This window comes from Seriola dumerili, unplaced genomic scaffold (assembly GCF_002260705.1).
Source record: "Seriola dumerili isolate Sdu_G_001 unplaced genomic scaffold, Sdu_1.0 BDQW01001299.1, whole genome shotgun sequence".
Taxonomy (NCBI): domain Eukaryota; kingdom Metazoa; phylum Chordata; class Actinopteri; order Carangiformes; family Carangidae; genus Seriola; species Seriola dumerili.
In genome coordinates, this window is record NW_019175554.1 from 2,574,845 (window position 1) to 2,719,023 (window position 144,179).

At 38.1% G+C, this 144,179-nt stretch overlaps 2 protein-coding genes across 3 annotated transcripts; one reads left to right on the forward strand and one right to left on the reverse strand.

Moving 5' to 3' along the window:
* Positions 1-17,404: 17,404 nt before the first annotated feature.
* On the reverse strand, positions 17,405-44,042 carry kif18a (kinesin family member 18A). Of its 2 annotated transcripts, none has more exons than XM_022767874.1 (17): positions 43,724-44,042; positions 42,300-42,457; positions 41,842-41,946; positions 41,143-41,253; positions 40,670-40,867; positions 37,182-37,358; positions 36,979-37,053; positions 36,743-36,843; positions 31,726-31,888; positions 30,989-31,153; positions 29,776-29,897; positions 29,372-29,661; positions 27,648-27,704; positions 22,467-22,848; positions 20,479-20,571; positions 20,229-20,326; positions 17,405-18,094 (listed from the first exon to the last, which is right to left on the reverse strand). In XM_022767874.1, exons 1-17 carry the CDS (start codon positions 44,037-44,039, stop codon positions 17,961-17,963), a joined length of 2,745 nt encoding a protein of 914 aa, XP_022623595.1. In that variant the 5' UTR covers positions 44,040-44,042; the 3' UTR covers positions 17,405-17,960. The 2 variants fall into 2 exon arrangements, with proteins under 2 accessions (XP_022623595.1, XP_022623594.1); XM_022767873.1 differs by having other exon boundaries at positions 20,229-20,329.
* A 1,672-nt stretch (positions 44,043-45,714) lies between these two features.
* mettl15 (methyltransferase like 15) lies at positions 45,715-93,249 on the forward strand. The gene is made up of 6 exons (XM_022767927.1): positions 45,715-45,740; positions 47,253-47,504; positions 71,053-71,189; positions 82,834-83,025; positions 84,595-84,773; positions 90,317-93,249. The coding sequence occupies exons 2-6, from the start codon at positions 47,268-47,270 to the stop codon at positions 90,745-90,747; spliced, it is 1,176 nt and encodes a 391-aa protein (XP_022623648.1). The 5' UTR covers positions 45,715-45,740; positions 47,253-47,267; the 3' UTR covers positions 90,748-93,249.
* Positions 93,250-144,179: the final 50,930 nt, after the last annotated feature.

The following is a 144,179-nucleotide window of genomic DNA, read 5'->3' on the forward strand; positions in this document are numbered from 1 at the left end:
AATAGCACCCACCTGACAAATCCTTGGACTTCTCTCACAAAACAACAACAAAAAAAAGCTGCTCATCAAAGTGTTATGGGTAACTCGATGCCACTCAGACCTGCTGCTCTGGCGCACACTTTGCCTTCTGCCTCTGTAGGTGAATCATGGGTGGAAAAGGGAGGGGGGGGGGGGGGGGGGGCAACACTGTCCCTTTGTCACCACACAAGCACTGATAGATGCACTGATTTGAATTTTGACTCTGCAGCTTCATGACTATAGAGGGAGAGAGAAAGAGAAAAGATGCAAGTTGCTGTGTTGTCATTGTCACTTATCAATATTGTAGCAAAACTTCTAACACATTAAAAAAGTCTTTTCTTGGCAAATATAGTTGATTCTAATTTGGTCTGACTACGCATGTACTCTGTCATCTTGCTTGTAGAGGCAGTGGCCAAAAAAAAAAGACTTATTTTCTGTGCAGTTTGTGTAAATACATTTCTGTCTTAAAGACACAAGATGGCATAATCAGATAAAATTAGAATCATTTTTTTTATTATAATTATTTTTTGCCATGAAATATGTACTTTTTCATCTACCATACAGGCAACAAGTGCTGGACTTGAGAGTCACACATAGCTTATTATCCTTGAAGTCCCTCCTTTCTAAATGTAGGTTTTTCACACAGTGGCTACTCATTACAGGCTACTAATAAAAAGGAGTGACGTAAAGAGAGAGGTAACACATATCAGCTCGGCGTGGACAGCATGCTGAGGATGAACAATTCCCTTTCATTCGCTGCACATGATTAAATGATTAGGGATGTATGTGTCCCATCACCTTGGGCTCCTACCATCATCCTACTCTCAGTCCTTTTTGCTTCCTGACGTGGTAACTTGACTTGCTCCTACTTGTGATGTTGTTAACACTTCCTCTGCTCCCACAGCTTTTCGCAGACTCTGTTACTGACTCATGCTCGTCCCTTTTCCACTATCCATGCCCTCCCCCGCACTCTTCACCACAATATCTTATGGCTGAGACCGAGGTCACAGATCAATCACTTCATCCCCTGGGCTGCATATGACTGCATGGCATTTTGCTCTGTGGTCTGCCAAGATACTTCACCTCTTTTGAGCTTACTCTTGGAACTTTTAAGTGTTTGAGTGGAATATATTTTGGCAGAGGGAGTGTTATTAAGATGTGTAGCCAACGGGCTGCACTGTGGGATAAATTTGGAGATGAAGGTGCACCATTACAGATCTTTGTGGTCTGTAAAGAACGACTGAGATTGGTGTAGATATTGATGTTCATTAGGTACAGCAAACACAGCAAAGAAGATGTATAATGTAGGAATGATAGCAGGAATAGCCACAGTGTCGCTCTTTAGCGGTTGGCTCTTCACCACTTGTTGTTATTACTCTGTACCTGCATTTCAGATGGGATCTGGTGTGAATGAATCCAAGGACCTGCCAGCAATCTGCCTATAAAAGCCTGAAAATTAATCGAAAGCTCCTCCCTCTCAAACGACAACTGTACAAAATTAATCACTAAAAAAAAAGAAAAGAAAAGAAAAGAAAAAAAAGAAAAGAAAAAAGAAAATTGTGAAAGCCATTTTAACACTGCAGTCATCATACTTCCCTGTTTACATCTGGTAATCACATTTGGGCCCTGTCTGGTCTCTGGAAACATTACTAAAATGTAGAGTGCCAGCCTAAAATTTTGAGTCTATCAGCACTTTCCTCCCCCTCGCTGTAATGACAACTATTAAGCGAGGATGGATCCAGTCGGGGCCGTGTGTATCATTACTCTGTCTTAATCTTTGTTCCATAAATATTGATAACAAGAGCCCCACGTCATGTGTTACTAGCACCTGCTGTTAAAAATAGAAGGCCCGCTGATAGCAGGTTATCTCTTACTGTCAGATCCCCCCCCCCCTCCTCCTCTACCTCTTGTATCTACAGGAAGTTGAGCTCTGGGACAAACAAAGAGCAGACAGAAAACAACAAATACTCTGATTACACACCAGTAAATCAAACTACTGTACCTCATGTCTCTTCAATTTACCCTCAATTTACCCTCAAACAAGGTGCTTGTAAAAAAAAACAGAAACAGCCACCTATTTAAAGTCTTAATTCATTCACATAAAAATCCTGCATAATGAAAGAGTCACAATAGCTTAATCCAGTCACCCTGTTGACAATGTGCTTCATGCTGTACATCTGTCATTCTGTCGTCCTGCTTCATAATATTTCTGTAGAGTGTGGAATTAATTATCAGGCTCGGTCAGTGACTCAGAGCTCAGGTCTTCAGAAAGTAATGCAGCCCGTAAATAATCGCCCTACTGCCACCATACTTCACACTGATGGCCAGTGCTGCATTTGTGCTAATTTCGCCGTTCTATGTATAGTGTGACGGACAGTGTCAGGATGGATGATATTTGGGTTGCCCCAGTGGCTTTAGCAGGCTGAAATTGAACTGAATGTGCTGGTGTGATATTGAGGGTTTCTATCTGGCTTTGCTGCGTACAGTATCATCCGTCTTCTCTCGACCATCTTTTATCAGTTAAACACCAGGTGACTATGTAAACTCTGTCTTTAGTGCCTGAGGGGAAAAATCTAGAGCTCTGGGTGTGACATATAAGTGCATTGATCTCCTAACTCTGACTAACCTCCGTCTGCTCGACAGCCTGGAGTGGCGGATGCTGCCTGTCTGCCATTAGCTTTATGACTGCCTGGGTGAGATAGGTAATCTGGGCCTGCCACTGGACTGAGAGGCTGCCAAACATCAATGGGCAACATGGTGGGTAAACATCCAAATTTCGATTTTAATTATGTAGAATATCTTAGATAAGTTTCATTACTTGGACAAAAAAAGAAAAGGGAACACAGCAATATGGATCCAAACTTGTCTCAGATCAAATATGGCCCAGGGACGGTGACTTATTCAAGACCGAAATGAATGCGATGTATTTTAATTCTGCAGCGTGGCGCGTTGAGATGAGATTGTTGTGCGAGTGTTTGTGTAAGCGTGAATGTGTATGGAGTGGTGGGAATTTGAATAGATGTATTTGCATCTTGTTGCTTAGCCAAAGGCATTATTGGTTCCCAGTGGTAGTGACCTGAAATTTTGCATGCACGGCAACTCTGCAAATGGTAGCCCCTTTATGATCAGCCAAATATTTCACAGTAGAATTACGAGGCACTGACCTTCAATGCAGCACATATATGTAACACACGTTGACAGAGGTGTTCGCATTGCATGATTGTCTCTCCTTCCGTGATTTTCTGCTGAACTCTATGAGGAAAGGAGAAACAATGTATGTAAGTCTGTCTGCATGTGCAGTGCGATGGATTAAATTGATTTGGTGGCTCTGGTCATTAATATTTAGTCCTACTTGCTACCACGCTGTCTTCAAGTAACTAAGAAGTTAAAAACTGAAAACTGTAATGTAACAAAAAAATGACTTAAAATACGACCACGACAGCAAAATACCATGTGTGTGGTTATTTTTATAGCTTGCAGATGTACAGAAGTCATTCCACAGCAATACTGAATGCATACTGAGAATGTAGGTGGTAGATTGTGAGTTTAGATATTCACTTTGTGTGATTCAGTCCGACACCGGTGAGGTGGACTGAAGCAGCACAGGCTGTTGACCTTGTAGGCCTAACGGATTTCTGAACTGGACACTGAACCCACAAACATCTTGTTTTACTTTGCATAAAAAAATGGAGGCTTTCTTCTTAAAGTGAAGTTTGACAGAATATTTAGTAAGTGTGTACATTTCTAGCATAACCACCAACCATTGTAAATAGCATGGTGTAAAATCCAGTGTAAGCCAACTTAAAAATATTCAGTCAGTCAAGGTCAGCAACCTCGCAAAACTCATATCAGCATTACTAAGGCTTTAAAACAAAACTGTTTTTTCAATGTTTTTATGTAAAAGCCCTATTTTCTGACCCCCATACTAAAATGCCTATGTGACGAATATAATCTTTATCTGCTTAAGCACTTGTGGGCGCCCAGGAATGGACGGGTCAAGAGTTTTAGCTCTTTTACTGGTCGTCTGATATAAAAGATAGCAGCAGCAGCCGCCTGCAGAGGAGGTGGAGGCTCGTGACTTGGAAGCTGGCAGTTCAAATCCCTGGACTGGCTGACGAAAGCTGCGTAGGGAAGTAACACTGTGCTCTGCCTCAACAGCAACTGTCAAAGTGCTGTTGCACAGAGTCACTGAAGTCCCGACTGTTCAGTTACAACTGTGTAAGACTGTGACAGTTTACTGGGAAGGTCCCAGGTGTGAGTGCGTGAACTTTCTCTTCACCTTGGTTAAATTGCTGATTTTAATCATGTGGATGTCTGGAATGACGGTCAAAGCTGATGGTTTGCTGAGCAAACATTGTGTGTGTGTGTTCAAACGAAGATTTTAAACTTCAGGCAACACCTACTTTAACAGATTGTTATTATGAAATTTGAACTCCCTATAATTTGAGGGTAAAAGTTCATCTTTGACAGCAACACAGGGTTAATTTAGTTGCTGCTCTGGAGCTTATATCACACGATCTTCATCAGTTTTCCCAGTGCTTAATGTATGCAGAAATTGCACCAGCACAGCTATTAAATAGACCTATTGGTGACCTATTGTTTTCTCAACTGCTTGTTATTGCTTGCTTGTTTAGATAACATAAGTGAACAGCACATTTTCTGATCACAGTGTGTACTTTAATGGATGGATTGAGGCCTGATGGACTCTTACATTTTTGTTTTGATTATGATACAACAAACATCTTGATTCCAGTGCAAATTTTTTTGAATTTGTGAAATTAAACAATTTTCTGACCTAATTTAAAAGAAAAAGAAAAAAAAAGAAAATACCCAAAATACCCAGCATCACTTACAATAGACCTAGAGTGATAAATCGGGTGGGATGATATAAGCCAATACAGATATATTTGTATAGGCGTACTTGTGGGACAAAAATTTACAAAAAATTTTGGACGAAAGAAAACCTGAAGTTTGAAGTAATTAGGAACTTTCACTTTTATATAGTTTGTCCTCATCTGCTGAAGAGGATTTGTTTAAAAGCTCCATAAAAGCTACTAAAGTGACCCTGTGATGGGATTGTTTAGTCAGCTATTGTTTATTACTGTTATGTTTTCATAGTTTTACAACTCTTGACTGTCTAAACACTACCAAAGTGCTGTACACATCAAACTTCGTCACATGGTCTGCTGATGTTTTTTCATATCTGAACTGCATGGCCCCATCAATCCCCCCAACCCCCTCCTGTACAATAAAGTCAAACAAGATTCCCCATTACAGTTGACAGACAGACAGTAGGCACAAAGTTTAAAATAAAGGTCTTAAAGGGAATAAAAGCTTCGCAGTCAATGGTGAGGGAATTGTTAAGGATAATACAAAGGAGTGGGATTTCTGGTGCATTTGTCTGCGAGGGATATCCCAGCCAAAGTTTCTCTATACATCAAAGGGCTGTTGCAAATAAAAGCACACTTGTCAGGGGCGAACAAACTGCCTCCTTTGTGCCTTGTACCAGCCAAATTCAGACACACAAAGCCTTTGGATGTACAACACTGCAAAGAAGACATACTATTCACATGACATGCTTTGCTCTCTGGTGGTTTGCTGTGTGCTTTTGTCTGCTCTGACCAGAACAGATATATAATATCACTGGATCAAAATCCTTTCAGTTCCTTTTACTCCCTGTTAAAGACTCCCGTTACACTCCCTCCCCCCATACACTCCACTATTCTTTCTTTTCTTAAACAAAGTAAACTTGATGCAGCCAGATAACACTTGCAGCCCTCAGGCCTAATGCCCAAAAATGAGTCTCAGGTTCATTCAGGTTCTTTTTTTTTTTTTTGTTTAGGAAAGAGCTTCGTACAAACTGTGGTCAGACAGACTGGACACGTCTCACTGATGCCTCAGGAAATCTTTGTCTGTTTTGTTTTTCCATTTTCCAAACATCTGTCACCTGCGTCTTTTACATGCCTGTGAAATAAATCACTCAGTTAGAAAGTTTGTCCATGCTAAGCAAAAAATAAGGAGAAAGTTGTTTTACCACCCGCACACAGACATGACTCACAATTACACACACACACACACACACACACACACACACACACACACACACACACACACACACACACACACACACACACACACACCTGAATCACATTCTGCTGCTCCTACAAACTAAAACAAGAAATTATTTGTATGAGGTTTTCTGAGTGAAGTCTTGTAAATATTAAAGTAACTATTTATTTATTTTAATTAGGGCTGCAACTAATGTTTATTTCATTATCAGTTAATCTGCTGACTATGTTTTCCGTTAATTGTTTGTGATACATTCAGATTGCTTGTCTTGTCTCACCAACAGTCAAAAACCCAAAGACATTAAGTGTACTATGACATAAAACAATGATAAGCAGCAAACGTCAGAGAAGCTGAAACCAGTGAATTTTGGTCATTTACACAATTAATCGCTGATAAGAATTGTTGTTAGGATTGGTCTGATGATCAACTAATCAATCATCTAATCGTTTCAGGTCTAATTTCAATATTTTTGATATATACATTATTGCAGTTGTACAGATGTCTTGCTGATGTTTATTTCAATATATTTGCCCAAAATGTAATTTTTCCTAATAATCATTTCTGTTTAAATGTATTTAAAAAAAATGAATCTTCCAAAACCTGTTTTGATGTGACCTATAGCAGTGGTTCCAAACCTGTGGGTCGGGACCCCTTGAGGGGGTCACAAAATAAATCTCAGTGACATCAAGATGATTAAACAAGGTTTCCACATAAAATGTTGTTTTAAAACGTTTCACTAACCTTTGCTTTTTATTTTAAAATACTGGATGGTTTTACCTACCACAGATTATTCAAAATAAATCTGTGAAGGGAAAATTCGCACTTTGTCTGAAACATCTCATTAGCCGTGTGAATAAACTAAGCTACGTAATATTGTCATGAGGTGGTGGTATAGGCCACACTGCACCTCGCAAAACCACAGCAAATCGAACCGTAGTGAACCGGAAACAAAACAAGTTGTTTGCCGATCGCCATAAAACCTTGACCATCTTGGCTAGAGTTTAATGGAGACGAAGAAATGCACTTGACAAGAATATCCAGGAAGACACCAGAAACAGCTTCTTCTAGTTCTTCCCCTGTAGAAACAGAAAACGCTGACCAGCCGTGTCAGTTTTATGTTTGCTACGTCAGAAATTATTCGGAAAAGGTGTTTCGATCATCCATCCACTCTAACTCTTTTTCGAAAAATGGACTTGAAGCAAAAACCACCGCAAGCGGGCGTGAAAGGCTTTTTTGCACAATTGAGGACGTTTTTTCGATTTTTCACCGTATCAGTAAAAAAGCGATACTTCAAAATGCATCTAAAAGTACGTTGACGCAAACACGGCTATTGATAATCTGCAACATAATCATCATAAGTAGACATATGGAAACATTTGGAAATCATTGCAGGTGCCAATCAATTGCTTACTGAGAAAATCTGTGATTTATAAATCTGACAAATACATTTGCTTTAGTTATTGGGATTTCCTGGTCAAAGAAAAGAGGAAATGCAGCAGAGCATTCACAATTATACTTTCACTGCACTTGCACTGTACATGCAATGAAATGCATGATATATAAAATACAGTTGCCATTGTCACAGGAGAAGAGAGCCCTTTTTAATTGTTGTGTGTGTGTGGCTGTGAAATCATAGTCTGATTTCACTGGATTTTAATGACATTATGTGCTTTTTATAAAAGGCAACGCTCACCTGAGCTCACTCAGAGGTACCATGGTGCACCATGGCCACTGCTTCGCTCTGCCTTAAGAGATTTCAGTGTGTTGAATAAAGCAAGTCTCTGAGTGAATGCAATGACTCATCACCAGGGTCATTTGCCTTTCACTGCAAATGAGTGTGGGTGTCTGACTAACTTGCAGTTATAAGCTGGATATTGTTTTTTAATCATTGGAGAGAGAGAGAGAGAGACAGAGAGACAGAGAGAGAGAGAGAGAGAGAGAGAGAGAGAGAGAGAGAGAGAGAGTTTGTATGTACAGTATGTATGAAAGGAAAGTGTGTGAGAGCATGTGTATGTGTTTGAGTGTAGCTGTGTACAGTTTGTATGCCAGAGAGACAAAGACTGAGGGCCACATTTTGAGGTTTGAGACGCGTTGTATGCCTGGAGCCACGCGTGTTATTTATCAAACTGGTGCTTCGGCCTGGAAGTGCTGTTTCCTGTCATCTGACAGAGAAGCCCTCTGTGTGTCAGCAGTGAAGTATGCCTCGCTCCCACATGCATTTGAGGGAGAAGCGCGCACAAAGTGGGAGGAGATATTAAAAGTGTGGTTATTTGTGCATTCTGACTGATTTCTTAAAGTTCACACACTTTGTGAAGGATGTTTTTTTTCGTGGAGAATTTTTCATCTATAGAAAGCAGGTGCAATTTTTTGCAGGTTAAAAGCTAAGGTAGGCAGGAGGAAAATTTAATTAAGCTCCTCTGCAGAAATCCAGCCCACATATATAGCTACTATAATATCCATGGTAACACTATTTGAAAGGGTGCGCATGAGGCTGGCATTACACTATCATGAAAACTGACATTATCATTAATTGAACTTCACTGTTGTTTATGATTGTTGTCATTAAGAGTCATTTAATTGATAATGTCAAATTCTGAAAGAAAGACGTGAAATGCTTTAAAGATGCCATTTGTAAGTTTTGTCTGCCGCCGAACGTGGCTTATTGCTGGACGCAGCTGGTGGTGATAATGGTTTCTTGCTAAGAGCTTCTGCTATTGTTGTGTTTACAAGGCAAGAGGTTACAATATGCCTCTATATGCTACTTCATTCTCTCATTCTCTCTGAACTGGAGCAGACTGGACGCTACAGTGACTCACAATGGCAAAGTAGTATTATGAGAGGGGACAGGATGCAGCTAGCTAGAGGTCTGATGCTGAACTTGCAAACTTTCTTCTACAGCTAAGAAGGTGTTAATGCTAATGTTGGCTCTGTTGCCATTACAAAAATGTATACATAGCACCTTCAAGCTTTCAGAAGAGTAATTATAGTGACATGTAAGAAATTGTAATATTACTGTATTATACATTATATCTTGAAACTTCCACCATACAAGAAAATGATTCAGAAAACAGTCGCAAGAGCTTTAAAAAGTGTAATAACAGAGTATCCTGGCTACTGGTAACTTGTCATTGTTGATAGCTCAGCTGTGTCAATCTTGCATTGAAAATGACATTATTGACTACATCAACACTCAAAGAGGGACTCCATCGATTTTACACATTAAAGTCTGTTTACAGGTCTTGGGGAGTACCATGCATATCCGAAAAAAGATGTACACAGCCTTTTGTGGCTCCATAGGGAGCTGCACAAAGTCTGATGAATTGTTTCATCTGAGTCAGCACTGGTTGGGTCTGAAGACAAGTTTGAAAATGAAAAAAAATCTAGAGGTGTGGAGTTAGAAAGAAGTGAGCTTACCAGACCGCTGTAGCCTGCTCGTTATCTCTGCTTGAGACTCGAGGCTATCACCCGCTACTAACATAACAAACCCAAATCTCCAACTCAACTGTTGAGTTTAGTTGCATTGTGGGTAATGTAGGTGTCAGGTTTCGAAAAAATGAAGAATTTCTGGAATACATAAACAATATCTTTGGTTCTGCTGCATCGGTTTTTGATCGATAAACAGTATTTTAATTGTCCATCGTGAATGCAATGCTGAAGTATTCATGAATGAAAACAGGACTTTTTCAGAATGGCAAAAAGTCAACAAATATAGTGTTATCGTTTCTGTTCGTATGCAACTCAACATTCAAGTGCTTTAGACATTGATAATGTATTTCAACATCATGTGTACAAAGAAAACTGTAGTCAACAAAAATTGATACATTTTTCGATAACTTAAAAGGGCTCTGATATATATTTTTTTACTTATTTGATTTTTTTTTTGTTATTTGCATTTACAATTTTATGAATTCCACATCAGAGGGTTGTTCAAATGGACCCTTCTAGTGAACAAGGTCAAAGCTGTCCAGTAAATTGTCAACTAAACTGTAAAGCAGTGAAGAGGAGAGACTCAAACTGAATTTCATAATGATGTATTGATCCTAAAATGGAATACACAACTCGGAAAATCTCTGCACTCAGAAGAAGAATGACGGCATCAGTCAGCAAGCGTTGCGAATCAACAGTTGTTTACGTTCAAGTGACTAAAGCCCTATAGTGTCTGTAGTAATTATCTCAAGAGAAAAGGAAGAAGTCAGATGATGTTCTGAATAGATGGGTTAGCAAAACATTGGATGTTAAAGCCTCAGACAGCTGCAGACTTTACTCCGGTCACATGGACGCCCACGCGGTTCTAGTCACAGTCTACGTCCACGTCAGTCTGGTGTTCCACACATGCTTATTTCTCGATCCACACTCCATTACAGTTCATAGTGATAAAGCATCGCAACGTTGTTTTCTGACCACTATACAAATCAAGAAGTAGAAGAGAACAAGTAGAAGAGAACAATCAAGAAGTAAGAAAGAAAATATAATGTGCAACTGCTTAACGAGAATAGGAGAATAGATCCAGTTCAATGCTATTTGGCTGCCTTTGCACTGTTTGAAAAAAGAATCATATAAATGTGGGTAACACCGAATCTCCTCGCACAACCTCTCTTCGCAACAAGACTCCAATTATTAATGTGGCCCATGAGCAGTCGGTGCACTTGCTATGCTGTCTGCATGGTCACAAATTTTGGGCTACATGTGGACGTGCACATAGGCAACCGCATTTACCCTCGTGGCCATGATGACATTTACGTTACGTGGGCCAAGGTGGATCCTTGCGGACATGGGAGGTATGAATTGGCCTTAACATGGAAGACTGCTATTCATTTTCTGTTTTCACGAACGTGCCTGAACCTTAACCATGTGGTTATTACTGTAACCATGACAATGAAGGTCTTCTAACCTCAACCTCACTTATTTTAAGCCATGCTACGATCTTTCCCTAAATAGGATGAAGCTGTTTTTGCGCCTAAACTTAACCAAACCTTAAAAATACTGTTGTCACGTTAGAGAACTGTTCTATTTTAATTCCTCTGACATAAAGACAGACAGATGCGACAGCTAGGGCCGGAGGCATTATGTTTTTGTGTCTGTCTGTACGACCATCCGTCCTATTCTCGTGGACACAATATCTCAGTAACACCACGAGGAAACTTCTTGAAATTCTTGAAATTCTTCCAATTTGACTGGAGGATGAATTGATTAGATTTTGGTGGTCAAAAGTCAAAGGTCAAGGTCACTGTGACCTCGCTGTGACATGTTTTTGGCCATAACTTACAATTTTATACACTATGACACAATTTAACTCAAATGTTTATAAGGATAATATTGATGACATTATGTTATAAATGGTCAAAGGTCAACTTCACTGTGACATCATATTATTCTGCAAAAACACTTCTGGCCATTATTCAATCTGTAACTCAGAAAGGGGAGATTGCGACCATATTTCCTGCCACTTGGCTGGTTGACGGAGGCATACAACCATGAGGTGGTAATTCTAGTTCAGCAGTGATTTGTAAGGCAGATGATAGGGGCATCAAATCAGAAAACACTTCTATGCATTGTTCTAGAGGGTATGTGGCTCATGCAGCAGGATGATCCACTGTGGCAACCTCTAACGGGAGCAGCCGAAAGAGGAGGAAGTCATACTGAAGCGACAAAAATAAATAAATAAAAAAATTCTCAAAAATGCAGATGGAATAATTTAAAACTGATGGCAATAACATAAACTTATTGTTTATTGTATCAAGGAGACTTGTGTTCTGTGTTGATAAACAAAGAGGGTTTTGTAAAGGAAAATGTTGAAATTAGTGGTGGGTGAGAATACCAATGGAACTTGCAGCTTCTCTTACTGAGTATATCTGTTACCTAAGGTGACCAAACTATTTGTACATACTAATAAGGACCATAAAGGTGTTAAGTTGAACTTCCCTAACAGGCACAACAGAACAAACAGGAGAGTGATGCAGATGTGAATCAAGCACAGTCTGTACACACCCACACAGTCCTGAGGAGGTCTAATCAGGCAAAACAAGTGAAAACACCTGTGTGGGTGTAACATGGATGAGTAGTGGCTCCAACTTTATTTGAAACAGGACAGACCAGGCTTGAATTAAAAGTCATTCAGTTGTAGAATTAAAAGGACGTCAGGATGGATAAAGGTTTTAAGGCGCTGTGTTATGTTGTTCCCACACACTTTTTTTTCCTTCTATTATCTGCTTCTTATTGTGAATTACTGGATAATTTTACCACTAAATGTGTTGGACACAGCTTTGTTTTAATGGGTCACAAGTCAAAAATGATAGAATACACAGCTCTACTCATTTTGTTTATCCCTGAAGACATGTATCCTGGCTATTAGGGCTATTATGCTTTTCATTTGCAGACCTGGCTTCAAAATTAGGATTCGTTCCCAGTATTCAGGATAGGTGAAGTGAAAAAGACAAATTTCTTCACGGGGATTAATGAAGTCTAATTTATATCAAAGAAATTTAGACACAGCATTGGCTAGATGCACAATTTGAAATGCTATGCTAGGTAACGTTATCTTCTTTGTTAGCTTAGCCACAAAGCTACAGTCCTCTCTTCTGTCATTGTAGTTTTGTAAGAATGATCTAAACAACAAACTCTCTCTAGTTTTTACTCTGCTGTGTTTATGGTGCTGCGTTTTTGTGCATGTCATTCGTTTGATGACGTTTTATATTATAAGGTTTGTTCCACTTTAGCTATGAGTATCCACTTCCACGCCATATATGACGCTCTGGATTCCACCACTGTGACAGTGCTTTTGCAATGAATTTGAGAGGCGGAGCTTCTGAAGGAGCACTGAAGGGAGGGTGTATTTGTTTTGCTGTTGAGTTCAAATATCAACTGTCTCTCTCCAGCACTGCTTTCTCTACCTTTAACCCTGTCTCCATGGCAATTGCTGCAATGATGACAAATTTGGTGTCTCAATAAACAAAATGACTAAAAATTCTGGAGCCTCAACTGATGTCTCATTGTTGTGTGTTTTAGTAATGTCATTACATGTGTAACAAACACAGGAGGATATTTTACACTGTGTGCCTTTCAGACATAATATAACAGAATTGGTTTGTCAGAGTTTGTGTTTGCAGTCTGTGGGTTCAGACTTTAAGTCAGCACAGGACTTCAGTACACTCTGCAAATCGTGAAATGTTTATTTGCAAGGCTACCTGCATCGTACAGCTCATTCTCCTGAGGATGAGTCATCCACAGGCTACATACAGTATATTTAAGGTGGGCTTTGGATAAGCTCCTGGAGGAGAATGTAGAGGGGCAAAGAACACTGCTGAGCCATCACAGCTGTACTGATTTTCTGTCACATTGTTTCACAACAGGAGACATTACCTGGTAAAGGAAACTGTAAATCTCACCCATCCCCCGCTATAACCACTGCACAAGGTCCTGTCAACAGTCAGCTGTGTATTGATAAAGGGAGCCAGGTATTTGCTGCCACATTGTTTCTGTCCAAAATATGTTTGCTGGGAAAAATGTAGAGGGAGATTATTAAATGAAATATTACTGAAAAAAACAAAAAACTGCTGGGCGGAAAAAGAGGATGGCAAACAAACATGTAAGACACCGTATTAGATAAATTTCTGTTGTAGATATCATGAAAAATAATGCATAGTTTGGTAATATTCAGCTGGGAGTAAGAAACCATCTGCTTTTCTCTGATTTCTCTTCATTTCTGTATGTGACCGACAGTATACATATAATGCCCTTGAAAACTGATGTTTGTTGTTACTTCAGATCGACCTCAGTCAACCAAGTCAACCAGGTTTTTACAGACAAAAATGAACACTCTTTTGAAATTTGGCATGTTTGTGGGAAGAAATACCATCTAAGGCTACCTGCCCTTTAACAAAATGTACACCCTGGTCCCCCAACAATTATTTTCAGTGCTGATTAATCTGTTGATTCAGTTTTCACTTAATTGATCAACTGTTTAGTTTATGAAATAGTAACAACTGCCAATCACAATCACCTTTAAAAAAGCTCAAGGTGACTAAATGTCTACTTTTGTCCCAAAGAAAAATTAGAGAAAAGCAGGAAATGCCAAAATTATAGAAGCCATAGTCAAGCATTTCTGCTAGGTAAACAACTAAAACGAATGGATTATCAAAACTCTTGGCGAATAATTTTCTGATGACTGACTAATCGAATAATTGACTAATCATTTGAGCACTAGTTTTAAATCTCTGCAAAGGTGTAAGCTATCAAGGCTTACCTTATCCAAAATCACTATGTTTGACTGCCTTTTGAGCTGAAGTATCGTCCAAAACGTGCTCCAATGTAGTAATTTTATTTTATAGTTATGTGTCTATTCCTTTGCTTCCCACAGTAGGATTCACTGGACACAAATGTACGTGGTGTAAAAAACAATCTGACTTGGCCCTGCTTTACATGCCAAATCCAGGGTGCATCCCAGGAATTTCCATAAACCCCATTTAAATATTTGCATTAAGCATCACGGGACAGGACAATGAGCAGAAGCAACGCTCTTGTGCCTTGCCTATGATGCCGTATTTTTGACTGAAAAAATAGTAAAATAATTTTGTTAATTTTCTACAACTGAACACTAACAGATTTTTCCTTTCAATCTTCTCCATGTTTGGTCTTTTTTCTATTAAACTGAACTATCCACAAATGCATGTGTCCCTCGAAGAGAAGTGTGGAGGAGCATAAAATAATAAATACCAAGGCTGCTCTTGACAACTATTTAAAGCACTATTTGAATCAGAAATATTAGTCTTCACTTTTCAGCATGTTCACATAAACATGAGACACAGTGAGTGTATCAAGCATTCGTACCCATTTTCAGGTGACTTTTACACATAATTATTAAGCTAACAGAGGTAAAAACAAAAGCCAACAAACGACACTATTAGTGGTAAAAGGACAGACAGTGCTGGTTGTCAGCTCTCTACGAGTTATTCCACCGTGACATATTGCTTTAAGATATCAGGTCATCTAATTAGACAGGGGACGAAAAGTTCACAGCTGTGACGTTCTGCCTTGTGGGAGTCAGGAACATTGTAGGAGGGATCATATACTTATATTTGTATGTGGTAGTCTGTGTCTCTCTTAAAGCCTATTTCAAACACTGGATTTAGCAGAAATACTCTGAATTTCATTTCGGTCAACACTCAAGGTTTCTCGGATCAGAATCAGAATAAAAAATCACAATTAACTGCATCAGCTCTGTGTGTGTGTGTGTGTGTGTTCGTGTGATGGCATCTGGGGGTGTGTCAGGTTAAATGTTGATGTTTTATTGACACCTTTGTTTTTAGCTGCCTTGTCTGTTGTCTATGTTTATTACCAGTCATTTATGACTCTGCAAGAGGTTCAGAAAAGGCTATTTTCCCTGTAAATAGGGATACCAATAATGATAATAATAAAACAATACAATCTAAATTCCTTTGACAGCTACATGTTGTAACATAATGACAAATTAAAAGTGCTCAGTCTTCAGGGTGAAATGCCATTAAAGTCACTGTGATCTTTGTTTAACAATACAAAAATAGAGTTAACAACTTTATGACGCATTTACACAGAGGTGTTTTTTACTAACAAATCACAACACATAGCATGTAATGTCTCTCATGGAGGCAAGATAAAACAATGGGTCCGACATGATCTGAGATTCTACCTGCAGTTGCTAAGCAACACCCACCTCCAACCTCTCAATCTGTCCCATTGGTCAGCAGGAAAAACGCACAAGGCGCCCCATTGGCTAAGAGAAAGTTAATAAACTTTAGCCAAGACCTGCCTCCCTGTGTGCGCACACACACTCTCCCCCTCTCCCTCTCTCTCTCTCACACACACAATGAAGAGATTCTTGTGAATGAGAGCATGAGAGGGTGTCAGTGCTTGCGCAGTACAGTGCTGATATATGCATTGAGCTCCTGAGCTAAAAATAAAGATCACACCGAATGCTGTGCCACTGAAAGTTGCAAGACTGAATTCAAAGTGACAAGTCTAGTTCTCTCCAGACAGAGCAATGAGGTCCCACCCTCATCACAGACAGATCCAGGAGGTATTTTGTGACATTTGTTTTTAGTATAGAGTTCTAATAAAAGCTTGTTCACAGCGCTTTTTCACATTTGATCAGGCTAAAAATGCAACATAGGAAAGCCTAAAATATTTTTGAAATACAATTCCAGTAAGGTATTTAACAGTGGTTCCCCTACAGCCTCATCGGATGAGCTCAAGTACCCCTTCATCGACAATACAGTCATGTGCTTTTGAAAGGGTATTATGCCGGGTGTTATTTAATACTGTCTATTATATAAAAGTGGTTATTGTTACATTTTTCTTACAATTGAAATCTCAATGCTTAGGTTAGTTTGGCCAAGTCTGAATTTATACTATCGGGTGTGGCAGAAACTGGACATTTCAATAATTCTTCCAATTATTATTTTTCTTTTTAGCTATTTCAATCATTTGTCTATTACATTTGGCTATTTCTGCAATCTATTACACTAAGCTAACTTTATTGTTACACTTAGCTAACTTTTTCAACAACTGATTCATTACTTTAAGCTATCTCTTATAACTATTTATGTATTACTTTTTGCTAATTGTTTATTCATTCATTTAGCTAAGTCTATGTGTTATTCTTCGCTAACTACCTAAATGATTTACTCATTACTTTTAGCTAACTATTAAAACCATATATCAATAATTTATGAACAACTCTTATGTAACACAAATTGTATTCATAACTCTAGATTTTCTGCACTCTCAATCAAATGTGGTGTCATGTTAAAATGGACTCTGGTTGGTGGGAGGTGTACGTACTGGCTTATCGTAGCTGGTAGCTTACTTGTTATTGCAAATATTAACGATTCTTAACATCAAAATCCCAAATTCCTGCTTTTTCAACTGTTTCCATGTGTCCCCAGGCAACTGCAGAAGTATGCCATGTGGTAAAAGTACCTTCGGTTCTTGGGTAAAAATTGAGTTAAACGAATTTGAAATGACACACAATTCTTTCAAATGAATTTCAATGATTTATACGCCTTTTTACAAAAGGCATATAGAATGGTTGCTTTTTTTGATAGGAAAAAAAAAAGAAGAAAGTTATCTTTGTGAGTTATGCTGGGAGTCACACCTAGGTCAGTTCAGTTTCTCTTGCTTTTCTGTTTCCCCTTTCCTGAGTCCGTCCAACGTCACTTATTTATTGTTGGAACATCTCATCACCCAAACTTCACTGAAAACCACAGTCAGACTTAACACCAATAGCACAAAAAAGGAGAGAAAGAAAAAAATCAGGGATAAAATTTTAGAGGGCAGTTTATTGAAAAACAGATTCTGTTACAGGCAAATTATTATAAAATATCTATAACCCTATGTTATTAACTGTACAAGAGAAAAATAGAATAAGAAACTAAAATACAAACAGCTCAGAATAAAGCAGATTCATTTTTTTTGCAGCCATTCCTCTATTTGAGGTCATGTACTGTCTGCCTCTCATAATAGCTGCCCTGGGAAATGTAGTCACCCACAAGACCAATCAATAGTTAAGAGAATAGCTATAGTGCATAATATATGTAAAACAAAGCATCCACAGGAAATGTTTTATTTTTTGCTGTCAGTTTGCGCACAAGTGTTTGAATAGTCTAAACAGATGACCAATAACAATACAATGTTTATATACAATCAAGTAAAATTTCACTGCAGTGTGAGTCTGAATCAAAGAACATAAGATCTAATTATATTAGCATTTGCATTGGAGAAACCTACACTATACCACTTTTTTTTAGAGAAAAATATTTTAAAAATGAAATGGACGGAAAAGGGTGGAGAGTGAAAATGTCTATGAAGGCAAAATGGCCTAATCTGAACATTATGTTGCTTTACATCCTCTTGGTCACTCGTTTGAACTGTTGAGATGTTTTATAGAAAATGGACTTGGATTTCTGAGGTTCGAGGAGGTTGAGATTTCCCTCAGAAATGCTCCTCACAACTCTCCGTGGCTTGTTCTCTGAACCTGAGTACAGACACCAAACAAGGCTTAGTATCAAGAATGAACACAACTTTGACACTGACATACCATGCTGTATTTTATATATATATATATTATTTTTTCAATCAACACTCAACAATCCATAACAACTAAGTGAAAACATGTTTTGAGACAATTTTGCAAATGTATTAAAAATCAAAAACTGAAATCCCTCATTTACAAAAGCATTCAGACCCTTAATTTGGTATTTTGTAGAAGCCCCTTTGACAGCACTTACAGCTTTGAGTCTTCTTGGTTAAGTCTAAAAGCTTTACACACCTGGATTTGGGCAGTTTATCCCATTCTTCCTGGCAGATCCTCTCAAACTCTGTCAGATTAAATGGGAAGCATCTTCAGGTCTCTCCACAGAAGTTCTGAGACTTGTCTTGAAGCCACTCCAGCTTTGTATTGGCTTTATGCTTCGGGTCATTGTCGTACTCAATGGTGAATCGTTGTGTACACTTTGGAGCAGGTTTTTCCAAGGACCATGCTTTATGTGGCTCTTTTTCATCTGACCACTCTAACTGTCCCTGCTGCGGAGAAGCACGCCTATAGCTCAATGCTGCCACCACCATGCTTCCCTGTAGGGATGGTATTAGCCAAGTGATGAGCAGTGCCTCGTGTTCACCAGAAACAGTGCTTGTTGTTCTGCCCAAGGGGTCAAATTTTGTTACATCAGATCAGACAATCTTTTGCCTCATGCTCTCAAGAGTCCTTTAAATGCTGTTCAAGTAAAAGGCATATGACAGCCTGCTTGGATTTTGCCAAAGTGGTGTCTATCTAGACATCTAAAGACATGATTTAGGGAGCGCTGTTGAGATGGTGGACTGTCCGGCAGGTCCTCCCATCTCTGCAGAAGACTTCTGAAGCTCTGTTAGAGTTAGGGCTCTACGCTCATTTTTGCACAGAGCACTTGTGTGCCTACACTAAAAAAAGGAGTTCATAAAGAACTTTAAGGGTGCAATGAGAATTGATCAAATAGGGTGTTTTTCCCCAATAAAGGGATATGAGGAGACATTAACAAGCAAAAATATTAAATTTATTTGAATACAAAAAGTACTTGAGGTTTTTAAATTATTTCTTTCTGTATTTAGTCTACTTAATAATTATGTATTTATGACAGTCATCACGATGTTGATACTGAACAAATGTTTAAGGTCATGGTTCAGAAATACAAAGTCTATAAGCTTAAGTTACTGATATGATGTGAAAGAAAGTTTTTTTTGTTTGTTTTTTATTCACACATGGCGGTCCTAAATACATTTTTCAGTTTGCATCTATTTTTAGTTGTATTTGCAATGTGAGTGAAATGCTGGCACTGTACAGCCATGACAGTTGAGTTCTTGGTCACTTCCCTGACCAAGGCCTTTCATGCCAGGTCACTCAGTTTGGTTGGACAGCCAAATCTAGGAAAAGTCCCTAATTTTATAACCTTGCCTTGATCTATCGAGACAGAAATCTTTCACAGAGCTCTACAGAGAGTTCCTTGGACTTCATGTTTTGGTTTTTGTCCCAAAACAATGTGTTGCTTGTGGGACCTTATATACACAGGTGTGTGATTTTCTAAACTATGCACAGTTGTTTCAGATTGCCACAGGTGAACTTGAATCAAGTTCTACACACATCTCAAAGATAATTAAAGCAAACAGGATGCATGTGGGCACAATATGGAGTGCCACAGCAAAGGGTCTGAAAACTTCTGTCAATCCAGATTTCAGTTTTTGATTTTTAATAAATCTGCAAAAATTTCTAAAACCATGTTTTCACTTTCTCATTACGGATTATTGAGTGTAGATTAAAGAGCAAAAATGGCAGTTTCATCCATTCACATCATTCCCACAGCTAGCTTTGTATCTCATGTACTCATTCACAAAGTGATAAAGTGAAAAGCATGCCCCACATGGAGCAGGTGCAATTTGAATGTTTGAATTTGAATTTAATCAAAGGCATACAAAACAAAATCATTATGGTTGTGCTTAAAATAATAAAAACAATATTCAGTGTACGTGTGTACTCTTGATGATGACACTGCAGTGTCAATTATGATGACTATGTAGGTAATTTGTATTTAGTGTGTGGATGTATTCTTAGGCAGTTTTTTTTTTGTGTCCACACTTACCAGCAAACCGATGCACTCTGAGTGGTCTCTGGGCCACGGAGGGGTCTTTCTTTATACGCTTTGGTGCAGAGAGACCCTGTGTTAACTCTTCTCTGATGCTGCTAAAGTGAAACAGAAACGAGGAAACAGACAGGGAATAATAGAAAAATAGAAAGAGTAATCAAACATTAACCAACGTGAAAAGTCCACTGCAACTATATTAAATAAGATGATTTACATGAATATAAGAGAAAAGGCAGCGGCACATTACCGATTAAATTTACGCTTTCCTTGTGCAGCAGATGTCATGTCCATGTAGGTAGGATTGGCTCGTCTCACTTCTTGTAAAGACGGGATCTGTTGTCTACAGAGCAAAGGTTCATGTTACCGTGACATCTCCACAGTTTGGATGTCACACAGGAATTAGAAACATTTCCCTTTGTATTCAAATTCAGATGAGTACGTATCACTACTTCCTCAGATAATTTTGAAACTGGCGCTTCCAGTTATAAAATGAGTGAATCAGTGTTTTAGATTTGGGTGTTCCTCTTCTTGTGTTCCTAAATACACTTGCATGTTTCAGATTTTACCACTCCCAGCTCATGCAAGGGTGGATTTAGCATTAAGTTATATTAGACATCTTTTAAGCCTTTATAATCAGTGTGGAGCTTTAAATCCTCTAGCAGGTCCATACTTGTTGATCTCAGATTTAAATTAACAAGCACATAATTGTGGATAAATTCAAGCACCAAAGCCAATCCCAAAATGAGCACAGTACAGAACCAACATTTTGGAAACTGACCATGTGACCGAGTTGCTGGTGCCATCAAAAACATAATGATGGGAAGAAATCATCCTGGTGAAATCGGTATCACCTTTAATGTTATTGACCATAACCTGGAATTAGGCATATGCAATTAACATTTTACCTATTACTTAGCCAGGTCTCTACATTTGTTATATTGGAGTTGCTGTTTTTTTTTTTTTCCTTCCTTTTCCATTTCTCCCGAACACGACACTTTTAAACTTTTCTCTCTCTAGTGTCCTTGTCTGCTACACTTTGCATGAACCCTGCCTAGGGAACTGCCACTCATCCACATTGCAGCTCCAAAAAGGTATTTTCTACAGTTGCCAGGGTAAATGAATGCACCAAGCTTCTTGAAGTCATTGAGTCTCTTACTCTAAATTTGCTTCCATCTTTACACTGTTAGCACCATCTACAATGGCCTATATATTGGTCTAAATATTTACAAAAGGTAGTGCTTTTTCTTGCTATCTAAATGCAACAGTTTCCCTTTGAGATTTGGCTTGTCCGTTGCAGACCAACTTAGTTACTAGGTGCTAAGTGCTCCCATAAAGTCTGGATTAGCCTTGAGCTTTAGTATTTGAGGAAAAACAACTTCTACATATTTGAGTGGTAGCATAGATGTTTTCAAGCGATTTGATTTGTCTCTCTATATATATATATATATATATATATATCTCATTTTGACATTGGTTAATGACATATTTGTCCAACAAATAAAATGATACACACTTAACATGCCAATGTGAAGGCTCCTCTGCTCGGAGCTTTCTAAAACAAATCCTTTCTGCTGCTATAGTTTGAAATGTGTCCTATTTTGTTGGCCACTTCTAGCTGAAGACACCAAGGACCTGCTCAGCTGACTTAAGCCTCTTGGCCCAATGTTCCAGTCTGGAAACATTCTGCTGGTGAGAATACTTATACTATTTGCACTCTAGTCTCCGTCTTGTTTTGAATAATGTTTGGGGGATTTACCACCTTTGAATGGTCTAGTCACCATAGACATCTTTCACACAGTTGCTTTGAAACTTTCAGTGGACAGCCAAAGACATGTTTTTTTAAAATCATTTTTAAACTTGGAACGGAACTGATTCAATAAACAAAGTTAAAGGTGAATTTGTTTGTTTTATTATTATTATTTTCCCCCAATTTTCTATTGATACCCCGGTAGTATAGTTATTATGACTTTTTGGCCATGATAATCATGGGAGTTAAAATCTGATATTGTGACAGCCCTAATGCTGACATTATTCATTGGTATAGTTCTGCATCTCTTTGATAAGGGGTCATCTTAAAAGTGCATGTTTTTTTCTTTTGGTAAGCAGGAGGCAAGAAAGTGCAACAAATGGTTCTGATACATTGTGCCAGGTGTTGAAGTTTTTCCCTCTCAATTTGACTGATAAAATGTATGTCTGCAGTTAGATTGTGATGTTATATGACTTTTGGTTTCTAACCTTTTGGTAGGTATCTGGTTCCCCTCATTGGCCTTGGGAGGTTGGAGTGGTTGGCTGTAACCCGAGAAGTCTATGGACTTTGATGCTTGACAGGGACTACCACTGCTTATTATGATGGTTGCATTACTTGCAGTTTGATCATCATTGTCCAGAACTTCAAAGGTCATGTTAGGATCCATGGCGCTGGTGGAGCTCAGCGGCAGGGCCTGAACAGTTTTTTGAGCAGGTTCTGGTGTGCACTGGAGTGGGAATACGTCGTCCTCAAACACTTGGGCCCTGGCGACGGTCTGGGGGCTTTGCGGTGGCAGTGATGCAGACAGATTTCTCCTGAAGGGCATTCTGGGACATGGTTCCTGTTTCATATCTGTCTGATTTCTTCCACCTGAAAATCCAAACCATCAATAACAGTTAAATCAAAGCAGCAATGAAATTAACTCAAGCTAACTGACAATGCACATTAATAAAAAGCCCATGAAGCCCAATCAGCTCCTTTCTATGAGTGATGGGTTCCAACATGAACATAAAAAAAAATTCTGGCAAAAATTATAACAGTTTTGGTCATTTTACATTAGAGATTTCTATATTTGTGTCCCTGGCACTGTCAGTCAATGCTGATAAAAACACCCACACAGTGCTGTTGAAGCAGACTGAAATTTTGACTGTTATCTTTAGGTCAGAACATTTTGCAGTGTCATCCATCATGAGGTTTGCAGGAAGACAGCAGGCCCACATGTGTAAACACATGGAAAGGTTGTGCCACTTGCACTGACTTGATACACAATTAACAACTAAATTTGCATTTGACAATCACTGTTTGGTTGACGGTTTGGTCATCAGTTGTCAGACTATATGCAAGACTTTGGCTTATCTCATTTTTTGTGCTTGAGAAGCAATTAACAAATCATAATGTTACATTATTTCAAACAAGCCGTCTTTGAAATGTATTTATCAATGAATTGTTTATAACTAAAGGCCTTGAAAGTGAAAGCAAATTAAATCACTATAAAATATAAGCAGGGCAACAGTAAATCATCGCTCTCCAAATTATACCGTCCCCTGTACTCAATCAGTATTCTGTAATAAGCGCTGAAGTGCCAGCCTTAGGCTACACGGTGCAATTTAAACTAAAATTCCCGCCTTGCAGTTGTATGCCTCTGCCAAAGAGCTAAATTGCAGGAAATATGGTCACAATCTCCCCATCCTGAGTTGCAGCGTTGAATAATGGCCAGAAATGTTTTTGCAAAACATTATGATGTCACCGTGAAGTTGACCTTTTGGATATAAAAAATCATCACTTCCTCATTTCACCCTATTAAACATTCGTGTTTAAGTGCGTCACAACCTTGACCTTTGACCACCAAAATTTAATAAGTTCATCCTTGAGTCCAACTGAACGTTTGTACCAAATTCCATGAAATTCCCTCAAGGCGTTACTGAGATATCATGTTCACAAGAATGGGAAGGACGGACAACCCAAAAACATAATGTCCCTTGCCCTGGCTATCACCAGCTGTGTTAACCATAAGGTTAACACAGCTGAAATAAGGTCTGTGGTTAACACTTGATCAAGACATTTTCACTTTTTTTCTACGACATAAAATACGTCAGTAAATACCCCAATCGTGATTTCTTTGAGCTTTTACATCTCCTAAAAAAGGCCGGTTGACAGCTAACAAGACAACAAGTGGCCAAATGAGACTACAGAAGTTTACAGGGATGTTAAATGTCATCACACTGTATACGAAAACTGATCTAGTCACCAATCCATCTAGCATCGTTGTGCTCGTGCTTTTGCAAACTATTACTAACTTTGTAAGAGGAAATGCTTTTGTAGAAGAAGAGGTAAGCATGCTAACTCCAGCTTTTTACTTCTCTCAATTGTATTTAGGCGTCAAAAATCACACATACTGTAGCGAGATAGCAGTCGAATATCAACTAATCTATCGCATGACAGACAGCTAGCGCAAGCAGATAGTAAATGAATCCAAATAGAATATTGATTGGTTGAACTTGCATTAATTAGAGGTAATTATTTCAAGAAAGAATATTCCTAAAAGGACTAAAATGGTAATTTCATTTTTAAAACAGCTGTAATAAAATGCGAAGTTTACACAGAATACTTCTTGCATTTAGATTAATGCTGAATTATAAAATAAAAATATTTATATATATACTATGTTTAGCCTGAGTGATTATGAACGTGTCTGGTTCTCTCAGCACTATTAATTTGAAACACTAAAACTGAAGCAGTAAAATATATATATGTAATGATACATTTACATACTGATTGGTATGTGAAATTTTATTCAGTATATTTTTCACACTATCCATCTTAATTTTAAAAAATGACAGCAACAAAAACTTGTACAGCAGAACAGAATGGGGTTGAATCACAGTGTCTGCATCACATTAGGATCTCATTACACTCGTGGCATTTCCTGCTCAGGTGTGGTGGGGGTTATTGAGGGGGCTAAAAAGGAAAAATGCCAGCACATAAAGGAAGTGAGAACACTTAATACAAAGGTGAATGACTGATTTAAACATTACCCTAAATATCCAAATGCAATATTTAGAAAATGTGAGTCAGACTTCAGACAGCACATCAAGTGAGAAGACGGTGATAAATAGCCTTTTTCTGTGGCAGAGGAGTTGTTCCCAGCAATAAATGGCAGCAGAGTTCCTTCAATCACATATTTTTGGCTTGTAGGGGATTAATACATGCATGAGTTGCTATTTCTGGTGGAGGCTGCACTGAATTAGGGTCGCCTGGTTGCTGCTGCCTGTTTTTTATAGTGCGCCTTTTCTGGTTGGTGGAGCAGGGGAGTTTACGTCTGTTGACGTTTTTTCCTGCCCTGCTGTGGATCTGCATTTTCATGAATGAAGCTCAAGAGGGATTGGGAGGGTTAGATGCTAGACACAAAGAAAAACATTTGAGGATAGGAGGGAAAGAAAAGTAGAATGAAGGAAAAAGCCAGACTAACAGACGTTTGAAGCAAAAGGCACAGCAAAAATCCAGGGAGGAAAAAATAGAGAAGAGAGAAGTGAGGGGTGGAAGATCGAATAGGATATAAAAAGAACAGCATAGCGGGGGCAGTGGGAGAAAGCTGAATGAAAAATCGTGAAGCTATTTATAAATGCATGTGTGGAAATGTTATAATCAACAGTGAGTTGTGGGATGGAGAAATGTTCCTTCAAAGAGATCACTTTTGTGTGATTTGCTATTATTAAGCAGTCCACAAAGAGTTAATGTACTTTCAAAACCCCAACCCTTTCTAAAACCGATGAAATTTGATTGGCTTTGCAAGCTGCAGGGTGGAGCTATTTCTCATAACATGCTGCAGTGACTACCATTAAGAGCTGAGGAAGCAGTAAGGGACTGACAAACAGCATCAGGATAAGATCAGAGCAGTTTCTCTGAAATGCTAAATAAAAGCCTTATTTATTAAAACATCTGTCATTTCAACTCTATATAATTTGGACTTTGTCAGCAATTGACCAGTCATTTAGCATATCCAATACTGCTGCACAACATGCACAAAGCTGTACCTAAGGCTGGTAGCTCTAGACTGAAATTAAGATGGACAGTGTGGTTTTAAAGGATGCAGGTGTGAGTCAGTGAATGCATGACTGAAGAGGATGTACAAAGTTATGATTTTATTAGAGAGATCAAACTGTGGCTGAACGTTCCCAATAATGGGAAAACAGCAACGATAGTTATTTAAAGGCTGAATAAATTATATTGATCATCACTATATACTAATTCAATATGAAGCTATTGTTAAGGCTCTCAAATTCTTGCATGTATGGTGCATGAAAATAGGATGCATGCCTAGACAAATAAATTATTTGATAAGGTGCTGCTGCAGGATGAGCTATGATGATTAACCAATCACAATGCATTTTTATGTATATATTATTGACAAAAGATTTACATATATCTCTTTGCACTAGGCACATTTAGCTATGATATGTACACCTGTCCACTGCTGTTAAATATTATCATTTAACATATTATTTTTATGCCCTTGATTAATTTTGTTCTTAATAACAGGGATTAATGTAAGTACTATTGTATTAGTGGAAAGAAAAAATGATTCATTAGCATTTTTCAAATACCAAATCCAACTAATGTTGTATTGTAGGTGTGTCAAACTGTACATTAAATTTAATGAAGGCACAGTTTGGCCATTTAAGTTTTTTTTCTTTCTTACTTTTTTTTTTTTTTTTTTTTAAACGTCTTCATAGTATTACAGTTAGAATGTGTGCAGGTGTGAATAGTTGACCATAGATGTATTGGCAAAGAAAAGCACAGTTATGGCAACACTAAATGACCAAGTGGAAAAAACAATAAAACAATTGGCTTGACTCGTAGGATATAATGATGGGTCAAACGGACAGACCATACAGGAAGTAGGGCTTTTCATATCAGAAAAACTTCCAAAACTAAATACTCTATCAGAATTCACCTACTATAATAAGTTCCTGTGAAATTTAATAGCAGTGGCGACAAACTCCCTGGTGCGTTCATATTTAATTTCCATTCAAAGAGCTCTGGTCATCTGGAAGAAGTATTTTCTTCAAAAGTTAAATTTCCCACAATATGTTTCAATGAAATGTAGACCACCTGCAGTAAATATCATTACAGCCAATTTAAACTGCAATATTTCACAAAGGTTTTTGTGTTACATTTCCCCAAAGGTTCCTGGTGTACTGTTTTCCCTCTATAAAACCGGTTGTGAGTATTCACGTCATTTTATTATTCAAGTTTTGGCTGGGATAGAATGTCAGCAGCACAACTATAAATCTAATTATATTACATGTCTGATTTTTATTGTGCATTTTACTACTCTGAACAAGTTCTTTTTAGCTAAAATGCAACAAACATGTTCAGCAAACAAAAAGAAACATGGCAAAGTGAAAGTCTGGGCATACAAAGAACAACTTCAAATTCATATGTCACATTAAAAACAAATTTATGATCTCTGTGTTCTGCCTCAATAAAACATAGCATTGTCTCTTGAAGTGGGTTTGCGTAAGTGTGATGGATTGAGTGAAAGGTGACAAGGAGAGAGCAAAAAGGTGAATAACTGAGGGGTGGGAGGGATTACCATGGATGCAGGGGTTTTAGATTAATGACTACAGTATGTGAGCAAGACAGGGGAGAGAGGAGAGCAGATTTACCTTTTGGTGATGAAACAGCTTTGCACAATGACGTTCTTTTTGTGTGGCCCTCTGCACCTGAGAATTAAAAAAATCATAAAGAGATTCAAGTAGAAGGAACATCAACACATCATCACAATTACAACAACACAGAAAGCTAGAAAAGCTTCAGCAGCCCTTATTATGTGGTTTTCTGTCATTGTAAATGTTACATTATCACTTAAGGTCTACAGGGTGATACCTTACTCTTTTGCTTTTACTTGTTTGATTGGAGATTTAAAGTCATTCAACAGTATTCACTTAACATTTTATTAAATGTAAAGAATTACTAAGGTAAAACAATTCCCAACACTTAAAATGGCTATGATTTAAGTGCTTTTCATTGTGCAGACTGTAGAGACATTCAGTCAGCTAAACAAATTATGTAATTTCTTACGGAAAAGTCAACATGACTTTTGTGAAATGTTCAAGAAAATGAAATCTCAAGCAAAAGCCAAAGCATGATGCAACATGGCATAGATGTGAAGTCAGAAGAAACAGTTCACAGTTTCATTCATAATGAATTCCCAAAACACTGAGTCAACCTGGAGTGTTTTGGGTCTTATAAAAACATCTTGCAATCTTTTAAACTTTGACCCAGAGGAGGCTGACGCTAATATCTACATTCTGGGGTCATCAAATTCTTTGTATCACTGACAATGAATTTAATTGAAATTCAACAAAAAACACTTTCAAACAGGTACTAATTGAGATATAATCTGAAACAAACCAGCTGTGGAAGAGGCACAGCTGCAGAGTTTACAGCCTGACAAATGACAGACACCATCATAGTAATTAAGTATTGTTGGCCAGCTTTGGTTCATGCTCCACTGTCTGTCATGGCTTATATGTCATGAGGGACTGGTGCTGCTAGGTCATGCAGAGATGACAGTTAAAAATGAACTGTGCAATCTCATGGGTCGTACAGAACTGGACTAATGCCAAATACACTGGGCCTTATTAAGTTACCTGACTAATATATTTCAAACAATCAAAAAACTGATCTTATATCTGGGCATCATATGTGTATACTTGCCTTTAATCTCATATGTTAACCTGCTACATAATGTTTGTATTGTTGTTGTTTGTAGAGAATTAAACGTCAGTTGAATAATATGACAGGAGTAGATTAAGCTTTGGTTTGGTAACCTCTTACAGATCCTGCTTTATACATGTTAAATGTGGCCACAGTTAACTTTGTGTGTTGTCCAGTAAAGTCAAATCTGATTGATGGCTGATGTGTGACTGTCAAATTAGTGTTGGCTAATATTTGCTAAATTGCAGTTTGTTGTCCCTGATGGCTGAAGTCAAATCCAAGTGACCATATCTAAATTAAACACTTAGTGGGTTATTTTAAAAACATTAGGTTGCTATCAGCTAAGATTCTGGATATCAGAGGGATGAATGGCAGAGTGACATTTTTTGGGTTGATGGGTTGACAAAGATTCATTCAGAACTTAAATTGTTCTAGCTTCTTAAATGTGACCATTTCCTGATTTTTTTTTTTTTTTTTTTAATATGATTATAAATTGAACACTTTTCAAGTTTTAGACTGTTGGTCAGACAATACTGTAAATGCTCATAATTTGCCACACCTAAATTTGCAAGCATTCACTAGTTTTGTAATTTATCCTAAACAAACCATCTAAATGTATGCTGAATAAACAAAAACAGAAAACAATGATGATAATAGTATGATAACTTACTGCAGGGGCTACTCTGGTGGTATAGCAAATGTGAGAAAGTCAGGACAGGTGCTAACTCGCCGTGGAGCCCGATGTTTCCCGTCTCATTTGTCTTCTGTGATTCCACTCCAGTCCCTTCACCTTTAAGTTGCTGCCCCACCTCCTCCTGGTCTGCCCAAACGACGCCTCTCTCTCTCAACACAAGGTGCTCTAGTTCATGGTTCTCCATCTCATCTGCTGCTGTGACAAGCCCAGCTCCACGCAATGCACAGTAGTGTCGACTATATGCTGGCAACAAGATGTTTACCATTCTGAAATGTAATAGAAAAATTACATTTAGATGTTTTGCTGGGTTTGAGTGAGGTGAAGTACAGGTTCTTCAGTTGCAATGAGTAATAATTTAATTTTAGGTATTGTCAACCTACTTCTGCATGCGCTTGTTCTCCTGATCCTGCAGTGTGGTGAGCTTGACCATCTGATTGATGTGTTGTTGGAGATCATTTACCTGCAGCTGCAGTCTGTGGCAAAATAGGTCCTTCTCTAACACCTGAACAAGTGGGAGAAGCGAGGTCAGAGAGCAGAAATGATAGCCTTTAACATATCAGCATATTGAATTAGCACTCTAGTGGGCAGAATTAGAAGAAACAAAAGGTGGTTAGGGGTCAGTATAGTAGAGATAAGATACAAAGTTCTGTTTTCATCACTGTTTCATCAGCTGTCTGCTCAGGGTAAGGGAGGGGAGAAAAGAAAAAAAACACTCTGACGTAAAGAAACTATGAAACAACAGCAGAGAGAACATTTGACCGGTGGGTGCGTCATAGTTCTGGGTCAGTTCCTGGAAGAAAGGATAAAGAAGAAAAAAATAACATGGACATGGTTTTAGGTAACTGGCTGCTGTGTGAGGGATGAGTAAAGGGTATTGATTTATTCTCTTCAGTGATCCACGAGTGAGCTGAAGAAATAAAATGAGCACGGTTCTAATTACTGGGAGAACAGATGGGAAGAAAACAAAGACTGTCACGACACCGGTGGAGGCACAGCCTACCTTCCAAAATAAACAAACAAACAAACAAACAAAATAAATAAATAAAATAAATAAAAACTAAATACAATTACAAGCAATGAGTTTTTATGGATGTAACCATGTTATAAAGTTTTTCTCTATATTTAATCATGCTCAATTCTTACTTTAACTCTGTACATTAAAATTGTCATGTTTTACTCACTGTTTGCCTCTACTGTTGTATGACACGAATTTATCTACTTCAACAATGTCAGTGCAAAGTGTTGCGGGAATTTGTGCAAACATGGCTACAACAATTTCAATTAGGCAAAATCATCAAGAATGACAATAGAATTTTATATATATATATATATATATATAATATTATATTCTAATATATGGATTATCTATTATATATATATCTATATATCTATTAAATAATATAGATCAGTATACTATTATATATATATACTATAATTGATTTCTACACTGGCAGTTGTACAAACGTTAAGACAGTCGCTATTTACTATCAATTTACAAAATGTGTCTGTCAAAACAAAAAATGCAAAATTTTCAGACAATTGCACTGTATTTCAACACTGATTAATGTGAAATGGTCAGTAAGTTCTACTTACCTCTGAAGTCTGATCATTTGACTTCAGCAGCTTCATCTCATTCTCAACACGATGAAGCCAGCCGTCATTGTCCAAGAAATGTGTTTCTGCCTCCTTCAAACGTTTACAAATGTGTTGCTGCTGAGTACGTAAGCTGGCAGTCTTCCGCTCATGCTTACAAGTAGCCTATTGAAAGCAATAACAAAAGGTCATATAGGTGATATTGTGAATCAGCTATTGTTTGTGCTAGTATTAGTAATGCATATTATTAACTGTATATGTGATCTAAATAACAGTAATTATAGATGCAAAACGCAACATGACAACCAGTCTAGCAATATCGATTAATTTAAATTCTTTTGTGTTTGTTAAGAATTCATTGTTGGAGAGGTAAGCTTGAAACAATTTATCTCAAGATTCAGGATTTCAGATAAACATTTTAAAATGCAGGCAGATTTAGCACCGCTCTCAGGAAAATTACTCCCACACTTAGTTTGTTTTTGGGTAAGGTTGGACCATTCTGCAAAGTTTGGTACCAAAATTCCTGAGAATTCACTTTTTATACTTTAAATTGCATAGGGACTAACACTCAAATAGCAGAGAAGAGCCAGGAACTGGGGAGCAGTGACCCTGTCCTTTAGTGGCGTAAATGAGAGGCTAAGACAACTATGGAGAACAGAGAGGTGAAACGATGACTCAGCAGCTGTTTTTCTGCGGGGATGGTGGAATCTGTGGATAGCAGTGTAAGCATCAGCTACCTTCTCAGTCTTTTCTTTGGCACAGAAATATTGGATCTGCAGGTTGTCCTCCTCACTGTAGCGCTGGCGCAGCTCATTCTCCTTCAATTGTCTCTCCAGATCCAGCTGTTCTCTCCTGATTTCGGCCCGACTCGAGAAGATTCGCTGCAGAGCTTCTGATACCCTAGAGAGAGAGTGAGCGAGAGAGGGAGAAAAGAGTGATGTTCAAATGTTACAAGATTTGCCTTATAAAAGGCTGCATTAGGAAATTTGAACCTAAAAGAAAATTAATATCAAACTTTTCAAGTAATATAAATGGTCTCAAAATCACTTTGGCTATTTATTTTCATAAAATCAATAAGCATGTTATTGCAGTCCCAACCTTTTTACAGTTAAATGAACAATCTATGATTTAAATGTGGGCCAAACTGTCACAAAACAACTATGTAAATATATTTCTAATTCTTATGGTTAAAAGACTCACTTTTTGCTTGTGCTGTCAGAGAGGCAGTCATTCAACTCTGGTCATTTTTGAGGCTGTAGTCATGTTGTTTTGGTCTGTATTATACTGAAAGGTTTTCTTTTGTTATGTCCACTCTGATTCACGTACATGAGGGGGACACAATATTAGAAACACCTTTTAGTATAATGCAATCCAATAAAACATCACCATCACCACAGGGATTCAAGCCAGATGTGATTAGAAGATCCCGTGCCACATGTAAGGAGCAAATTTAATTTATTGCTGTGCCAAGAGCTCTTAGAACCCACTTATTCAAGTTCAAGTATTTAACACTTCCTAAAAAGATAGTGAGATATTTAATAGTTTTATCAACACATTTCAACCAGTTTAAAAACATTTAAATACAGTAATACAACTAATTATGATGATGTAAAAGTATACCAATTAATTACATCAAATGTTTGCATGACTAATATTATTTACCAAAATGAATTAATGATGCTTTTAGGGTCGAGTCAATTATTAAATCAGGCTGTTAATATAATCTAGAGCTTCCACAAAATGCCTATTCTGTTTCAATTGAGCTAGAAAGATATTCTTAGCTATATGATGTATACATGTATTCCTGGAACAGAATTGAGGTGATATCCAGATTGAATGCAAGTGGCTGTCTAGTTGAGTTAAAGCAGGAGGAGAGACAGAAAAGGCATGCAGGTAAATAAGACTGGAGAGCTGTCGCTGAGATGTGACTGCACTCTTCAATGTAACTCCAGTGACGTAGGAGACGTCGTGGCCTTGCTAGACTGCTGAATTTTTAATAGTGTGAGAAGCGTGCAGCCTCTATTCAGAGCCGCTCACTGTGCGAGTTGTGAATTCTGATGCCAGTGAATGAAATGTGTGGGAGTGAGACTCATTCAGCTTTTCTGTGTCCCCCGCCCCCAACCCAAATACCCCGACAGATGCCACTGTATGCCTTCAAGATGACTAGACGGGATATGATTGATCTGATTTATGTAGAAGAAATAAATGCGTATATATCATTTGAATTAAAAAAAATGGCGCTACACAGCTGTCATTATCAAAATGAAAACTCCACATCTAAAAGAAAAAAAAAAAAAATCTGATAGTTAAGATACTGTTGATTATATCAGTTTTATCAAGAACTAGTATACCTTTATACACACGTGCCTACTGTATATTTATGGCAGATTAAAAAAAAAAAATTAAAATGGGGATGCTCTAACTTTAATTGGCATTTTCCCCCCCCAATCACAAAACTGCCAACACCATCGGCTTTTCAGCCTAATCCTTGAGCCTCAAAGCACATCTGGTTTTTAATCCAAGAAGTAAAACAGCCCCTGATTAGATAGCTAGATTGAAAAACAGCAGTGCTCAGCCGAGAGTAATGTTTGAAGTGTGTCATCCTGTTTCAATTAAAGACAAATAAAATGTATCCATAGACTAGGACTGGATAAATATATAGATTTTACGATTAGCCGTAATTTTCATTTTAATGATTTCATATTACTTCTTACAATCCAGAGATGGATCTTTTATTTTGTGGAAATCAAGTTATTACAAAGTGCAAAAAAGGTTAAGCTAAAAAGAAATTTAGATGATAGCTGGCCACCTTGAGTCATGGCAGTCTCATAAATTGTGACGTGAATAAATAGTCAATGAGAACCGCTGCAGTTTACAGGAATCTAGAGATGGCATCTAAGACACAGATAGACACTGGTAGCCGGGTAGCTAATACTAGCTAACCAGCTGTCTGCAGATATCAGGCTGATGTGTTGTCAACACAAACAGTGCAGATGAATTAGTGGGCAGACTTTCAGTTTCTGCCCAGTCTGTGCTCAAAGTGATAATTAAAGTGGACGTGCTGTACTCAGTTGAAGCATCTGATACTGACAGTCCATGTTTAGCTGTACAACATATGCAGAATGATGATGCTTTTGTAAGTGTTGAAGGTTTTTTATACAAATATATGCCTAAAAAGTATTGATGGACCATGTTTTTGTCATTTTGCAGTTTCCAAAGAAAATAATTTTTTTTCTATGACTGTAAAATATGTTTATAATTGAGTCTATAATGTGCACTCTACACAATTTCATCTTAAAGAAACAACAGTTTTGCACACTTGTAGAATGCAGAAGAAATGTGAGCTCCCAGGATAAATTCTGAGAAGCCTTTCATGCAACATTGGTATTTATCTGATGTAACTGAATCAAGTACTGAATCAAATTAAGATTATTTCTGGACTTTGTGAATTGAAAACAAACAAGGAGATCAGCAGCGATATCCAGCCCTAACATGGACATGGCAGTAATGTACATACAAATGTACAACAAAAAGGAAAAGGAAGAAGAAAAGTTACTTATTTTGAATTTAAAGCTAGAGTACTGCTCCGTGACCTTAATTTGTCTGTAAATTCAATTAATTACTGACACACTGTTTATCAATATTTTCCATAAGCGGCTGCTCTGTACAGGTCCATTGCGTCTAGTACATATCAGGAGAAAATGTGGAAAAAAAGTCCACATTGGTGAAATACCAATGTTATGGAGAGAAAGGCAGTTTAATTTGACAGAAAGATGAGAATGCTGAAAAACAATTGTGATGAGTTTTTTGATTGACCAGACTTTTGTTATACCCGCTGGTCCATTAGGTCATCACTGAAGATGCATGGTTTTCCAGGAAGTAACAGTTTTCCAGGAGGTTCAAGTACCCATTTCATGGGAGTAACACATACAACTTGTAACACAAACAATCAGGTAAATTAAGGATGGTGTGAGCTGATTTCCACAAGGTATGGGAACTGATCAAGGCTTTTATTAGCAATTTAGCAGCATTTGTACTTGTACTACTTCCAGTATACTCTGGGTAGGTCAGCTGTCAAAAACTCCACTAATGCACTGTGTTGTCAGTGTGTGCGCATGGCAGCACAAACAAATAAATGAACAGCACCTGGCATTTTCAACTAATGATATCTACAGTGACACTGTGTTACTGATCAAAGCATGCAGAACTCCTTTGGCTTTATATATATATATATATATATATATATATATATATGGTGAATTGGTATGTAATAGGAACTAACACAGGTGTTGCACCAGACTGTCGTGAGCTCTGGGTACCGACCAAAGGAACAAGATCACGGACACAAAAAGCCAAAATGAGTTTTCTTCACAGGGTGCTTAAGCCCCTCAGGGGCAGGGTGAGGGGTTCAAACATCCAGAAAGACACTGAAGTAGAACCACTGGTCCTTTACATTGAAAGGAATCAGTTGAGGAGGTTGGGGTATCTGATTAGGATTCGACATGGACGCCTCCCTGGGGAGATATTTCAGGCACGTCCAGCTGGGAGGAGACCCAGAGGCAGACCCACAGTACACGGGAGGGATTATATATCCCAATTGGCCTGGGAATGCCTTGGGGACCCCCAGGAAGAGATGGAAAAATTGTGTAGCTACTTTGATTAGTCTGCTACAACAATGACCTACACTTGGACAGGTGTAAGAAAATTCACTGGTTGTCAAATGATAGGTTGTCACAACAACAACTACATAAAACTACATGACTGTTAAAGGGAAACTGAGATATGAGTGTTTTTAGTATTCAAATGCATCTTATCTAAATTGAACTGGCTTTATTTTAAGTCAATACTCTAAATATATGTACAGTGGGGTCCAAAAGTCTGAGAGCACTTTCCGGTTGAAGTTAATGGAAAAGTGGTCTCAGACTTTTTGACCCCATTGTATATGTATATATGTGTGAAGAATTGCACAATCAATGTCTACACAAAACAGCAGGTTTATGCCTGTTACCTCATCTCTCTTAAGCCATATGTTTAACTAAAAACACTGAATTAAGCCATGTTTGATATAAACACTGAATTAAACTCAAAGACAGCTAGCCAATATAATCTAAAAGTGATGCTAGTTCTGCTGATCCCACCGAGAATCAACACTACAGACCCCAGTTCTACCCATTTTTCAATAGTTTAAATCAAATGATTTGGGCTGCACTGGTTGATTCAAAAGAGCTCTCTCAAACATGCCACAGAAAAGTACTGACTGCTACCATCAGCATATAAACTCACGTATGTCTTAATGTGAAAGTAGGTAGTTATTAACCAATACGCTTGCTATAGGGACTAGCTCAGCTGATATAGCAAAATAAAATTGATAAAACCCCATTGCTAAATTGGAATATTTCATGCACCAATAAATGGCAATAAATAAATAGATAAAGACATATAATTTTTGGTTTTGAAATATCATTCTTGATTCTACAACCTAGACCAGCATGCCTAATTATACTTTACGCCACTTGATCTACTTCATTATAAATTATAATGGATCTAAAGCAATAGTATCACTTGTAAAAACCACTGGTCTCATGGATTTATCATCACTGTGTAATATGCTTGCAAATGCAGGTCTGTCTGCCTGCAATCAGTGCCTGTATTCCAATTACAATGTTAACGATTAAAAGGATTTATGACACATAAAGAGGCAACTACTGTTATGTGTTGGATTACACACTGAATCACACTCATGTGCATGCTTACCTTTTGAACTCTGCTTGTTTCTGGGAAGAGTTAATGTTAGAAGTCCCAAGCACCATGTTCTTCTCCTCATATTCCTTTAGTTTCTGCTTCAACTGTAGAATCTTTAGAAATGCAATAGAACATTTGAATAAATGTCAGAAAAGAATTTTAAGTATGACAATTTTCCAGGAGATTTTCTGGAATTTTTTTTTTTTTTTTTTTTACTCAGCACGGTAGTGTTGGTTGTTTCATGTTACCTCTTGCCGTTGCTTCTCACATATCACTGCGTACTGGCCAATGTGACTGTCCAGGCTTACAACATTACTCTTCAGCTGATAGGTAAGGGTAGAGAGAAAAGTGTAATGATTTAAAAGGAATTCATACATTTATAGTGTGAGAATCACAGCAGTTATTTTGCAATTAACAGTTATAAAGCAATATGAAAAATTTTAATACGAACCGAGGACTTAATCTCTTTGGCCCTGTTGGCATATTTAAGTGTGTTGTGGGTGTCATCATATGACTTGGATGAGGGGCTAACGTTGGCAATCATGACCGTCCTGCAGTTGCCTCCCAAGGAATCTTTAAGTATCCGTGTCAGCTTGCTGTCCCTGTACGGTATGTGAGCTTTCTTACTCTGAAACAAACGAGAACAGTTGACATTAGCCTAAGAAATAAGACCATTTTGGATATTTGGGTCCACTTAAAGTGTACACAAGCAAGCAACTCAGAAAATATGAAAAACTCTTGGGATTCCATTTACTTAGAAAAATACATCAAATAAAAAAAGGAAAGGAACAAATAAAGATTCTGGGAATCCACCTCTTCTGAAACATGACACAAATCAAAATGAAAGAAATAAAAAGTTTCTGTGGTATGCAGAGGAGCACACATGTCAGATGTGCCTTAATATGCATTCTCCATCTGGACAAGCTCCACAAGAGAAGCTTAGTCACATTACACTGTTTGGTGGGGACCAATAAACCTAAAGGGGAACAAAATTCAATATGGAGTGTTCATTTTAGATTCCAAACAGGGACCATCCATCCACAGTACTACACTGGAGTCTCTCTGCAGCTGGTTTGTCGTAACCGCTCAGTCTGTAATAATGGCATTAGGTAAACTACAGCTGCTTAGACGAGTCACAATCTCATGAGCGTTGCGATTGCAGAAAGTCAAATTAAAGTTAAGCAACAAAGGAGTGTAAAATGATCTGTTTTGGGGTTCGCAGCTGTGCCTGCACTTCTCCCTGGAAAAACCCTAAGCCTACATCTAGACTCAAAACCCTAGTTATAGTTCATGTCAGGTCCAGGGAGTTTCAGGATAACTGTGCCAATTTGGAAAAGCTCCTTTCTTAATAAGAGCAGGCATTCAAACATATTCTTTTAGCGAAGTCTGTTTCTAAACCTAAACAAGCATATTTCACTATTCAAATGTTCGTTTTGACTCCATTAGTCAAACAAAGATTTGACAAACACAGTTCTGTGGTTACATATATAACACATACATAATAATGTAACCCTTTTTGGGTGATTTTACTGAGGCAGGTTGATGACAGATGACAGAAAGCTTGCTTCTTCTTAAAATTGCTGTAAGGAGCCATGTCTAAAAATGTTGGCAACCACATATCAGCATTTTCAAAAGCATTAAGTCAGATTGTCAATATCAAATGTATCCACTTTTTACAACATTTTCAGAAAGCCCCATTTTTGTGGGTGGGAAACAGTGGCTTTGTGTGGATGGAAGGCCAACATGGAGAGAAAGGATGTGTCATAAAATGTATCTGCATTAGCTTGGACATTGCCTAAGGCAAACAACTTACAACAAAAACCTCTGTGCAGCATAGCATGAAGATGACATACTGAACAGCCCAAACAGAAGTAGCAGGCATTCTTCTCACTCAAACGAAAGGCATGTCAGCCCAGACACAAGTGGGGACATTCTTTCCTGTAAACAATGGCCACAACATGAATTCCTTGTCTGCCAACAGTGAACACTGGAGCACCAATAACCATGGCGCTAGGGTGGAGAAGGAGTGGGGATTAGTGGTGGGCGTTGTAGCCTGAGCAGATCAAACTACTCTTGAGTCCACAACTGCAACACTCAAGAATGGTGAACAGGGTCTAACAGTAACTGGACAGTGTCCATGAAAGAACACAGTTTTAACCCAAGATTAAAGTAACCTGTTGAAGAAGGATCAAATTTCAACATGGCTGTGGTACATTTGCACAGCACTTCCTAAATGCATGGTGCCCGCTTGCGCCTCATCCCTTGAGACGCATGTGTAAAATGAGAAGACTGCTTGACAGGTTAATGTATGCAACTGGAATGAAATAATACCCAAATACTCAGTTGACCCTCCACTTCCCAGGCTCTGTTTTATATGGAGGCTGGTGGTCAACTTAATATACCTATAACCATAATAATCTTAAGAACATCTATATTTACTGATTACTTGAAAAGAAGAATACTAGCTTAAGACCGATACTAAACACAAAACATTTCATCTGCTAGTAGTTTGTGATGTGTGTGTAAAATGCACATTTATTGCAATAAATAAAAGGTGAGAATGACAGTATACTATTATAAACATTTTTTGTCAGATTATCTGTATACATGGTATTAACATCTGTAGTTTGATTGAGTGAAGAGAGTAATGCCAGACCTTGGTTCAGGGCAATATTCATTAATATCGAATTTGATAATATCGAATATTACAATATTTCTCATCATATGCAAACTTTTTTTTTTTTATAATATCTTACTTTTCTTTGCATTTTACTTCTTTGCTTGTACCTTGGCATGGGACATAAAACTCTCAACTGCTGTTTGGCAGCACCGCTTATACCTGAAACATAAAAAAAAAAAAACCTACAGCCCATACCTAGTCAACCCAAACTATAATACAACAATGCAGACTACACAGAATCCAAGATTCTTTATCTAAACTATACCTACCAGACTATATCTCATGTTTTTTTTTCTTTGCAATTTTCTTTTGAAGTCTGACTAATTATTAATTTATTAAATGTTAGTGTGTATTTTATTACTTTTGTTGGTTCAAACTGATGAATCTTGGTTTGACTGTATCTTATTTGTTAATTGCTGTAGATCCTTATTTCAAAAGCTTCTGATTAAACCATCATTCTAACTAATTTCAGGCAGAGTAGTGTTTCGTTTGTTACCAAGCTAACCAACCACTTTGTTCACTTTCTAGTCTGACAGATACCACTGTGTGCAGCTGTCTTTGCTAACCAGGGGGTGTCTTCTGTGCATTCAAAATTCAAGATTCTGAGTGTTTCAACAAGCACACAACACTGTTTGAATGTTAACTCTTTTGTTAACAGATTCCTAATTTGAATTTCCAGCTGTCATTGACACATGTGAGATTGCTCCAAGCCAACAGAAAATGTGAAACACTGTTAAATATTTAAAGGGAGACCATATTTTCCAGTTTCTCTTTTCTAGTGATTTCTCTATTACTAGAGAACAAGTCCAAACTTTTAAAGGTTTTTTGGAAGGGGTGGCAACCTGGTACTGGAGCATAATGTTCTTGGGAAATTTGAACAATATTCACAACAATGGCTGCACATGTAAAATGTTGACGCATATTTTTTGACTATTTTATGACCAGAGCAATCATTGGACCTAATGCCAAAATTACATTGACATAACCACCATTCATTAAAATATTAATTGTTATTACTCTGGTTAATTCAATTCCTGTTCCTTATTTTATTTCCATTATTTTGTATGATGGGGCTTCTTTAGTACATGGAAATTAATAACCGTACAGCTTGCGCATGGAGTGCACCAGAAACCTCAGCACCTATTTTTTGCTCTGTTTAGAACACTGGTAAGTTTTCACATTTATCCAAAAAACTGTTGGGTTACTTTTCCAGCCCTCTGTATGTTATGTTCAGAATATGTAGGGTAATAAAAACTCACCTTTGGGTCAGCAAGAGCATTGATAACATTTCCTAGGGCAAGGAGTGAGCGATTGATGTTAGCACCTTCCCGCAAACGTGCACCCTTCGCGTTGGTGGCACTGGCTCTCTCTGACCCTGCCAGATCAATCAGGCTCATTTTGGCAACGCAGACATTAGGATTGAGGCTAGCGGTTTTGTCCTGCTGTCTCAAATATATCTGAAAAAAATAACACAAAATTGTCAATTTAAGATGCATTGTTAGATGTTTGTAGTGAAACAAGGTATTTTAAATTCTTATTATCTTATAAACTGAAGATATTAGTAACAGCATCCTTGAAATTGAGTAGAAACACTTTAAAGTTCAGCGTTTGCATTTATGTTTCTTACTTTGGTAATTATTGTCTATTCTATATTGTTTTCTTATTTCAAGTCATGACATGATGCTACCACCTAATTGTCCTTTGGGATTTCAATAAGATTGGATTGATATACCTGAAATACAGCGTGGGACCGGGAAGAGGTGGCATTCATATCAGTGGGGTGTTGCGTCCTGTTTCGATTGCCAGAATCCAAAGCCTCAAGGATGTGCTCTGCAGATTTGGGCTGTATAGAGAGAAAGAAAAAAGAGAAAAAGATTACATAGATGGTTTGTGAGCCAGTAAAAGGACCACTGCAGGGCACTTGAACACAAAAAACAACAGAACAGTGAGGGGGCTCAACATTAAATAGTTTGTATATGTAACCCAGTTATATAGAACAATAATTGAGTTTTAGAAATAACTATTCATTGGCTAATTTAATCATTTTGTTTGAGAAAACAACCATGTCCACACAACCTTTAAATTTTTTACCAATTCATTAAGAGAAAGGAAGTTGCTTGAGAAGATTGTTTTCCTGAATGGTATCTCCCTCACATCATTTTCTTGTAATGTCTTACCACAGAAAGTGCATTTTTAAATATCAATGCTTGCAGGGGAGCACAATTCTTATCATTTATTCTTATACAACCTCTACAGACTTAGAAAATATGATTTTCTAATTAAAAACATTACATTATGTATTGCAAAAACAATTAAGGGAAATCGAAATTAGACTGAGTGTAATAAATTGACTTTGCAGTGACACCAGTATTTACCTTTAATAAGCTCTATGATGCTAGGGGGAATGTGTATGATACATGCTGCTACTAACCTGATGTAGTGTGAGGCCCTGCACAACCACTCCTTTAGAACTGTCTTCTCTCACTGCAAGAGGGCCTACATTAGCCAACAAGTCTCTGATCTGTTCATTGTAAACCTGTAAACAAACAAACAAACAAATATAAATGATGATCAGTGGCAAATCCATTAAAATCATCCAAAAAGATTAGTCAAGATAAACATGTATGGTGAGGTAAAGGCTCTGTATGAGTTAACACTTAAAGAGTTAACAGTGAAATGTTTCAAAGCCAATAAAGCAATGTGTAAATGCTGCAGTGCCAGACAAAAGTAATGTGGTTCAACTTTCAAAGAATACAGCAGCTGAAACCTTTCAAAGTCTGAGAATCACTTTAACACAAACATGCACAGGTTATGCACTAATACAGATGACAACAGGAAAACAAACTGAAAAAAAAAAACCCCAAAACAATAAAAAAGTAAAATATTCACCTCAAGATATGAGAATGCAACAGTAAACACCTTCTCCTCCTTGGCATCATCCATGCGTTTGAACAACTCTTTCATGGTACGATACATGACCCCGGGGTCGTCTTGTGAACCTAACATTGTATGTGTCTTGCCTGCTCCGGTAGCACCGTAAGCAAACACTGCAATTGAAAAACAATTTAATCAAAAACAACTGAATGACATCTCTTTAAATTAAAGCATATACACTGTATAATATGAACGCTTATCGCAACAACATTAAACTTGCTTTGGATACAACACATCCACAGACTCTAATGTGAAAACTTGGAATAGGAGAAATGAAAGCATCAAATATACCTTTTGAAATGGGGCCCAGAAAAGCTGTGCTTATCATGCTTAAATGAGCTTAATTGATTAGAATTATGTTCTGATCAGCCTAGATTTGACAGTGGGCTTACATTATGTAATACGGTCTCAACACCATCGAAATGACAAGCTTTAAACTCACACCAATGAAACAAATACAACTCAAAAAATTTTGTATACACAGTACAATTCAATCAAGATAAGATAAGTGGTAAAAATTTTGTGTCCACTATACTCTCAGTTGCAAATTTATGAGGAAGCTAAAACTAATGAGGGGTAATACAACAGTCCTGCAATAAATCCTACCTTTATGATGGACCATTTATATCAACAATGGTAAGCTAAATTTGAGTGAGATAGAAAACTAGCGGAGCTACAGAGCTAGTTAACCTAGATCTATAACTGGCTGCTGTTGTCCCTAATTCTGATAGGAGCTGTGATTATGATCACAGCCATCGGATGATATAGCTTTGGCTATTGCTGTCTGTGATCGTGGCTGTAGATATGGCTGTGCTTTGGTACAATTATAGCTGGGACACATAAAAACTGGCTGTATGCAGGAGTTGTTTGTATTCACTGAACTGACATGGTTGTGGTGGCTGAAGGCTGTAATGAAGCTACTGTGTTCTTTAACTCCTGTGGTGTATTGGTAAAACATCTATAATGTGTGATAGAAGCACCATGTGTTCAAATCCCATGTGGCTCAACAATGCTTTCGTTGCTGATGTTAATAGAAGCAGTAAAGAGGGTACAGTACAGTACAGCTACGTAGCCTTATCCTTAGCACCATCAATACAACCACAAATACAGCTGTAATACGAGCAATAACCATATCACAGCCACAGCTTCAACCGCCACAGTCAGGCAGAGTAGCTGCTTTTGTTGTGAAGCTAGTGACTGTATACAGTCAAAGCTCGGTCACTGGAAAGGCGAAATGAACAATACATGCAGAAAATTAAGTGTCACATCATCTCTCCTTTCTGTTGTATGTGCAGAACATTGCGAGGGAAGGCAAAACTTTTATATATAGTTTTTTATATTTATAGTTTTAACACATTGTTTGCATATATTCATGTTACCTGTGCAGTTAAATCCATTCATCACACCATCCAACACTACTTTAGTGGTGTTCTCAAAGATGTCAACTTGGGTAGAGTTCTCATTGAAGACATGGTCGAAAACAAACTTGAGATCTTTGTTAGCCCTTTTGTTGATGTTTCTGTTTCGTACTCTTTGTGACCCAAAACATGACATGTCCTCTTCTTTGGGGTCAAATATGAGCATGTGGTTATCAACAACCTGGACCACATTTTGACAGTTTTCACGCTTCTCACTGTCATTGGTTGGCCTCACTCGAACAACCACCTTTACATGGCTGCACACATTACTTGCCATTGTGGTCACCCTGCATCAACTGACGTGTTGCTGCAAAACAAAAGAAAAGGGTTAACTGCATTTCCCACATTATAAAATGAAAACACCAATGTAATGTTTAATCCTGATTAAATCACTCAAACCAAGAGAGGAACTGGGGAAAATGGACAGGAGACAGGTGTATTAAAATTGACTTGACTAACTTAAGTCACTAATTCGCCTCCCTGAAAGGTTTGTCTCAGCTTCTCCTTAATGACATTGCAGGTAATAACAAAATCTCAACACATCACATAACCAAGCAGGCACGTTTTGCTGTTTTATAGGTTGTGTAGGGCATGGTTTCAAAATTTTGTTAGTGAAGGTCAGCATTACATTACTGTAAACCACAAATGTCCTTTATGAGGGGTGGGAGATGTATTTTAATACAACAGTCCTGCAATAAATCCTAGTACAATGTTGATTATTTTGTTTTGTATTGTGACACATACAATCTTTCTAATATATGTCATAAAATATTTTGTCTTTGGTAAAAAGTGGTTTGTATATTATTTTTGAAAGTATTAGAATAATTCTTCTGCTGTATAAAAGTGAATTTGTTTGTGCCAGGTGTACCTAATAAACTGGCAACTAAGTGTACACAAACAAAATCACACATGTTCAGACTGGGTGTGCCATGTTTGTGTGTTCTTCCCTATCACTGCATAGATAACTATGAATACCATGCTTCTTTTCTGCTGATTACAAGAAAACGAATGGACTAACGTTACAGTGGCTGGGAGTCAGTTTCTCTCCTTTTAAAATACAATAAGTAAAATCTACCGTTACGTTTAAACAACGAGGCTTAATAATGACATTATACATCTTGTCTAACAGTTAAGGACTAGTACCTCTCAAGTCACGATAGAGGTTAGATACAAGGTATTATTTTACAGTTAGTTAAGTGCAGAATATATGAATTGAGTCACATGTTGCAATATGACGCTTTTAAAAGGTAAAAGGATTGAATATGTGGCCAACCCTCCCGGTCTGTCAATCACTACAAACTCATGTTATGCAGCTTAACAATGCTGTAGCTCACACAACTGTATTATAAACTCTAGTCAAAATACTTTAGTTTTCAAACATACCAACTATGCCAGACTGTGTTTTGAGGAAATGTGAATAAAACAAAGAAAAAGAAAGTTAGCATATTAATTGAAACGGTGTCTGAGGTTTGAATGTCTACTGTCGCTTCAGTGAAGACCTAGATGAAGCTGACACGTTATAGAAAGCTGTTAAATGGTTTAAAAAAGAAGACGAAAGAAAAAATTACAACCTTAAAGCTACTTAAGGGAATGTGAATGGGTTAACTTGGCAGGGTTGGCTAACGCCTGCTAGCTAGCTCTCACACAATTTCCAACGGTAAGTTAGCGTCTTCATGTCGGTTACACGGTGTGGGGATTATTATTACGCCTTACCTTTTAGTCAGTAACCGTCGTCTTTCGGTTCATTAGCACGGTAACGTTTTCCAATGAGAAACAAGTCGTTCGTGTTAGGAAAATTAATTTGCTAGCAAAGCTTATAAATAGTCATAGCTAGCACGACAAGCGCCAATAATTTCAAAAACAAGCCTTCTTCCTCTGTCGCAGCGTATTGGATGTGAGCCGCTGGTCAAGGGGCGGACCGGCGTGACGCAGTGAGCATGCTGGTGCCGAAGGTGGAGCTACTCAGCGGTCTACTACGGTAAGCTACAGTTAACTTGCCTGTGGCGTACACACAGTTCACTCGGAAGAAATACTTTTAAATATAATAAACTGAGTGTACTGTTGCGCACATGTTCATTTATTCGTTGACAATTTGTGAAGCTAACTGCGTGGCGTCATCCAACATGTCAGGTGTGAAATGCTCAGCCACTGCTCGTCTAAACACCATTGCAGCTAGTACACACTTTTGTGATCAAGGTTAACAAACGTATCGTTAAAAGCCGAGATAAACCAAACACCTCTTTAAAACTTTTTGTGCTTAGCGTGTACACGTGTAACCCTACGTCTGTAATCCCCAACCACTCATGCACACTTGCCCCATGCTAGCTCTCTTATTCATAGCAAGGTAGGTTGGCTAATCTGCTTCACAGCAAAACATTGCTTTTGTTTCAGAATAGCAGGATAACATTACGTGACGACAGACGTGTGGTTAAATGAAATGATCTTTTAACAGCTACCACCAACCCGGGGCTGTAAAGCTATGCGACTGTGACCTACCTGCTCCTAGCTTTCTGGCTAGCAGCTAAGTGGCCATTGCAATAATAAGAGAGGGCCCTTGTAAAAAATACCTCCTCCTTAAATTAAATAATAATGTCCCTATTATCCTTGGAATGATTCACCTCCTTTCACCCAACTAGAGAGGGGATGGGCTGTTTAAAATACTTATATGGTGTGAGACAAAACCTCCTTTATGTTGTGATGGTCCATTCTTTTGGCAATTGGCTATAAAATGATTCAAATAATCACAAAATGATTCATAAGTGATGCTAAATTTACAGTAAATTTGATTTTGATTCCTCTACTGCAGGTATTGCCCTCAGTCTGACTTCAATCATGCATTGTCACTCAGTATTTGTATTTCCACCTCTTCAAGTACTGTGTAATTCTTTGCTGCCATTGAACATTTGCATTGCATTCACCAATGCCATGTGCAAACTGGTTGAATGCCTTCAGCTCCTGAACATATTTCTGTTTTATTAGAATCATACATAACTAACTGGGCTATAATTTTCAATACTTCCTGTTGCCAGGAAACACCTGGATACCTTTTTAACCATGTAGCTCACTTTGGTGCCTGGTGCAGGCTGTATTGTTTATGTAAAATGCTAAAATGTTCAACCAATCAGCCAGTGTTTTCAACTGACCTGAAATGTTAAGTGATGTCCCCTTGTTTTGGCTGGGCATCCAGTGTTGGAAACCACAGATGCTTAATCAGTCCAAAATCATTTGCATTATACATAGTTGTTATATAGTAGTACTGTATGTAACCATTTGGTATATATTCTTGGAAACTATATCGGATAATAGCATAGTAACTACAAAAATCTATAGTCGGTTATTTTAAAATCGGTAATAACCTGTCGCTTGCAGTCCATAACTCCAGCACCATCTTACTTAAGCTTTCAAAATACTGATATTCAACTGCATTACAAACCCTGCTCTTCTTAATTGGCTTAAACACTTAATAGCTTTGCTCTTATTTTCTACATAGATCACTTTAAGGATCATGATTTTCCACATGTCTCTGCGCTCCAACCCAATGTTACGGAAAACCAATCTGGCTGTGTGGAGAGCATGGCAGTCATGGAAGTTAGGCCTGCACACTTCTACAGTTGGTGCATCCCCTGGTCCTGGTCCCTGGGAAAGATCTGAAGCACTGTCTTCTGTTTCAACTGAAAAGCCTCCTCACACGCCTGTCATGCTCAAGGAGGTGCTTCAATACTTAAACATCCAACCTGGTCAGGTGAGTTTGTATCTTTGCTATTTGTGCTAGTTTTTTGATGTCCTGTAGAAAGTGAATGCCGGTTTGTTTTAATGTTTTTTTTTGTTGTTTTTTTTTTTTAATATGTCAAAGATTCACTGAGATTAAATGGGTGTCATGCAAAAGTATTAAAACAAAAGGAGTTGTGTAATTTTACCTCCTATTCTTACCACTATTGACAATAGAATGTATACAACCCCTGACATATTTCCACATCAAAAAGTTCCTTGAATATGTTCAGACAGCAAGTCTGATATGTGACTAAAATGAATCTCTAGTCCTGTCCACACTGATATTTGCAGGTGATTAGGTCGTATTTGTATTTTCAGGCATTGTTATCTAGTCTGCCTTGGTTGCTATAGTAATGGCATAGACATGCAAACTCATACTGGGAGGTGTTTCTTATATTCTGTCCCTCTAATGTGTCAGAACGTTTGAAACACCTATCAGTGTCATACAGTTTTTACAACACCACTACTAACTACAGTCCCAAAAAGTACAGCACAGTTGAATTAACACCTCCCTGACAGCATCAACAACAATTCATGTTAAAATCTTCACAAAGATGAGATTTATTGCAGAGCTGTTATATTAGTTTTCTAACAAATATACTGATTGGTTTTGAATTGGAAAATAATTACATAACACCAACGTTAAGAACTCGTTTTCCAAATTGTGCATTATAACACCTCAGTAGTATCGAATTGCAATCTGAAGATAACTGTTAGAAATTACAGCTTCACCGATGCTTATTCTCTTTACTGAGATGTTTGTTGCTAAGGTAAAAATTCTGTTCACACACTATATAACAACTTGTTATAAAAACACACATGAATTGGACAGAGTGCCAGTATCTTGGCTTTCACTTAATGTATGTACTACCAGGACAGATGGGCATGAGTCAAAAGCCTTCTGGTGTGGCAGGCAGCATAGGAGGGGAAGTGATGCCCCCCCTATATAATGCATGGTCAAGGCAGGTGGGGGCCATGGGTCAACAACTTAGTCAGGAATTGCGCCACTGTAAGGCTGTTGGCAGGACACAGGGTGCTGCGTCGCTCCTGCCTGAACTTTAGCACCTCTAAACTCCTCCGCTGCCCGCCCATTTGCCAACTGTCCCAAGACAGCTTGCCAATCAGATGCTATTAAAAACAGTTTGATAGATTTTTGTTTTTTTTGTACAGTACGTGCTGTAGACCTCACTTAGTGTGACGTTCTGTGGAAATGTGACATGGTTACATTCAGAAGTCGTGTCTTAGATGTTGCTTCAGTGCAGATGTCTGTTAATTTATTTATTTATATGATGACACATATGTAATGTTGCAGTTTCACTGGTTATGTTATAACCACATCAACAAGTCAGGTCAAGTCAGTCAGGCAATCGGAAATCTGAATTCTGAGATACCACTTTGACAGAGTTGCCATTTAAGCTATTAAATTTGTGGTGGTTAAATAATGGTGCCACTAGCAGATCTGTTGCTGTTAGGAGGAAAACTTACCGTTAATATTTGGCAAATATCCAGTGAAATCACTGAGGGCAGTGAGTTTAAGAATATGAATGGCTATTGTAAAATAATCACCAATATGCAATTGCTCTTGTCAGCTGAAGCAGAGTATGTATGAATGGAGTACTTAAGCAATGATGAGTGTCAGAGCAAATACTGCAGTTAAACCAAAGTGTGTAAATGGAGCCTTTCAGTGCCCTGCTGCCTCCCACACAGGACATCTGGCTGTAAATTTGTATGCAGGTAGCTAATTTGCACTGGTTGCCTACACTATATTTTCACAGTTTTCCAAATGGCCATCATGCTTGTTGGATCTGGCTTCATAGTTTGTCATATTTCTCCACTGAAAGCGTACATTAAATTAACAAAGAAGGACGCAGCTCACCACTAACTGACTTAAAGGTCCAATGCAATGATTTTCCTCCTTTTTTTCCTTATAGCCACACTACCTGAGATGTTCTAGGAAATGGTAATGTTGTTCACTTGGTCAAATACTTTTGCCCAGACTGAAATATGTAAACAACTGTCAGAGGGGATTACCATTAATTTGTTTGCAGATATTCATGTTCCCCTCAGGATGACTCCTGATAGCTTTGGTGATGCCCTGACTTTTAATCTAGCAGCACCACCAGCAGTTCAAAGTTTTATCTTATTCTGTCAAACATCTACGTACGAGATTGATTGGCGCAAAAATTTGTGCAGAGTCCTCTAGTGTGAGGTGACATTTGCGGTTTTGAGTGAAATGTCTCAACATTTATTGGATAGATAACCATTACATTTGGTACAGACACTCAGGCCCCCCTATTGGAGATTTTATACGGTTGTTGGGGTTGGCTAAAGACTAAAACGAAGATCACATTCTTAATAAGCCTACATGTATTTTTTCATGTACTCCATTGTAGAAAAGATAAGGCATGGTTTTTGATTCACTAGTAAATGTAGGTTTTGACACATTGAGCATAAAGAAAGAGTGTGAGACGACACACCCTGGGACACAAGGTTACAAAATGAAAAAGAGCTTTTCTTCATTTTGAGGTATGTATTCAAGTAATTTGACTTTTATTGGTTGTGACAGTTTGTGGGATGGTACGGTCCTAATGAGAAACCATGAATTCTCATTAGGACACTCATTGTTTCTACTGCAGGTGAAACCGTGTCAGACCATTAAGAATTGTAAAGACTTTACTGCAATTTAGTAGCCTGGTTCCAGAGCCCTTATTTGCTGACTGTCCTTCTCTCTGTTGTCTCAAGCAAGATATCTGTACAACTACTTGCCAGATATCCAAGAAATATGGTATTTATTTTCTTGGTCCCCAGATTATTTATTTTTATGTCTCACAGATCAATTATATATACAACAATATGATGCCTACATTTTTAATTAAGTTAACATTCTAGTGGTGTCAAGACAATGTGTTGACACCACAGTGTTGAATGCTGTTGATACTAGTACCATGTAATGCCTTTGGATTCTCTGTAGTATTAGCATTGCTATTGCTGCCTGTGCTCTTTACTGCAGAGCAACAAATCATTCAGAAGCTGATTGACTCAATTTTTCACTAAAATACTTTTCATTGCTTAAAGGCTAAAACTTCAGATCACGTAGTGATATTTCTTTAGGGAACATCTTGAGGAACATTTAGATGGTTGAATATTGACATTAACGCTGGTCCTCAAATTTACTAATCCCTTCTGATAGCAACATGAAAGATAGCCAACTGAAAATGAAGTTTATATTACATCCACCTCCACAGCACTTGATAATGTTAAGTCAGCTTAACTCTTTATGAATGGCATGCTGATGTGCATGTTTAGCAGTTTGTCCCAGGTTTTTTGTCACTGGTTCTTGTTTAACTGTGTGGATTATAGACAAAGTTAATCCATGAGTGTCACAGAAGAACTGGTAGCATCAGCACAACACTGCGGACAGGGATATAATGCTGCTGATGCAAGATGCTTCTTAATTTTGGGCATTGGAGGACACTGTTTTACCAACCAAGAGCCAGGCTACAGTGTGTGGCTCTGTCGATGCATGCACGTTGTTGAATGAAGTTTTACATTGAAACAGCAATTAGTTAATTTGTCCATTCATCCTTCTGTCACATTATTGTCTAGGTCTTATTGGCAAAAGATATTTTGACTAAATAGTTTTCAATTGTTATTTTTATCTAGATTTGGTCAAATGTTTGTAGTTGAAAATGATTGTCAAAGAATATTTTTCATCACAGTTTACATTGACAAAATTAACACTGGTAGGTAACACAGCCCAGGTAAACTGAACTTAGTTGGGGGAGAAAAATGAATTGAAATGAATACCTAAACTGTCCATTGTAAACATCCATCACAGTTTACTTTGGTGAGTAGTGGTACAAGGTTAAAAGTGAGCTACAAAAATAAAACCCTAGTTGTAGTAAACTGTAGTTTTTCTATTGCAGAATTTATTATTTAAATTGTCCAGATATAGATGTTTGCACTTGTGAGTTGGGAGTGACTCCCTTTTTATCTAAGGAGGTCAGTGAGAGCTGGAGGGACTCAACTACCAAACCAAGACAATGAGCTGAAAGCTGTGTAGAGCTGCACAGTGTGGTGTTGATGCTCAGTGGAACTGGCAGAACCTGACCCAAATCACTGAGTTCAGTTTTAATATTAAAAAATGGGGGTTTTAAACTTTGCTGCTATGTTTTTTCTTTCTTTCTTTCTTTCTTTCTTTTTCTTTCTTCTTTTTCTATGATATAATACTTTAATGTGAAACCTCCTCTTTAACACAGTAATACTTATAGTTCAGTAAAACAGTTGTGCTGAAAAGACGAAGCATGAGGAGTCCTCTACTGGCGCAGACTTCTTGCGTAGGGGACCTCCTCTAGAACAGATTAATGAGCCATCAGCTGAGAGTCCAGGGGAGAAACCCTGTGCTGCTTTAGGAGAAACGAGCTGCCTACTCTTACATTTCAGTCCCAACACACTCCCCCTTGTGGAATTAATAAGGCCATAAGTGTGAAACCTACTTTTTTGGATCAATATCAGAGTCTTTCAACCCTCAACAAATTTTTTTTTGAGCAGGTTTAGACAGATAACGAATATTGGTTAGACAGATACATATTATAGCTTGTTTTTTTTTTTGTTTTTTTTTTTATCTCAGGCGATGCATAAAGGTATATCTTTGTCATTTGCTGATGCCAAAGGAGATTTAATTTTCTCAGTTAATTAAATATAGATTTGAAGATATGTTAGTACTGATGTTGAATGAATGACATAGTTTTATAATTTATAAGTCAAGTTAAACTGTTTTTTTCTTTTTTCTTTTTCTTTTTTTTTGCCTACACACAGAATAATTAGGTTCTGAAATGCAAACATCACTTATGGCATTGGGCCAGTCTTAGAAATTTCCACATACACATTACATCCTGTTCAGTCAGTATTGGTTTCTATGTGTAGTTTCTGTTTCTGTGTTCAAATACATATAGAATGTGACCTCTTAAATACTGATTCACTTAACTCTTTACTAAGCAAATCCAAAGGCAACAACAGAACAGTTAAGAACTCAAAAAAGTGTAAATTGTTCTTAAGACTACCAAAGCACTATAATTTTCAGTCTGGGGTCATCATGAAAGTAACAGAAGCATTAATGCCAGCTCATGTAGAAAGCAGATGGTCGCCAATGTGGAGCTTGCACACCATAAATAGCGTGAACCAGGCTAGACTCATGATGACAATTGAAATCTAGCACAAAAATACAGCAAAACAGGCAACCCACAAATCACAGGTGTTGTATCTTGTTAAGGCCCTGAACCACAGCAGACTAAGTTGAGTGCTGCATTTTTCACTTCCCCAGTTATTTGGGTTATTTGGCTGGCTGTAATTTGGACACATGAAGTGGCACTCTGTTCTATGGATAGATGACCACAAAACACTCCACCAGCTGCTACTTCTCAATGTTTTTTTGTTTTTTGTTTTTTGTTTTTTTCTTGCATTTTTAGATGCAAGATAGAAGAGGAGGTGTGCCATAGTCTCACATGAAGTACTTAATCATTTACCATCTGTTTAATCTCTCATTTTTACATTAAATGTGAAGACTAAGAGCTCAGGTGTTTTTGTGGAATATATCGTTTATGGGGGCTGTCAAGGCAGAAAAATGCATCAATGTCAATGAATGCCATTGTGAGAGCAGGATCTTTTTTTTTTTTTTTTTAAACCAGGTACTGAGTGTACCAGCTTGTGAAGAAGGGCATAGTTATGGTTAATAAGTGGTTGTCTTGTCAAATTAGAGTAAAGTCTTACAGCTGAATTTTGGATCAGCTGAGGTAAAAAATGACTCTCTAAGTCTACAGTGCAGAGAGTTTTATGTACTTTTGTGCAAGGCTGTTTAGAAACTTAATATGCAATCTCTGAAACCTCGATTGTAAAACAGACAGTCAGCAATTTGAAATTTTAATATGTGTGACCTATACTCTCTTTCTGGTCTTTGTCAGCACGTGGGCTGCAGCATATGAGATGTATTCTTATTTATATCCTTTTTTTTTACTTTATCTGTGTTTTCTTACTTATATTCCCGGCTTCAGCCAGGTGAAGCGCTGTTTTGAATACAAGCAAAGGCGTAATATGAGCTTGTCTCTTCAAATTAGTTAAAAGCCTTGTAGTTGCTGTTTGGAACATGCAACTGAAGTCAAGAAATGGCTTTAGGAGTAAATATGAAGTACAAGGAGCCACAGTAGTTGCTTCCTGAAGATGTTAAAGAACTTTGTAACATTGTTAAGATAAGCGATTTATAAATGAAGTTTTATTTATTCTGATTTTAGTTTTGTACTGAACATACATGTTGTAAGTGAATATGTATTTTATGAATATTTCAGGAATTTACTGTAATCTTTTATTTACTATTTTCAGTTTCTCTAATCAGAGTAAAATGTGGTTGTAATTGTAGAAAGTTACATATGCTTTAAAGTAACTTTTATTTATATTAAGCCTATTGAAGTTGTTGTATAGTCATATTTTAAAAAGTCCAGACAAACTCATGTGTTATACACAAGGCACAAAATAAATATTATCTGTAATATCACAAACAAGCAACTTACTGTTTTCTCTATACTAAATTTTCCACCACAACTTCTTCTTGGGTCTTGCCAATGTTTTTTCTTTTTTTTTTTTTTACACTCCTTTTTTGGGAGCACTGAGTAGTGAAAGAGGAGGCTGGTAAATAATTGATCCTTGTAATTAAACACTCCAGCCAGGGATGCTGGGGCTGATTGACGGCCAGATATTAGGCCCTTGTCTCGTAAGGTTGCAAGTTTAGTCTGAGGTTATCAGTGGCCAGAAGAGTCTTTCTCCCTCCCTGCCTCATTACTTTCATGAGTAGAACATTTCATAGTGGAGCGGTGGGTGGGGGTGTGGTGTGAAGACAGTCTGGGACTTCATTAGCCAAATGGGGTGCCTCAGTCTACAGAGCGCCAAATTGTTCAGCCTTGCTGAGCAGACAACCCCTTTGTGGGTGCTTCACCATGCTGTCCTGTAGAGTTGTTTTAGCCCTTTCATCTTACACATTCTTCAGCTTCAGGTTCACATGAACAACAACTTAAACAAATAAAGCGAGCTTTCCTGAGCACCTACCTGAGCAGATGGTGTCTATCATAGTTTAGCTAAAGTAAACCTCACTCCCATCCTCCAAACTATATTTGCTCACCATTCAATTTTGCTACAGTGCTTACAAAGCTGTATCTTACACCTTACAGTACAGTATATTGTCCAATAAAGCATAAATGCTCCTCTAAAAGTAAATAATTTCCCAAATGTTGCCCTTTATTAATGTTTGAGTGACTTTGCCATAACAATGTGGACTGTGTGCATGCGTGCGTGCGTGTGTGTGTGTGTGTGTGTGAGACAGAGCGAGACAGAGAATATGAGAGAGAGCAAGAGAGAGAGAAACCTTTTTACATCTGAAGCATCCACATAACATCAAATAACAGTGCATGGCACAGGGGTAAACTGGAAAGTGTGCTGGTACAACATCAATTACTGAGAGCTATATTTGCATGTAGATTTAATAACAATTATTGAAACTGTATAAGTCTATGCTCACATGCATCCAATATTGCTAAACGTAGTAAAAATAAACTGGAACCTATTCTCGATGCTGAATTGATACTATTACAGCAGGTTTTATTGCAATATTTACATTTGTTCCTGGTGTGTGAGTGCGTATGCTAATCAGATACAGCTGGATTGAGATGACTCATTCCTGCAACACATCTTCAATTGATGTTTGCGTGAGGTCCAACTGAATTATCTCGGTGGTGTTTCTTTTAAATATATTAATGATAATTATATAACAAAACATTTATCATTTAGTCCAATTACTATTTATCACTGTTATGGTTTAGGTATCATTTAGATTTACTGACTATGGTTTTAATTAATATTTTTCCGATCGGCTCTGGATTTATCAAATGGCTTTCATAGTCTCATGGTATGAGACTTATAAAAATAAGCTGAAAGCAAATTTTGTTTTTCTTTTTTGTGAAGTAGCAAAAGAGAAGAAAGCAATTATATTGCCATGTACAAGGTGAATATTTCTACACTTGTTTCTAACTGAAGTTGATGCCTGAGCATTAACTTGGGCATTTTTATACCTTGCTGCAGTAAATGGTTTGTCATGTTAGACATGCTTCCTCTCTTGCATGAAATTGTGTTTTAACAGCGATGTAATTTTGCTATATCACTACTTTCTACTGTAAAGCCTAGCCACACTTACGATTGTTACCATTAGACTGTCATATTGTAAACACTAAGATGTGTGGTGATAGGATGATGTAGATGAAATAGTATAAACCTAGGTCAATTTAAGCTGAAGGTAATTTAAAGCAGGTGCGATATATACTTTCTTACTGATCTTCCTCAGCATATATTCCTGCATCTAAATGATCTTTATGAAACTGCTGTTGGACCTTTTCTGATAAAAGTCATTTGCACTGACCTTATCTGTGTAACCAACATTATCTATATTCCCAGTAGCATCCAGATGAAGTTCTGTTGTTCTCAGCTGGGGTGCTCCCACTCCTTGCCTACTCCATTTCTTGAATACTTTGGCAGGGAAGAGTGTGTCCGCTTGACACTACATGACACTACTGACCTAAACAAGTAACAGAAGTTTCCTTGCTTCCCGCTCATTGTTCCTACGCCATGTCTACCTCCACAGTTAGAGTGACCCCGCTTGGGCTTGTTGATTTTATATACACTCTCTCAGCATGCAAACACCTTGCTTAAAATAATCTCCTAAGTACCTTGGTTCTTGAATACAGTGGGTACAGTCTTCTCCCATCTCAGGCATTTTAGTGAAAGTCTTTCTGGGGACCATTGCATCAATTGTCACATTAAGACCTTTGAGACTTGCCTCATCTTCTTGCCAGCATACCACCCTTATACTTAATGGGTCAAAGTCCAGATGTGCTTTGGCTCACATAACACATTCACCTCTTGCTGATGAGTACCTGAAGAAAATATATGCACACTGACAGCAGTGCTAGATGTAGTAAATTTCACCCTCACTCTATCAGCAACATGATGCTGACATACAGCCCTCACACCAACTTACATACTCTCCAGGCAACCTGAGGCTCCTGAGAATGATCGCTACTTCCCAAAGGCTAAAAACACTGATGTTAGAGATTGAAAACATGGAGGTGGCTGATGGTCATTTGTCTGAGGGGCATCTCAAAGTGTGACCTTTGTTCTAGCACCTTAAGCTTAGGGTAGGTTGGTAGGTTGGTAGGTTGGTAGGTTGGTTGGTTGGTTGGTTTGTTTGACCATATAGACTGTGAGACAATTGACATTGGTCAACAAATGAACATTAATACTGTCATAGCCTGGTTGCAGAACTCTGAATTGTTGCCCAAATCTCTAATTTGTTGGAGTGAATGGGAACATCATCTTTCTGTGCCAGAGTCAGTAACAGATTCACACAAAAATACCCACAGAAATAACACAAATCAACATTAGTTCGATCCACAAGACATTTGTTATCTGTTCCCAGCAACCACAGCTTCTGTGTTGACTCAAAGTGACATCAATCACTTTAGGGCAAGATAATTCTCCCTCATAAACAGAAAACTGCTAACATGATCACAGTGTCAGAATGGATAATGAAGTGAAACAAAATGGCAATTCTGCCTGATTAATAGACTAATACTATGAGTATGGCCACCCATTGACACTGAGTCAATCAATAAGGAAAATATAAAACAATACAAAACTACAGTATGTCTAGCCTTCTCTGTAGCTTTAACTGCACTGACATGTGCTGCACTCTGTGGCCTCTAAACTACCTCCACCTCTTTTTAACAGGTACTGTAAGTAAAATAACATTGATGGACTGATGATAGTCCCAGTCATGGAAAGGCCCAGGGTAACTTAATCAAAAATCAGCTCATAACGCTGCACTCCGACGCTTCACTCCGAGCCGACCCCCTCCCCCCAGACATCTCCACTGCCCCCACCCCTTTCCCTAGTTCCTTTTATTTTATATTATATTGTCAACCCAGTCTTCAAACTACTGGAAGCATCTTCTTAAACGCCTCTAGATGTCTTTTCCCTATTACCATGCCTCCCACCACGAGGCCTTCATTTAGGTTGGCTCCTCTTTGCACTCCCTAATGGACTTGGCCCTGTTCTTCTTTTGTCTTCCTTTAGTACCATGAAATTCACCTTCAGGAGAGAAAGCCATCTTTCCTGATGCTTCTTTACATTTTGTGAATATAGTTAGATGATTCCACCCCCTCTCTTCAGTTTCACGTCTGTTTTCTCTTGGGCTTTATATAGTTTGCATTGTTTCCTTGTTGCACTGTATTGACAGTAATGTCACACTTAAGAGAAATCTTTCAGTGCAGGCACCAATGAAGCACGTAATCATTTTGAATAGATCCACCGCATCATATTTGACCTTATTTCTTGTTTCCTGTTAAAACAAAGAAATAGCCTTTTGGCATTTCTGTCACAGTTTGTGCTGTTTCCTATCCACTGGAAGTTAGCAGTCTATATTTTGTATTTTAAAAACTATGATTTGTAACCTTGTGAAAATAACAGCATATGTGGTCAGACAACCAAACTAAAAAGGAGTTTCCATTTTCATTCGAGACAGACCTCTTAAGAAAAAAGACAGCATTGGAAGTTCACACTGCTTTGAACAGCCTATGTTTACATTCAGTGCTAAAGCTAGAGGTAAAGTGACGTACAGGGCAGCAAAATGTTATAGGGAGTTATAGGGCAATATATAGCATTCCCTCAGGAATTGAGACCAGGGTTTGCATCTTCTCTCCTACCCAAACTCGTTGGTTTCTTTTAACTGTGAAAGTAATCTTACTTTATTCTAGTAGTTATAATTGCCTAAACTTCACAATGCTTTATTTTGCCTTATTACGCTTTTCTGGATAAATTCATTGTAATGTGCTTTTATTTATCATGCAGCAAAAAAACTCGTAAAAGTCCCCTCCAGACATGTTTTAATACACGTAAAATACTATGATTGGAATAATAATTTTAATAATCTGATATGATTCATCCACAAAAAAAGTTTAATTACTTTTGTAAAAATTTAAATTACATCTACCCATTCTCAGTCATTGAAAAGTCTAGAATCTATAATTATGTAAATAATTTTTATCTCAAACATTTACCTGCTGGACACAGGATGTGTACTTCACTGAACAGTTCATTCTCAGTCTGTGAGGATCCATGTTTCCTCGTCACACTTGTTCTAAATTGAATACTGAACCACGATTGGCTTCCAAACCAGTTGTTCCAAATTGTGCTTGTATGTGCACATGTTAAACCCAGATTTAAGGTGAGCTTCAACAGATGAATGTGAAAATAACCTTCTAGTGTCAAGCTCTGCACATACGTCATTCTGCACAGTGAAGGTCAAACATCCAAGTGAAGTAACAATAAGCAAAACACACAGTTTTTAGTGGGTGCGGACTTTAATGTTGCAGCAACAATTTAGCCAAATATTCTCTCTGGGTTTTAAGTAACAGAGTAAAATAATAATTGCTAAGTTTTCCTTACACAAAATGTCAAATACTGCAGAAATATCTCGCCCTTGAATGTTTATGTACCTGCTCAGTTGTGACAATTGTGAGTTGACTGAACTAATCAAAGTAATGAGGAGGATTTCACACACAGCAACCCTCTTTTCAACCCCAATCTAAACTGCTAGACTGAGGGAAACATTAATTTGATTATCATGAACCGCTGTCTTCCACAGCTACAGAGCACAGAAGTGAGGCTGTAGTCTTTGCCAATGTAAGGATGCATATCGTGGAGCAACTATGCTGAGTATTCAGATTTATCTGTTTTATGGATTAGGTATTTGTCATTTTTCATAAATTTTTCAGTATTAAATCAGTATTATTAATTTAGTTAGTTAATAGTTGAAGCCAGACATGCCGCTATAATAACATGTCTAAATTGTATCCAGTGTAACTATGTTTTGCCAGATTCAGCACCCTCCTGATGTAAAAGATTATTATAATACACATTAACATTAAATACAGACATTGTTATAGTTAAACACATACGATTATATTTAGAATATCTTGCACTAACTGTAAAGTCATTTTTAACAGTCCCCGGACCTTTTGTTGTAATTCTTCATTCTTCATCCTGCACATTTTACTGATGATGTTACTCACTATAATTTGCTTATTACGGTCTGCATTCAGTTTTATGCAAAAATGAATCTTTCCAGCAGAGAAAATGTAGCTCAGTAAATCTCCAACCTGCAAGACAAAAACAGACAGTTTGGCTGGGGGGGTGGGGGTGGAGAGTGATGACTCATGCACACAGTAGAGGTCCCTCCCTTTCCATTTCTTTCGGTGTCCAATCAGTTCTTCCCCAGCTGTCACTCATTGCCTCCAAATCAGATCCCCACAATGCTTTACTTTCCCCTGTAAATCACTTTATTTGGAAAGGTTTAGAATGCACAAGGTAAATAAAAATGCCATTAACATCATTTTGGTACACTGATGGATGCTCGATAATGTAATTACCTGGCAGTGCAGATGATAATCCTCTGCATACATGATGTTTTGGTTATGCAGTGGCCCCAATTTCAACTTAAACACACAAGAACAAATTTTGTAATGTTTCAGAATAGACTTTAAAGTTGCTACTTGAGCTATGTTTTAATTTTGACAGAAAAGAAGTCTAATAATTCATCAAAACAGTTCTCTGAGCAGCTAAATTAACTTCTTTTTTTAAATTCAGTTACTTTTAGATTACTTTTTCAGAATGCAAGCAGCCTATAAAATATGGTAGAAAGACTAATCGTTGTCTTGGATTGCCCACGTACAGTAAATATTGAGTTATTGGCTTATAGTTTCAGAGAAGATACAAGTGCCTGCTATCCCTGTTACTCCAGGGATCTCCTCAGCACCACCATGGTGTAAGAGCCAGTCTCAGGACTCCTTGGAGTGGGTGGATGCTTGACATGGACTTTATGAGCTTTATGTAGAGGAGGATGGGGACTGGGGTTTTCCTCTTTGCAGTCAGATTTTTATTGAAAAACATAACAAATGTAACCATAGAGCAAAGGCAGAGCTGGTATGAATTATGTGAAAGTGGTGGTGAGAAAAAAAAGAGTATTTAAAGGAAGGAAGGATATGTGAGGGGGTTGAGGACGTTATGGTGTTTGATTTGAGGTGAGTAGAGTGAGGGGAGATTACATTACAGTATTACATGAAGCTTCATATATCAGCATCCGTACATGAAGCATTTAAGATCAATCCAAAACTGAGCAACACATCATGTAAAGGAGGGTGCTCGGCAGGGACTGTTGTTTTTAATGGCACTGGTAGCATCTAGGAAGAACTCAAGGGGCATAGTATATCTTCATGTCCTCCTCCATGCTACAGGGTGAGTAAAAGCAATAGTTTTGAATGCAGTCATTCTAGTAAGACAAATAACCACCCAACCATCCATTAAATTAGGAGTCATTAGGTCTTCTAGCTTGGCATCCTACTTCAACAACTGTGACCCGAACTAGTGATAAGGTGATACAGTATTTAGGTTTCAAATCTCTTGACTGATTGCGCTACTATACCACTAATATTTTACTTGTTTTCACATCTGGACATTAAAATGAGAACAATAATTGTTGTAATCAACTGATAATATAATATTATAGATAAGATAATAAATATTTGTTGTGATAACAATTTTGGCCATAGCACCCTACCATAGTAACACCATCAGGTAGTTCAGGTGTAGCAATGCTGTTTCTACCCACTGACTACACGTGACAAATGTATTTAAATGGTTCAATTCCCGTTGGATCTTTGTCAGGTCAAAACGTTTAAAAATGATTAAGTCACCCATATACTATATGACCAGTAGGCTCATAGGCTCTAAGATGTGGCTAACTGTTAAAACCTGTTTAAGGTGACAACACTTCTCCAGTACGTTTGCATCTGCATGTGACGTTCATATAATTGGGCTCACATGGAAATACATCATGTAGAGTCTGGTGTATTCCAATAATTGTGTTTTAACATTGGATCTTAATGTCAGTGGTGGTGTTGTACTGGACTATCTTATGTTTCTGATATAAATGGCAAGGACAATAAAATTAGAAACTGCTCTCACTATGATGTAGTATTAAACAGTATTGTTGAATTGCATTAGATTCGAATTGCATTATATTGTTAGGTGTACCTAATAAAGTTGCCACTGAGTGTATGTTTGCTATATATTCACAGCAAAAAATATTAGTGGTATTAGAGGTTTTGTAAAATTAGTTGTATTTGTGTTGTTGTATTGTTTAGGGATGAGCATTTAAGGTTCAGTTCGCCCACAACATGACAAAACATATTTCCTTTAGTCGTTTGGAGCCATAGTTTGATGTTCATATGTTTTGCTGCTATTTGTCTCTGAGATTTCTGCTGCCACCCCACTACAATGTTGTGCGCTGTTGTGGTGCTCATTCCCACAGGGCCCCGCCTGTTTGAGCTACGCAAAATGATGTATTCACACCTACAGGAAAAAAAAAAATTTGTCACCAGTTTACCTAACCTGAGGGACAATGTTGAGTCTCCTCTGACAGCTCCCACATCCCTGGCTTTCCCAGGATCAGCACCTTGGACAGCGATCATTGCACATTTACAGTATGTACAAAATGATAAAAATGATCCACCTGAGGTGAAAGCTGGAAGATCTATTGTTAATATTATTTCAGATTATTTACATTTTTACTTTTCCCTAGAGTGATTGTCATCCTGTAGCCTCCAGACAGATGTTAACCTGCCGCTGCTGGAAAAATAGAAGCACTAATTGTAAAAAAAAAAAAAACAAAGTTATGTAGGGCTCAATGATAAATATTGGTTTGATTTCCCGACTACTCAAGTATGTCACTTTCTCCCTGTGAGAGCTAGCTTTGCTTGAATACCATTAAAATACATCTTTTCTATTTTGTTTTCATATTTGCAAGATGTTTAAAGGAGTAGATTTGGCATTTCTTGCCTTTTGTTCAAGCATCCACTGCTGCCAGCTGGTCAATTTAAATTCAGTTTATGGCGGTTTCAGCTCCTGGTTATTTTTCCTCCTCCCATGGACCAGCAAATATGCAGCATAATCATGTCATGCACATGCAATCATACTCAGGTAGAACATTCATGATTATTACAGTAAATAAAGAGACAATGTGTTTGTGTTTGTTAATGTTAAACTGTGGGGTGGCCTGTGAATTTGCATTGCAGTGCTTTCTGACAGGGAGTGAGTTGGTACAAGTGTCTTATTGAAGTATCTGCACTTCTCGGTTCTTTCTGTCTTGGATTTTTGTCAAACATGGACTTCTAGTTACACAGATCTGTGTTCTTTCTCACTTCTTCATCAGACCTCCAGCTACACTTTCCTCTACCCTAACACAACCTTTATCCTGTACTGCTAGAGATGTCTTTTGGTGGAAAATAACAGACTCAGTGGAGGAGATCTCTCCATTCTTTACCTCTGCCCCTGTAATTTTTGTATAGCAGGAAATGTTATTGTATGTTATGCTTTACATTGTGTTTTGTCCTGTTTGATATCCAACATGCAGGTGTTTACAATCGCATTGTGTGCTTTGTCTTATAACCATGCAGGAACTGTAAAAAAGCAGTTGACATATTTCATGCCAGAGGTACTTGGTGCAGTCTATGTAGATCTAAACTATATTTTACTTATGCACTTTTTTACACTATTGATTTATTTTCTTACCGCACAGATACAGTTAGTAAGCTGAATCTTTATGAATCTTTCCTGAAATTCTATGCCAGTATGTAAGTTATGCTGCTAGGGGTCTCTCAGTAAAAACAATAACAAAACACAGCGTTTGGTTACATCGTGAGGTAGCAAGGGATCTTTTTTTATCTTCACCATCATTTCTGTCTGTCTGCAGTTTCACATCAAAAGTCAGTGTTTCACCGGTGCTGTACAGCGGACACGGAACATCAGGAAAGGGCTGGGAACTGAGGCTGCTTACATTTGTTTCAATTGTTTCCTCGGACCTTATGATCGGGAGAGGATCCTCTTCTCCATAACAAACGGAGCATGGTTTTAAAACTGGTAAACGAATAAAGCAGTTTCACTTTAAATATCAGTGATTGACCGACACTCTATGGACATGGGACGTCTCGTAGGGGCTGGGAGCTGAGCTGTCTAACATTTGCATGGCTTTTTTCTTTGATAACTTAAGATCCAGACGTCCGATGACTAAAATCCTTAATTTGGTTAAAGTTGAAAACGACCATGGTGTAAAAAGTGTATCTTAAAAAAGTGGCTTAAAACTGGATTAGAAGTTTTGAGCCTCTGGCAGGCAACCAGAAGCGGATATTAAGAAATGGACCGTTACCATGATTAAAATCATGCATTTCTCTAGGTTTCAGAATTGCTAGAACCATTTCTGTTAATGTAAGTATACAACTCAAAAAATATATAACATGGATCTAGTCATTTTTAGACATTTTCATATGGAAAAGTTACATCTTATTACTTTAAAGCAAGGGTTACACCAGGAGGAACTTATCCACTTATCCTTGCCTGTGTGTTTCATAACAGCCCAGATTGTGCCTGAAATTTGCTATATATGGTGTGAGGACACACCATGACAAACAGACTATCCGGCTTCCTGAAATTGTTTAGATAGTTATTGCTACACTGAGAACTCCACACATCTGTAGACCAATAGCCTATGTTCTGTTGCAGCAATCCAAAAAAGGGATGTCTCTACATAAAAGGACAAATCACTGGCTAAAAAGTATACCCAAGAATGGCTAGTCAGTATCTGTGACTCCAACAACAAATTTACCAACAAAGAAAGCCAATGAGGAAACTCCAGCATTTCACAGTTGAAGATTTTTTATTTTTTATTTTTTTAGAAGTTATGTACATCAAAACTTTAATACTGGGCATTACTCAGTGATGCTGTTTTTTGCAGCATACTGTATACACTGTCCCAATGGATATGGCTGTGCAGTAAGTGATACACATTTACTCTTCTCTGTTAGTCTCTGACTCTTCAGCTGCTTTCTTTCCAAGTCACTTTTTCCTCAGGGGAAGATGCTCGACTTGCAGTTGCAGCTTGCTGTTGCTTCCTTTACGAAATCATGACAGCAGTGTTTTGTGATTGATCAGATTGAGATTAGCGCTGATTAATCAAAAATGAAATGGTGAAAGCTATGACGGTCTCATGTGATTTTTCTTTTAATAATTATTATTATTAGTTCTAACTGTGGATTGGCAGGACAAAATAAGAAATTTTAAGACATCCTTTTGGGTCTTGTATCTTCTTGTTGAATGAATCATTAATTGCAATTCTAGTTAAGGGGGAACTTCTCAGAAACATGTGTGAACAGGTCAGTAAGATTATATAGTAGCCCTGTATGTAGCATCATGCCCCAATTTGATTTTGTTTGATCTCCAGTAGCGTTAACCTTTGTCAGCCTTGTTATACCTGTGAGCACATGTTACCAGGTGTGTTTCTGGCAAAACAAACAGAGTGACTCAGTGCAGTGCAGGTAACAGTGCATGACTGACAGTGATAAAAAACATACATAAACATAGCAATGATCTTTTTCCTCTAATCTCATTAAACGTGCAATAGGCAACATCTTAAAAAGGAGTTGAACCAGGATAAAAAAAAAGAAGACACAAAAAGTTCAATAACTACATAACTTGTAGGGTGACTTAAGTCAGGCTTCAATGGCATTTAATCAGATCATTGCCCCTCAACCCCTTTAAAAGCGGCAGATAGTTTCTTAAGAGCCATGAGGACATGCAACAAGTGTGATAAATCATATATATATTACAGCCTTATATGTGTAGCTCTGACTCATGAGTATATTCAAATGAGTAAAAAAATAATCCTAACCTCAAAATATTTCAAAACAATTGAGGAAATTGATATTTATTTTCTACCAGCTCTTTTGATTTTTCACCTGCCTTTCTTTTTGCTTAGCACCAGCACACTTTTAATGATATGTCACCTGCAATTAGCAAGATAACATTGACATATTTAGAATTTGTCACTTGGGGAGCATGAATATCAGCAACAGACCAACAGGAGGACAGAGGGGACTGGCTGACAGACGAATGGACATTGCATGCGTACAGCCACATGCTTTTCTGTGGTTGGAGTTTTTAGTCTCATTGTATCAGTTTTTAAACCCTAAATCCTAAAAGCAAGTCTGAGGAAAAAAACTTTTCCTCATTGGTACGCATTCATCTTCTAGGAGAAGTAGAAATGACCTACATCAGACATACTTCAGACGGGTGTTTTTGGAGGCAAATGAGTGAATGCTGTTGTTACGCGTGTAGACGTGTCTTGTCCTACCTAGGCCAAATACCTCCTCAAGTGCCTTTATTTAAACTCGTGCCAAAAGAGTGCAAACAGCACTGAATAGATGAGGAATGAAAGTATTTGTCGTAACTCTGCAGCATTCCTTTGACAAAAGAGAGATTAGCTTAACATACATAGAGGCATTTGGAAGGTGCCCTCTGGCAAAGAGTTTTGTCAACATTTTTGTGCTCCTGTATCACTTGTTCACTCACTTATTCACTCACTCTCTCTTGCTCTCAGACACACAGGTAGTGTGTTTAGTTCACTTTATATTTAGGCTGCGTGCATCTCAGACATCACTGATCACCATCAACATAATCTCTTGACAGAGTAATTGCGGGAAGCTTTCATGCCTTTTGAGTTTGTCTGCTCTCACTGGCCATCTGTTTCGTGCACCCCCACCTCCACCTTCTATCTGCAGGACCAATGCACACACCTATTACATTTGTTTAAATAAAGTAGAGAGAGGAGAAACTCATTTACACCCTTTTTAAAGTAAAGATGTAGAGAAACAGACCAAAGGTGTAATAAGGTGGTTCAGGCATAAGCGTGTTGGGAAAAAGTACATGTATTGTAAGATAATCATGAAATAATAATATAATTTGAGCATAGCAGCAGTTTTAAGTGTGAGATTTCATATCCACAGTCAAATCCACAAAGGCGATGGCCACGTGTGTACACACTTCACTACTCTCTGCAGTCGATAAAACATGTCATTCCCATAATCACAACCTCCACCTTCATCTGTTCATAACAGGCTCTCATGCTGTTAAACTGCCAAATTCGTGCGCACTTGTATCTCGCCATGAACTTTGTGTGACAGAGAAAGAAATGCAAACCGGTTACCTCCACTCTTGCCATGGCAACGGACGCGACAAGAAAAGCGATCCTGTACCTGTGTATCTGTCTCCCTAATGGTCTGTGTGTTAGTGTAACAAGATCTGTAAAAACTCCCCTCAATGACATTTTAGATCCCCCACTGTAACTGACCTGGGCTGGGGAGTCACAAGTAGGATTTAGGTGAGTACTCAGACTTCTCTCAGGTTCCTGTTCCCCTTTTCCTAATAAATTCAACCATAAGAAGACTTGAGATGAGGCCTCTTTTTCCATATGGCCAGGATATTATTTACTGTTATATGAGCTGTATTATGTTTGCAAAATCTCATTGATGCAAAAATTATGCTTGTCCCACATCATACATGTTTGTGAAATCTTTCTAAACAGATGCTCTTACCCATGTTTTTGATGTAGCATACCAAATGAGATTCTATAATGTATTTACCTTTTTCCTTTAAGGAAGAAAAGCTCTCATTAAGAATGCTGTTGGGTGAGTGCTGAAGTGTCCTGCATTATAGCACCTTGCAGCTTCACTGTTGGACTGCACCACTTGGACCACTCCTAACTCTCCTATTCCCTCTGCTGGGAAAGGCAGATATTACACGCTCTAAACAGAGTACAAAACATAAGACTACAGTAATTACTTTTTATTTTAAGTATCATCTCTGCATTTAGAGACTGAGATGACCCACGTTGCGTTCTGGCTTAATTCCAGTCTGCTGCTTTCTCTGGGAAGGCCTGGTCTAGGTGAGAGCCTCGCTGACACCCCTCTGTATGAAATATCAATGTGAATGACTCACTCCCAAGTTTGGTGTCAATCATCATCGCAAATGCCAAACCCATTATCACAAAATCTTTTCAAGAAGTTGTTTTGTCCATCTGGTGGCAGAAGTAGCAGGCTTTTTGAAAAAGAGGAAAGATTTTCACCGCAGCATTCAAAGCTTTTGAAGAAGCTTGTTTTCCCTCAGGGTGAGAGAACTAGATTTTCAATTTACCTTATAAATGACCTTGTAAACACAAACACCAATTCTCAATTTTGGGTTGCATGCACTTAATTTTTAGCTTAGTTTATCTGGTGTGTGTATGTGTGTGTGAGTGAGTGAAGGGGGTGGAACTTGTTTTAAACGTCATACAGATGGATAGTGACTGTGCTCAGTGCAGCAGTGATACAAATGTGAATAAATATACAATATTTATATTTCTAACCAACCACCTCTAAGAATATTGAGCATCTGCTTGCAGCCTGTGCTGTCATTTGCGCCAGAGCAATAAATAGGCTTTACCTTTGTTCTTTTAGCCAAAGCTTCCTCAAGATGTGACAAAAGATTGTTGTGACAAGTGTCGCACACTCCAGTAGAGGACCAGTTTGTCTCCTGGTTGCTTGTGTCGACTGTTTCGATAAAAGCCAGCCTACTTTGTTGTTTGTGTTTCTGTTTTCGTTTTCCTTTTTTGTATTGAATAGCACAACAGGCAAGTTCATTATGCGTGTGACTCATCCCACTAGCCCACACCCCCTCCCCATCTGCTGCTGTGCGCTGGAAAGGAGAGGGAACCGCCATTGATCACTTCTTCCCTCACACATGCACGCACACACCCCACCTTCAACGTCACTATCGATCGACAGGTTTAATGTTTTTGTGGGGAATAGCTGGCATTTCCTTTTGTGTCATTTTACATCTGTTCCCTACCATTTGCTGACATTATAATAAATCACAGAGCAGAAATATAAAAAATAAAAAGTAAAGCATGATCCAGCCAGTTATTCAAACAATCTCAGACTGTTCAGTCAGTGCAGGGCTGGGATTTTTTTTTTTATTTTTTTTTTTGTAGCAGTGGCAGTCAAGAAATATATAAGGAAAAATGCCTGGACAAGAGATGTTTTCTGCTTTGCAAGTCTTATGCCATGGATACAGCTGAGTTAACAGCTACCTGACTAACATTGACATTTCCTTGATAAAACGTTTTCCACTCCTTGCCCCTCATGATATGATTAATAAATTGTGTTTCACAGCTAAGTGCTTGCACACTGTAACACTAACATGCACATATGAGAATATCCTGATGTAGATACTTACACATTTTTAAACAAAGTTACTTAAGGAGATATCCAATGGCATTGTTACATTTGTTTTAGGATATATTAACAAAATGTTTTCTGGAGCAATCAATGGCTCATAATGCTCACAGTTTTCTCAATAAGGAATTCTTCACAAAGTAGAAAGCAAATATTGTCCAATTATATAATTACATTTTAAATTTCCGTTTTGAAAAATATGATGCTCACAATGCTTGTCCAAAGTCACTTTAGCCAAATGCAGAAACATCCACCATCAAAACCACAACCACATGAAAGGACCAGCAGTGCAGAAACATTGTTATTTTTCATATGGAAATTCATTAGATTCATAGATTCATAGATTATTTGTTTTTATCTTTCTGACTTAACAGCTCTCCCACGGCGCCTTACATTTTATTTTTTATTTTTCAGACTGAGAGGATGGGTTATTGGCACAGTTAGTAGTACCATTGTTATCACGGTGTCACAGTGTGTGTTATAGTTGTATTTTTAGAAGACTACAAGACAAGACAGGACTTTTTAATAATGAAAAAATAAGGTGATTAGGCGCATTTTCATACACTGCTTGTCCAATACTTGTCTTTCTGTATGACAGTATAATGGAAGGCCTTGTAAGGTACATGAATACCTAGCTAGCTATACGTACATATATATGATGTGTGTGTGTGTATATATACAGTATATATGTATGAATGTGTGTATGTATATATATATATACATATATATATATACATATACACACATAGCACCAGTCAAAGGTTTGGACACACTTTCTGATTCACTGCATATTTTATCAAAGACTTGCTACTTTTTTTTGTTTGTGGCATTTTTAGGTGAAAATGAGTGTGTCCCTCCGAAAGCATAAGAGTTGGCAGATAGCGTATGATAGTTTACAGGCAGCATATTATAATGGTTTCACGCTTGAAATGAAGAGCACCTCCACTAAAATTGAGTGGCTAACTGTTTAGAGCATGAATTCACAATTAAATTGATCATGAGATGAGACTCATCCGGATCTGTAGATTAAGCTCAGCAGGTGATCGATTGATCAATCATATAATTATCACTTTGACATAATTGATCAGAGCAACACGTTGCAATATCAGGATGAAGGTTTTCATTTGTAGGAAAGGTTGAAGTTAATACCTAAGTCCAGATTGAATTATAATCAAATTAGAGTTATGAAAATGGTGGGAGTCAACCAAAGATCAGCAAAGTCGTTGGCCATAAAACCAAAACAATGAGCTGAAGAGGCTAAAATGCTCCGTAGAGCTGAGAGGAACTGCAGACATGGGTGTCAGTTCTCTGTGGGTACAAGTGGCACCTTTCACATTACACATAGTCATTTGATTCACTGTTCAAATAAAAAATATTATCTAGAACAGCTTCAATTGATTTGAAATATCAATCCTGAAATAACAAAATGTTTAATTTTGGAGAAGGTTGAAGCTGTGTCAAACTTGAGACCCAAGTCTTTATTTCTGTGGTGTTTTGGTTACTGAAGGGGAGAATAAATGATGGTTTAGTTGGCATATAGGAACACTGCTGTGGGACTTCAAAATAAGTCAAAGAAAATAGTCGACATTGGCCAGAACTTGCAAGACATCATAGGTAACTTAAGGTATGATTAAACAAATGCCCTGCCACCTGGTGTTAGTTGATTTTTCCATATGAAATGTTCCCACAATAAATGTTCAATCTGTCACAGCCTTTTCAAATGCGAAGGGCAGAAAATGACAACATAAAAAGAACTTGTAGAAGATTTTTAACCTTAATGTTTGCCTTTCATGCAGGATTTGAAGCCATAAATATAATATGTTGATTAAAAATTTACATTGTATTGTGAGCTAAAAAATCTGTTTTATTATCACTCCAGATATGAATTTCATGTTTCATAGTTTTATCTTAGAAACAATTGGCAAGGCACCTTGGAAGGAAAAAGTAAAGAAAATTGGGAGGAAAACTGAAATCATACAACATTTATTCTTGAATTATGAGCATTACACTTCCATTCTTCAAGTACAAAGACAACCTTCTCTATCAGTTCAGTATATAAGGACGAAGTCTACCTTAAACGTATTAGCCTATCCGCAGTTTTAAATTAATTTCAGCTTTTTCAGATTGAAAAAAAATGTGATTTTAAAATGACACTTGTCAGACTTGTCAAATGAAGAACAGACATTCTGATGATATGATGATGATGATTCATGTATAGTTCTGTTGTGAGACAAACGTGTTGTTTTCTTGCTTTCTCGCATGTAGGTGGTCCTGGACATGACATTTGGAGGTGGTGGTCATACCAAGGCAATACTGAATATGGTTCCTGAAGTTACAGTCCTGGCCTTAGACCGAGATCCTACAGCAATTTCTCTGGCCGAGCGGTTAGCCAAGGACCACTCGTAAGTGATTTATTGAAAAAGATCATCTAAACCAAAACACAATTTAAAGCTACAATCCGTCTAGACAAATGTTTATTCTATATCATGGTTAATGTTTAACCATAAGTTTTTATTGTCACAGTTGACAGCTTGACCATTTTGAGCAGTGTTGTGTTTGTGGTCATTATTTCTTAAAACATACTGAAGGTGTGATATAGTATTGCACTTCTCCCTGTGTTTCTCACTTCTTGCCTGAGCCCGATCAAATACTGCTCGCCAAGATACAGCCCCTGAGTTTCGCCGTCCAATCAAATCCATTCCTCCTTCTTAACTTAAAGCTTTTCTCCCCCCACGCAAAGCTGGTGGGCTCGGCATGTCATTTGTCAGAGTAAGGGCCCACGCCTGCAGTGTGAGGGAGATGCTGCCTCCCACGGAGGATCTATAAGACGTGAGGGGGGGGCGGGAAGTAGAGAGAAGCCCAGAGAAGTTAAAAAGTGGAGAGAAAGAGAGAGAGAAAAAAAAAGAAAACATGAGCGTGAGAGAACAGGGAGACACGAGGACACAATGCCAGGGTGAGAGGGAGTATGTGTGTGCATGAGCAAGGCGCAGGAGGATGAAAATGAGATGTTCCTAAGACCATGGCGTGGGAAGGAATCCTTTTACGTAGATTCTGGGGAAACCTCTCTCAAGGGAATCTGCCAGAGAAATGTGCCTGTGAGCAGGGAATGACAATTAAGAGAGAGAGAGAATGAGAACACTGTATTCTGTCAGCAGCAATATACCCCAGCTGTAAACTCTTCCACGCCTACTCGTGATGCAAGTTGAGAGAAGCTAGAGAAATCTAGCAATTAACCAATATTATTGGAAGCCTGAGTAAAAGACCCTGGCATCCTACGCAGTGCATCCACACAACAGGGTTAGAGGATTTTCTCTCTCCTCTGTACTCCCATGTCTGGAGGAAACTATAACCTCAGTGCAAACTGTTGAGTTCCAATATCTCAATACAATTTGAATTAGCTTTTAGTGTCCATTATATTTAAAAACATTAGCTAATAAAAGTAACCCTACGTTCCCTGAATGATATTCACATCATATTCACGTATTCATGTCTTCAATGGGATTTGTCTCCTGCATGTTGAGCCTTGCTATTCTCTGTTTTTTTTTTTTTACCATTCTTGTTGTTGCTATGACGTCCCCAGGCTTGAAGCACTGCAGCAGTTGTGCCCACAATAAATGTTATAAATCAGAAAAGGCACCAAGTGTTATTGAAAAGCCAAGTCAGGCAAACATTGGATTTACATGTGTGCATGTGGGGGTCACACACACTGATATAATATGAGATATCATATCAGCTGCTTGTATGCATTATGGACTGCATTGGTTTCAAATTAAATAACATTGGCAATCACATCAGAATAGTAGCGTCTGAAAATTTTGGCACATGAAGTCAAGTTATAATTTACCTCTACACATACGTTCTCTGTCTTCATTTGGCTCATTTAAGAGTGTTTTAATAGTAGTCTGTCTATCCTAAGGCTAATACTCATGGACAACAATAGTGAGGTAAACTTTGGAAATATAATGTTCATATTACAAAGTAATTCACCAGGAATGTGCTCCTGCCTACATATGACACATAGTGCCTTGCCAAATAAAGTTAACCATGGTTCAACTTTTTCTCAGGATGACCCTGCATTGTTTCGGCCAGAGTGCTCTGTGTTGGTACCCCCTGCTGCGTCAACAGACTGGGTCTATTCAAATGATTGAGGGGCCTGCGTGTTGTCATGCAGGACTGAAGTTGATTTGAACGCAGCCTAAAACCCGCTGTTATGTCCCGTGTAGGCGTGACCGAGGCACAACATGAGAACAACCCAATGTTTCCCAAGTCCCAAGAAGCCACCAAAACACCACGCTGGTAGTTACTGACTGTGGTGTTTATTTACAATGTGTTTTTCAAAGAACAGAGAGTGAGCTTCTAACCTTGGGTGGACACAACACAAACAAAACAACAAAGAAAAAAAATGTATCTGAAAGTAATACACCTGGGTAACCTATTCAAATACATTTCTATGGTCTATTTACTTGACTGTTTAAAAAAGGCCATGTATGACCACAGGGTACCCCATGAAAAGAAATCTGTGTGGCTAAAGTTGCAAGGGCAAAACTTGGACGATGACATACAAGTAGTAAAAGTGCGAGAGGAGTCCACTGTTACTTGCATCAACACAACTACCCCATGAAGGGCCAAACAAGGTCTGTGTTTTTCTCTGTATGTGTGTGGCAGTGAGAGGAAGACGATATTATTTTAGCAATATCAAAAAGCTGTTTAACAATAACACTACAGCTAGAAAAATATAAGTAGGCAATAATCACATTATAATAATCATAATATAATAATATAATAATCATCTATTGTTCAGTACAACACACAAGACAACCAGTCCGTCAGTTCTAACCAGCTGATTAATAACCTCAATCAATCAATCAATCACACATCATAGACAACAACCAGGGAAGTGTCGATTTCCATATTTAGAAACGTTCCTCATCTGTGGCACAACATTTCCTAACTGTTCGGAAACAAGCTTTTGAACCAGGAAATGAAGATAAAATTCAGGTGGAGAAACAGCAGGGAAGCATTTAACAGTTATCGATGACTTTTCTAGGTGGCAAGGCCACCAATGAGAAAGCAGCCATTTAGTTACGAATTCACAATTTTCCTGTAGCTTTAATAGTAAATAAATAAGTCACAGGGAGTTTTTTATAACCTGTCTTAGGTCAACTGAGGTAGCGCAAATTTTAATTTTGAACCAAATGCATTATAAAGACGAGCCTGTGTGTGTTTGTTCTGTGTTTGTAGCCTCTTTCTTTTTTTCTTTTTTTTCTTCACTGGACTGTAGATATTTTCATCACTGCTCCCCTGCTGAAAGCAATCAATCAGCATCTTGTCTTAGGCTTCAGTGACGCAGGTAAAGGAACTGAGCAGGTCAACACATGGGAATATTTCAGGCCTGATATGTGAAGAGGCAGCATCGTGTTGAATGAGCATGCACTCAAACTGAGGCTACTGTGAAGGTTCTTGATGTCCTCACTGAGTGTACTCTTATTCCAGATGGACAAGAACAAGTGAATTCAAGGACATATTTAGTGAGGGAATGGTTTGTGAGGAAATACTAAGGTGTAGATGAATATTAGGTTTTGTGCAAAAATATATGAAAATATTGACAAAACAATCTTTGGATTATGGTTGAAAGCTCCAAGAATTTCCAGTAAGTGAGCTGGTGCTTTGCATTTTTTGTCAAAATGTCTTAATTGTTTTATGAGGACAACCAGACTGTAAATTAGTGTGTTCATAACGCCTTATAATTTAATCTGTAAAGTGCTTTGGCAGGTTCAAAGGAGCCTGTAGTTTCAAAAAGACTGTTTTGGGAAATTTTGCGCACCATTAAATAGCCACAATTTAATCATTGTTAGATATCCTGCCTTTTGCAGGGTACTGCAGAACAATAGATCATTTTTTTGTCATTGTCAGAGTGCATAAGAGTGCCTATTGAAAAAGAAAACCTATATACAAATGAAGGAAATATAGACATTTAGCACAATATCACAGAAGTGTTGTAATTTTTTGTTATCTTCATGGATTATTGAAATGTGCTAATTTGTAGAACAAACATGAAAATATCTTGAACGTGATTTAAAAGATGATTTAAAAGATCTCTTACAGTGTGTTACGACAGGATGCAAGGGGAATTTAGAGGCGGCACAACGACACACAAAGTGGAATGCCTAGACACAATTACACGCAAATTTCCTGCAACTTGATTCAAAGACGCGACAAATTTGTGCATCAGTTTCTGTCTGAACGGCTATTCACTAAACACAGAGTACAGCTGAGGATGATGTGGTTTTTGGTGTTACTGGGTTATAAACCAAAGCATTAAAGATGTATTTATTTATTTAATAAATGTTTTGACCTTGTGATGGTACTACATGAGAAGTTAAGGTACCACCAAAGTTATTACAGTTATAGACAGACAAAAGTCAAATCTCAGATGGACTTTATTTCAAGTCATAACTTTTTGTTTTACCTGGCGCATGGTTTCTTCACTAAAAGAATAATATGTTTAAGTTATAAGTGGTTTGACCATTTTCTTGCACCAGTATTACCAGCTCTGACTTGTAATCTTTGTCACTGGCATTTCACATATTCCGTAATTCAATCTGCAAAACTGTCTCTGTGTGAGTTTAGGACAAATCATATTCAGTGTTGGGTTGATCTAGTGAGATGCCAGAATAACAAAAATTTGCATGATGTCAATGTTGTGGGGTGCTACAACTATAAATAGCGTGGATCTCTTAAGCAATTATGAGCCCACATTTGGACCTCAGCACATACACCACTGAAACTTGTCCTCTTTAATAATATAAGACCTTACATAAGGCATTTATATCTCCAACTCTGTGTCTAAGCCACATAAAGAAGTTAATAATTTAGAAATGTTATGTAACTGTTTTGCATATTTTTAAATCCTTCAGTGGCTTATAAAAACATGTTGTAGAAGATGACGCAGTGTGTAGTGGAAGGTATGTCCATCACCTATGTGTGGGCAAACACAGCCTTAAGAATTTTAATTTGAATTTGTGTAAGATATTCAGATATAATGGAACTGCATTTGAGTACAAGTTTTCGATTAGCATGATAGAGCTTTCTGTACTGTACAGTAGGTGGTGACAGTTCTCCGTCGCTATGACGGCTTTTTGTCAATTGCATTCCAGAGTCATGTATGAGATCAGCGCGGTTAAAATATGATTTTAACTTTAGAGGACAAAACCCAGAATCAGCTTACTGGCACATATTACATCTTTTCGTTTCAACATAGTCACTTGTTTAAAAAAAAAAAACCCAAAAAGCAGTTGGTGCAATGCCGCCTTTTTAGAGCGCTGTTTTTTTTTTTGCTTTCAGGTTAGCTAGCGTCTTGTTTATCTCATCTCATGTTATGCCCTTCTTATGTCAGCAAGTGGCAGTAATTAGCTGTGAATCCACTTGGGACTGTGGGTGGGTGCGGGTGCTGTTTTGGCTGATAAAGCAAATTACTGCTGAAGGTTAGTAATAATGTAATATTCTCAACTGTATAAGAGGTTTCATGGTTTCAGTTTGTTCAGTGATGTTAAGAGGAAATGTCACAGTAGATTGGCTGTTTAATAGGGCTGTCTATACTGGATTTTTCTCATGTTGGCTCGTTAGTCAGGAGACCACTGACACTATGGTTAATGTTTTCAGTGTTTTTACAGTGAGATATGTAAATCTGGTTTCTTTGTTTAAAGTGTTTTAGTTATGGCTAATTGAGTTGAAATGTTTTATTTCTACAAGTTACATTAATCCCGCACAGGGGATTCAAAGTGTCAACATACAAGCCTGTTGTGTTTACTTAGCAGTTATATTTCTATTCTGTTAATTGTGTTTAGAATATGGAGTCATCTGCTCATATCTCCCAGTGTCTCACCCTGGTGGGTGCCTATACACATGTATATTTGTACAGAACGTCTGCTCATAATAGTGAACACTTAGTATTGAAATGTTTGTAGAATGAGCCAAGCATAGGTCTTAGAATGTGAACTTGTAATGAGAGATAAACAGTGCAATATGTGTATGTATTTTTGAAGGTTTATTTGATATTTTTATATACTTTACTATCAAATTTCAATGGACTCTAACCAGGAGTAAAAGACATCACATGGTTCAGAGTCTGAAATTGATAATTGTCTGTGAGAGAAAGGGAGCTTGGTGTTTCCAAGCTGTAATAACCATTTTATGGAAGGCACGTGATGCTTTTGAGGAACCTGTGAAATAAAGCAAATTATTGCTGAAAAGGAACAACCCACTGCGTTCATTCACTGCTCTTTACAACTTTTTCCAGCATAATCTGTTACATTGGGACTGTAACAATCTTAATTCATATAAATGGGATGGACAAAATATTAGGTGTGCTTCTCACTATAACCCAGTACAGTTCAACAGCATCACGAATTATAGCCTCAAAAATGACTATTAAAATAAATCAACATCATCTCTCAATCATCTCTCAAACAGAGTCAATAAAAACTGATTATAATCCTTATGAAGGGAGGATTTAATGCAGACCTTTTGTATTACACTGCATTCATTTTATCTGGGTGAATGTATGTCACAGCAATCCTTTTGAATTTGTGGTCCAGTATTTTCTGGTAAGGCATCTGACAAATACAGTCTGTCATTATTATCATGACGATTATTATTATTATTATTATTATTATTATTAACACAGCAGTGACATGGAAATAAAATGGTGATGATTAGATGATTCAATAAAACGTGAATATTAATGACATAACAAGCATGCTTTGATCAGGCAGTGCAGTAACTACTGTGATGACCCCTGGGTTCCTCTTGGGGTTTGGTTCCCATATTAATCTGTTCCCAATTCAGGGGCCGCATCCTTTGTAGGATGGTCTAGACCACAAAGGCCGAATCAAGATGGGACCGTCTGGCCTACAAAGGATTTCCACTTTGCGTCACTAGCTGTACCTGCCCTTACCGTTGCGTCACAAAGCATCACTCCTGTTGCTTAGCAACTTTGACAACGCAATTTTTTTTTTTTTTTTTACAAAAAATTGAGTTGCACCGTTAGCTGTTCGACTGAGCAGAAACCCAAAAGTGTAATCCTTGGGCTCTCTCTTGGCGTTGTCTGTTGTTGCTGCCATATTATTTTCATTACGAGCGTGCATTGAATCTTGGGATAGGTTGGGCCATGAAGGGCCAACCCATTTCTCAGCTGCATTTGAAGGAGCTTTCAAAATGGGACAGCCTTCTTGCGCTGCTGTGACGCAATCAGTCTTCGAAATGCAGCCTCCAAAGGATCCGGCCCCTGAATTGGGACACAGCTTGCATCTCTGACTGCAGGTAGCTAATTGGTGTATCTGGAACACCTGTGCGGCCCAGTGTGTTCCAGGGCACATAAGTCTTGGCTGCAAACTAACCACTCTCTCTCTGCCCCTCTCCACAGGCACACCACCTCTTGAGTCTGGTTATGTTGCCTTACTTTATTTCTTATGTTTTGTCCTGCACCTTGCAACACCCGCACTCACATTCCTCACTCATGCACAAGTCCATTGGTTTTCAGTGCGTAAATACATGAAGACCACATGAAGACTGGGGGTGAGTAATTAGTAAGTTCTGGTTAGCCAGTTAGGGTGAAATTCTCTGTGAGGGCTAACTTGTGCCTCATCTGCATGTCGGGTGGTGAACAACACCTTACTGTCTGTTTCGGTAATGATGGCTTCCTTGTCTGGGATTTTAGTTGTGCTTTTGATGGGATTTGTGAATAGCTGTATAAAGGGCCAGCTAGCGCAGATAGCTGACCATTATGGCATTATGAAAGCAGAGAAAGAACGAGCTTGGTGCGGCCATGGCAGAGCCAGCACCCGGTCCGGAGCCAGCATTTTCGCTGACAACTGGTTTTGAGCAGCAGAAAGAGTTGTTAGCTCTGCTGCACCAGTTGATGTTTGATGTTGTGGCTATTTTACGTTTGGTGCTGAAGTTTAATGAGTAAGACCCTGATACTTTTTTCACTTTCTTTGACCGTATTGCCGTTGCAAAATATTAGCCTGACGAGGACAGGGTACTCCTGCTTCAGTGCATCCTCATTGGGAGTGCCCAAGAGGCTCATTCAGCTGTATGTGCTGAGGAGGATTTGGATTATTAGATGGTGGAACCGACTGTGTTAAAAGCATACGAATTGGCGCCTGAAGTTTAGTCACTGGGAAAAGAGTGATAAAGAAACAAATGTGGAGTTTGTTTGTGATTTCTCTTCTCATTTTCACCATTGGTGCTCAGATGCTAAAGTTAATGATTTTTAAAGTCTTTGTAAGTTGATTGTGTTACAGCAGTTTAGGAAAGCTATTCCCCAACACATTGCTACTTATGTAAGTCATCTAGTTATGTAAGGACTAGAAGCTCCTACTTGTGGCAGCTTCAGCCAGGTCATTACACTACAAATAAGCTAAACTTAAATAAAAATATAGAGAAGCAATTCAATAAAAGCTACTTGTAAGTTAATGACAATAGATAACTTTACAGGGCTCTGGTCTGCACCCATTAGTTCGCATTAGTTCTCACTAAAGTTCATATCTGGGTGTATCAGTGCCCCTGAGAAATGTGTCCTTTTTTCTATAACATGAGGGACAGATAATAAATGGTAGTTTGTGTGATGAGCAGTAAGTGGCTATTGTGCTCTAGCTTAAAATCAACAAGTCTTCTACTCCAGATGGAGGTTCATGTGTTGAGAGAAGTGACTCAATCGATGTGCACAGGTTGCTTCAAAAATGGGTGAGACATCAGATTTAATGACGTATTTGAAAGGGCATTGAATACATTCAAGATCAGAGACTGTCTTCATTCTCACAGGAAGAAGACCATCAGATCACCATAGCCAGCCAGTGCTAACTAATGTTGACGCTAGGGTTAAAAGAAATTGAGGCAGTGTTGTTTACTGAAGCTGTTTGCGCCATTGATTGAAAATGTATATTTTGCTGTAATACAGATGCAGTTCGCTCTTTCACTGAAGTACATGTCAAATTATATGCATCAGACTGTACACCTTAAGTGGACGTTTTCAAGATGGTGCCAGTCTAACAAAGGCTGATAGCAATGACGTTGCTTTATCTGATAAAGACTGTTACCATAGTTGAACTAAGTTTATACATATGTCATTATTAATTATTGGCTTGACATAGGGAAAATGCTTGTTCAACAGTAGACAAACTGAAAATGCATGCCATTAAACAAGTGAATGAATTAAATGAAGGACACTTGATACCAATAGCAGCAGTATTTCGGTTTTGAGCCATCAAGGCTTAAGTACGATTTTCTAAGACTTCAAGGAAATACTTGAATTTTCCCAGAGTCATGCCAACACTCACAATTCCCTCAGAGTTTATGACAAATAGAGCAAGAGTTATCTCTTTGGTAGGTCACATATTGAGGCCTTAAAACATTTTAAAACGGCTTAAAAATGCCTCTTAACCTTATACTGATAACGAATTGTACTGAGTGCTGGGTAAGGATGGCGTAGTCAACTTGAGCTGCCTAGATGTTGCAGTGGGTCCATAATGTATAAATTGTTAATCATTTAGACATGAAATTCAGACATTCTTTGCCATTTTTGTTTGAAGACTTATAACTTCACTAGAAACATAGTTTCATATCTGGGAACCAACTAAGTAGAGAAGGCTGCTGAAGACCTTTTGCTTCTAATGTATAGATGCTTACTCCTGTTGCTTTCGTCTACCATCATCTTTGTCCACACAATGTTAAAAGGTCACATGAAAAATGCATGAATGTGGCTGGCAGATCTCACCACTCGTGCATGAAGAAGTGACTGAGCACACAGCTCTGTCAGAGGCAAGGAAGGATCTCAATAGGCTAGCTAAGACGTTTAGTTGGATTCCAAGGAAATACCTGATTGGTTTTAAAAGGGTGACTGAAAAGCTGCTCAAGCCATTGTGGGTTTCCACCTAACTCAATATATGGTCTCCCCATGAAAATTTCTGCTTATGGCAAGTGTGGGTGTTGTGTCTCTACAATGTATGTATGATGCTGTAAATATGGAAAACAGTCAGTATTTCCCAGGCATTGAAGAGGGGGCTTTACTTACCATTCCCATGCAGTAGCAGCTGTGACCTAAAGATTAGAGAACGTGAAAGAGCACTGCTTCCTGCTTCCTCATTACCTTAGCCTCATAGCACAGACTAAGGTGCCCTTGAGCACAGCACCTAACCCCCCAAACTGCTATAGTGTAAATCAGACTGTGGGTTGTACCGAGCAGCTTACAGGTGTGAATGTGTTTGCCAGCTCCCATTCATTTTCTGTTTTGAGAAGCAACATATCCTTTTTTTCTCTCAAACTTGTTTGGAACATGTCACACAGAACAGCAATGATGACCAAAATCATTGTTACACATTGTTAATACATAGATTATAACATAGTTAATAACTAGATAAAATATTAAGTACTAAAAAGAGAAGAAAAAGAATAAATAATAATGACATAAAATAATAATATAACAAAGTTATTCCAATGAATAGAAACATTAATGGAAAAAGATATAGAAACACAAGGTGCAAGGCCATTTACTTGATTTGGACATTTCTTGAATAAATCCTGATGCGCACATTCAAGAGATTAAAAAAAATCTGGATTTTGGAAATTGTGAGTTGCATTTTCTAGTTATTGTTTTCATAATATATAATAATAACCATGGCTTCCAGTTTAATTGTATGGTTTATCTGATTAGGAAAATAATCCTTCAATTTTGTCCAATACACTGTTGTATATCACAATTCATGAAATAGTATGGAACGTTTTACTGTGTCATCTTCACCTTTACAAAAAAAGATATTGGTGTACTTCAGGGTAGCATACTTGGTCCACTATTCTTCTTCCTTTACATTAATGACTTGCTAAATGTATGTAAACAATTTTTTGTCTACTTTATGCTGATGACACTGCAATCTACTTGTCTGCTTCAACATTATTAACTATGCACTATCTTCAGACGAACATCATGTGACTAACAAAAAAGTGAATGTATGTATTTTCTTTACAGAGAGATCTTTAGCTAGAAAATGTCCCAGCCAGGTTCTTTAAATACATAAAATCATTCAAACTGGCAGACAATTTACTGTTGTCTGCCAGTTTTATCTCTTCCCATCACAAGACATATTGGATCAGTCAGTAAAAACTCAACAATTAAGTGCATAATATCCTCAGACCCTCTCCTTGGACTAACTGCTGTGAGGCTTTATCACAGCCACTCTGTTTTATCAACTACATAACTCCCGTCTGTATTATTTTATCAAGGAGTAATTCTGCAAGACTTGTGTCACCAGAGCCAACACACAGGAACTCAACCTTTATCTTTGAATCGTCTTGAGATCTTTTTTTGTAAATCATGAAACACCATTCAGTACAATATTAGAAATACTTCCTCCTCTCTACAATTTAACTATTTGTAAAGGCATTTTTTTTGCTTCAGTGTCAAGATTGTAAAGATTTACATGCCTTTTTGTGACAACTATCATCTTGAATCTCTTTAAACCATAATCTTTATCTCAGCTCTGTTTTCTGTACTTTTGATGAAGTATTTATTTGTAATATTTGTAATCTTTATTATTTAACCCTTTCATCTGTATGTTTTGATTCAACCAGTTGCCTGTTTTTCCTGTTTATTGTTTCATTAATGTGCAATTTCCTTCTTCCCTTGTCTTCTTTAATATTGCTTTACTGTTAGCAAGCGACCAGTTCATTATATTAAAATATAACTTGTTCAAATGATTAACTAAGAGAACAATAATAAAGGCCCTCACACAGTTATATATTTTTTCCTTACTCTCTTTTTATTATCAGTTTCAACCCTTATTCTTCCCTCCTCCTGACGGTTTTGTTGTCAGTGAGCTGAATGACAATGAAATTTTTTGAAAACACTTCATGTCAGCCAAATAATTAAGCATTTCTTTTCCAATTCCATTGATAAAAGGCCAGTATTTTGACAGTAGTTGTGCCATATGCACTGGTATACAAATGTCTAATGTCTAATTGTGCTGTTGCTTTCACAAATCCTTTCTCTAGTGGTCGTGTGAAACCATTGCTTGGCCGATTCAGCGAGCTTGAGACCCTGCTGTCTAACATGAACGTTCAGCCAGGCAGCATTGATGCTGTCCTGTTGGATGCTGGCTGCTCCTCCATGCAGATGGATCAGGCGGAGAGAGGCTTCTCCCTCAGCAAAGATGGGCCCTTGGACATGAGAATGGATGGAGAGAGGTAAGAGATGAGGAACATAGGTAGGTCTGGAAAAGCTGGTGGATCTCAATCTGATTAACAAAACTGGAAAGTTCAATATCCTAATAAATAATGTTGGGAAGTGTTTGGTTGTCAGAGCCACTGATGCCTTGAAATTTCTTCAGTACCTATTGGAGCAGTAATGTCAAAGTGCAGCTAATAAAAAAAGAGAGTAGCCACAACATGGGGCAAAATGGCCCTATATTATTTTCTCATCTTTTTTGATGCTAATGGTGCTATTGACTTGGAAAAACTAAAATCCCAATGAGAGATTAGATTAAAGGAACACTGTGTAGGATTTAGTGACATCTAAGGGTGACGTTGGAGGTTGCAACCAACTGAATACCCTTCCCCTCACCCCTCCCTTTTCAAGCGTAGAAGAATCTACGGTGGCTGCCAGCCAACGTTAAAAAGACCCTCTCTAAAGCCAGTGTTTGATTTGTCCATTCTGGGCTACTGTAGAAACACTGCAGTGCAACACAGCGGATTTCACAGAAGAGGTCCCACACCCTATGTAAATATGAGGGACTCATTCTAGGGCTCATTCTAAGCTAACAAAAACACAACTTGCACTTTCAGGAGTATTTTACACTAAAGAAAACATAATTATGATTACATTTAATTCTTGCCAATAGATCCCCTAAATCCTACACACTGGTCCTATAATGTTTGAGTTTTGGCAAGGTAAATGCATGACCATAAAAAATTATATTATAATGCCACTTTCCAGTTGTTCTTCCTTCATAACAAAATAATGATCATAAAACTTATTTTAATCATAGATTGTTGAATTTACACTAACTGCTCTTTCAAAATTTTGTTTTTGGTATGATTGGGTTTGTGTCATAATGTTTACCATTACATGGTAAAATATATTTTGAAGTAGAGACCGACTGATAAACCAGCCAACTCTCTTGATCACGATTCTTTAAATGTTACCTAAAAAAAGATGTTAGTTGTGTGTGTGTGTATATATGTATATATGTACATATGTTCAAAAATGCAAAAGTGAACACAATTCAATTTGAATTATACCTTTATTTTTTCAGCCATAAAAAGAGATCAAAATGCAGTTGCTTATTTTCTTTTTTTTCTCCTTTTTTTGTAATTATGGCAGCATCGTGACTCCATATCATGTTTGATGCGTATTTCTTCAAAAATGTGTCAATGTAATATAAAACCCCATTATAAACATGTTAAGCTGTCTCATATCTGCCTTTCTAATATTTGTGTTTCTGTGCGTGCATATGTGTGCCTGTGTGTGTGTATGTGTGTCTGTGTGTGTGTATACCCTATATATGTATTGCAATGCTTATTGTTTTCAGAAATGTATATCCAGTATTTTACAATGTCAGCAGAAGAATCCAGCTAAGATAACCACATTATAAGCTATTGCACAAGATGCATTTCTCTTTTCATTCCCTCACAATCAGTCTGTTCATAACTGTCAGCTGTAAAGGTTTTCAGCTGTATCTCAGAGTTGTCAGGATTCGCCACTGTCAGCAAGGACATGACGTCAAGCAGCTTAATTGGGCTTCTCTTTGTGCGTAGGTACCTCGACATGCCCTGCGCTGCTGACGTTGTGAATACCTTAGATCAACAGGCTCTTGCATCCATCCTCACTGCATATGGGGAAGAAAGACACGCCAGGAAAATAGCTTCAGCCATTGTGGAGGCACGCCGTGTCAACCCCATCACCCGGACACAGCAGCTGGCCAGTGTGGTGGCAGGTAGCTAGACACTATCCTGATTAATTCCCTGCAGCATTCTAGAGGCTGTAAGGGAAAATAAAACACGAGTGGAGTTATTAAGGCTGCTTCCTGATGTGACGTATTCGTCTCAGAAAATTACGTGGACTGTGATCTCAGTCATCATCCTCTGCTCTGGCTCTTTTTTGGGGTGCCTGTCTTCCACATCTTCTTTTGAGAGATAGAGATGAGACAAAGACAGAGCTGGAGGTGGCTGGAGCAGAATGTGGCTAATGCCTTGAAAATAAACAGCATCTCACATACAATAGCCCAACCACATTACATTTTTGATTTCTTTTTTCCCCTCTTTCCCCACAATTTCTCTGCTCACAAATATGCACACACACCTGACACAAATGAAAACACCCACATATGCTCACACACGACACACTTGTGCATAAAGCTGGGATTACATTGTTTGTCTTCAATGATTGTTTTTTTTTTTTTTTTTTTTTTTTTAGCCGTATTGCCTCCAGATTTGAGCTTCTGAACGAGTGAGATGTCATTTTAATAGTTATTGCACAGAGCGGTATGTGCGTCAGTGTCACCCTGGGAGAACAGGTGTGAGTAAGAGCAGCTGTTTGATCTTTTTTGAAGCGCAAAGCAAGTCACCACCGATGTTTATTTGGAACAACCGAGGGGGCTTGATTTAAGAAAGTTCCAGGTGTGGCTCTGTGACCAATTGTGACAGTGATGCTGACAGGAAAAATGTACAGTCACAGGGAAAATCATGTCTGTGTGAGACGGTGGTGGGATTGCTATTGAGACATCATTTAAGAAAGGTCTTTTGGTCATGCTTCCTCCCTCTCCTTTAAGTCTTTTTTCACTTAAGGTTATATTGTTACACATTACACAGCAGGAAATATTCATTCAAAATGCAGCATTTTTCTAGATGAAAATAAATAGTGCAGCAAATAATGTGTTGTATTTTTACTTTTTATACTATTTTGTTTATACTATAACTGTTCATCGCATTACTTTTGAAACCATCCTTACTTTACTTTAGTGCCTGAAATGTTTAAGCTGTACTGTGTGAGTTGTGAAATATTTTCTATAGATCTGTCTTTGAGCAGCATCAATTTAAAATGTGAGCCATTATTTTTGGTGCATAAATTCCAAACCTTCCTCTGCCTGTAGTCTTTCAACAACTCCTATAGTCACGTTCTGACTTCAGCTGGGATTTATGTATATTTGGCAGAGTTGTTCTTCAACTGGTTATCCAATATATTGTACCGGTCCAGTATCCCAAGGATTTTCGTTGATATTGGATGATTCTGCAGGAGACAATTTGCGTCCAGTGCCAGTGTTCATTGTCAGCACGGGAGGCTGTATAACATTCATGTTGTATTGCTAGGGAAGTTTAGCGTGGTGGATGGATGTGTATCCTATAAACTAAACTATAGTTAATTATCTTTGTGTACTTAGGTTCCCTGTGTTTATGTTCTTTTCCTGTCATCCTTTAATGTGAGGCACTTTTGTAAAGTCTGTTTCAGGATGTACTTTACAAGTCAGCTGTGCGTAATAGTCTTGTGCATGTGCGGCCAATTTCGTGATTGGTTGAGATTCTTAAAACAGAACCACAGCATTGCTTTACAATTCAGACGAAAAGAGTGCATTGCATGTATCGGTCATTGAACGCACACAGGGCTTAAGTCCAGCTTCCATGTGTCTCGCCTCTGGGTGATAGGAACGTTTTCCTTTTATGTGCTAATGGAATTGGAGAAGGCAAATAAGTGAGATTTAACATAAAAACACATTTGCATGGCACAGGCAGCCAGTAAAACACAACCAACCATGTTATACAGCTGCGAAAGTAACAGGAAAGTCCCACAGCCATGAAATGTTACAAAACACAGCCAAGCAGCTTCGCCAAATTCAACCCAACATGTAAATGAATGGAAAGTGTGTTTATTTGCTGAAGGCTGACAGAGCAGGAATCAAGTGTAAAAAAAAAATCAACTTAAGCTGCATTACAGCACCAAATGCATTCAACACAATAACCCAGTAAATTGCATAATCACCCTGCACAGTATTTAACTGTGTGTGAGTGTGTGTGTGTGTGTTTAAGTAACCAGAGGGAAGGACGTATTGATTTAGAGACACCATAAACTGGGAATGTCCACCCAGAGCAACAACTGTAACTGTAAAACACGTGTGATTATCTACTTGAATTAATTAAACATTAGTAAAGAAGCAATCACTGCCGATTTAAGATGCATTTTAAAAAACTCTGTAGCAGTAAACTGTAACCTGTAGCAGAGTTCCACAAAATAGCAACGAAATAACCTGTTTACAAAGATTTACAAACAGTTCATTTTCAGCTCCCTGGCTGAAACATTTGATTATAAATGTTTGATAAATGTACTGATATGTCTTCGGTAACATAATACAGGCCGAGTGATCAGTGGAAAAGCCACATGAATCATGTTCAACTTGTGTGAATTCTGACACAAGAATTTACATTGTTGATCAAGTGCAAAAGTCCCAAATGAAGGAAGCTCTCATATTAGCTTTGCTGCATCATCCAAGTTTAAATACACCTGCTCCACCAGAATATAAACTGCTTCACAAAAGAGGTGTGGTTTGCAGTCGGTCATGGTAGTACATAGGCCAAATACTTCTTTTGAGTAAACTGGTAAATTGTTGGGCAGCTACCTTACTGACTGGCAACTAACTAGCCTGGTAAGCTATTGTGACTGGCTAGCGCTAGCATACTCCCAGTGAGATTACATGTTACCAGTTGCTGTAGTTCACCAAGTGCAGCATCTTTCCTCGCAATTAGTTACTACGTCACCAAGCTTCCATCACTACCTATTTTATGAGGACTTGCAAATGATTTACACCGTGAAGCTTTGTGTTGTGACAAAGCACTTAAGTTTGATAAATTCCTCATCTGTGATGATGCCACCTGATTCTCAACAGTCCAACAGTGTTTCTGTAAATTTATGGCCCAAATTGAAAAATTTCAGCTTGAGCAAATACATCATTTCATCTATGGTGCTATGAGAAAACAAAGTTGTGTCCATTTTTTACAGCTCCATTTATTCTAACAAACTCGAGCTTTTTGTTCAGCCAGTAACACCAAAGCATCAAACACTCTTGTTGTCCTAATAGCCTCTTGTGGAATGTAGTTGTGTTCGTGCCTTTGTAGATGCATGCTACAAACATCAAATATAGCACTGTAAGATAAGACATGACAGTACAACAAGAGCTTTGTGATGTAAATTCTGTAAGTTGTCCTGTGTAATACCATCACAAAGTTGTGGTTCCTTGTTTCCCCTTTATGTACACATCTTAATATCTTCTTTTCTCCATGGATCTGTCTGTAGGACCTTTGAAAGATGAATTAGAGAGAGAGCACATGGCTTGGTGAAGCCAGACCAGGGCTGGTCCTTGCTGTGCAGGCATTGTATTGATTGCAGTGTGAGTCACACCTTGGGCTGTTTAGTGCAGGAGGAGAGAAATGCCACATCACTCACTTCTCTATTTATTGCAGTTTCTCTTTAGGTCTACATAAGTTTCTTAATTGTTCTTTTTTTCTTCTGAGCGGTGGTAATGAATTGGTCAAGCTGGACATTAATATGAGTCTAATATTTCCTCAACTTTAGTGTACAACAATTCTTTAATCAGTTATTGGTTCGTGTTTTGGCCCTAACCTCTAATGTCCATATTAATTGACGTTTTTGTGCCTAAATTCTGATGCATTCTGCAGGCGGTATGTTATTTATCAAAAAGATGCTCAATCGTGTAAGTACAGGCATCTGAAGTGTTCCCTGCATGTCTGCAGTTAGTTATGCATGTCTCCTTATTGTACATGCATTTTGAGGGAGAATCACTCGAATATGAAAGGTTTTGCATGGAAATTTTTCTGCCTCTAAAAAGCATGTGCAAATTGCTCAGGAGTATTAAAAAGAACGGTTGAGATGGGGAAGAGAAACTTAAATCACCCTTTACAGAAAGCAGGTCAAGACTGAGTGCACCAGCCAGAGAACAATAACAGCAACAGCAACAACAAAACAACAACAGTGTTTTGGTATTTCTTTTAACAGTAATCAGGGCATGGGGAGTCGTCGTTTTGTGCTCAGTAAGATTTAACTTGAACTTGGCATTCAGTGAACTGACAGATCATAAGAGACATTTACCTCGGTATTTTAGTGGCATATCAGCCATATCAACACCATCTTCACCCTCCATCTGCTCTGCACAGAGCCTCTGATGGACCTGCTGCTGAGTCCTGCTGCAGCTTGCTCTCCACTGCTTATATAGAATTTTTTTTCAATAGGCTATGCTTTTTGTGCTCCATCTTGCTATGTCAATTCATTCATTCATTTTCTTTAAACTTCATTTAATGACTCCTCTTGCATTAATAATATAAACCAGCTTACTATATCTGATGATCTTCGGTCAACCAGAAGCATACCTACAAGTACTAAGTCAAAGGCAACTCAGTCAATGTTTTCATTCAAAAGTCTTTTTTTATTCTCCTGACCAAGTGAAGATCTCAGGCATTTCAACCTCTGTTGTGTTATTCAAACACTGGTAACTATGAGTCATTAGGTTACATAAAATGCTTCAAAGTAACAGGTGTCCAGGTATGGATTGGTGGTGGTGTTGTAGCTGGTTAGTTGTGTGACAGGCCCTTACTTTGTTTGTACATGGTTGGTTGGGGGCTGATGAGCGATGATCTCTGTGATTGATGATCATCAGAGTGATCATCTTTGCCAGTGTCTAGACAATATTTGACTTGTTTTCCCATTCATGTATTAACTTATTAATATTATTATTTTGCTGTGTCAAAGTAATATTAAATTTGATTTTCTGATTTCATGTGTTAAAGTTCGATCAGGTTGAACTCTGCAAAGTGACAGAGATTTATTTATGACCGCAAGCAAATACATCTCAGTCCATTTGTCATAGAAATGAAAGGGACGCGAAATCTGATGCACATGCAACTTTAGTGTGTTGAAAAACACAGGGATCCAGTATTTATTAAAGATCTTCCAGAGTTGGTCAAGCACTTCATACTCTCGCCACTCTACAGCAGTGGTTCTCAAAGTGGGGTCCGGTGACCCCAAGGGGTCCTTGAGGGGCTACTGGGGGTCACAATGACATAATGTATGACTGTTGGTCATGGGTTTCAAACACTTTCTAGAATGAAACATCTAAAAGCAAAAATCTTATTGGATGGGGGACACTGGGACAAAATGGGGGTCCATAGTCTAGTTTGTGTCAGTTTAGGGGTCCTTGATGTGAAAAAGTTTGAGAACCACTGCTCCAAAGGGACCAGGGCTCCAACAAACAGTTATTTTCATCATTTCAGCCCCTAAAAGTGACCACACTTCCTCATCCATCTAGCTTTCAAAGACTTTTTTGTATTATTCTTTATGGCTTATTTTATTTTGTATCATGTTAATATGAAATAAAAACAAAAGTAAAAGTACAGTAATAAAAAGACTATAGTGCATTAGACTTACATCCAGTTTTTACAAGATCCACTCACTCTTTGATCATTTCTTTGTCTCTAGGATCACTTCCTGCTGCTGTTGCCTATGCGCGTAAAGACCGACTCCACCGACCTGCACATGTGGCCACTAAAACTTTCCAAGCTTTGCGTATCTTTGTGAATGACGAGCTGAACGAACTACATGCAGGCCTGTGTGCCGCCCAGGCAGTGCTGAGGTCAGGAGGACATCTCTGCGCAATCACTTTTCACTCGCTAGAAGACAGACTGGTCAAACGTTTTCTCCGGGGAGATGACTTGTCTAATCTGGATCATTATCACTTCAGCCCAAGGAATCAAGGCAACAGGAAGAAAAAACTGATGGATGAAAGAAGAGATGGTGGAAGTGTTCATTGGCTTCCTCTGCGAAGAAAAGTGATCACCCCAGAAAAAGACGATGTAAAAGAAAATCCGCGAGGACGCTCCTCTAAACTCAGGGCAGCACTCAAATTATGAGAAACCTCTTACAATTAATACCTAACGTAAATTCAGCAAAGAGTGTGATGGAGAAACATAGTAACTCTCCCTTGCACTTCTCTGCTGTGGATGCTGCTGTGTCTTTTTATAATCTTCACTGTAAATGTAAAAATGTTTCTGCACTTGGGTACACGAAAAAGCAGCTTTTTGCAGTCTATCCTATTCGAGACCCAGCGTTTAATACCTCTATTTCAATTGTTTGTTCCAGTGAACACAACTGGCCGTTTCTGCCGGTGGGTTGTCATCCTTGATCCCCCATTGGTAACTCCTAATGGTTGTTTAGGGCATTGCATAGTAATGGGGGGACTCTGGGCAAAGGAAAGAAGGAATCCCAATACCACGCAATATGTCAACTAGTAGAAGCTCTTTTTTCTTTTTTTTTATTTATTGGCTGGTGAAAAATGACAAATGACTTGAAACATCATGCGTTACAAACATAGCATGTTTCTGTAGTCATGCTCAGGGTAACAGTAGGGCTTGCAAAGTTTGCAAAGACTGATGTGCATGGAAAACTAGATTCCAAATATGGATAAGACAGGGAAAATAAACACAACAATTACATATGTAACAAAATAATCTACACTCAAAGGTCCACTACCTGGCTCTCAGAGCTTTCACCTGCATCTCATTGTCTTCATTTACTGAATCGAGCTAGTTCAAGCGTCAGGCAGGGCTTGTGTGTTGAACTTTGGTCATGTAATGTAGCATTTTTCCACATGTAGGCTATTTACTATTCACTGAATGAAGACCATCAGGTGCAGTTGAGAGCTCTGAAAACTATAAACTTATTTTGCTACATATCCTGTTCCCAAAGGTCAAGAATGGACTTCTATGCTTGAAAACAGCATGTGCACTTTAAATTATGAAACATGCCAAAGTTGGCATATCCGAATCCCAATCTTGCTGAGCAGTAGTCTGCCTTTCTTTGCCTTAGCACTGAAAAACTTCCAAACTCAAGTGATAGCACGACTGTGAACACAAAGTTATATGAAAGCTGGTCTGAGGTGTTACGTAAAAATATAAATGCAGTAAAAACTTTTTATACCAAAATAAAAGTATGTGACTGTTTTTGTATTTATTGCCTTTGTGTTATTTGCCTTTTGTATTATAGAATATACAGAACATAACTCAAAAGTTTATAAAAGCTGTTTTTCACTCCAATTTTACACTAGAAACACCTTTTGGCACTGTAATGATCCTGTACAATACTGTGTTTAAAGTGACTCCTTGACAGATTTTAATGAAGAAAAGATCTTTCAACACTGAAGATTTTTTAACAAATTCCCTTGTGCTACTCTGATATATTTGATTTTCTTGCATTGCTAATGTTTGACAGCATATTGGGTGGCTATTGCAGCTAAATAGCTCAACATATAGACTAAAAAAAACTCCTTTCTCTATTGACGTCTGTATTTCCCCTGAACCTCCCTTGATGAGTAGCTCAAGTGAAATCTCTACTGTACCATATGAATCAGTAATGCCAGTAAATACTAAATGACGCAAGTGTCAGAAGTGGTGCTGAATGAGCTGGGTGGTTGTTCTTGAGCATTCTCTCACCTTCGACTGTAAGCAGATGAGGTGTTTTGATCTTTACTATTTGACTTTGACTAATTGTAATTGCTCCATCAAGATTATTAACACTTTTTTTTTCTTCTGTCTCAGTTTAGTGCACTCTAAATATACCCTTCTCGTTACCTTGGAAACTAAATGGCGCAAGTAACATTTAACTGTCTAAAATTACATGCTGTTTTAATCTGATATGAAGTGATGCTATATTGTGAGTTTGAACGTCCCTCCCTTTTGACATCAGTGGATGTTCGTTAATGCAAATTATCGTCCCTGTTGACGAAATATGTCATGACATTTGATCTTTTGGATACCTTGTTTCTGTTTTATTGCCATAAGACCTTTACTGAATCAGGAGGTGAACATGGGTAAGAAAATGAATAAAATGTTACTCACAACATCACTGCATGCATGGCAGTGTTAATATAAATATAAAATCTGAAAGAAACATGGGAGAGATGTCCACTTTTTTAAGCCAACATTTTCGTTAATGAACAGTTGCCTATTTTTCTGAAAGATTCAACCTTGACATTTTTAAGTGGTCTTTTATACTTCCACCATTTCACTGGCATGCAGGATGCGATGACGTCATGTTGACGTGTTTGTGTTTGTGTTTGTGTTTTTGTGTGTGTGTGTGTGTGCGCGTGTGCACGCGTGCTTTAATTAAATCTTGTGAACACTAACTCCACAGGTTGTATTCAACATACGAGCACTGATGAGATTAGACTGAAGTATAAATTTCATTTTTCATAGAAATACTGTAGAATGAATGTGTTAGGTAATTGTCTGATGACTGTTAAACATATGTTATAGTGTTGATTTTAATGAGTCATTAAGAAGGTCAAGTGCTTACAGCGCATTATGTCGTGTGTAGCCACGATTGTGGAGTAAAGTACATTTACTCAGGTACTGTAATCAAAGGTTAACTCCACTGATTTCATACATCAAAGTTTGTTTACTAAATATGTATGTTGCATAAAGTCTTTTTCTCAGTTAAACTGCCTCAAGTGATGTCACTTTAATATTTTATCCATTGTATCTATTCTCATAGATATCGAATACTTTTACTTGTGATATTAAATTTTCCAGGTAAGACTCACATCATTTTGAAAAACGAAATGGATAAATATATTCAATATGTTTAATACAATATTTTATACTTTTTTCAATATGCTATTACTACTGAGGTCTCTGCCATGGATTGGTATTTTTGTGTTACAGATAAATTTATAATTTATGACCAAGATATTTTGTTTGTACCTTGAAATAATCTCTAGGTGTATGTCTCTCATCCTTGTTGAGACCAGGATGATTTATTTAATGGTTTATTTATTGCAAGAGACAAGACTCAATTGCAGGGCAATTGTGTATCCAGTGTAACCTGTGTCAGAGTGGATGAGGCGTGTAAATGTAGCAGAGAACACTTTTTAAAGTTGTCTCCCTTTTTAAATATCTGTTATTTATTTAGTTATTCTGTGTTCTCAGTATAAAACTTATGTTTGTTTTTCAATGCAGGAAAAGATGATAAGACAGGAACATCAGTGATTATAAATTGTTATCTACGACATTGCAAATTCTCAATCACCATGGAAACAGTAACCTCAGATAACAGTAAATATACTGTAAGATGGTGCTATTATTGTAGACTTAGATCAATCCATAAATTGACTGCCAGATACGTAACTAATAGCTACTGTTGTTGAATCACGTATCTGAAACCGCAGGCAGACACACTGAGGATCGTCTAACCTGCTGCTAACAAACCTGTAGACACAGGATGAATGGCTTCACTTGATACAGGAACAAGCATACAAAAGCAAATCTTTATTTCACTGTCAGGTTTCATTGTTTCATGTCAACAAAGGAATACACAACAACGAGACCTTAAACTATTTTTTTAAGGGATCTGCACAGCACATGAGAGTGGAGCAAGTTTGATGTCAGAAGGCTCTTATACAAATCTTTTTTGCCCTTTATATTAAAATTTCAATCACTATTTTTTTTTTTACATCATATATGCTAATCACTGCCTTAATGAAAGAGCCAGTCTCTGACATAAGAAGCTCACCTCAACAGTGCAGGACTACATACCTTGCAATTCAACAGGATTTGTGGGTAAGACATGATAATTGACTGGAGCCACAAAGTAGAAATACTGTACCACTCTGTACTCCATTAGAAGTAAACATCCTGAGCTGAAAATGTTACTCAAGTTAAAGTATGTAAGTATCATCAGCATTGCTCACATTAATGCTCCCTATGAATGTTACACATTATACACTATATTATTAGATCAATGATAATAAGTACAAATAATAAATGCAAACTAAATACATTTTGGTAATGAAAAATGCTATTTCTGTATATCTGCATTTATTTGTTTATTTATTTATTTCTGTATTTATTTAGTTGTTTATTTATTTATTCATTGATTTAATTATGCATTTATTTTATTTTTTCTGTATTTCTACATTTCTAGATTTATTTATTTCTGTATTTTTACATTTTATTTATTTATCTATTTGTTTATTTTTATGTCTGTATTTTAATTAGGTAGGCGGTCCTACCTCAGTCTAAAGCTGGATTGGTTATAGCAGTGTAATTGGTTGGATGGATCTACTACTACTGTTTTGACTTGAAAGGTACGCAGTCAGGAGGTCATCTTTTGTCCTTCATATTTTTTGACATCTCATAGACAGTTTATCAGTTTTATACCAATAGCACTAAGCTGTGGAGTGAAGTGTGATCCACTGAAAATTCCTGTTATATGGAACTTACATTGGACTTCAGCTGTAGGTGGCTTGTAATGAACTTTTAATTGAACATTGACACAAAAAAGTAAAGCGTAGTTAGATAAGTGAATACTATTATTATTATTATTATTATCATTATTACATTATTTGGTCGAGGAGCGGGCATCCATATGTTAAAGTAAATTCTGTATTTTGAAGAGCAGAATCTAAAACATTAAAAACACAGATACAATGACAGAAACAAGACAAAATCCATTCATAGCTGACAGAAGAAGAAATATGTGCTGTGGTCTTAAGCATGAAGCAATGAGTCAATCTTTTCTCCCAACAAAATGAATGACCATGCACCACCACTGGATATTCATCTGCCCCTGACTGTAGCTTTTTGTTATTTCTCAATTTCTGGTGGAGAGGAGTGAGACAGGTGGTGTGGCAATAAACTCTCTCTGTGAGGAGAGAGACATGCGTCAGCCTGTGGCTCCCCCATCGACAGTCTGAAGAATGTATGAGTTTCACAGCGTTAGAAAACAGATTGAGGCAGCCACAAAAAGATCATTCTATCCACATCTTTACTCCCTCCCCTCCTACTCTCGCTCCCCGCCCATCTCTGCTGCTCCGCCTGCTATAAAAAGATTTCTCAGTGAAAAACACTGAGGTCAAAACTGTTTTGAATAATTTTTGTGATTGACGCAGGGCCTGCAGGTCTCAAGGGAAGAAGATCCAACTGTGACAGAAGACAGTCATGTTGGATAACAGGCCAAGAGCTACTACTGTGTTTTGCTGACTTTCAATTTGAAACTTAGTTCAAGGGATTAAAATCTGACATTGAAAACGTTAATTACAAGTGCTACCATCTTCAGAGATTACTCAAACTCATCACCTTTGAGCTGCCAAAAATAAATTGAAGGTGTTGTTGCGACATTAGTATCGTGTATGCGTGTGTGTGTGTTTTCCTCTCCTGTGTCTCCAGGTTCCGCCCTCCCCCTCCCTACTCTGCTGCAGGTGGTGATTCACACCTGTGCTGGAATTGGTTATCAAGGACTGGAGCTTAAAAGCTGGAGGAAACACACACACTGGGCCAGTGAACCATGTGGCAGCATGTGTGCTGAGTGCTTGTGTACTGGGATCGGTAGGTTACTTCCTTTAAAGAGAGGGTGTAAATTGTTCTCCAACTTGAGTTTAACTTGGTCTATCTTGAGTTAACTTTATTTGTGGAGTCTGTTGTAGTTACTGGCCTCCCCCACCTTTGAAAGAGGAGGTTCATTTAGAGTTCCTTGGGCTCGTCCAGGATCGAAATGAATGGGGAAGTGATTTATTGTCTTGTTGTTAGGCCAGAGTTTTTGTGTATTATCTCAATTGACTGTGACTTGGTGTCTGGGTGTCCATGGTCTAGCCTTCACTACACATTATAACAGATTCCTCAGTTAGACAGGTGAGTGTTCAGCTGGGTTGTATTAGCCTTTCCATCAAGTACTCGTTTATTAGATTTGCCTTTTCTTATTTTTGGAGTAAACCATGGGCGGGGATAAAGTTCCCTGGTGGAGGTAGGCACTGAAGTTTCAGCCTTTGAAGTTGCCTTGAGCCAAGAATGCTGCGGAAGATTGGTAGATAACGTTTGGGATCAGGCTAAGGTGGTGGTGTTCTTGTTTGCTTCAGTCAGAATGAAGTATTTAACTTAGATTGACAACTGTAGAAAAAAGGATTTTGTTTGATTGCAGAGTTTTATGGTATTCTTGTCTTGATCTCCCTTGCTGAAAGAGGACCTAAGGCTAGTCTCATAAACATGTTGGTAGAGAAAGGAGTTTTAACCTCACATGCTTCGGCATATTTTCGGATGAGGCCCACGCTGATCCTCAGTAACCAAGCCACCACTTGCTGATTTTACTCCTGGTGTAAAGAGTGATGGTAGTGAAGTGGGGGGTGGGGAGCCATGCACACTACCACGATGTGAGCCAATCTCCTGTAGAGAAGTCTCCTGGCTCTGGGTTAGATGCTCGGTTAAAACTGTGGTTAGCTCATTTTCATCTGGAGACTCAGGTAAAGAGAGAGTAGCGTGAGTTTCAGCTCCAGGGGGAGTTGGCATGCATCCTGGAGCTTAAGCTGACCACAGCCTTCATAATGTCTCACCCATCATCAGAGTACCACTGCTGTGTCAGGTGGCGTACAGGGTGAACTGATGTCAGCTCACTTACTTGAGAATCTCAAGCTGAAGGAGACACAACAACAGCTTTCTTAGCTTCTATAACAACCAATTGCATTTTTGCTCCTGCTTATTTCTGTCTGGCTATTTAACACTCCCCACTGTCCCTTCTTCCAGGACAAGAGGGATTCCCATAAATGATTAAAAAAAGAAAAAAAAAAGTGGATTTGACTCAGCAAGGACAGCACTGTTCGCCTCCACCCACACCTTCCTGAACCATGTTGTTAGTTCAGGAAGATGAGGTTGAGGGGGAGATTTATAATTTTTCTGTTTTGAAAATGTACACAATGTTTTTACCAAATGACATTAGTACGGTAAGGTCTGACAAATGACATCAAGCTGCTAGCTACTGCAACCCACAAGCTATCATGGTCAAATATAGTTTTATATGATAGGATGGGTCATATTGGATAATTTTATGACCCTATTTACACCTGGTATTAACATACATTCAGCATCTGGATATAGATCTAGCTAAGTAAAATATATGTTGTTGTATTGTGCTAAAATAACAAAATAAGAGTTAAAATTACACTGAAGAGAAAAAAACAACTACCTTCAGGTTGTAGGAGGCAAACCCTGGAAACCAGGAGCTGCTGGTAATCAACACCAATGAGGCGATATATTGGATGGTGGCAGCAGGATAAAATCACCACCCTTCAAGTAGGTGTACAGTATATGACTAAATCTTACCACCCCCCACTTACTGCCATTATCCCACCGTAGGGAAAATTGCCTGTCTGGGTACAAGCCTGCAATATTCCCAGCAGTCGTCCATTTGGCTCTTACAGGAGCACCACTCTCTAGAATGACAGTGAAACTGAGGTCATGAGCCGAACAGTCACCCTGGGGTTAAAATGATAGAGTTTGTGCAAGTATAAATTACTCTATAACACAGGGCACCTTCACTCCAGCCTTTAATGGATACCTTCCTAGTCTTGCTTTATGGCTATCATATCAGTGTGAGCCCTGTTGGCTTGTGGAATGTGCTCTGACAATATAAACACAGGACCTTGTTAACTCACATATCACAGATTGTGATCCATTCTGCTATTTTTAGTAATTTTCTGGCTTAGCAACTCACAATTTTGTAAATATGTTCCGAGGTAGTACTGCTTTTAGCTCCATTCCCTATTACAGGCCATTTTCATTTCTTCAATTTCAACGTGAAGCTCATTTTGACTTTTTGAATTACAACTGTTAAGCTCAGAAACAGTAGTTTGACAAAAAAAAAATTAACTCAATGTCCACTTCATTACTTACTCACCTAATTTGAACTTTCAACCACAACTCCTGTTTAAATGGTCTAGTAAGATCTAGTAATTAAATGTTTTCTGTTATTTGGGGGGGTTTTTGGACAAAATTAATCAGATTGAGTCCAAACGCACCAACAGCACTTGTTTCGGTTGACGCCAAAATATTAACTGTGCATAAGCAGTGGAAAGGCAGTTTGCACAAAATGGAAATGTTTTTGGTATGTTCTCCGTTGACTCAGTAAATTTCTTTCAACTGAAGTCTGTTGAAAAAAAGGTCTTGTACAGCATTTGTAGAAAGTTCCTCCAAATTAAACAGCAAAAGACGTACCTCCATGTTCTCTAGAACAACGCAGAAGATTTTTCTGGTCTGACGCCGTTATCAGCTGGATGTCATCAGTTTTTCAGTGGCTTGAAAAAAACAGTTTTATGATGTGACAACACTTTGGTTAAGGTTTGTTAGGTTTAGGCAAGAAATATCTTGGTGAGAAAGATCATGGTTTGGGTTGAATTAAGAACTTTGTTAAGGTTTGGGAAACATCAAGGACCTTCACATGTTTAAGGTTCAGGTAATGATCATGGTGATGTTTTAAGACAAAAAAAGTTAAGTCATCTCCCAATGTTTTATTGACCATCCATCCACCCTGACCATTTGCATATTTTGTCGCTTTGTAACAACATCCCCTTCCTTCCTCCTTTGTTCCCTTCATTTGCTCCCTTCCTGTGAATCTTAGAGAATTTGTTGATATATTGGCATGTAATATTAAGTATTCGACTTTGAGGCAGGGTGAAACTTTTGATTTTGTGCAACCTTGGTAGTTAAAAGTTCAACCATTTTTTTCCCTGGAATACATGTCCATGATTAGACCCTGCTTCAACACTTTCAAGACGTATAATAATTTTCTGCTTTTGCATTGTAACATCTAGATGACTGCAGTGCATTATTTACTTGATTTAGCCTGAGGCTTGAGTTCAGCTTAGGTTAAATATCTGCAAATCTGATATTACTGTCAATTTCAGAGTTTGGTCTGTTCATTATAAATGGATTGCATGGTCCAGGAAAAACTGGATTTGCAAAGAGCATTCATCAATGTTTGCATGTGCATGGCAAAGTCAAATACTTACTCATTCATCACGACATCAGCATAGCTTTAAGAATGTTGTATGTTCCTTGTGGCTGTTTTGAAATCACACCACCTTCAAGGAGGGATAATATTTTTTGACAAATTGCAATCACGAAATCATCCTACTGCATTTATGGTCTTCCATCTACCCCTGTAATGTGTGGACCAGCAAAGGATAATACTTAATTTTTTGATATAATTCTGTCAGTACATGCTCCCCCTTTTTCATACTGTCTTTTTAAATGGTCTACTCCCGTTATGCTGATGACACCCAGCTGAATATATTTTTTTAAAACTGAAACTTGCTTTGCTGTAATAAAGAGGGAATGGCCTTTAACTTCGTACAGATGAAGTTTGTTAAAACTGAAATTCTGTTAAATTCTCCTGAACAACATCACTACTCACCATCCTTAATGCATTAAGGATGGTGAGTAGAATCCTCGCACAGAAAATTTTAATTTTAACATAAACGTTAATCAGCACTTACTCAACCCTGCTTTCAATAACTCAGAAATACAGCTATTATAGATCAGATTAGATCTTCCTTGGTCACCTTGATAACCGCAGCTCTCTTTTTCTCTCTCTATTACGCATGTCAAGGCTTCACTACCTCCCTTGGCTCCATTACATTCCCAGTTCATTTCATAATTAACTTTAAATTACATTACATTTAAAGCCCCCCATGGATTGACTCCTGCATATATGTATTTATTCGTTTAGATGTCTGTGTTCTATATCATGATGATGTTGGCATGGTGGAGTCGTTTGAAAGGCATAGGACTTTGGTTGCTGAACACAACTTAAAAGCAACAAAATGTCAATGTCAGATGTTGTCAGTATTCAACGTCAAATAGATGTTGACATTAGACATTGACTTTTGGTCACCTGACATCACAACCTACATTCAATCAAATATCAACGTCTAACAACGTTGGTAGCCAGCTGCGTGCCTGTTTGGTTGTTATTAGGCCTTTTACAGTGCAGACAGCTTGACACAAAACTCTGTAAACGTTTATATGCAGATGACTCTGCCCTTAATGTTATAAATGACACATAATAATTATAATATCAAATGTGGTGTTCAGCAAACCATATCAGTGTGGAGGGCAGACAGGTTCCTTTATTTGGCAGTTATTTATAGTCAGACACATTGTTATTTATTTTTGTGCAAGACTAAATGATACAAACAGAAGAAAATCTCACCCATTACAACAACAGCAAGGTATTCTTTGCCTCTTTTTTCCCTTAAGTCCAGACTCCTTAAAAATCTGTCATCTCTCAAAAATAAAAACAAACAAACAAACAAACAAAAAACAGGACATATAATTACAGCGATAAAGTATATTTACACTGAAAACAGAATAGAATTCAAATGTTAACCCCAGCAGCTCTTGCTTCTGCAAAAAGGTTTTCTCTTCAACTGCAGGATTTATACCTCTCTGTCGCCATCAGAAATAAAGACCACTTTAATAACCTGCTGGAGCTATGCAACATTCCTCTGCACCTTAGTGATTTACCTGCCAACAGGACATCTATATACATCCAAGAGGTGAGAGCAGAACAGAGCAAGGTATGCTACTTACTTCAGACACCTTTCATGTAGAAATCCTCGTGTTTTTTTTTCTCTGGCTCCTTCAATTTACATGGAATAAAAGCATAAAGAGCCATCTGTAACTGAATAAGATTTATAGGTTGTGGCAGAAGTCCGTAAATCCTTTTTATGTGTGCATATATGGATTTGTAAAATATGTATTGCTCTACTGCGGTGATAGAATAAAGTGAAGGTTCTGAACAACAACAATTGTTATTTACACCATTATGGATACAAATGTAATCCACAGTACAAAGCATGATTTACACCGTTATAATACTGTTTTCCTTTTCATGTATTGCCAATATACTGTATTTTTAAATCATCATCTCTTTTCTTTTTACAGACCCAATATTTCAGTGAAGGCTGTTTGTTGTTATATTTTCACCTGCCCCACCTAACCTGCACACAGCTTTGGGTTTGTGTTCAGAGGGAAATAAATGGTGAAAAAAGAGGTAAGATTTGTTCAAGGTTTGTTATTAGAAATTTTTTAGATACTTTAACGTTGTGAACATTATAGTTAAGCACTGATAATACTCATGGAAGTGGTAGTTACACAAAGAACTGCACAAGAGATAAAGCTCTAGTAGTGTGCTGAGAGAGATAGATAAATACAATAGATAGATAGATAGATAGATCTAAGAACACAGACAAATACACATAGACAAATGCACATTTTCAGAGTCTCTCAGATGTGCGAAAGGCTCAAGTGTGGCTGCTGCTCACAAAGAAGTTGAAGCAGAGAAATGCCACAGCGCACGCTGAGTGACGTCAACCAGGAGGCCCCGTGGGGATGAGGTGAGTCAGAGCCAGGGCCGCGGCCTCGCCAGCTCTCCGCAGCCATGAGCGCGTCATCACCAGTCTCACTGACACCCTCTCACATTTCTCTGCATCTGCTTCAATGTGCCTCTGCCTCCCTCTCTCCCTCCGCCTCCTCAAGAGGATCTCTTCACATCCATGGCATACGCCAGTCCTAGCTATGCCTGTCTGTCTTTGTCTCTCTCCACACTTTGGGGTGGGTACTCATCAAGCATGAAATGTTTTATATCTAATGATGGTGAAAGCTTTCTTTGTCTTTCTATGTTGTTGAAGAAGGATACTGCAAAAAAGAGGTAACATGCAACAGAAGCTTGAAGGTTTGTCATTAGGTTTTGGGTAAAAAAGGATTTTTTTTTAGATATCTTGACATGTTGAAGGTGATAGTTTTGTATTGATAATGTACTATAGCACAGTTTGGTGGTGCAAGCTCAGTGAGTCACACCTTTGATCGACACTGTTAGTTAGACAAAGAACAACACAACAGACCAGCATCCTCTAATATCTTCCAGTGAACCATGTACAGGTTAAGAGAGCAAACGCTTCTGTATCTCAGCAGTGTAGGTTTAGGCTGATAAGGAGCTCATTAAAGCAGGGTATACTGTTAGTGATGGATCAGGGCTGGCAGATCTGAGCTGTGATGATTCACCCATCACTAGCAGAACAACACTTTAAACATTTTTGAGGACACAGAATGCCCTGTAAACCTTCATCACTTATCCCACCCCTGGGCCTCTCCAAGCAGTCATTGTTTATCCAGCACTGATTGGTAATAAAATAAAAAAAGGATCCTCCAAATAAGAATTACTGACTTTTACGATCACAGTCATTAATGTTAACTGATGACACCAGTTATTTAAGCTTTTATCACTCTTTGACATAAGGCATTTTAGAATGCCACATCCAATTTATGTTTTTTTAAAGCAAATGTTTACAATTAAAAAAGATTAAAGTTTCAAAATAGTGGTAAATTGGTCTTTGTATCGTAGTAGACATGACATCTTCAAAAAGTTATTTTTATAACCTTTTATTTTTGCATTTCACTAACTATCAAACTTGAACGTAGACAGGTTTCAGGTCGCAGTAGTGTAATGATTAGTAGATTGATCAATTAGTTAATTGCATTACATTACATTTACTCATTTGACAGATGCAAGCGACCCCTTGTGGTCCGTGAGTAAATTCGGTGTAAAACTGGTGTAGCTACATGAGTCTCACATAGCTACACCAGTTCACAGTTAATATTTTGCAATTTACGTGAAAAATGATCAGCGTGACATTTGAAAGTAAATGTAGATCAAGCTTAACAGTTAGCCTGCACTGGGATTGTGCTAAATTTAACCAGTTATCATCTATTAACTATCAAACAAGGACGATGGGCAAGATGATGGACCTGTGCCTTAAGAGCGGGTCAATAAAAAAAATTTAAAAAAATCAAATGAAACCTCTGACACAACACAGGTGAAGTATTACTCCTCAGTAATGACTGAGACTCATAGTGCGTTTGATCACATCCAGCCAGTGTTCATTTCTGTGTGATAATTTTGATGCTACATAAATAGCACCACTTGTTGCCATGCAGTGTATGAGGTGCATGGGTTGTTGATAATTAAAACTCCTGTCCCAGGTGACATTTTACCACGCCAGCTCACCACAACACTGTTGAAGTATTAGGTCCTATCAGTTTTGGGGATGTTTGGGGAGTTAGGTGGTCCGTGAGTTTTATTTGAATGGTTAAGTGGTCCTTGGTCTGAAAACGTTCGAGAAACACTGATCTAATGGTATAGAGCAGAACAAAAAAGAAAATCAATACCACAACTTCTTTTTTCTATGGGTAAAAATCAGACAAGTTAATGCGTTTTTTTCTTGCTTTGCTAACAGAACATACTCTGAAATGGGCCAAATCAACAACTGTCAGAATCTGGTTTGTCAGAACTCTGTTAATTCTTTCACACACGCTCTGCAACCCTGAACTTATCCAGACATTACCTAGAAGAGCTGTATGTGAGAACGCAAATGTTTAAAGCTGTTGGATCGGACATCAAACAGACTTCATTTATCCGACGTGTGAATAGAGCAGGTCATTGTCCGGAGAATTCACAGTGAACAACATGTTCAGTGTTGATGATGTTTGTATCGCGTAAAAAATGTGGAAAAATATAAACATCAGTGGGTGAAGAAGAGACCAATGAAAATGTCTTAACTGGAGAGACAATGAGATTAGGGAACTTCTGTCGACGCCAAAATGATCAGACCATCTTTGATGTGCTGTAAACGCTGTGATTTCCACGGCGTACTTTTGGTGTGGTGTCCTGCCTCCTGCACTCTCTAGTCAGGCGCCACTCCTTGCCTAAACCAAACTGAATATTTCCAGTAGGTGAGAACACGTCTGACACTGACATGGACCTGATTCTCTGGACATTGCCCAGAGTTCATGTGACAAAATAGCTTGTGAAAAACTGAGCATTAAACAATAACTTTCATTATATCTTTTGAAAACCGAGTATTAATCGTACTCCATGTTTTTACGCACTTGCAGCTCTTGGGATGAAATTTACTACAGATACCAGTTGCTCCATACAGTGGCAGTCCTCCAATGGCATGGCACAGCCAAGCCTCTTGTGGGGAGGACTGCAGTAGATGCAAGGGAGGGGTGGCAGATATAGAGAAACAGACTTCATCTTTATATTAACCTCCTTCCAATTGGATGACGCCTGTCTGCAAGCTGCCTGCAACATGTTCGAGTTCCATTCATGCCAGGTAGAGGCATCAGCTAGGGGGAGCATGAGGGTGTCTGCTGGGGGAGGGGTGGTGGCGGCAGCAGTGGGGTTGCTGTTGGGTTGAGAGCAGGGTGGGGGAAGTAGCTTGCCCGGAGAAAGAGGTCTGCACCACATACAACATTCAAGCGGACATCTGACGTCAGTACATCAATAATTAAAGCATTTTATTCATAGCCTGGGAGAAAAAGAATCAATTGACAAATCACATATTCACTTTGAGTTACTTCAAACGGTGAAACAATTAAAATGCACAACATGTCTGTGTTGTGTGTGTGTGTGTGTGTGTGTGTGTGTGTGTGTGTGTGTGTTTCTGTGTGATGCCATTTACACATTTTTCTATTTATAGCGTCTATTTTATTTAGGATGCATTCTGCAATATATGGCAAAGACAGGCATAGAAATCGTGACTCACTTTTTTTTCTACTTGTCTGCCTGTGCTTTCTGATTGGTTATAACGTGCATCCAGCCATTGTATTTATGCCATCTATCATGCTTTAGCATGGCAACCTCCTCATTTCTATTTCATTTATTGCTGTTCCTTCTTTCTAAGAATATTCACATTTTAGTTCTATTTCTAGTTTTTGAGGGTCTGTGGTTCATTGGAAAATGTTAAGTTGATAAATGTTACAAGGTATTAGCCATATTATGTAAAACTGCATTTGCGCAGGTATTCATGAAACATGAAGTTGAACAAGAAGACGACAGTTAGATTTATAGACAGTTATTTATATTAAATCATTTCATTTCATCATTTCATATTATCATTAATATCATTATTATTTATTAGCAGTATTGATAACACTAGTACCCCCCCCCCCCGTCTTCTCAAACCCAACCGGTCGAGGCAGACGGCCGCCCACTCTGAGCCTGGTTCTGTTGGAGGTTTCTTCCTGTTTTCTTTTTTTTTTTCTTCCTGAGTTTTTCCTCTCCCTTCTCGTGCTTCAAGTGCTTGCTCTTTGTGGGAACTGTTGGGTTTCTCCTTATAGTAAAGTATTACCCTGTAAAGTGCCAGATAATGTATGTTATGATTCAGCGCTATACAACTTAAATTGAATTGAATTGAATAACATTGAATAATATTATACACAGCTTACAGGTGTTACAATCAATTCTTCATATGGACAATGTTTCTTAGAGTGCCTGATACGTTTGTCCTGACTTAGGAATGATCACTTCTTTGTAAAACACTTTTCTTTGTAAGTATTTTACCAAATACTTAACGATTAAGTCTTACATTCCTCACTGTAAAATGTAAATAAAGTCTTGAGCTGCTGTACTCCTTGTAAACGACCTCTCGTTCTCAGATAAACAACTTGTTATAAGATGGGTTAAGACAAAAACAAACGATTTTCTTAGGCTGCACTAAGTAATGTTGTTTATATGAACAATGGAGCAAATGACCGTGTGTAATGAACCCACAGAGAATTTTACCATCCTTCAGCTCACTGTTTTGGTTTCACAGAATGCCACCTTACTGTTTTGGTTCACTCTCACCATGTTTCCCATGTTTATCTGAGCCTGCCCGGCGCCCTGCAACAGCAGGGAGGCGAAGTTAGCGACTAGCTGCTAAAGAGTCAGATGTGATCTTTCAGGTGGAGCCCAAAACAGAGGAAAAGACTACAGTGCTGCTCTTGCATTTCATGAATGAATGTGTATGCTGAGGTCCATTGGGGGTAGACTGTTTTTTAACAAATGACATGTTAATTAGTGAGCTTTAAGGGTGTTCATAGGTTGACCTTCTTACCTTTGGACAGAGCCAGGGGAGCATTTCCCGTTTGCAGTATTCATTCACGGCTAAGCTATCCAGTAGCTTCGTACTTACCATACAGACATAGGTTTCGATCTTCTCATCTAACTCTTGACGAGAAAGCAAATAATCATATCTCCTAAAATGTCTGTCTTTTGTCTGTCTCCAGTCTGTTAGGAGCTACTTGTAACTCTGGTCAGCCGGCAGTCATAGGAACCAAAAAACATGCGTATACACACAGTATCAACACATATCACATGACAGGAGCAACCACAGCTTACATAGGATTTCAGTGATGTTTTATTACACCTTTCCAAAACCAGAACCATCAAACCAATATGAATGTTGACTTCATTAACTTGCCAAGCGTGTCCTCTGTGTTCCCTTTCTGACTGTCCTTGCCCTGCATGCCGGCCTGGCCCTGACCTAAGCTGACCTCAACTCTGTCTTTGCCAGTTGCTGCATCCTGGCCTTTGCACTTCTAACCTCCCAAGACACTTTTGCATATTCTTTCTGTGGATTGAGTGCATGTTTTTATTATGGTCAGAATCTGCTAGTAAGCTGTATTTAAAAGAGGACATCACTGTAACCTCCAAGCTGAATCCCAGTAAGAAAAAAAACAAGAATCAAACAGATACAACATACGCAGAACAAGAAACTTACCATGCACTGCAGAAATGAACATTTTACACTATATTGGGGCTGTCACAATATCAGATTTCATGGAATACAGATAATGATATTATCACAATATGAATTTAGTCACAGACATCAGTCACATTCATTTATATCTTTGTTTATTGTGTGTTTTGTCTCTTTTTTTGGTAAATGAATTTGACTCAAATTCGAGTCTAGGGAGGTGGCGAGGGAATCTGTAACCATGACTGTACAGAAGTTTACAAAAAGAACAATTACACTTGTTGGATAGTGAAAAGGCAACCAGAAAAACTGATAAACAAAAGATCCAAAAGGTCCAACATCTGCCATCACAATATTATCATACACATATATCATTAACACAATATCAATTTAATTTTGTAAATATCAAGCTTATCATCGATACCGGTATATCGTGACACCCCCACTCTGTAGCCTGTAGATAGTAAATCCTACTATCTTTATGTTTCCTTGCAACCCTGTCTCCGAGGGATTATGTTAAAGATTCCTGTGAGTAATTAGGTTCAGGCAACAAAAGCACTTCAGGTTAGGGAAAGATCGTCTTTTTGATTAAATGTTAAACACGTGTTTGAAGTTACTTTTGACTTTTTCAGTTGTGAACTAAGAGTCTGTTTTCCAACCTTGACCAAGTGCTGTCTGTTTCCTAAACATAAACATAACCATAACCATAAAAAACATAAATAACAGTGTTATAAATGTAGTTTCTAGGAGACAGACTTGTGTTTTATCTGGCTTGTATTCCTTCTTATTTTGATTGACATTTGGCACATGTGCTATGTTTCAATTAAACTTTCAGCACTGCCCTTTCCACTCAGCCTTGCCTTTGATTAATATCTCTAAGTTTATCTGACAAATCCACCGTGAGCCAACACTTGAAAGGATATATTTACATACTACTACAACTGCAGTCTTAATGAATGATCTACATAATGTAACAACTTCCTAATTCACAACAGAGTCAAAGTGACACTAAGACTCAGACACAGAGATGGAAGACCAATAATGTGTAAGGTCTGTGACTGGGAGGTTGCTGGTTTGATTCTCAGAACTGACCGGAAGAATGAGAACTAACATCACGCACCTGTCCTGCAACTCCTTCAATTTTTTTTTTTGCCTTTGACCAGTTCCCCACAGCGCTGATTATCAACTGCGGCAGCGACCACTTTGTGTTTGCAAATAATAAATCTGTTTTTGAGTTATGTTGGGTACTGAAAGTTTATTCAATCTATGACTTTTGGCTTTTTAAGACAAATATATTTTCACAAAATCTGGACAGTGAAATAAAGTCCAGGCTGTATCTTTGACTCTGTGTGAGGCTGACCATGCCACTCAAGTCAATGTGCCATTCTCTGACTCATGGTGTTGCCTACAGTGGGGGAGGGAAACTCAGGAGGCAGAGAGTGAGTGAGAGAGAAGACCAAGAGCTCAGATACTGAGAGTGGGATGAAGTTTTTTCTCCCCCTACTGACTGAAAGGCTCTCTGGTATTTTCAGTTGAATTTTCGCATCGATGCATGTACGTTCAAAGACCTGCATACATTCATTTCTGTTTATTTATTTATCTATTTATTTGCAGTTTTGTTTTTTACGATTTCTTCAGTGGAGGAAATTACTTTTTGCCCTTTACATGTAGTACTTAAAACAAACAGAAGAGTCTTCACAAGTTATTTTTTTCAGTGATGCATGTTTTTAATGTTGTCACATTATTATTCAATTTGGAAAAATCGAGCACTTGATTAGGAAGACCGCACTAACACTGGGTAGGGCTTCCTTTTGCAGCCTCAGTTCTTCATGCTGAATTCCACAATATTTGGGAAACATTTCTTTGAGATTCTGGTTCATGTTGACGTGATTGCATCACATCACATCATTTCTGCAGATTTGTCAGCTGCACATTCATGCTGCCAATCTCCAGTTACTGTAGCCTGTAGTCCGCAGAACTAACTAACCGCTAACTGGATCTTTGTTGTTATTTCACTGTTATATACTCAAACGAGCTGATATGGCACATTTCAAATTGTAGCTATGGCGATGGTGAGGTAACACTTTCTCTGCATGCAGGCCTAATTTTCTCAAGCCTTAATGTTTTTGAACCTAGTATCTATTCTGAATCCCTCATCAGATCTATTTAGGTCTAGCTTTTAATATTTGTTAGTAGCAAAGGTTATAAATGACTTAATTAAAACTTAAAGATCTGTGGGGGACTGAGCTGAAAGGCATGAGGAGTCACAGGCGGATGTTGAAAATAGCCTAAGGGTTGTATTTACCCAAAAATTAGAAAAATTTGTTTACAAAAAACAAGCAATAAAGTTTTGGGGCCATAAAAGAGGCCAAGTGAACAGAACTAAACTCAGGCTATGATAATAAGGTTTCTTAACAATCAAACTGACCTAACAAAACTCAACTGATCTAACAAACACAGAACAAATGGGACATACAGTATTCACCAATTGCACACAAAGGGGATAACATAAAACACTGGCACAGTAACTAACAACAGAACGAACAAAACAGGACAGTTAATATATAAATTGAAATAAATATTGTTTCCAAATACCAAACTTAACTCTAATGAAATATACCAAATATCTGTGGTACAGGCAAAAGGGCAAAACCTCAATGTATCAAAATATAATTCATAGTTTAATTGAGCAACAAAAAGACAAAAAGAAATTCACTAAGGGTACCAGGGCTTTTCATTTTAAATTTAAAACAATGAACATTGGGTAAAGAACGTCACTGATTTATCACCACTTACATGTACAGTACATCACAGCTCTTCCAAGGGACTGTAGACAATAAACTAATTCCCTAATAAAATACAGTAAATAATATCACATTCATTCATTTACATTCAAGACAGAGAACATCTCCAGCAACCAATGAGAGTTTGCAACTTAAGTAAAATAACTTTTTTCATTTCATTTTCTTTCTTTTTTTTTATGTTTTGAACTTCCTTCTCGCTATTAGCTACTAAATCTTAAAGGGATGATTTCATTTCACCCTCGTGCAGTGATACCTGCAGGGTGATACTGACACCAAATAATTCATTCTTTTGACAACTTACTTCGAGAAATAGTTTTTTCTATAAAACCCATTTTACCGCTCAACAAAAAACCAAACTTATAGAATGTTAAAATGTTAAAATTGTTTTGATTGAAACACATTTTAGATGAACCTATAATGGTTTTATATGAACATATCTGTATGTTGAGTATTTTGTCTACTGACTGTGTTTTGCCTTAATTTTGTGTTCATGTATACTCAGTGAAGCGTGTTGCATTGGTTTTGAAAAGTTCTATACAAATGAATTTGTTTAATATTAGACTGCATTTAGATTACAAAATGTCCTGTCTGTTTTACGCGTTTCCCTCCAACCACACCTTTTCCCCAAATACATTTTCTTTAGTGTATCTCGCAGCTGCACACATATTTGTTGTGAATGGTATCACTTATGCATGTTGAATCACACATGGTCATGTGAGCTCAGATATCTATGTCAGCGACAACCTAGGAGTCAACAGGATAATCCCAGTTAATACTTTGACCCACTGTGGGGATATTACAGGTGAGAGGCAAAACCAGAGAGCCATGAGAACCATCTATGTCTGATTCAAAATGTATTCAAATTTTAAGCCTCATGGTGTTTCTATAGAGCTTATGCACATGACCACAATAACCCTTTTGTGTCAGTGCTTACCAGTATAGGCTACATGTGCTCATCAGCAGGTGTGAATATGCAATTTTTGTGGTATTAGGAAGAAAAGCTATCCTCTGATCACACACACACACACACATACACACAGACAGACGCACACACACACAGACACGATTGTCTGCCTGTGTGCACATGGGTGCATCAGTGTATGTTATGTGTTTGTATTTTGATTCTAACATGAAAAGGCACTTCCACACCCATATATTACCTTCTAAAAATAAAGTCGTGACGTCAAACAACAGTTATTTCAGTTGGTCAGCTAGCATTCCCCCTCCCTTCTCAAAACTCACTCAATAACTTTCAGGCTTAAAGAATCAAGGTATGAAACTGTTTCTTAGTAAACAAGCAACACGCAGGATAGATATGTGACATTTGATCTTATATCAATGGTCATACAATCAAAGTGATTATGGGAATGTACACTATGAAGACTGTTCTCTCTCTAAACCAGTAAGAATGTAAATGTACACTTAGAGAGCAATCCCAGAAAACATTTTTGTGCCAGCACATACCTATTTTTCAAAATTCTTTTTCACAAAGCATATCTACATCCTTTCTTTCTGTTGTCATGGTGTAATGCAGCATCATACACAGTTGTCAATATACATATTAAAAGCAAACATTATGTCCCACTGATTGAGGCAACTCATAAAAGATTGATATGTTTCTGCGAGGCTAAAGTGTAGAAACAACTTTAGGACTGTTGACTTGATAAGTATTCACATCACATATAACTCTCTGCAGTGAGGCTTAGATATGAGTCATAGTCTAGAATGGTAGGAGGGCACATTAACAGACTGCCTTTTTATTACCACTCAGCCAAAAACAAATATCTTCAACGACTAGTTGAATGACTGTGGACCGATAATTAGGAACTGCCTAATTACAGAAAATATTAAGGTACTTATATACATATCAAAAATACTATAAAATGTTAAATTAATCTGTAAGTGATCCTGGAAAAGTAACCAGACAAGTCAATGAAGGTAGTGATTTACAAGCTAAGACACGTTCACTAAATAATTTTAAAATCATGTAATCAGCGATATTATCATTGTTTTAATGACATGAAATGTATGTTTTATTATGGAGGCTAAAATACGCCAATGTGATAAATACTATCTAATTATTATCAATTACTTTTTCTGGGGTACTTAAATTTAAATAGTGCAATTTAAAAATCCCTAAAGTTGTAGATCCAAAACTTACACTATATTTACATTTAAAAAATAGTAATAGTAATAGTAATGAATTTATAAATATATTTGCAATTCTAAATTTTGTCACTCTAATGAATAACTTTCCTTTTATTTCTGCTACTTTAACATTATGAATGTTAAATATAAAAGGAGGTGCAACCCCCCCAGATAAATATCAGGAGCTCAACCTCAGTGGCAGAGAGAATCAGGTCTTTAATTGGGACAGGCTTATATAAGAAACAGGCCTTGAGACAGGCCTTCATTTCTGCCAGTTTATTATTGTTACCCTGATGACGAAGGTCCACTATGCCTGCCATTGGTATGCTCCTCTGGATCGTAGCCAAGGGGAGAAGCGACCTACATGGTCGTTAAAGTTGGAGGACTTGCCCCCGCCCCCAAATGATGTTAAACTACCATGAATGACGCTCAACTTTTCATCCAGAATTTCCAAATTTAAATGTAGGCTTTTAATGTGAACCCCTCCTCAGTGAGTTGTTGAGGCCTTTATTAATGATCAGCCTATTTGTTTATGCTGTCCATGCCCAAGAATATTATTTGAGAGAGATTTGAGACCGGTCAAGATTTTTATATGAGAATTTACGAGGATATGACAAGAGTGTTTAGTCAGAATGACAGTGGTGTGTAAGTATTTGGAAAGGCCCCAGGAAGTTTAGTTAACACACCTAAGTCCAACAATAGTCCTTCACTGCCTCAAACTTTACATCTGCGCCTCATCTCATCTCTGTCGCTCCGTTCCTCTGAGGATTCTCTCACCTCGTACCTCCCTGTAGCATGGATGAGGATGTGATCCTCAGCCTCTGGACCTGATTCCACTCATGGTCTGATGCCTGCTTTTCTTGTTGCAGCTTCAATCTCAGAGGAAACAGCCAGTGTGATTGTTATGACTTTAAGGTGGAGGCAACACTGCCATTGGTCTAAAACACTGTCTAAAACAAAAGAGAGGACAAACAATTTCAACAAAACACGGAAAGTACACGAGAGGAAAACAAATCTGGCCGACTAGTTATGTCGAGACAGTTGGTGAACAAAACAAATTTGCCTTCAGTTACACATTACTCTCACTTCGGACTGCTCACACTCCTCAACAATGTTTGTTCAAATTTTAAACCAGATTTTAAATATTGGTCTCATTTGGTTTGTACATAAATGTTCCTATTATGTATTTAAGTCAAACAACTACTCTATTGTTGAGTTTAGTTTTGAGTGAGTGAGGAGCAAACGCTAGTTAAAGTTAATGAATGTGAAAGTTAATGAGCAGTGACATCTGATGAAACCATACACCTTGTAAGCACAACAAAGTCTCTGTGGTTTAGCTTTTATTCTTGGAATTGTTTTGGGTCTGACAGGTGTAGATCCCTCTGGGGAACAGACCAGATTAAAATACAGATGGTGTTTGATTGCTTAAAAAAAATTGAATTCAGGAGGCGCAAATTCATTTGCAAATACTTTCAAATCTATTAATCCTTTGATTTTTCAATATTTCGTATTTCGTAAAGGTCTGTTTCTTTTCTGTGTTTTATATCGTTGTAAACTGAAGGCACTTAAGTGTTGGACAGTTGGTCAGAAAAAACAATTTGAAGATATTATCTTTGGTTCGGGGGATTTAAAGTGGAGAATTTTTTTTACAACTTTACAGTAATGTAAAGGCTGAGATAAATCAAAAATAAATTTAAAAAAAACAGTGAAAAAAATGGTGATGGCAGAGCAGGTATTCACCTAGCATTGTACCACAGTTACAAGACAGAGCCTGTAAATGCTTCAGATTCCACGGAGAGTCCAAGTGACAACACTTCAGATATTTTGAGGATGAGGAACTGTTTCCTTTTGAAGAACAAAGCAAGAGCTGCTCTGCTCCATATTCATCCTTCTTTTGTTAAGTCTGCTGCATTTTTATGCCACTGAAAAATGTAAATATTGAAACTTGTCGCGAACTGCTGTGGGAGCAGGAGTCAAAGTCGGCTAGCAAATGGCAGTTTACATATTCTAGTTGTGAGAAACATATTTCTGAATGAGTCTTACATAAATATCTCACATCAGCTGGGTCAAAGAGACACACCACAGCAGAGTGTCATCTTCAGTGGAGTATTCAACTGACTTCAATAAAGCAGCGAGCCAGACTGGTTTCAGTAAGTCTTGTTAACTTTTCCCAGTAACATGTTTCATGAGCAAGGCTGAACGAATGTTAGGTATTTGCACAACCCTTCTGGAACTGGCTGCTCGTCCTACAACTTAAAAACATGTTGTCGCCAACAACTTCTGACCTGTAAGATCTGGAATATTTTCCCCCTCAGATTCACTACTACACGTCCTTTGTGACTGCTGGTCTTATTTCCTGTGTGGTATTTTTCTGATATACTTAATTTTCTGTAGCTTTTGCACAGCATACAGTATGTGTATTTTACATTACATTACATCCATCGTCCATGGTGAATGATGCAATGATGCAATGATGCATAAACAAGCAGTCAACGGTTTGATTCATAAATGTGTGATGCAAATCCACATGCCACAGACTTTAACATTTTCTTTCCTCCCTTTAATTTTGTTCACTTCATACTAAACTAATTACACATGGCATGACTGACCTGCCTTACAACAGTCAGGATCTGCCATTCTCACGGTAAAAAACATAGAAAACGCTACCAATATTTCCTGGAGCTAATCTGAAAACACTGCACAAAGATTCAGGAAAAAAGTTTTTTTCAAGGGAGAAGACACAACTTACACTTTTTAAAGAGACTATGTAATGTTAACAAACACCGTTTTCTGACTAATGGTGGGATTAAAATGCCTATAACACAAGCAGCAGCAGTGAAACAAGAGTGAAGCGGGAGCAGAGCGACAGTGAGTGTTGCATTAACACCTTTAAAGGACCACCTCATTGCAAAGAAAGCGCTCTTTGCAATGAGGCAGTCCTTTAAAGGATGCAAGTTGGGGTCAGAGTAATGATGTATGCAGCTGTACAACTCCTGGTGTCTGCCTGAACTGACTGGTTTTATTAATTGCTGAGATCGTGCCATACACGTAGATCAAGAAGGTTGTTTAGGCTCAGATCTGTTTGTCTAAGTTAAAGGTTTGATTATGTAGTCGTATCAGCATCACTAGAAAAATGCAGAGCAGCTGTAGCTAAAAAATGATCAGGAGGGCTTTTGCCTTGTGAAAAATGTGTAAAATGAGCACGCTTTGCTTTGAACTGCATATGGAAAAGGCTCTGGCGTATAAATCTGGGATGTAAGCAATTTACGGAAGTAATGTTACAAATTATAAACCTGTTCTCAAATTTAACAAAAGTAAGTATTAAAGGTTGTGTGTACGTGTGTGTCTTTGTGTATGTGTTGAGAGCAGTTGAACCAAGGCTGTGAATGAAACAAAGAGCTAGTAGCTACAGCAGAAGAGGAAGTAATAACTCTTAATGTTGGGCACTTGGGAGATGCACGAGGCCTCATTATCTCCCTAAACGCCTCAGGCTTCCCGGTGTTCTCACCTTACACCCACTGCTGACCTATGACTCACCAGCCCCTTTATCCTCATAGTAAACCTTTATTACATTACCTTAATCGCGAAGCATCATGTTAGAAGGTTGGAGGGCAAACCCCCGGCTCCTCATCATTTATCATCTCACCCTCTTCTTATAAATGACGTATACATGACCTGGCCCATGTCCATCTGGCAAAACACAGTGCATACATTCTTCCAGCATGATGTACAAAAAGAACCAGTTCACTTTTATTTAGATTCACCAGAGAGGTTGTGGTTTTGGCCGAAGTCCCTGCATGACAGAACACAGGGCTGTTTAGAGACTGACGTCACTCCAGTGAGACAGTCAATGGAGTGACTTTTGTCAGAGAACTGGTATGTCTCTGCACAATAATGTTTCATCAACCGTTTGAGATTATGTAAATGTAAATATGCTTTTTATCAGTCAACGCTTTGACCCAAGTGAGGCACCAGACCCACAAAGCAGCTCGGAAAACACTTTCAAGTTTCACTCTTGGCTTACAAATTCAAACTTGAAGCTCCTTGAAGAAAAACACGAGATCCCTTTCTTTTAATATCAGTAAAGATTTAACCGACAGGAGACTGAATAAAGTAAATGTAATTGTTATTTAGATGTGACCAATTCCTTTAGCCCAGTCACTCAGTTTTTGGTTCAGCAACTGTATCTCTTTTATGATAACCTGATACAAAATGTACAGATAATTAGATTAATATTTCTAACTTGCTCCAATACTGAGTAGATGACAAGAGCAAGTTTGTTTTTTGTCTTCCATGCAAAATATCACTCTCAAGCCAGTTTGGGTATATCTGGATGCCAAAAATGTTCTGCTGCTCTTTCTCCTGTATAGAAGTATTCTGAAGCAAATAAGATTGGAATTGTAAATATAGCTTGCAGTCAGACGTCACACTTTTTTGGTGAGTGGACCGTTGTGCATGTGAGTGAAACACCACAATTGCACAGGAATATTTAATAATTCAGCTGCAGCATTAATTTCAGCAGGGATGCTCAGTCATACGGTATCCATCAGAGAAAATCTGTCAAAACAAACTTTCTGTAATTTGGTAAAATGCTAGGTTAATTTTTGCATGTAACCATACAAATCTGTGCCTCCAGAGACCTATTTCCCCACATTTTCTCTCATTTGGTAATCACTGAGAAAGCCCTAATTGCTTTTTAAATATTTTATCATTTGCAACAAGGCAAAATGACAAGAAGAATGATAATGGGCTAAAACTTGAGTTTCTATATATGTGTACCAATTTCCAGAGGAGATGGGATTTTATCAAGTATGATGACTAAACTGGTTTATCTGGCTACCTAATCTGATGAAATAGATTAAATAATTGCATGAACGACAGAGCAGTAAAATAACCCTGTAATGTTGGATTGGAATGGCTATGTTCATACTGCGCCCAAATGTAAAGCTAAGTCCGCCTAAGTTTCTTGTTTGCAAAGCTTCTTCTTGCAAAACTTCTTTTTACCTATTTTCGTAGCACACAAAATATATACAATACTGCAACTTATACTCAGTATAAGAAGAGGAGTATGAGAACAAATGAGTACAACAAACTGCTACCAGACCTCCGTACAGCTACAACACAGAATCACAAATGATATATATATCCTCATTTAAATTCCACATATATTCACAGCCATGACAATGATGTCATTGTAAGCAGCACAAAATTGTACAGCAGCCACACTGTACTGAAAAAATAAGGCGTCAGACAGGACTCATTACCTCCATAACATAAACAACAGCAAGTAAACACAGCCAGTCATGGTGGGTCGTTGGCCAGCAGTAAATCCATGAGTGAGCAATGACAAAAACAAGCAATTCTGGTAAACTTGCAAGCTAACACTTCCAGATCCCAAGCAGATAAACACACGGTGGCGTGACAGGAGCCACAAGAGACTTGTAAACGCTATCTTTTGATTAAAGAATGTCAATTTCATCTTGTTTCCCTTTAGTAGACTTGGAACGGTTGCCTCCACTGTACTGCAGTTCCCCTTTGTCACCACACAGACCGACTGATATTTATAAACTGTAACAAACCAGAGGGGCACTGTTTCCCTTTTTTGGAGGAACTCAGTGAAACTCGTACGTAGATGGCTATGATGGTGTTACATGAATAAAGAGAAAAAGAAAAGATCAGTTATGTTACAAATTAAATTATATTTGTATCAAAATGACAGTTGTAGCCTTTATGAAATACAAGTGAGTCCTGACATCCTTTCCAGAAAGAATGTCTATGCATTTTATATTTTAACAACAACACCGCCAACTGTATCTTTTTCTCCCTGTTTGTAGTTGGTGTGGTTGTTTTTCTTAAAACATATGTTGTAAAAAAAACTTTTAGGTTGTCCAAACTTAATAAAGGGATACTCTTTTGAGTGCCAGGACATACATTTCTTGTACACTTGAAATAAGACTCAATTAAAAGTTTCATCACTGATGGAGAACAGTGGCTATGGTCAGACTCGGTTAAGTCAAAAGTAAGTTACAGTGGTGACAAGTTTTCACCGTGGAAATCAACCATCAACACAAAAACCTCTAAAACAAACCCCGTTGGATAACCCACATTCATCCTTATTCTTCTAAGTTGGAAGCAGAGATGTGTAGTTCCCACTGAGGACACACAGGGCATGTTCTCGCTGTGATTTTCTGCAAATATATGGGGACATGAAGTGCAGGTTTTAGATCATCATGTAGAAACTCTAGGACATACTGTTTTAAATAAACACAGCAGAACCCAGTTAATTGAACATTTTACAGACACCTTCGCTGTATTTTTTCATTACCTGAGGAGGGAAGGGCTGCCTGGACCTATAATGGCTTCAAGTATTTTTTAAAATTATGTCTACATTCCTAGTTGCATATTTTCAAAATATATCTAGTTCGTTACCCCAGTGGAAACTCTGCTGAAAGTAGTGTTGTTAGCCATAATTTTACAAACCTCTGAGAACACAGCATAGATGAATGGTGAAAAATATGATTATGCTGGATTGAAGGCAACAAGTGTCCATATAAAGTGTATTCAGAATTTGAGCATTTGTTTGCTAATTTCACACAGTTTAAAATGTTGGCATATTTGTTTATTAGTATAGTGAATCACTCGGTTGCAGCCATGAGGAATTATAACTATCAATTTATGGTAAATGAGCAGAGGCTCACTGATACAACAAGGGATACAGCGATCTTTGTGGATCACCTTAGTTGCGCAGGAGTGCGTCTGTTACTTAGAACCAGAGGTTTTTCATCTCAGCCAGAGGCCACAGTCTCCACATTCCTTATTTCCAAGCCTCACTTCTGCTGATGACTCATCTCCCCTGCCTTATTACAGGGAGCAGCACTCACTCTCCGTCGTCGGACTACAGGATTACTTTACTGCTCACACCTTATAATGAAATGGGGAGGTCGATGCAAAAAGCTTGTGAGAGTCAACAAACTGATTGTAAACTATTTCTGAATATCTGTTTGTATGAAAGAGGGATTCAGATGTCATGAAGAGGTGAATTCACTGAATTTTACTGAAAGGAAGATTTAGCCTGCAGCAAAGAAAAATATGCCTTAAAGATCATACAGATGACATAAGAAATAATGTTTCTCAATCCCACTAAAGCACATGCTGGATTCAATGTTCCAAAAAAGACCTGGAAATATATATGAGTTGCTATTTCAGGACAGTTGTTTACGTTACTTTGATCATAATGGAGATTCAAAGATGTCCGGAGGTGTCCTCAATGCATTACTCTTGCCTGTGCCGCACACTGGAGACACACCCTCGATTCACATCATAGTGTTGTCACAATTCTCAATAATGCTATGTCGCATTTAATCACTTGTCATGCTTATAAAATGTTTTCATCTTTTTTTTGTTTTTAGATGTCTGGAGATATTCAAAGTACGATGTTGAATTTTTGACAACTTGAGATTCAACATGGACTTTTTTAGAACATTAAGGAAACTAAAAGTTACAATTTTTTCCCCTGACGTCAAAAAAAATTGTTTTTGATATATATCATATATGTAGATTCTACTCCTACTGTATTATTATTGGTATTATATGGGTGAAGAGGAGCTCAGACAAGGTGTCAAATAGCTCCTGCATCATCTCCACCCCCCACCCCACCCCCCACCCCCTTCTTCAGCTCCAGACTCTACCTTACTAGACCCTTTATCATGGAATAATAAAATGGAATAATAATGGAAATTCCCACCCACTGTTCTGCTGCGGAGTGCTGAGGAGTCCAACATCTACAAAACTGAAGACCCAGACATTTTCTCAGGAGTTGGTAGAGACCAAACGAGATTGAAAAAGAGAGTGAGCTCCTCAGGTGGCCAGAAATAAGACTGTCCATTTCAACAAGTGTACAAAAACAACATTATTGACATTTAAGTGACAAAGCCCTTTAATGACCGTTGTAATTATGACAAGAGCAAAAGAGGAAGTCAGGTGATGTTGTCGTAGAGCAACATGGTCCGCATAGGGAGGATGGAGAGATGACTGACTGGACTTTTGTAGGCTGCTGTTCGTTTCCCATTTTAAACCGACAGCCACTGTCAATTTTTTTTTAACCATGACCACAATTATTCAGTAACCATAACCGCATGTTTATTATTGTAAACATGATGAACATGATGTCTTCTAATCTTATCGAACTAGTCATATTAACTAAAACCATGATCTTTCCCTACACCTAACCAAGTTGTTTTTGTGCCTTAACGTTAAACCTGCAGCGGAAACAAGTTGTGAACGTAACATTGGCATATCATCACCTTTTACATTTATATGTGAACTTGTTAGCAAACAGATGTTTATTTACACTCATTGTCATTTGTTTGGAGTCATGTTTCTGTCCACCTGATGCATGTGAGTCCAGTATTCACTCACTTTTAGCTCTGTTTTTGGTCTCTACCTACTCCTGAGGGAAATATCTGGCTCCTTAGCCACAAATACGTCACTGTATTCACCAGCTAGTTGCTAACTGTGTCTGTCTGCTGCAGGTAGTGTACAGTTCACTACTTAGCTGCCTGCTGCATCTGAAGTAGGACATCATGAGAGCGGTGAGAGTGAGCCAAAACGCCAGATAGCTAAACAATGACCTGAAACTCACCACGGGTAGCTGCAGATTCAGGTGATAGTACTCAGTAGGTTAATATCTATGAGCATTACACATTATCATTTGACACACTGTTATTGTAAAAATGTTAATTATAGCCTCTTTAACTATAGCTTTGTCACATGATACAATGGATTTATTTTTCAACTGTGATTTCTAACGAGTTTGGAAGTCACAGCCCATGTTCTTCAACTTTATGAGGCGATAATATTTCAGAACACGACAACGTCTATCAGGTTGTTTTGGAGCTCTTCTGCCCTCTTGTGGCCAAAAATTGATTATTGCAGCTTTAAGTGTGGAGCTCACCATCTCCATGGTCACTGTTGAAATAACACTGCTGAGACTCCACATTCTCAGAATTTGTACTGTGTATATATCTATTACTTATGTTATATACTGAGCAGACATGAAAGAATTTAACTTTTCAAATATGCTTTAAATATATGGTTGACTGTTACCTGTGCAAGGTTTATCACCCTGTTTACTGTATTCTCTTTATTTATCACTGGCACATGCATAGGGCCCAGTATGTTCAATAACCCCCATCTTCTCTTCCTTTATGATTTAATCAGTGAATGTTGGCAGGAGCCTAATGGCAAGGCCAGTGATGAGTCAGCCAGGCTGCAGTTTTGGGAGCTGGAGGTGAGAATAACACTGAGGGGAGGAGGAAGGCAGGGACAAAGAGAAAACACAAACTGAGAGGAAGACAGGGAATGAGGAATACCATTGTGAATAAAACTGAAGTTGGAGACAGGGTTTATTTTCTCTAGTGGTCATACAGTTTAAGAATTGTTGGAATGCTAAAGGACTGCTACCTCTTGAAACACCCTATTAATTGTCCTCTTTGAAATGTTTAACACCAGGATAACCACAAATCTTTGAAATGAGCAGATTTGTTCCATACATAGATCACATTCCAGTCCAAGGATGCCTTTCCTTAATCAGGAATCTTGGTTGGACTCATGCTCGCCGAGTGTTATTGAAGCAGCTCTACTTGGTTAGGATAAGATGAACATAAATGTTGTTGAAAGCGTTTCCTCCAGAGTGCTGCAGTCATATTAGACACACTTGTATACCTCCTATCAACCTGATTGATGATCCAGACTTATAGTACAGACTCCAACATTCCTTCCATATCCCAGCAAATGCCGTTGTGACAGAAAACCTTTCCATGTCTGTGTTTAGTCCGTGGCCTGAGGGCTTTATTTTCAAACATTACATTAAATGTAATGTTAATTATGGAGCCATTTATTAGGTGACTGTATTTTCACTGCCCGAGGCATTAAGTGACATTGTTTGGGTATGACACACCACAGTTTAGACAGTGTGGTATTTTCATTCATAACACTCAAGCTGTTCCCGTTCCTGTTATTGAACCAAAGACACCAAATACGTTAGAAGACATCTGTTAAAGTTTATCAAAGCTTAATTTTATATTTCAGTCTCATCAAGTTATACTAAATTTTAGAAACATGTTCGTATTTGAGCACTTATTTGTTCATTTTTACACTGACAACAAAGCGGTGCCTTAAAATAACATTGTGTTTTTGTCTCTTTGTGTTTGTCTCTTCAAAAATTTCACCTTGCCAAGGGATTATATCTGAAGATACAAGAGTAATTCAGAGAAGGTATGAAAAACACAGGTGTAAATATAAATGAATGATGACTGAATTCCACTACTTCAGTTGAAGGGTCCTGGTGTTGTTCACGCTGGACTCACTGTCTCACTGTCCTGGCTTAGTGGGACACCTGAATAACCCGAGGCCTCGTTAATGTTATTAATAACACCTGCCGTTTTCCAATTATGACAAGTCAGAATGTCCTGAGATGTTTCATTGATTGACCAGTTAAATGTAAACTGTGTTTAACACATGAAAATGTAAGGGTTTGTTTTAAAAAAGAATTATGAAAGAAATAGAGTTATTGTCCTGCGTTGTGGTGCACTGCAAGACTGTATTTGTGAAGATGTAGTCATTTTCTGATACAAGTTTTGTCAGTGTGATGGCCGCACCAGCACACCACACCCTGAACCAAAAGGCATGTTGGTAACTCTTTTCATCTATTTCATTTACTTAGTTTAGGAGTCTCTTTTTTTTTTTTTTTTTTTAGCATGACACTCAAAATTCACATATACAAACGGATAAATAATTGAACACAGGTTTTAATTTGATATAACTTACACAGTTTTACTAGCATTTTTTTGACAGTATAGTTATAGTGGGGTGGGGTTTAGTTAATTTTCTTGCTATATTATTTCCATAAACTTAAATTATTTAATTGTTTTCTTTAAGTTTAAGTTTTCTTTGAAGTGTAGAATTATGAGGGCAGAAGCTCTCTTGTTCGCCTGTTCCCAGTGCAGGTGAGAGCCTGCTTCTTACTCAGCCTACACATTTCAGGGCAAAAACTCATGAAATGTTCTTAGATTTTTTTTTTTTTTTTTTCTCAGTGGCCACCTTATAACCACCCCCACGGGTGATGGTGAGGTGGCCAGATTTCTTGCACTCATTATGAGTGAGAACTCAAAAGTGGTTCTCACTCATTATAAAAGTAGCCAGAATGGTTTATTTTATATTTCTGTCCATACAGCCGCAGTGTTCACAGGCACCTGAATGTAGCAGATGTTTGTAAATGGGTATGACTCATATGAAATCTGGCTGGTGTCTGTAAGAAACTTTTTCTTTGAAAATGTCACTGACATATAAAGGTGTGAAAATAGTGCGAAAATATGTGAATTTGAATTAATTATGTATTCAAGGTCTGGCTAAGAAATGTCACCATGACCATGACCATGGACTGGCTGCGATCTGACTTTCAAAGAAAAAGAGGTTGAGGCATGAGCTTACGTGTTAAATGATGGTCAGAAGTACCAAGAAATGAGGGTGAGAGAAAAGGAATATAATAGAAGTGAGTGTCAGTGTCTTGAAATAAGACGGAGTGAGCAGAATAGGCCTTGATTCTGGAAAAAACATCTGACCCCATGACATTTTTTTTGCACTAATGTTAACAAAATAAAGTTTTGAGACTCCTTAATAGAAACTGACTTGTTAAAAATTATTTTATTGTAGTGCAGTAACTCAGGTGCAGCCCTTTTTGGAAGCTGAATATTTTAAAGGAGGCAACCCGAAAACGTGTCCATCAGAGGGCCGAGGTTGAACAGGTGTGTTTGCGTAGCTCCTCTCACCACATGAATTAAAAGATTTCTACGTCTATCATCAGGATCTTGCCCTCGAACAACCAACACCAGCAGTAAGAAAACAGCCAAGTTTCATGATACTTACAGTTGTTTTAAATTAACATTTACATGCAGTGGAAATGATGAGAAACAAGGCAATGGTAAATTGATCCATACAATTCAAAATATATTCTAATTTTAATTGTTACTTTTTACATTCAGTGTTTTAATCTGGTTAAAGGATAGGTTCACATTTTGTGAACGAGACTGTCTCTTTGTGAGCATGCACATTTATACATTGAAAGAGTTTTTATGCCTCTGCGTCGACAGCAGCCAGAGCCGGAGGCATATTGTTTTCGGGTTGTCCGTCCGTCCGTATGTGCGTTCGTCCGTTCCATTCTCGTGGACACAATATCTCAGTAATGCCTTGACAGAACCTCTTCATATTTGGTGGAAAAATTCACTTGGACTGAAGGATGAACTGAGTAAATTTTGGTGGTCAAAGGTCAAAGGTCAAGGTCACAGTGCCGTCACAAAACACAGTTTTGGCCTTGTGAATGCAATATGAGGGAATTTTTTCAAATTTTCAATGAAAAGTCTCCACGAACATATAAATCGTGTTTGATATGTCAAAGCCCGTCCCAACCAAGATGCAGTTTCCAGAGGTTTCTGTGGGACTCGCATTCACAAGTGCAAGCAGTTGCAAGCAGCCTGCATGTCTTTTGACTGTGGGAGGAAAACTGAGCACTTGGATAAAACCCATATAGACACGGGAAGAAAATGGAAACTCCACACAGGACCCACGCTTTCTTTCTACGGGCAACGATGCTAACGAGTGTGCTTCCCCCACAGTGAATATGACAATAATTTGCTGTGTGTCCAAAGACTCACTGAATAAATTCTCAATCCCACGACCCTTATTAAACGTAGAGTCCGCCCACACAGGTGTTTTCACCTGATTGGTCCTTTTTCTCAAGACTGTGTGGGTTATGCATATAGTACGTCACTGACATCCTCCTCACTTTCCAGTTAGTTTTTTTGCACCTTTTAGGACAATTTAGTGAACTTTGGTCACCTCACATAATCTTCATCATATGCATTAAAGACGTTTGTGCTTCATGGGAGTTTTCTGGAGTAGCTTGCTTGCTCATGATAATTCTACAGTCTGTTCTCAACTGCAACACCATAACTAACAATATGTCAAGCGCCGTGGAAACTGAGACGAATTATGAACCTTTTGGCTTTCCATACAGGTGTCCTCCTCTGTCAGCTGATCCACAACCGCTGCAGGTGCATCAGTCTGAGAGATGTTTAGTACTGAAGCTGGTACAGAGAGGAAGGACGCCAACTTTCAACATGGAGGTGTGGGATTGAACCTGAGCTTGGACGATTTGAGGTACATTACACAAGTGTGTGCGTGTGTGTGAAAAAACAACAAAACAACAAAAACTGAGCTCAAACAATAAAAACCTCAAACACTGCGTTCACAAAACTTCGCTTCAATTTCTCCATTTCTACAATTTCCGCCAAGGACCAATGAGGAGGGAACAGAACAGGTAGATATTAAAGATATTTTCAGAAATATCTGCAGGATTAACAGCTTGTTTTCAGGAATTAAATCACAGGAATATTATTATAGAAATTTACAGAAATGTTTTCAGACACACTATATTTGATTTATAATAATTTGTTTACTATATTTTATTAAACAAATTATCATAACTTACCAGACTGCGTGGCAGGGGTAATGAGTGCATGCTGTATATGGGGGTTCACTCTTATTAGCCAGCTAACTGCAATTCAATAGCAGTTTCTCATATTTTCCGGTTACTTGAAGTCACTTGTATTATTTTATTTGCTCAAACATTTTACTGGAGCTTCTGTTTTCAGTGACTTCCCACTTTACCAGAACCTGAAGAAAACAAACCTTGTAAGCTTGGGAAAGAAAAAAAAATATTTGCAGACCAAATCTAGCTCACCAGCTGCCTATTGATGATGCCTGTTGTAGGGACACAGAAACTTGCTACATCTGTTGTTTGGGTGCTGTGACTAACCCTATCTTTGTACTCCTCTCTATTTGTTCCATGTAATGTCATTGCGTTTAAGCTTTTTATATTTCTATGCACTCATTCTAAATTAATTTGGATTAACTCTTAAAAGAGCAAATCAAAAACGTTAGTAGCTGTAAAAATCTAAATATTTGGAGCTGCATAGGAAAACAGAAACAAGGAATAAGAAGTAATTGTGCAGCAGATGTTTCTTTAGGTTTGTTTCTGCTTCAGAGACAGACATAATCACTATTAACTCTTGTTTGATCTCATATGGGGACTATTCTTTCGTACAGCAATCTGCTGCACGCTTCACTGTTTTCACATTTTCTCTTTCACGGCAAAGAAAAAATGTTTTATTCCCTCATTAAACCACATAAATAGAGCTTGTGCATTAATGCTTACAAGTTGGTCACAAGCTTGATTAATTACTGTTGCATAAAGTAGCATGTCGCCAAAGAATTTAATGAGAAAATAACCAATATTTCCATATTAACAATGGATTGCCTGACTACTTGAATGTGAAAGCGGTTACTTGTAGTGTCAAACCCACAGAGACTATAGACTGTGTAGTGCTCCACAGCTTTAGTGTCATTCAGCTCATTGTTCTGGTTTTACTGTTTTATTTCACTCACTGTTCTCACAGTGTTGTCTTTGGTTGTGGGAGGCAGCTGTTTTCAGTGAAAAAGCTCTAAAAACTCATTGTGTGCTACCTCGCACCCAGCGAGCTACCAGCACCAAACGAACCGACGGACAAAGTCAGCGACTAGCTGGTGAATATGTTGTAGTATTTCGCTGCTAAAGTGGCAGATATTTCCCTCAGGAGTTGTTGGAGACCAAACAAGAGTTAAAAGGAGAGTGAATATTCAGCCGGTGGTGTCTCAATTTTATTCACTTGCAAGTTAAATGATGATAATATGTCAATGTCGTGTTTTGTTTGTTTTTGCTGCCCCCAAATGGCTAAGAAATTGTGATATTGCAGCTTCACTATTTGTAAATTATTGTTGGACATTAATGCTACACTAAAGTATCCAAAATTGATTAAGTGTGTGTGTGTGTGTGTGTGTGTGTGTGTGTGTGTGTGTGTGTGTGTGTGTGTGTGTGTGTGTGTGTGTGTGTTAATGTTTTCTGTGTTTGTCCATGTGCGTATTTGAACTAAATAATGTAATTACCTCTGAGAGTTTTATCAATATGAGATTATAAGATCCAACACTGGTGCAGAGAATTACCAAACAAATGCGAAAACACTTCGTATATCCATCTGTACAGTGAGTGTGAATGTGTGTGTGTGTGTGTGTGTGTGTGTGTGTGTGTGTGTGTGTGTGTGTGTGTGTGTGTGTGTGTGTGTGTGTGGTGTATGTTTTGTAGGTGCATGCATTTATTTTGCATGGCACAGATCATCAGTTGTGAGTGGCAACTTCCAGCAATCATGTGGTGAAAGAGAACAGAGGAGTAGTCCATCTTGTGGTTAACAGCAGTTATGTAATAAAAGTGGTTAAAGCATCTTACTGTAAATGTGCAGATGATTAAGCTACTATGTCAAGCACATGCCACAGTGTTGCAAAAACAACACAAATGTTTGCCTCATCACTCCTTATTTTACAAGGCTCATACACAGCTATTCCCTTTCAGGCCCTCTGCATTTCTCCGCTTCATGATTCCTTTATTAACATCATCTCATCAAACACACAAACGCCTAGAGGTCTTTGGGAAAGCCTTGCTTAACTGTGCTGGCAGAAATATGTGCGCAAGAGAGATCCAGGGACGTGATTCAGCCCTCTGATGTCTCTCATGGAGGACATCGGCTGAGAAATTATTAATTAGTTTTGCACAAGAGTGGTAGGCAGGAAATACTATCAGCTATACTTAGGGCTATAAACTTTGGCTCCTATAGAGTGGTATGGTTTTCTCTCAGTGGATAAGGGGGGCTTGTTTACAGCGTTTATATTTTAACCGTATATTCCTATTCTTTGTATTAGTGGAATAGAGACACTGTGGTAGAAAAGACAATGATCTGCAATAGTATGAAAGGGGCTGTAAGAAGCTGAGTAAAGTTTATTTTCATTAGCAGATGGTATGTGATTGGCGCTCAAAGAAAGTTTTACTTGTGTCCAAAACTTGCTCTGAACTGAACTGATGACTGATGGCAAAAGTGCAGTACACAATGCTTTACTTTGTTTACACCCACCAAACCCTCCTACAGTATCTGATTCTCATAAAAGGCTCATCTCGAGTTCATAATGACGAACATCACTGACTTCTACAAGTGAATAAGTTCTAACATGCAATTTTCTGCAGCTTCCACTTCAGAACTCAGCTCACTTTCATCTTGAAAAACAATCACTGCATTTTTCTTGGTATCGACACTTGCAGAATTGCATAGATGTAGAGCACTGCCAAAGGATAGAGCTGTGATAATAACATGGCCATTATTTATTTCATGTATATCAACATGGTCTTCCTCCACGCTGTTTTTTTTTTTTTGGTTTGTGATTCAAAGAAATGAATGAACGGTAATGCATTAATTCACATTTTCTTTTGCCAAATTTCCTGAAAAAGCTCTAAAAACCCACTGCTGAATGCCCAGACATGTGCCCCCATCTCTGGGCATATTTGAACCCAGAGTCTTCTCTCTGCGAGGTGACAAGACTAACTGCTCAGCCACCATGCACCATGCCATCATTAACATAACATATTTATCATTAACAATTACATTATGCAACCAAGCCAAGCTGACACAATTTGCAAATAAAATTAAGTAAAAGAGGCTACAGTGATGTTAGTGTACAGTAACTGGCTACTGATTAGAAGATGAATAATATCAAATTAGCCACTTCAAACAAATGCTAATTTGCCACATTAGACTAAATTAAGTTAGTGTGGACTGTACTGCCCCTTGTTTGCCAGTAGAAATTCAACATAGATAGATAGATAGATAGATAGATAGATAGATAGATAGATAGATAGATAGATAGATAGATAGATAGATAGCATTAATCTTTTCCAGGCACCTACATTGTATGTAATCTATACATTTATGCTGCCAGGAATTCACACACACACACACACACACAGATAGAGATAGAGAGAGAGAGAGAGAGAGAGAGAGAGAGTCTGTGATCCTATATTTTGTTTGCTGAAAGTGCTTTAACAGCAGCATGTAAAAATAGGCTCAGAGGAGTCAGAATCTTTAAACAGCTCCTTTACAAGAAAATGCCTACAGTGCGATGCTTTGCTCAAATGATCACGTACTTTTGTTCATCTTCACATCATTAGGCCAGCTGTTGAAACCGAGCCTGGCTGACACCCAGTCATGTGTGAGCACTAAATGAATTGATTGATTGCTTTATTAATAGTAACATGTTTTAGTGATTGTGTCCATGTTTTGGGAGGGTGTGGTGACTCATATCTTGTTGACATGGAGACCAAAATAGCAGCCAAATGGAAGAGGACATTCACGCTACCCTTGAGACTTTACACGATGGTGGAGAAAATGGAGAGAGAAAGATAGAATGAGAGAAGTGACAGAAGGAGAGAGGATAGGAGAGGAGAGCTTAGAGAACTATGAAGGTTTGTGTTGTGTAAGCCAACGGTGAGTCACAGTCATCGTTTGAATCTTGAGAACTAATAGAAAATCGTTTGTTTTCTCTCACTAGGGAGTGGGTTAACTCTGCAAGGACAGAAAAGGAAATAGGGTGATTTGAGAAACAAGAAGGAGCTGTCTTATGCAATGCATGTCGAGCTCATTGAAGAGTGACATTAGGATTTGGTACACCAAGTGCATTACACGTACTTGCGGTAGGTCAGGTGAGGTTCTGAGAGGCTGGAATTTTACTGCTCAAATGTGTTATAACGCAGCAATGTGTCAACACTGCGACAGATTTTACCACCAGGATGAACACTAATTATGTCATTTACTGGTCAGAGGCAAAACATTTTTTTCAGCATGACTCTATGTCGAGCTGCAGACATTCATGATCCCCGGAGGATGAATCCTAAAGCCTTTGGTGATCTCCTGACTTTCCCTCTAGCTAATTAGCAAATGCTAGCATGCATTGTGAGCATGCTGATGTTAGCATTTATGAAGCCTCACAGAGCTGTTAGCATGGCTGTAGACTCGTGGTCTTGTGATGCTCCATTTCCAAAGATGAGATTTATCAATATTTCAGGATATTGTTCAAAATCTAATGTTTTTGCGTCCTTATTTAGCTTAGCTAGTGGAGGAAAATGAGATTTTATTTCGAGTTTCTTCACTTTTGTTGGTCTACACCACTAGTTCTCCACAAGTGGGAACTGAATCTCAGGGGTCACTCTGAAAGAAATAAAATTTCTTGAACGAACTGCTCACCACTTTTAGACTCACATTACAGCTAGAAGATCTTAATTAATGGGGTCACAAGATGAAAAGGTCGGCAACCACTGCCTACACCACTATCAACTAGGTGATGATGTGTTTTAAAGGTACCATGTGGTAACCTGACGAGCCAGATGGTTTGTCACACAGAACCATCTGGACGGGCAGGCACTTTCAGAACATACCTTGGTGATTGGATGAACCATCTGTCTATCATATGTCATAGTAGGAGAGCACCAAGGAGGAAAATCAACAGCAACCCACAGTATGAGGAGTCTTGAAAGCTAGTTAGCATGTCTCGCCTTCTTTGTAAGGCACATTTGCGTATAAAAGATGCTCTTACAAATACCAAAACAGTTGCTTCTCCGTAGCTGCTAGTAGTTCCTCCTTCATAGGATGCTGATTGGTCCAAACCCATGTGTTTTGCAGTGGAGTTTTTGCTCATTAGTAGCACTGTGGAGCAATATTTTACAAGTGGGTTGTCTTTTTTCTTTCTTTTCTCTCTTTTTTTTGTATCTCTTGCAAGGCAACACAATCCACATTTCTGTTGTTTCTCTGATAGACAGTAACACACCAAGAAACGTAACATGCACCAACAAAGACAAAGAAAGATTACAATCTGGTAAACATGGATGTAAACAATGCAGGATTTAATGACATGATAAGAGTGAAATGAAATGAAAGCATTAAAAAATGGCTTTGCAAACGTTTTATAAGTACGAAAATGCATTTGACACATTTGTTAGACTTTAAGGGTTCATACAAAGCGTTGTGGTGATTGACACCAAATGTTAACAGAAATTTGTGTATAACAAAACTCTACATGGTGCCTTTAGATTTTAGTCACCAAATCTCAAACATTAGTATTCACAAGGGAGAGAGAATAAGAATATGTTTTGGGTTCGTACTATCTGCTTCACACTTTCTCAGGGATTTCATTTGAACCTCACCAATCCCCTTTATCCAGCAGGATCATATAACAATTAGTCATAGAGCAAATTTAAAAGTCCCACAGAATATTTTGCACAGACAACCATACTCAAACTTTATCTACACAATGCAGCAATGACAGCAAAATGAACAACATTATAGACCATCCAAAGATCTAATACATGGCATTTAAATTTACACAATATGAATCCAGAGAATAAATAATGAGATTTCTCCCACTGAAGAACCAGGAGCTTGTCCATGACTTCAGCTTAGACAGTATAACATTTGACCAATTTATCACACATCTTGTGCTTCAGTTAATTCCATCCAACAACAGTAAACAACTGACTAAGATGGCATTTGCTTTGTCAATAATTTTAGCCCAAACATGTAAAAAACTTGCAACCTCTTAACTGATTTTCATTCCCCACCCCCTACACACTGCACTGTTCAAATTACACCGCTGTTCCTTTTCATTGTCTACACCCAGTAGACTTTGTGGACATACAAAAGGAAAGCAGCATGGTTTTCTGGTGCTCCATCAATTGCAAATGTAGTTCCACAATGAACAGGCAGGATAAGCCAAACCTCGCCATCAGCAGGACTTTCAGATTGAGAGGTTGAAAATTAATCTGACAGCATGCTTTCAAAAGACAGCCTGGAGCTACAGGACACATATGGGCTAATATTTGTTTTTATGTTTCTCTTGCCTCTGTGGTTTTCAATTATTATGTTTTGGGACTGTTTGGGCAGAGTTTCACACTGGGTTGCTCTTTGTGGCTAAAAAGGTCCACATTTAATTTATCATGCTGCTTTTCTTGTTGTATACTATGAATATTTTCTACTGGTAACAGTTTGTAATGTGTTATTGCCAGGAAATGTGCCAAAGCTGATTTATTTTTAAGATAATTAACTGTAACAAAAAAAAAACACATCTTAAGGTGCAATGTAAAGTTAATAAGGACAGATTATTAATTAGGGCTGAAACAAGTCAATTCATCGATTAGTTGTTCCACAGAAAATTAATCCTCAACTATTTTGATCATGAATTAATTGTTTAAGTGTTGTTTTTTAAGAAAAAGTGCCAAAAATGTTCTTGTTCAGTCTGCTCGAATGTGACTGGATTTCTTAGTCCTCTATGATAGTAAATTGAATATTTTGGGGTTTTCAACTGTTGTTATGCACATATTTCCCGTTTTTCTGACATTATATCAACAAAAAAAATAAATGATTCATCAAGAAATGAAATTAATAAATAGTTGCTGCCCAGTTATTACTAAACTGTGTAAATAAACTCTAATTATTATATTGTTAAGCATGTTTATACCCGTTATTATCTATTGATTGCTTCTTGGATGCTGTGAATAAAACAACACCATTTCTCCTTATTGAGGAAATTGTCCTAAATTTACACCCTCCTTACAGTAGGAAAATTAGAATACATTTAGGGTCATGGTATGGACAGTAAACTCCATCATTATTTATTCTGTCACTTCTGAACATTTACAGTAGTCAGTCTGATGAAGGCGCATCTTGTTCCTCTGACAGGATATTTTATATCAGACATATGCCACCAACTGATGAGAAACAACAGTGAGCACTGTACTGACGCTAGCATGCTCAGATAGTAGAATATAGCTTGAGGGGACAGTGTCACAATGAGCAGATTATACAGACAGAAAGGATGAATGACAGGACCACATAGGCGGATCATGCAAGAATGCAATTACTGGACATGCATTCTGCAAGATTTTAAATGGTAATTTGAGGAGAAAACATCTTGAGATACAGAAAATTTGTGCTATAATGTTCCTTTGCTGAGAGCCTTTCAACAAAAATGACAGCTGAAGCATTATAAGCTCTAATACACGAGAGTGTCTTCATCAACTTATACCAACCATTCTTTGATTAAAAAACCTGGAACAATTTTCCCTCTTTCGCTGGTAAAGCATTATGTCCATGAGTAACTTTTAATGAGAGTGGTAGCTTTAGGCCTTAAGACTTAGACATTTCTTTAGAGCAATTTGTCCTCCATTGCTGCTGAGGAATTATTTCCTTGAGTAACCTTTAATATGAGAATGTTAGCTGTAGGCCTTAATAGTTAACATTTCTAGGTCACCATATCCGCAAGCCTCATCTATCTGAGTCAGTACAACCTGATCCAGTTCCTATTTAGTTCCACGACCACAGGTTTATAGTAAATGTAGTAGCTTGTGGTGGTGGGGATATAAAATTGGTGTAAATGATACTCATGGGCAAGCAACATTGAGACTTGAATGGCCGCAACTATGTGTGTCCTCAAAGCCCCCTTTGACGAACTCAAAAACACAGCAATGTCCCAAGGTTATTTATATAATACTGTCTGAGCAAAATGACAAGTGCTTCATTACCTTGAAACGTCAACGAAGACTTTATTTTCATAAGTTAACTTCACAGCCCGCTCTGTTTCTATGATCCTTTTTGCCTGAGATGCTCCTTATTTTTTGTCAGCTATGGTCATCTTACAAAAGAAGCTTTATTATAGTCTGGGAATGACGAACATTGGACATCCAAGGCTGTTCCAGAAGAAGGTGATCATTGTGACCGCTGACGCTCCTCCGAGCACAGACAGATAGCGTCATCTGGCGTTACGGTCACACTATCTCTTACTTGCTAATAATTCTTCTAGCCTTAACATCAAATTGTCCCTTAGGGCTTGCCTTTCTTATTGAGCATCAGAGTCAGCCTGGCAGAGAGACAAAAAGTGACAATCATTGACATTTTTCACAGCGTATAATGGAGCTAAGTATCTTGTATGATCACAGGGCGACAGAAGCAGATAGGCCTGCGTGAAAGAATTATCTGATGCTGGAATCTGTGTTAGTCATGTTAAAAAATAACAGGGAATTAAATGTGTTTGCTGCATAATTTTTATTCAAATGTTTAACCGTGACCATTAGCATTACTGTTGGGTTACTGGAAAATAGAGAGACAGCTTTTTACCACTAATGGAGCTAAAAAGTGTGAAGATGGTGCCTGAAGGTAGCACATGAGCAAGGGCCATGTTATCACCTAAAGCGAAAGGGTTTATCGCCTGTATCTAGACTCAGCTTGTTTGTGTTTACATTGTCAGATGTAGAGTGTAAAGGACAATCCCCGCTGGCCGTGGTTCTCGAAGTGTCTCTTAAGTGTTTTCGACTTCCATCACTTGTCCTTCTCTTAGAACAGATTTAGCTCTGTGCTACGTCTGTGCAAGAAGCTTATTATGATGTTTTATTGTTACGCGACACTTAGTGGGTATAGTAATTATGATGAGAGCAAAGGAGAAATTCAGGTGTTACAAAGCGAGAAAGTCCATGTTAGAACCTGAACTTAAACTGCATGTTCATTATTATAACGATGACAATGAAGGTCTTCTAACCTTACGGAAGTAAACCTAAGCAAATCATGACCGTTCCATAGGCTTAACCATGTATTTATTTTGTAACCATGACAACAAAGGGTACGCCTGCTGCCGTGGGGGCGCTGTTTCGGGAGACGTTCCTATTGGTTGTATCAGATGGTAGGAACAAACAACCTATGTGGGTGTTCATGTTGGAAGATTGGATACGAACACCTTTGTAAAGTTGATATGGTGAATGTGAGAAATCTCAACGAGCAGAGCAACATTAGCATTCATTTGGAGTCACTGAACAATTCCAATAGGTCAATATTCACTCTTCTTTTAGCTCTGATTTTGTCTCCACCAACTCCTGAGAAAAGTATCTGACTCTATAGCCGCTTAATGCTTCACTGTTTCCACCAGCTAATCGCTAACTGTGTCTGCTGCCTTCTGTGGCCGAAAATGACACCGATCGGAGGCAAAGATGCTATAAAGCTCTGTAGAGCTGAGGGAAAATGCGGGTGATGCTTCTTTGTGGGTTTGTGACTAACAACTACTTTCATGGTCATCCAACTTAGTTTTTATCATTAATAAAAAGTATTGATTATAGCAGCTTTAATGTCAAAATGTTGCATCTTGGTCAAGGCGAAGCTAATTTACTGCTTGGCACTTTAAATTCATAACAATTTATCATATGTATGAGATGATTCATTTTTATGTAGGTAAAACTTTAATCTGCAAAGTAATGACTAAAGATGTCACATGAATTTGCATTTCATACAGTCAAATTAGTACCTCAAACAACTTCAGTCCAGTATTGAGTAAATGTACTGAGTTATTTTCCACCACTGGGATTACTTCATTCTTTTATCATAGTTATTTCATCACCTGTTTTACTTCCATTTAGTCTTTCAATTTATTTTGGGCATGTGCTGTTGAAACTCTTTTTTTCTTTTACTGAGGACAAGACACAAGCCTCTCTGAAAACTGATATGACATTTGTTGCACATGGCACCTTAATGAAACTCTGAATTCCTCCAAAATGTTCCTTACTCCTCTGTCATGTGAAGTGTATCAACATACAGTTTTCCTTCCACTGAATGCAACATCTGCACAGTTTCTGTTTCACTACAGTGTAATACTCCTGGGGAGCAGAAATCATGACCAGTGAGTGTGAAAGGAAAAGAGTTTGGAGCACTGAGAAAATCTAACCACTGTGGGGTAGTGTTTCTCTTCATAAGAACTCAGCTACACCCACAACTGTGTTAAGAAAGAAACTATTATAAAAAATAATGTTCACTTCTGTGTGCTTTGGCTGAAATAGTACAAAATAATGATATGAAATTCTACAGTGTGTACATACTAAATAACAGTGGACCTTATTGGTGCTTGTTGGGTTATTGGGCTGTAAAGACCAAAACAAAAGGACAGCTTGGTCTGTTTAGATTTCTTCCTCACAAACTTCCGCACATGTATGTCTCAGAGAGAGGATACTATGCTTTACTGTTTAAACAACATGTTTTGTAGTTGAAAGCATAATTCTTGAATTGAAAAAATATATTCTGATATTCAACAAAAATGCCTAACTCCTAATCACCAGTCTCCCGGCTCAGATCATGCAGTTCAACAAGAACAGAGGCGTACCAGTGTGTGTCTATTTAAACAGGCTAATTCCAGAGAATACTTAGGTCATACTTTCATCCTTGACCGAACAAAGTTGTGGATGCAATCAAATTTCTTGTATTTTATTTGCATTTCATATCTGTGCTTTACTTTCACCTCTAAATAAACACCCTCTCTTTCACAAATAAATGAATAAATAAATATAAGGGGTTAGTAGTGGTACTCAGTCAGATTACTTCAGGAAACACTGCCCCTCAGTGCATGTTTCCATCCATGCCAATGCACATGGACATGTTTTAGTCATAGTAATAATAATGCCAGAATTTATGCATCATTTTATTTATTTACAGCACAGGACACAATGTACTCCATTCAGCACTACCTGGACTCAAGTTTCTCCACAAATGCAGTCCATGGGATGATGCATTGTTTCACTCAGTTAGATGACAAGTGTGATAACTTGTCCCACAATTACGCTTAGACATCTAATAATTGTTGACTTTTATGATTTCATACGTTTCATCAATGCCAAAAGCAAATAGCTTGCCCATTTTAGCATTGCTCTAACAGAAAGATTTTACAATATTTACAAAACAAAGGGTACTTGCCTGACTTCATTTAGGCCAAAGGTCATTGCTGGACAAGACATTAGTTCACTGTTGGGAGAATCCACTACACCAATAACGTATTGCTTGTAATCCAACCCTGCAGGTGCGTCATATGCCTCTGGCTACAAGAATACCAAACACAGTCACCACACCCTGTGCACCTTGTCCCTCATTTGGTTGACTGCCCCCCCCCCCCATGCACCAGTGATTAGCCCATAATGTGAAGGGTGGATATACGCAGGTGCTCTAAGGGTGAATTTGTAAGTGGTGTGTGAAGAAGAACAGTTTATTCATGGTTGGAATATATGTGGGAACAAACAAGTGGAGGCCGGAGTAAGGTCACTGATAGAAATTAAGCACAAGAGGATGAATTGTTGTGATGTTCATGACATGCAGTGCACATTTTTTCTTCCATTTTTATCAGTCAATGGCTGAATTTAACTGCTGATGCAAAATACTCATAACATATGAATGTAATTCTTAAAAGATCGACTCATTCTTTCAAAGCAACATTAAAACATGAAGCTGTTTGTCAGACATCATGTCAGACCTCATCAGCCAACTCCACATTGGGTCACTGCAATTCTACATAAAGCTTCCAGTTGCCCACAGACAGATTTGAAAGAAGGTCATGAACTGTAAGACATATGAAAGACCTTCACATTCATTTAGTTTTTGTCATCTCATGCTAATAGAATAATGCTAAATAATATTCACATTTTCCACAATGTTATTTCATATGTTGGAAAGTGCAGATGGAGGCATGTGTGTATGTTTTGCCACAGATTTGTTTAAAAGCAGTGTGTCTGTTATTACTTCCTTGTTTTAAATGCTGCACACCTGGCTATATATAAGCATTCAACTGCAACAGAAACTGTGAATTACATGTATACTTGGTCAAAACAGTTAACATGATGGCTCACAGTGACAATCTATAGCTTGTTAGTTCTTTATAGCAAGCGAATGCTTGACCCCTAATTGAATGGACACACACACAACACAAAACATATCTGGGAACAGTTTAGACCTGCCACAGCCATCTGAACAGTTCAGCAGAAGCTGTCAGCGGTGTATGTGTCTTCTTGCTAAAAGGTCTTTGACAGTAGCAGTTGATTGATTCATTCAGGAAGTGTACTGTTAGTCTCTGCATTCTTATGGCAAAGACATAATTATGGCAATAACACATTTTTTTACTTGTGTATATTAGGCATTAGTAATTGCTAGTGATTCAGACACTTCTTGCACACTTTATTGTGTTGTATTGTATTTTACTTTAAATGGATAAAATTCCCATTTTTGCCTTGCCCTGTTTTCAAAATGCCCACTTTTGCTGTACATTCAATAACCCATAATGACAGTGAAAACATGATATTTAGAATTTTTTTGCAAATTTATTAAAATAAACTTAAATCTCCTATTTACAAGTGTTCTGACCTTTGTTGTGACACTCCATATTGTGCTCAGGTGCATCCCGATGTGTGTGTGTGTGTGTGTGTGAGCACTAGGTAAATAGGCTAACAGTGTGATGACTGTGTCAGTGTGTGATTACACTGAAGTCGAGGTGTCAACTTTACCGTCACGTAGGGGCTCCGTAGTTCGTGTTTGAGTCCGGTATGTGAACGTTTTACACAGAATGGAGGCCCGATTTGCTGTTTGATATTAGCCTGTTGGTGGAACTGACACAAAATGCCTGCTTTGTTAGATCACTTTCTCTTAAAACCAGTAGGAGTTAATTTAGCTTTAACGACGAGCTGGGGTAGAGACACGTTCAACTGTACAATTATTTTAATGTTTAGAATCGAGTGTAAGAGAGGTGTTGCCGCGAAGATGCTATCGCTTCGCAAAAGCGCTAGCCCACTACTGCTACACCCTGGCATTGTCTAATGTAGGCTAGCCCAGTCTTAAGTAGTTGAGTGCTTATCACTGCAGTTACATAATGGTTTGTATAGTCGAATAGCGTGTGGTACTGTTGATTAAGGGTCAGTGTGGTAGTTCAGATATTCACTCATCATAAATATATGTGATACAATCAGTGTCGTTTTATCTAAATTTGCTTACGATTACGACTCAATGATGATTTAAAACAGTAATGACAACAGACAGTTCATTTAAGATGTTTTGTGAAAAGGGAAATATATTATGCAATGAGTTGTTATCATGTATATTAAAAAGGAGGACATAGGTATATTACAATTAAAAGGGGCTAAAAAGGACAAATAACTAATTGGAAAGCGGTTAAAATATATAAATGTGGCCTTTTAATAAAGGTAAATAATTTCAATTTGTGTTATTTAAAATACAAGATCGGTGAATAAATATTTTAAAACAGCATATCGAGTGTGCCTTTTTATTAGACTGCTATAGATGGTGTTTAATATTTCTAATAAATGTTTACAATAACACATGATTACATATTTTAAAAATTTTCCAAGTCAACTGTCTTTTAACATTGAATGTATGCAAGGCCATATGGGAATCACAGGCAGCTTCTAAATTCCTACTCCAATGCTAAATTGCAAAAGATGTCTAGAATACTTTTGCACATAATAATGTATGGTTAATTTTACTTTTCCTATATAATTTTTCTTATATATTTCACAGAATAAGGACATTGAACTCTGGACATTGGCCTTGACAGTTTACTCAAAGGTAAGATCAGATTGTTACTGTTATACGGTTAACTTGACATAGATATTTAGTTTTGAGATATTTTGGTATGTGTTGTATTATTTTCCCAGGTGCAACACAATGAAGAGATGGGCGTGAATCATGTACTAACAGACAGGATAGAATTGTTAACACTACAGGCTAAAACATGGAAATATAATTGTTGTCATCATAATGTTGAGCTCATAAACACTAGGATAACTGTTGACCTCTCAGCTTCATTGAACACAAAGTTGAATTAGTTCTGTTCGTAGCGAGAAATGTCCGTCTGTGTAACAGCAAATGCTAGAAGAGCCAGAAAGAAGATGTCATCGAATCCGCTGCTTGATGGAGCTTCCTTGGACAGTCCTGCAAAGAGACTCATCAAAGACTATAGGTTAATTTTGAAAAAGTTGTGACTGTTATTATTATTCAGACCATATTTAAATTTTGGTCTGTTTTCCAACATAAATAAACTAACTCTTAATATTTGTGAATGTATTTCTAGATTAAGTAACTCATACTACTATGTTTGGGGGAAAACCCTTTTAAATTCATTAACTTAAATTTGAAAGAAGATACATGACTTGGTTTCATTGATCATTTCATAACCTGAAATGTTTATAAAATGTTTCAACTGTGCAATTTTAATGTCAATGTGATTCTTATTAAATTTTTATCCAGTTTTTATGAATTTGTTTTTTTGTTGATCAAAAACCCACGCGCAACAGTATCTCACATTTTCTTTTCCTTCTAATCCAACTCTTCGAATATCCAGTATACTACCCCTGTTTTTATGTCTACCTTGGAGCAAACGCACAAACTAACTAGGGGCCGCCCCCTGACCATGTACTTAGCAGCACACTTTGGGTCACAAGAGATAACAATCCTTCTCTGAGAACATAATTACTTGTGTTGTTTGAAAACCCAAAAGGATACTTTACAAAATCTCACTTACTGTTAGTCTGAACTTAGTTTTTCATAGCTCCTGCATGACGATATCTCATTGATTCGAAATATCAAAGTGGTTTTAACAACTTCTTCTGGGGTTTTTGTAAAAATGCAGTATTATCATCTCTGGAGGAAATATATGAATTGGTTACACCTTCTGACTCCTAAATGTACCTAATTACAGAAAGACACTAAAGTAGGGTTAACTTCAACCTGAGAAAGATGTTGAAAAGAACATTTAACTTACATAAATATTATGGTAAGTTAAGTCTTATCTATTGTAAAAGTAATTGATTCAAATCAGTACTTGTGTAAACTACTTTTAAACCAATGTCCTTGTTCTGACATTTATTTCTGATTGCTTTATGTGATAAGTATTAATGCCACTTTAAAATTAGCCAACCCTGTGAATACCTCTTGTATATTGAGGACACTTTTAAAGAAAAATATCTATAGTTCTCGACATTGACTTCTGAGACTGATTTCACATGTTTTTGACACGGATGTCAAGCAAAGAACATCAGAGATGACAATGCTCATAACGTTCTTGAAGACCGTTGTCGTCCATGACGAATACTGCACAGGAAGACCAACAGCCCTGACCATGTGTCATCATCATCGAGGGAAGAGGTTCTTGATGATTGTAAAAGTGTGGCAAAAGGCTTGTTTCCTGCTTGCTGATGGGCTTTATCTATGCAATGAACCTGAAATGTACCCCCACCAAAGTTTGAAATTACCATTCGAAGTGTTTCAGATAAGTGCTGCTTTCTTGAGCCTTGACATCCTGTAAGAATGTGTCCCAAAGTCCGGGCCTTTGCACAACACAACTTCATATCATGAGATGACTGTTTTCACATGCAAGTTTCTGAACTATGCATTTTTTAAACGTTGTGGTTCAGAGGTTAAATTTTGGTGGCCAGTAAGACAAAACTAGTTAAAGAAATGTTTTGTTCTAAACGTTGAGGCCTGAGCCCAGGTTTGGTGTATTCTGTTATGCTAAACTGGATATAGAATGGTTAAGTTGGACAGGTAGAACTACAATTGTGAAGGTTTACCTATACAATTGTTGGGTTACCTTTTTAAAAAAGTAAACCATAATTCTGACTGCACTTTTCCATGTTTCTTGCAGTTATTGCACCTTTAATCTAGTTACTTGTGCAAGTTTTTGCCTTTTAGTAACTTGCAGTTGTTTCACTTTAAAGTGATACTTTTAGGCATTCATACTGGCATGTTTCTTTGTAAATGTCTTGTCGAAGCGCTTCTGACCATACAAAGCATCAGAGATGCAGGATGTCCCATCTTAAAACTGTGTCAGAGCAACAATAACAGCCACACACTGATGGCTTTTTAGTGATAGTTGTTCGTGCAATGTCTTTGTTTGAAGATGAGAGGAATCAGGTCGTGTGAGAAGCGATGTGTACCCAGCGTATGATATGTCGTGCTATTGAGATAGATAGGTGCTCCTGAAAGAGATAGCCATCGCTGTGTGGAGGAATATCGAGATGTGGCATTCAGCGAACTGCTTGTAGTAAGAATGTGTAGAACGAGCACGAGAGTTGATGTTGTGTGCATGGCTGTAGGAGATTGGAGACTGCAGTGACAGCAGAGGATAGTTACTTCTCTGAAAAGCACGTAAATTTGTATTGACATTAGTAAAGAGGGTGTAGGCGATCTTCTCATAGTGTGTCTTGGTTAGAACTGTGTAAGAGTAAGTTGAGCTTTACTTGAGAATATTCTAAGTATATGGCATGTAGACTGAGCGGGATTCATGCGGATGATGTGTGTAGTAAAGTGGTCTGGACAAGTGTCAAGGGGCGAGATAGAGTCACTCTATGAGGTCTGAGGTAAAGTAGACGAATCAGATTAGGTTCTCGAACCTACGTAATTTCATTTTGCAGTGTAAATAGATGGATCAGGGTTAAAGATATTGTGTCGATTTGTATGCGAAATTACCGCATCTGTCTGTTCAGCGTCAACACTCGTTTTGGGATGTCTATACAGTGATAATAATGACGATGTTGTATTGATATGTAAGTGTGGCAGCATGTCATTTGTCATTCGTATGATGGTAGATTATTCTTTCCATGTTCTGTTAGTAGAGGAGCCAGGCAGAGATATGTGGTTCGCATTAGGTATATGTGGTGAGTTGTAGATTATTAGTTCTCGCTTGCGAGGGAGCAGATAAGGTTGGGAGACAGTAGCGTGCGACATAGGGAGTGTCGAAGCTACAGTGGAGACTGTTAGCGCAAGAAAAGTAAATTGTTAGATTGATAGTTGTATATAGTTGTAGCTCTGGATCGTATGAGTCGTTAGCGTGGCGTATCTATTGTTTTATCAGGCAGAAATGGAGTTTGGTCGGGCGGCCATTCAGTCCGGAGGAGATGATTTTATAGGGGGGCCTATGTGTGGCAGGCTGTGTCTCTCGAGTAGAGATTTATGCTCGCTTCTTCCTTGGATTTCTTGTTCCGCCATGTCTAGAGGGATTCGCGTCCGAGGGGACGCAGTGGGATGATGAGAGTGATAATCTCGGATGTGTAGGTCCGGGGCGAAAGAGGTAAGAGATATGGTTGCAGGAGAAGGTGGTATCTTCAGGATGTAGACATCTGGACATTGATGAGAGGATGAGCGGCTATGGTTATGCGGTGTCGTAGATGTGAAGAGAGGCCCGCTCCTGTTGTGTTATGGAGATTCTATTGCTACAAAAGGCATCGTCCGTAGATACCGCTGTGTGCATGGAGTATGTATCATGAGATTCAGTCGGAGCAGTTCTTGAGATGTGTGTAGTAAGTTCGGGCCAGCGGTGTGAAGGATCATCAGTTTGCAGGAGGCGATATAAGAAGCCTGTAGCTTGGTATTGATCGCTGGTAGCACCAGCATAGAAGATGATAGGGGTAGATTGGTGCGCGGGCTGCCGCCTGCACTGTACGAGTTTACGGTTAATTGAGGAGTTATGGTGAGATTGTATTCGGACTCTTTCTGGGACATGTGGTTCGTTGGTTCGATGAGAGATGAGTTCTACTGTGATGAGGGAACGTACCAGCAGGGAGCAGGTCGGCTTGGCCACCAGTCGAGTGAGGTGATTTGGATAGGAGCCGCGATTAAGAGTGCCGTTACGCGTATCTTTGGCATGGAAGGTATAGCATTCCCCGTGATCAGGTGAGAGTGACGTGTTGCTAACGGATTGCTGCTGGCGATCCTTGGTAGGTTGCGATCGGAAGTCAGGCGGAGTACGTGGTCTAATAGTAGTTTGAATGTGCTGTGCATGGCTGTTTGCATGTAGGTACGTGTAGTGTAGGTTAGCGTTGCCGAGGAAGGCCTAGATAGAACTTAGTCTCCAGTTACATATTAGAAAGAAAGGTTCAATAATTAAAGCAAACGCTTTAACATCGCACAGTCCTTTACAAATGTTAGTCGATGCATTTGTACTTGTGATCTTGGGTTGTTGTACTGTTATTTTTCTAATTAACATTATCTTTAATTCGTTTTGGTTTCACAAATGGGATATGCAACCACATGATACAGGGTAATATTTGGATTGGTTTAATCTTGGGCAATACTACGATAGGGTGCGTGAAGATGCATTAACGGCTCGTGGATCGTCCGGGTAGTAGAGTGAGCTCGATAGTGTAGACAAACCAGCAGTAGTC

Excerpts from the sequence above, each read along its gene's own strand:
- kif18a (XM_022767873.1), bottom strand. The coding sequence starts at position 44,039 with ATGGCAAGTAATGTGTGCAGCCATGTAAAGGTGGTTGTTCGAGTGAGG. Across the intron at positions 41,947-42,299 it reads TTGCATTCTCATATCTTGAG|GTTTACAATGAACAGATCAG; the intron begins GTGAATATTTTA and ends GTTTGTTTACAG. Across the intron at positions 31,889-36,742 it reads AAACAAGCAGAGTTCAAAAG|GGTATCAGAAGCTCTGCAGC; the intron begins GTAAGCATGCAC and ends CTCTCTCTCTAG.
- mettl15 (XM_022767927.1), top strand. The coding sequence starts at position 47,268 with ATGATTTTCCACATGTCTCTGCGCTCCAACCCAATGTTACGGAAAACC. Across the intron at positions 47,505-71,052 it reads TAAACATCCAACCTGGTCAG|GTGGTCCTGGACATGACATT; the intron begins GTGAGTTTGTAT and ends TCTCGCATGTAG. Across the intron at positions 83,026-84,594 it reads ATGAGAATGGATGGAGAGAG|GTACCTCGACATGCCCTGCG; the intron begins GTAAGAGATGAG and ends CTTTGTGCGTAG.